The following is a 144179-nucleotide window of genomic DNA, read 5'->3' on the forward strand; positions in this document are numbered from 1 at the left end:
ACTGGGTTTCACCTACCTCCTTCACAGACATACTTCTCTTTTAATGTGTAGTTCGACAATGTTTAGCTGGCCAAATTTCCCTAGCAGGCTCAGCCCAAACTGAAGGTAATAATACTGACTGCCATGGAACTCAGGAAATGTAAATACTTCACAGAGTTAATGTTCCTTTCTAATAAGTCCACCTAAACATACTCCTGGCAGCAGCAATTCTTCTGTTGGCAGATGGGAAATTTATGTGTTCTATTTTTATAACTCATACAGATGCAGTAATAGTGCTAAAACACCTTAGAAATTTCCCTCTTCTCCAACAGCAGTGAATTAGCCAAGGTTTTGAAAACTGGATTGTTCTTCTCAAGAACATTTGTTCTTACACAATTTTATATTACTCTTCTACATCTGGTAAGATGTCTTCATCAGTTATTTATTCCTAAGGTTTCTCTCATCCTTAGATTTCAGTTTCGCAATGTTCTGTTCAACTTCAAAATACAAATTCACCAAAAGAAAAGGAGGCCTCGCCCAAGATTCTTAATTTGTCCTCAAAACCTGAATTAAGCTTATGAATAGTCCCGCGGTGTTCTAAAAGCTGGAATTCAGGAGAATTGTCTTTAATGGTAAACATATCCAAAACGAAGCCTTCGCTTTTACAAATATGAACATCTGAAATGCAGAAACACTTTTTCAAACTTGGCCAGTGTGACTTACTGGAAGTCACACAAGAAATAAATGGCAACTGGGTGTTCTTTAAAAGAACTGTAACATTGACTACTAACTAGACCAAGTAGCTAATGCCTACCATGCATTAGTACTTTTCATAAACATGTGACATTTCAACAATATAACCCACACTCAATACACAGGATCTATTTTCCTCTGCTGCTGGTGTAAATGGTATCAGAATCTGTCCCTTCATTCACATCAAATCACACAAAAAAATATAAACTACCAATTTTCAAAAGACTAAATATGCTGATGATTCTTTGCTCTAAACTGTGTTTTTTCCCTTTCTTGTCACATTCAAAAGTTGACATTTGAAGAATGCAGTACTCTCTTTACCAAGCTTTTTTAAAAGTGGGTCTAAATCTCAAATCATCTATGCTTTTCAAGACTATTCAAATTCATGAAGACAAAATTATTCTCACTGTCATACCAGTATTTTCAGCTTTATCCCATTCCAGCTTCATGTCAACAACCATCCTCTCTTCTCACTGAGTTTAGAATGCCATCTAGACAATAGGAAAACACTGCCTGCTCTGAATGCAGATTTTTGGATTGGTCAAATCCCCTGGTTAGTGCTCAGCTAGTATTGCCAGAAATTTACCTACGTGTTGGATTTAAACAGAGTTATATACACGTCTGCATATCTGTACACATGTATGCACACATACAAACACATCCACATTCTCTTCAAACCTGTGCCTGTATGGATCAGGGACATGGATGTCCTGCAGCAAAACCAAGCCTCATTTCCAAGGTCTCTTGCTTACCCTATTTTTCCATCCTGAATTGGTAAAACAGCACTCTCCAGCTTATGCCAACAGCTTGCTATCATCATCTCTAGAAGCAGCCATTCTGTTCCAGTAGTTCCCCAAACTTTCAGAAACCTCAAACTCAGAATTCCTAGAAACTGATGCTTCATCCCACACTGGTTCTACACCCTTCCTTCCAGGCCACCACTCTTTTCAGTTGCTCGGCATCACAGAGTCCATAAGAGCATGGGATTTTCCACAATTTTGGAATCAAATTAATTTTCCAACATCCAGTGCACAGCCATAAGGAAATGCCATCAGGAACCCACAGGTTTCATGAAGTTGAGATTCTTTTTTTATTGGTAGTTTACTCCTTTACTGCAAATATGGCTGTTTTATGGAGTCATTGGGAGTAACATGGGGCCAGCCCTCTCTCTGAGCTGAAAATAACTAAAAAGTTGGAGCAGAATTCAAACACATTTCCATCTCTAGAAAAACTTCAACTTGGGGAAGAAAACAAATTGTTTTACCAAAATAACTTAGACAAACTTACCATAGAAGTCAAAAGGATTTGATTGTTCAGGACAAGAATAGCCACAGTCACTAAAAAATGTGATCATTTCCATAGGGTTCCCACAGAAAACCATTTCTCCAAAGCTCATGATGGCTATTTTATCAAATAACTGTTGGGGGAAAATTAATATATTATCAGTATGTATTAAGAATCACAGAACATGCTGACTTGGAAGGAATCCATCAGGATCATGGAGCCCAACGCCTGGCCCTGCATAAGACACCCCAAGAATCACACCATGTGCCTGAGAGCATTGTCCAAAAGCTTCTTGAACTCTGTCAGACTTGGTGTTGTGGCCACCTCCCTGGGAGCCTGTTCCCAGCCACCCTCTGTGTGAACCATCTTTTTCTAATATCCAGCCTAAACCTCTCCTGTCACACTTCAGGCCATTCCCTCAGATCCTGTCACCGGTCACCACAGAGATCAGATCAGGAGTACATTAATTCTTGAGTACATCTACTGTCTTGGTAATAGAAATACTCTGATGGGAAAAATAGTTTTGACATACTCAAACTTCCTTACTATATTTCTCTCAAAGGAAGTTTGTCCTTTCTTTCACTCCTCTCTTTGGCGGTTATGCAAAATGACACATCTTTAAGCTCTAGTGGTTCTCAAAACTGTCAATGACAGCAGCATACAGAGGTAATTCATACAAAGAAATGTGGCCTTCTGACTTCACTTTAATGCACCTTCACTTACTGACTGACCTCCTTCGGTGCTTAATAGCCCCAGTCTGTAAAACCCCCAAATTGTTGGCAAGATTATCCTGAAGTGCTTAAGGACTTCAACAGCACCGCTCTTCAGGTGAACACCTGCCAGGGCAAAGTTCCCACCAGCTATGATCAGTCCATGTTCTCAAGACACCAGGGCTGCTTTCAGTCCAGAAAAGCACTGTTGCTCCCCTCTGGCTCCACAATCATTTGCATTCCATTCAGCCAGCCAGGGAAGAGGAGTTTTGCATTTGTGTGGCAGGTGATGGATGTGTCAGAAGAGCAAAGTGAGAAACAGTAATGTGAAGGGGAGAAATGCTCTTCCCAGCACAAACCCTGCAAGGCAGGACTGCCCCACCACATGACCAAGGTATATCCACATGCCTTGTCGTGGCTTCTCCCAGTGGTTTTGGTTTGGGTAGTTGCATAACACAAGGGCTAGGCACACAGTCAGAGTCCATACTATTTTCACAGGGCAATGTGTGTCCCAAAGTGCCCTGTGACTGGCACAAGGCCAGAGCTGCAAAGTTCAAGAGAAGCCTCTAATTATGCAAAGGGAAGGCAAAGAAGAAGCTATACTGGATCTTGTACTTCCATACTGAAAAGAACCTAGATACTAAAAGGTCTGGTAGTAAAGCCAATAGTGAGCAGGCATCACATACCCTGAAAAGTTCTGAGCGAGGCTGGTGAATTGTAAGAATCACAATCCTGTCTCTGTGTGCAAGCTCTGAGAGAAGCAAGACAAGCTGGTTTGCAGTCAGGCAGTCCAGCCCTGTCGTTGGCTCATCAAGTAGCATGACCTCTGTCAAATGACAAGGAATAGCTTTAAGATTCAGGTAAATGAGGAGCAAATGGCATAGCCTCTGCCTTTAAAGCTAATTTGGCAAATAATAAGAAATTATTTTACAGGTGAAGTTCCACACGTAAAGCAGAGTATGCACAGATATTGCCATGACGTGATCTTTCAGTTTTAGATAGCTTCAGTTGTTCAGTTTCAATGACTAGGAACAAGGACATTAAAAAATACTGCAGAGCAGAATACTTCTTTTTCTAAATTCAGGTGAAATCTGAAAATTACCAAAATAGATTTGATGCATACATCTGCTTCTAAGAATAATAATGATAAATTTCAGCATGTACATAACTGTAAATGTAAGTGACAAAATTAGCTAGAAGTTATATATTCTGAATTAAATTTATATATACACAGAGAATTTGTCATGAACAAACCAAGAATTGTTAAAATTGATTGAAGATTGAAGCAGAAGAAGTTACTGCATTTTCTTCATTATTGTATTGCACATGAAAAGGAAAAACTTATAATCAAATCCATTAATTTTTTATAGATGAGACATAGCACAGAAGAGGGCAGTCCAACCTTTACCAGGGTGCAAGGGGAAGAGACTTTTCACCATAATTTTATCTACGTAATTACTACTGTGTTTACTATAGAGTTTAGTGACATTCTGAGCAGTAACCACACCCCAGGAGTCCCCAGCAGCAGTGATGTACCTCACTGTGCTATTTAAGCTCCTTCCTGCCTAATAAGCAGTTGTAGCACAACCACATGGCTACAAGGACTCCAGCATCCAATAAATATGTGCTGTACATTCACTCCATGAGATTCTGCCACCTTTAAGAAACTCTCTCAAAAGTGACAGATTTTTTCCCATGGATAATCCTTCTATAGCTACTCAGCTTTGATTTCCTTTCATTGGAATTTTTTTGGCTCTGGAACATACAAGGCACTCACACATACATAGCTCAATGGCAGCTACTCCACTACAAGGCTCAGTGCTTGTACATGTATGGCTCTAACGTACTCAAAAATGATAAATTAATGGGCCACAACCAATATTTGGGAAGAGTGAACCCAGAAAGGGTTAAAATGGAAAAATCCAAGTTTAAACCTATGTTCAGTCCCTAAGATTTTTAAATTGTCTGCCTTCAAAGATCAACTAACAGATCAATGGCAGACCTCAATTACTGCTTATTTTTTTCTGTCATCACCAGACTGGCTTCTGCTGAATTAAAGAATGCAAATGCTTTTGTATTTTAAAGAGGTTTACGGAGGTCTGTGGTAGGAGCACGAAGTGACACAGCCTTGTTTTATTTTGGAAATCCATGCAATGGTACTTACTGGGATCTTGTAAAAGCTGGGCTGCAACTGATACGCGACGCCTCTCACCCCCAGAAATTCCTACGATGTTACGGCTTCCAATTATTTTGTCAGCAATGTGGCTGAGACTCAGCTCGGCCATAACTGCATCTACCTGAAAAATAATTACAATTACAAAAGACTAAACACAGTCCAACCCAGCCTGTGTGCAATGGTAAAAAACAGGGGAAAAACGCCCATAATTTTACGTTATAGCTTTACAAATACCCTGCCTGCATCTATTCTAGTGGGAAGGTATCTGGCCTAATTTCTATTTTATTATTTCTAATATATTCTTTTTAAAATTTCATTTTCATGTATTCTGACATGAGTAAATTTTAGCTTCACTTGACATTTAGAGATGAAGAGTTCAGAGGTGGGACTAGAAGTTGAGGTATGAAGCATAATGTGCTGCTCTGGCTTCCAAAATTGGGGAGCAGGAGGGCACATAAATTCTGGGAAACTACAAAGTACTGAGTGGAAGATTGGTGAAGATAGAAAGCAAGATCCTCTGGCCAGGAATATCCAATTTTACTTTCAACAGAATTCAAAAAGAGTCCTTTAAATAAATCTGAAACACACCTATTTTATGAAGAAAATAGCTTGTAGAGGGCTTATTAGACCAGTGCTTTCTTGAGCTGCTGTGGTTAGTGAGAGATGTCCTACAGGAGACAGAGTGGTGTCAAAATCAGTTCTGCTGTCCATGAGACTTGCCAGCACACACGGCTCTAAATACCCCAGAGAACTGTCTTTCCCCTCTGAGTTAGGGGAACTGACCTCAATACCAAGAGCAGCATCTCCTGCAGCAGTAACTGCTTCAGCTTCAGGTGGAAGGGTTTTGTCCCAGCGTAATGGTGATTCCCTGGGGCACCAGCACAAACCCCTTGAAGAGGTGGGACCACCAGAGAGCTTGTGTCCTACTCCTCACCAGGAGGATCTCTCCCCCCTTGCAAAACCTCATAAACATAAAAAACAGCCATGGATGGAAAGTGCTGCTGGTGAAAACATTACATGACATCTTGTCTGCCTTTCTGGTGGAAGACTGTAAAATACAGACCTTCTTTTTGATGGAGTTGTTGGAGCATTTCGTAAGAGTTAGTAAAGCCGTGTAGGTCAAAGTCTCCTGTATGGTGAGAAAGCTTAACAAAATGTCACTCTGAAAAACAAGTGAAGAGGAAGAAGCAGTTAGTCCTGTAGTAATTAAAACTTTGTTCCTGTTCATGCAAGCTTAATTCATTCATATTAACTGGTTTGTCCCAAACTTACTAGTAAACTCACATTCACATTGCACTACTCCATTACACTAGCAACTTTTTTTACACAAAAGGAAGCACAAAAAAATAAATATAGAAATCAACCTGTGGCACGTAAGAGAAGCAATCTCTGAACTGTTCCCTCTTCAGCTGACGGCCATTCACATACACTTCACCACAGAAGCTGTCTTTATGTCCCAGTCTTCCTGATATTGCATCCAGAAGTGTTGTTTTCCCAGATCCTTTCAAACAGAAGAAATTAATCATGCGACAAGATGAATTTTACGATTCCAAGAGAGGTAGCCTGACTTGGATGGACACATATAAAATGCAGAAAGCTGTTTTTTTTTCTCAATAACTTTAAAATAATAGGCCCTGAAAATGTAGCTAATTAAGGGAAAGTAAATGGGAAAATTAGAATGCAAATTAGCATTTAATTAATACAAATTCACACTTTGCAGTGAAACATTTGAGTTTTGAAGTAACCGTGTCTGTTACTGAAGTTATAATTGTTAGTTAGATGACAGAAGACTCAACTCTGAAAACCACGCACCACTTTTACAAAGCAGAAGCTAAAATCAGCCATAATTTCATCACTTAAAACACAGACCTCAGTCACATTCATGTCACGGTGGAAGTCACCAGTATTAACTCTGATCTTATTTCTGTTTAAGTACTGGAACAACTTACCAGAATTTCCTAAAATCCCCATGATCTGGCCACTCTCTATGTGAAATGAAACATCCTTAAGTATTTGCCGGGTCCATTTTTTACAATATAAAGAAAAGTTCCACCATGGGCCAACGTGCTCTCTTGGGAAACAAACATCAATAAAAAAAATAGAGAGAGAATACGTAAAAATTTTGCACAAAGCAAGTGAATGGTTTATAGCTACTTGTATGTGGGATGGGAGCTGCAAGGATTTTAAAATATGGAAAAATAAAAATAAAAGGTTTTTCCCCCTTAGCCTTTCCCCTCCTCAGGCTTTAACTTTGGCATTTTCTGTAAGATAAAACAAGGTCTGAGCACATTTTTCAGAATGATTGCTAAGAGGCTTTCGGGCTACACCAAAGGCCAAACGTGAACTGTGGATTTGATGATGATGTTTGCCAGCCATTAATCCACCTGTTCCTTTCCTTAAGAGCCTCGTGTTATCCCTCTAGCACCAGTAAGAAAGGCAGTGGGAAAAGGCACAATGTTCGGAAATCTCCTCTAAAGCACGTCCTTCAGAGACGTGGGAAGGAGATCCGGGGAGCCTCCGGAGGGCTCTGCCCTGAGGCGCAGGGCCCGGCGCCATGAAGGGCCTGGCACCATCGCTCCCGCCATGCTGGGCTGCAGCCGAACCCACAGCCCGCGGTGCCAGCCCGCTCCCGCAGCCCCTGCCGTCGGAGCAGGGATCCTCCACACCGCCCTCCCAGCCCTACCTGATGGTGTAGGAGACACCCTGGACGCTGATGCTGTCGGGGACCTGCCCCACAGCCTTCCCCTCGCCTGTATGCCCGATGCTGCTGCTCTTCTCCAGGGTGGGAGACACTCTGCCCGACATCCTCGGGCGCTGGGGCTCCGCAGCTCCCCTGCGTCCCTCACGCTGCTGGCCGGGTGCCTGGCACTGCCACTGCCACCACCACCATGCCTTCCCCGGCACCGCGCAAGGGCAGCTGCCGCTGTCCCGGATCAGAGCAGGTCGCTGCCCTCGGCGCTTGCCACCTCAAAGAAAACAGAGGGGCTCCCTGTTCTTTCTTTTTCCGGAGAACAGCTGATCGGTGATTAGCTGAAGCCGCTATCTGATGTACCTTTAGCCTGAGCTATCACTGTCCCAGAGGAGGGGAGTATTTCCCTGTCCACGAGGTCATGCCAGCTGCAGAGACGCAGCTCGCCAGGAGAAATGGTGCTGCGGTGAGGGTGCCTGGAAAGGACTGCGTTCCAAACCAAGAGGAGAAGGATTTCCACACCTTTCATAGAGAAGACAAAAGCAGGGAGCAAGACCTTCCACCACCATGAAGGAAACCACTGAAAATGTCTCTCTGGACGACGCCAGCTGGAGCCAGGTGATGTGCCAGGGCTTGGCTGGGGGTGAGAGCTGCGTGGGGTGGGGAGGGACCCGAGGGGTTCAGCTGTCCCGCAGCTACAGCGTTGGCCGGGAGCTGGGAGAGGCAGGCAGCCATCCTGCCCTCCGGGCTGTCACAGTGAGCCCCGAGCTCCTCCCGCTCTGAAACGGGGAGCAGAAAGCATCCACACCCCCCAGCAGACCACTCTGGGCATGAGGCTGGTGCCATGCAAGCCGTGCTCAGGTGGTACGATGGTGGATCCTGAGAGAGGATCTCCAAGGGTGTGGATGGAGGAGAAAGCCCCTGAGCATGGCCTGGACTGGCTTTCCCAGGATATGCCTTCAGACTGGATCCCCACATTTGCTGAGGAGCACCTGTTTTTAAAAATCAGGTTCAGCATAAGGAAGGGCACAGAGTGCTTTGGCAGCAGGGGTAGTTTGGAGGGCTTTCTTGTGGCTCTTCAGGCTGCTTGGTGTGATATTGCTTTCTGCTGTATATCTAGACTGAAAAAATTAATCAGCCTTGTTTGTTGAGAGGGCAGGAGGTGCACACAAAGATCATGGTCATCCCCTGCCAAAGATACCACAGGCATGGATAGGGTCTGGTACAAAGGGAACAGGTACGTTTGCTTTGGCTAGCATATGAGTCTAACAAGTAGGAAAAGCACAGGGTTGTGGGAGAGATATGGCTGGCTGGAAGAAAAGCTGCAGGCATGCACACAGAGCTAAACCCAAAGCCAGAAAGCTGCCTCAAGCAAGGACTTTGTAATTGCAGCTGTATGCAAGAGGTTAACCAAGCCAAGTAGACTCTTGTTATTTTAACTGAAGAGGAGAAAGAGACTGCACTAGTGGCTGCACACCTATTTGTTCATAAAGCCTCCAAGTTGAGGAGTCCGTGTGGAATTCAATAATGGACATAATTCCAGTGAACCTTAATTTGTAGCTGCCATAATTCATCAATTACAATATGCACCATTTTGATTCAGTAGACTAATACTGCTGAAGTAGTACATCTTTTTTCCTCAAAAAAAAAAGAGTCCAATATCTTTGTAGTGGCATGACATTTACCTCCATTCTGAAAGTTTTCCCTTTTAAACTGAAAGCAACTAGAAAAGCACAACACAGCATGTTTGACTATCACACATGTCACTAGAACAAAGTACGTTTCCCACTGATTAACAGATAACTGATAACTCATTTCAACCCTTCAGACTTTTACACTACAGTAACTCATCAATAATCCTGTTACATCCCATAAATGTATTTCCCTTTGTGCTTCATCTTTTCTAAACTTGGACTTTAGCAGCACTTTAGTTATTGTAATTAACTGTTGTAATCCACCTAAACAACTTTTTCAGACCAAGACCCAGGATACTATTTTTCACTCTGAAGAAGATAACAGTCTATATTTCACATACAGTGGAAAATCAAATGTTCTGGAGGTCAAGGAACTCAACTACCAGGTAAAAATTGTCATTTATACACCTCCCTTCAGCAGGAAGCATATCCAGCAATGCCTGTTTCTATACCCAAGCCATTCTAAAAGATAGATAAAGTTGAAAAAGTTAACACAACTGTTGCACAGTCGGTTTGTGAGCAGAATCACACTCTTGGCTGCAATATTGACAGCAGACTAATCCCTGTATTGTAAATACATCCAGTAAAGTTAAGGGATAAGACAGGAAGAGAGATCTGTTTCCAGGCTCTGGTTTGTTTCAGTCTTGAGCAAAATTATTCCTCTGAGGGCTGGAGCTGAGGGACTTTCTGTTCAGCTGGGGAGGAAAGCAGCCCTTGCTGGCAAGAATGAGTATGTGGAAGGGGATAAAGAGATGACGACTAACAAGGAGGATTGCAAGGAACCAGTGAAATTTTTCATCTCCTTCTCACCATGGCATCTGAGTAAGATTTCACAATTTTCAGTTACACGGAATTTCAAATTATATTTAAAGCTTGAAACATTTAAAATTTACAATAGCAATAAATTACCAAAGTAACAAAGGACAGAGGTAGCTTTAGTGATTAACAGAACAAGAAGCAAGTCATGAAAACCATAGGTGGCTGCAAAATAACTTCCTTCTATGCATTTCTGAAGATGAACAATAATATTTTAATATACACTTTGCTTGTAACTTTGTAACTTTTAATGTATTTGTTGCTAAATAATTTATTGCTTGAATCTGAAAGGACTTCTTTCTTTCTTTCTTTGTTAGGTTAACACAGCATCCCAGATTCCCTGGTATGAGAACCTCGCTCAGATGAAAATGCCATGGACATGGAAATCGGATCCCCGTTCCCACGTGTCAATAATCCAAAATCTGAATCTAAAAGTTCGAAGTGGTCAGATGCTAGCAATCATAGGAAGCACTGGTAAAAGCAACCACATTTCATTATATGACCAGCTCTCAGATAAAATGTACACAATCAAGAGCAGCACTCTGCAGTCACAATCTAGTTGGGACAAAAACTATTGGCTCTGTAACTAAAATACATTTTTAAAGTGACAGGATGAATGAGGAAACAAAGAAAGATACTAGGCGGGGAAAAAAGTAAATTATTTTCAAACCTGATTTTGTTATGGCCTGTACACATTTGCTCTTTGTTTCCTGAGGTGTAGTGGGGTATTGTTACGAGTGTGGCTTTGCAGCCCTAGATCTGCTGGACATGAATCAGTTTCATGGCTCAGATTCAAAACAGGCCAACTGCAGACCATACTTAGACAGCAAACAAATGAGGCCAGACCCCATAAGAAAGATCAGTGCCAACTTGCATAGCCATAAGCAGGAATTCCTTTTGGACTGAAACAATTCTAATAGGATAAAATATTGCATTTGCATTAATTAGTAGAAACTTACAGAGAAGAAGATAGTTCCTCTTCTGTCTGGGGTTACTGCTTTATTACACCAGGGTTTGTCTTCTTTCTTCCATTTTCTGGTGGGCCTGGTCAAGGGGGACAAGAAGTAGAAATAGGATTTGTTAAACTGAAGTAGAAAGTACCATACTTGGGAGGTAAAAACCTGCATGCTCTGTCTCCACTAGAATCTCACATCAGGTTGGCTCAGTGATTCAGTGAAGATGCTCTCTCTCTCTCAAAGGCAAGGCATATTTGCCAAAGAAGTTCTAACTTTATTTCGAAAAAAAGTGTTTTCTTCCCTATTGCCATGGGAATATTTCCTTAGCACATATCCGTAATGTAAGTGAAGCTGTACTTTAGAAATTCTCCTGATAATAAAAGGAAAACCTTTGTGATGAAATAACATACTGAGTTATAGATATAGCATCTTTGTAAGGTAACATACACTGAGCACAAACCCCTTTCAGCAAACTAGTCAAACTATTTTCAAAAGCTGTTTATCATCTATTTCATCAAATGCCTTAGTAAAATGGATTAAACTGTTGATGGGTTTCACATTGTCAATGGCAATCAATATGTCACTCTTAAACAGAGCAATACGAGGTTTACAGATGGATGGGTTTCTTTTTTAAGATGTATGTATTAAGAAGCAAGTCTGGAGTTAATCTTTCAACAGGGAGACTAGAAATAAATGACATCTAATCATAAGAGAGTTCTGTGTGTTTACATACAGAATCATACAACAAAACGGAGAAATTCATTTGCTGTTTAACTCCAAATCAGGTTTTGTTTTCATTGTTTTACTTTTCTTACCTCTGGGTATGAGCCAGCTTTTCTTAATTATTTAAATGACTTTTTGTCTTATTTAAGTCATAATAATTTTTATTTCAATCATGATTAGGGTTCTTATTGTCTGTATAATCATTCAATGCCTAAGTCATTCAGCTGATGCAGCTGCTGTTTCTGAATTCACAAATCCCTCCAACAAAGAAAGCTCTTGCTGAACATTTGAGTGTCAGCCCTTCAGCCAGGGCAGGACACCACCTTTCACCTCTGTTTCAAAATTGAAAGAGTTTACCAAAGAGATAAGAGACACTTCTTGTGTTCATGAAGCCATCCTCAATGCCCAACTACCCAATTCTGCTGAACAATGACAAGGGTTGAAATCACAGACTCCATTCCAGAGGAGAGAGATTTCCTGAACAGGAGCTTATAGTCACTATTTTCTTTGAAGATGATCCTGTCTCTTTGACTTTGGGAAAACTTCAGAATGGGTTGGTGAAGAATATTTTTTTCCTTAACTTCTCTGTCTGTGACAAGATCACTTTTCAAAACCATCCCTTGGAAATTAATTTTCAATTGTTATTTTTCTAGCTGGTGGAAAGACATCCTTGCTTGATGTGATAACCTGCCGGGATCATGGAGGCAAAATCAAGTCTGGCCAAATCATGATCAACAACAAACCCAGCACTCCCCAGCTCGTTAGGAAATGCATCGCACACGTGCGGCAGGATGACCGGCTGCTCCCCCACCTGACTGTCAGAGAAACACTATTGTTCGTTGCCAAACTGCGCCTTCCAAAGTTTTTTTCAGACTCACAAAGGAAAAAAAGGGTAATTAAGCTGTTGGAAAAAAAATAAAGTTGTCAAAAATGTGTCTGACAGGAATTATCCAAGAGATCCTCTGTGTTTGGAGTCAGAACAGCTAATCTGGCATTTTTTTATGTAGATTATGAATTATAAACCTTTTTCATCTTTCAAGATAGAAACCAGCAATTGTTCCAAAGCTCAAAAAAAATGACAATCTAGAGAAAGCATTACAGAGGCTGAAAGACTAACTAAATTTTTGATTGCTGAGTCTTTTTTAATGTTATCTCTAAAATCAAGATTTGTTTTCAAGTGTCTCTAGCACTGAAATATCCAGATGAATTTTAACCAAATTAATCCTATTTTCAGTTTTATGTCTGCACAGATGTGCAAATGAACTCTTGCTTGATGCCTGTCACCCTTGGATCCCCGCAGGTGGAAGATGTGATAGCAGAGCTCCGCCTTCGGCAGTGCGCCAACACCAGGGTGGGGAACGAGTACCTGCGGGGCGTCTCCGGGGGAGAGAGGCGCAGGGTGAGCATCGGCGTGCAGCTGCTCTGGAACCCGGGTGAGCAGAACCCACACCTTCCTGGGGCCCACCACACACCACTCGGGCATAACAGGGCACTGCATGAAGATGGAAGCTTTCAGGGAAGAGCCACACACTCAGTTGCCCCTGGGGCAGCTTCAGGAACTCATACTCGGGACACTTAACAGGCCTTGTAGCACGCTCTGCCAGAGGCTGCCTCTCCACAGCAGTCAGTGACTGGCTGCTGGTCCATTTGCTTCTATTGAAATCAGTGCTGATCACAGATAATACTGTAATTATTACAGGAATAATTCTGTAAACAGAGTGTTTCAGCAGTGGACACACTTTTGCTTCAGTCACCTTTGCCAATGGAAAAGTGGAGGCAGACAAAGGCAGAGCTCCACAGGAGCCTTCACCCATCACTCTCTAAAAACCACCACCACAAAGATAACTCAAGGTTGCCTGAAGTTGCTCTTATTTGTGCATATCAGTATAAGAGTTTGGATTTTATCTGACCACATGCCACAAGTTACTTTGGAAGGCTGCTGACCTATTTTAACCTGGAGATTGTTTTCCTTTTCTCTGACCCAGCCCCCATTTACATGTCCAGTATTAACAGTAAAGGTGTTTTTCTTGACTGTATAGTCAGTCATTGCAGTCTTGTGCAACTCACTGACATGGCTGGTTCATGTTGCAGGTAAACTAGAAACTTCCACTACCTTCAGTAGAAGCAAAACATGAGGCTACATCCACAGCTGATTTTGCAGGATGGAATCCCCTCTCTGATCTTATATATATCAAAAGCACTGCTAACCTTGACTGAGCCTCTTGTCGAACAAGATTTCGCATCAGTTTTTTCACTAGGAAATGGATTTGAAAACTTTTTGCTTGTATAAAGTTATATTTTTGTAGTTATGGGGAAAACAGAAGTTTTTTGCTTTTGTAAGAAGTGATGCTCCGGAATAGATGTGCTGAAGTAAAAAAAAAATTATGTTTTCTTTAAAAATAATGAGTGAAATTTCATGCACTAGCACCATTTCACATAGAATATACTTTCCAAACCAAACATGCTGCTTTCCACAGCTAATACTGTCTTTGGCAGGAATACTCATACTTGATGAGCCCACATCTGGACTGGACAGTTTTACTGCACATAACCTTGTGATAACATTGTCCAGACTGGCCAGAGGAAACAGATTGGTTCTTCTTTCACTTCATCAGCCCCGGTCAGATATCTTCCAGCTGTTTGATCTGGTTCTTCTGATGACTTCTGGACTCACTGCCTACTGTGGAACAGCTAAGGACATGGTCCAGTATTTCACAGAACTAGGCTATCCCTGCCCAAGGTACAGCAATCCTGCGGATTTCTATGGTCAGTATCAAGTACTGTCATAAAAAATGTCATAAAACCATTTGCTTTCATAAGTGTGTAGCTAACACTGATTTTTATTAACCATAACTGTCTTAGGGATTCCTTAGGACTAACTCAAATCAATATTGCAGCAAGTTCAGTTTTTAATAGGATCCTTATTTGTCAGTACAGGAAATGCAACAAAAACAAGATGTAGAGACAAAGTTAATTTTAAAAAACGCTCCTTCTAAGCCTGCCAGATCCAGTAACTGGTCCACATATTTAGCATAATTATCCCCATGTCTTATCTGGTTGAAACTTCTTCTGTGGGAAAGACACAGGTAAACTGAACAACTGCTTTCTGTAGACAGTTCTCTGATTTCTCAGTTAAGAAAATGTAGAGGCTAGTTTCCCTAGTCACAGACAAACCTGGAACAAGTAATAGGAAAGAGGAGTGCTGCCCTACAGAGCACACTGGAAGGGAGAAAAAGCTAATCCAAATCAGCAATCTTTTTACTCCTCCAAGAAAGTTTATGTGGTTTCAAATCCATTCATCTTCTGGTTTTTGCAACGTGGAAAGGGAATCTGCCCCTGTTAATCTGATGGCAGAAATCTCTTAACAGAGGCTGGCTCAATTCCAGCCCTTAGGTCTTTGCACTCAAGTTGGCCAGGCATCAGACAACCATAATGCTCTGGAGTAACCTCTTCAGCTGTGCCTGTGTGGCAGGCAGTGCCAGCTGTTGCAGGGATAAACAGAAGTTAACCTTGGTGTCAAGCCCCACAAAAAGACCTTTGTCACCATCAAAGTTCAGAGCAGTCCTCAGCCAAGCACAGCCTTGGGGAAGGCTTGCAGCACCCCTGTATGGGAATGGAGAATGAGAGGCAGTCCTGGGAAAACCTGTAGCTACAGCCCTTGGTTACAGAGACAAACCCCTGCGACATGGAGGTGGGGAGGGCAGAGAGGCAGGTGGAAGATCATTGAATGGTATGCACAGTCAGTACCTATAGGAAAAGTAAGGAAATAGGGGCAGCAGGAATGTGGAAATAGGACAGGATGGCAGAGGATCCACAGCAAGAGGGAGCACCTGATGGAAACACACAAGTGCTGGCTGTATGTCTGACAGAGAAACAGGAGACCAGGGCAGAAGGGAAGACATAGGGCAGATTGCAAGGAATTTCTGATGGACTCCTCCTAAGAGTGGCTGAACAGACATGATCAGCCAGTGATAGTTCTCTCAGAAAGCATCTGTAAAACATCAGATATTGTCAATCTACACTGAAGGTCAGCATGGGAAAATACTATTGTAAGTTTAGATTAAAAAACAAAAAAAGCTAAGCCAATTATTATTGGTATGACTATGTTGTCCTTAGATAATATCCCTTTTAGACTTTTTAGTATCAGGTAAAGTTTATGGCACCTCTGTAAGATACAAGTAAGACAATAACTATAATTTTACAGATGAAGAAAAACATGATTTAAGTCAAAGTCACATAAAACACTGTAAATGCCTACATGCCTACATGCCTATTTTTTCTCAGCACTGCTCTCAAGGCACTATGAAATTTAGAAAAATCTGAAATAGTAGTTTATAATATTATAATAAGCAATTTTGTAATCTCTCAGTGATTCATTGAGTGACTAGGTAAGAAGCATACACATTAACAATCTGTTCATCTCTAATTACCTAAAATAACTGATAAAGTTTGAACTGTTGTAAGTTAATGCATGTACACAGGTTGTACTGTCTGCTCCCAATGAAATCCCTGATTCTGAACACATCATAAAGTTATTTCTTCTATAGCACATGGACTCACATCAAGTAATGTCTTGCAGTTGACTTAACCAGTATCGATAAACAGACTGCAGAAAAGGAGATGGAAAGCCAAAAAAGAGCAAATGTTCTTGCCAACTTGTTCCTAGAAAAAGTCAAACATTTTGATGATTTCTTATGGAAAGCTACTAAAGGAGACAATGCTGAGACCACAGTCAGCAAGCAGAGGTAAAGAAAAAAGTGTCGTACAGAAGATCTGGAATAATAGCTACACCTTGTGCTAATTTATTTTTTTCTCTCTTTTTCTTCTGGGCAGGGCCCATTTAAATTCAGAAGAGGCTATCAATATGCCTCACCATTCAAGTGATCAGTTACCAGGAGCCTTAAAGCAGTTCACTATATTATTAAGGTAAACTTATCTTCAGCATAAACAGTTATATATCATGCCCATTTATATTTCAAATCATCAGAAAGAAGCACAGAATGTCCCACACCAGTTGTCCTCCTTCAGCCTATCAGCAATTTAGACCTGAAATACTCTGTGGCTATAGGTGCTTCATAGGTTTGATGAGGTAAAATCCTTTACAGAAACAGGGAGCCCAATCCCTCTCCTAGCCAAAGCCAGCAAGTTCCAAGGATTGATTTTTAACACTGTTTGGGGCTATGTATCTGAATATAACTGGCATTAGTAAGTATAATATCTCACGGTCAATATTGCTGTTTTCCTAGTCGTCAAGTCTCCAATGACTTCAGAGATCTTTCAACATTATTAATGCATGGATTTGGAGCCCTTTTTATGTCATTATTAATTGGATTTTTGTACTATGGCCATGAAAAAAACGGACTCTCTATTCGTGACACAACAGCACTGCTGTACATGATAGGTGCCCTAATCCCATTCACGGTAATTTTGGATGTTATTGCCAAATGTAAGTGTCAGTCTTCTTGTAAATGCTATAAGGAATCAAAAAATTCTTAAATCTATGAAAAAAATTAAACTTAATAATACAACCCATTGTGTTTGTTCCTACCCTGCAGGTCATTCAGAAAGGGCAATGCTTTATCATGACTTGGAAGGTGGAATGTACACTGTTAGCCCATACTTCTTTGCTAAGGTAATTTGGTTTTGTTGCCAGGAAATACAAACAGCTGTCTTGAACATTAAAAAACACAAGCAAACCAAAGCCTTGTTGTATAAATAATCACATTCATATCAGACTTTGTTCTTTTGTGTGTGCCAGCTAAGGCTATCAGTCTTGCTTCCTTAGTATTAATAGATTAAGCCTCACACTACTTTAGATCTTTGCCATAAGTCATGGCTGAGATCCCACACCAGAAAAGCCAAAGAAGAACTTTTCACTGGGTTCTTTGGCCAAAATGTGAGAAATCTCAGACTCAGATTTCTGGGTTTAGACGGTTTTACATACCTGCATATTTAATTCACTGAAGCATCTCTGAAAGTTTGCTTACGTATCTTGATCTGTAAAACAAAACATTCGTATCAAATGCTAAAGCAAAGGTAAAACAGAAATGACAAAACGCTGTGATATTTCCAGTAGTTGGTTGGGCCTTTATTGGTCTGAGCTAAAAAATGTGTTACATGCACAAAGAGCCACAGTTTCTAGAACTAAATTTAGAACTTTTTAAAAACTGCATTCGCTTTTTCACAAGGGTTTTGAATAATCCCTTCTCTGTGATGTTAGATGAGTTCTGCCTGCCATGGCATCTGTAATTTAGGTTTCCATTTCTGCACAAGGTTTTAAATGCTTATTAGTGGTTGCCAGAGAAAAATATTCTTTGCATTGTGTCACAAAGATTGCACATTATTCACAGAGAAATCGATGTAATTTGTTACAACCTTAGTATTAGAGGATAGTAGCAATCCTGTTTGGAGGAACTAATACTTTCCATATACTCCTTAGATATTTGAGAAAACCCCAGTCATGCTTTTGTTTTACAACTAATCAAGTTGCTAACTGGACTGCCTTTGGGACAAGGTGGGGAAGGGACCAACAGCCAAATTTGTCTCAAATTTGGTCTCACGCTACTTTCAACCAAATTGGGACAAAACATTCAATTGCCATGAGTCAGTAACAGTACTGCTGTTATCAAGCACACCAGTTCTCACCAAAAGCGTCTTACATTTTTAGAAGCTCCCAAACCTGTAACAAAACATCTAATCTGTAACAAGAATACTCTCCATTTAACAATTAGCTATAGACATTGTCACAACTGGAGAAGAAACTAGCAAGGATTTGTTTCTGTTGTGGGTTGCTTTTGCATGTCACTGACAACCCCTAACAGGGAGATGACTGCATTCTAAGGGAGTATTTCCTATAGCTTTTATAAATAGTCCATTTAAGTACATTAAGGCACATCTCATGTATTTTTGTAATTATCATTCACCTTTTCTCTCTTTTTGTATATTCTTTTTCATCTTCCCAAACAGATTTTGGGGGAGCTCCCAGAACACTGTGGTTTTGTTATCATTTATGGGGTTCCCATCTACTGGCTGGCAAACCTTGTTCCTGAGCTGGAACATTTCCTGCTGAACTTCCTGTCAGTGTGGCTGGCTGTGTACAGTGCCCGTGCCATGGCACTTTGGGTGGCAGCTCTGCTGCCGACGTTACAGCTCTCGGCCTTCTTTGGCAACGTCCTCTTCACATCATTCTACCTGAGTGGTGGTTTTGTGATAAGCCTGGACAGCCTCTGGACAGGTAAGACAAAGCTGCCACCTTTTCTCCAAAATGAAACATCAATGGCTTTCATCAGTGACAGTGTGTCACGTGCAGGAAAACTCAGCTTTATTCTTACCTTTGTAATTATCTTCTTGCATGGTGACAGTGCAGTCAGGTCATTCATTTTACATCAGTTTCTCCACCTGAAAATGAGGCAACAAGAAGTTTTGTCAAAAAAAGCACTTGAAAAAGGCTTGATTCTTATGTGGTTGCTAAATTCTTCAGTAAAAAGAATTGTATTCAAAAGATGAAGATGGAGCTCCAGGAAGACTTGGTTGACAGGGGGAGTTTGATGGATATGGATATTAGCTAACTCCTCAGTTCCCGTCTCCACGTAACTATGTAAAGTATATCTGCCATTTTGTCCAATAATAAATTGTTACATGTTTACAGCCTCTGGCTGTCAAGTAGTGAGACAAACCTGTTGTATTTGGCAGCAGCACAGCAAGTATTCGAGGTCTCAAGTTTTGTGTGTGCATCAATTTTCCTCATTTTCTTTTTCAGTTCCTTTCTGGGTTTCAAAGATCTCTTTCCTCAGATGGAATTTTCAAGGAATGATGCAAATTCAGTTCACTGACACCACATATGAAATGACTGTTGGAAACACTACTTTTCAAATACCAGGGAAGCTTGTAAGTCAGTAATAAAAATTGTTGCGCACATTTGATAAGCAATTGGAATGCTATTTATATGCCTGTCATACAATAGATGGTGTAGGCCACAAATTTGGCAATTGCAAAATCAACACATGAAATTGCATTACACTTGGTTGTAAATTTGTTCCTAAAGATGGCCTTACAGCAGTCACTCCTTCTATGCCTTTCTTTTAGTTGAAGAGAAAAAACCAAAATAATAAAGGGCAAGTCTTTTCTACACCAGCCCCAACTATGCACCTGCTGAAATTGTTTAGAAGCTGAAATGTGTTCTTCTGAAATAGGAATAGAGTAGCTGCAACCCTCTATCAAACCACCTTGGAAGCTACACCTAAGCTGGAAAACGGGAAAGGCAGCAAGGGCCAGGGAAGCTCACACATAAAACACAGTTCACAGATCCAGCACGAAAATTTTGTGTCTTTTCCTAATTCTGTGTTATTGGTCATTACAGATCACTCAGTCTCTGGACCTGGACTCTCACCCTCTCTACGTGAGCTACCTCGTTCTCACTGGCATCATTTGCAGCTTCCTGCTTTTATACTATTTATCCCTGCGCTTTATCAAGCAGAAATCAACTCAAGACTGGTAAGAGCAGCGGAGGCAACAGGTGATGGCCTCCCTTGCAGGAAGGCAGGGGAAGAAGGATCCCGGTGGGTGCCCCGCAAACGCCCAGGAGCAGCGCAGGAGGCAGGAGCGGGGGGCGCCGACAGCCCGGCTGCCACAGGATGGCAGCAGAACCCCAGGAGTCGGGATGCGGGCGGGAGCCTGCCACGGACCGGAGCTGCAGCCTGGGATTGGGGTCGGGGTGGGCTTTGGGGTTTTTGTTTGCTTCACCTACGGGTCTCATGAGTGACAAGCCGCTTACGAGTTCTGCACATCTGGAAACAGTCTGAGCTATAGGCCACCGGTATAAAAGGACCCATCGCACTCTAATAATAGCTGATGTTTTAGTCCATGATGTTTGAACATACAATGATCACGTACTTAATTCAGAGGGCTAAAAGAGAGCAGGATCAAACCACTACTTTCTGTGGCATGTGTGACATTTAACACGTTAAGAACAGAGGAAAGCAACACAGAAGATTTCACAAGTGCTTCAGGAGAATATGCAAGGATGGAAAACACAATTGTTAACCACTCTGTGTTCTAATTTCTTATGCGTTTTATAGCTTTACTTCTGTGTTTTAAAGCTTTGCCCTTGTGTTCCAGTAATATGCTGATGATGCCCAAAACAGGTATTTGCTCACTGTAGAGATGATATCTTGTAACAAATAAAATTGTCTCACCTTCTTGGATTTATTTTTACAATATACCAACTGATTGCTATTAATGACGTCTTTCTCCACTGCAATACAAATTATAGCAATTTGCCAAGTTTGCTTCCTAAAGTTCTCATGTAGAAGACACCAACCCGCCCCTGAGGAACTAAAAATCTAACAATGCAACCTATTAATGCTTGTCATAGTGCACCTAGTTATGCTCAGAAAATGACTATCAGTAAATAAATGGCCATGATTCACAGAGTCATGGTAAGTGCATGTACAAATTATGTGTGCAGTTGCTGTGAGCATTTTGTAAGATGAGCTTGCTTGCTTTTAAACGTTGAGATGCCTATCTATTCTTATATACAGAAACTCAAAGCAAATTGTCTACTTGACTTTCATTTGCATGTTGCACACAGTGGAAAACTCCTAGTGTAATCAGCTCCCAGATACTGTTACGTAAATCCTGAGGTTTGGTTGTTCTTGGTTTAAGAAATAGGAATGAAAGAACAACCATGTTTTGTTATTCTATTTGGCAATTATGACTGTCACATTATTTTCCACAGGTTCCATGTGGTAATAAATTCCCAGGAAGACCCTGGTCTAAAGATGTTAAGCAGGTCTGATAAAATAAGTTCTTCAGCCCCAGGCAGCAGTAGGAATCCAAAACACTCCAAGGTTCTTCTAAGGTGAATTCTACCATTTCTTTCTGGTTCTGCTGCATTTGATTTCAAAAAAACCCACTTGATCTGATCTTAGTGCCATTTTGAAATTATCAGATTTTCACTGCCTTTTAGTGGCAAAGCCAATTCTTTCAGTCCAATTCAGCATCATTAAATTGTCAGAATAGCAGCTTCCTGTTTGATTCTTAATTATTCCTTTTTATTATATTTAAGACACTTAATTTTTTTTAAAGTGGTTTACTCTTCTTTGTAATGATCTGTTGTGATTAGAATCTCTTTTATATTACACTGAAGTTTTAAGGGTATATATTGGTACTTCTAGTCTAAACCTCTATTTTCAAGGTATTTAGAGGATTAAATTCTAGGCTGACTCTCTGTTGTGAATTCACTTTGATGTTTAATAAAAAAAAAGGAGCGACACAATGGGAGAAATTAAAGACATAAGGGACAGCTCTGAATTTTAGGGGCATATTGTCATGCACAGAAATCTTCAGGCATCTAGATAAGAATACACCATAGCCTTAACTTTGAATTTCCTTCCTTTTGTGAAATTAGTCAGGCTGCTGACATTACTTAAACAGCCTTTTTCAATTTAATATTCCACCCTCTTACCATTATGCAGCAGGACCAAACGGTGTGAGTGTTTCAGAGGTGGTGTTATGACAAGGGTGGATGTATCCATAATGGGGACTTGAGTGGTGAGCTGAGGAACACCCGCGTGCGGAGTGCGGGAAGAGCTATCATAGGATGTGGCCAGGCCTCTGTTTACATAGAGAAAGCTCATATTCTATATACTACAATTACATTAGCACACTGCCTATGATCATATCTTGTTTCCTTGATGCCGAGAGATGGGGAATATAGGCTGTGATTATTGTTACAGGCTTTAGCAATAAGAAGGTAGGAGCCTTGAAATACCAGCAATTAGCGTTCATGCCTAACAATAGCATCCGTGGGGCTGTGTACAGAGAAGAGCTCAGGGAAGAGTGGGTGGATGACACACAACCTGCCCCACTTGCACTGCTGGCAGTTGCAAATAATGCAGGTTATTAAAGAAGCCCCCCTCAGCCAGTGAAGGTCATGCTGCATGCCTTGGCCTCTGCTCACACTTCCATAGTGGAGCTGCTGCTGCAAAAGCAAATGGCTGCTGGGGCAATAGAAGTCTTCCCACGAGCTCCAATGAAGGCTAGAAGTCATAACTGAACTTTGCTTTCCAAGTTTGAGAGTAGCCATTCCTTCTCCTTAGACTGTATCCCTGTTCCAGCAGCACTGTGCCCTCCTGCCTGCACTCCCTGTATCAGTATAACCAGAGTTGCTGTAGTCCACGACAATCTCAATACCAAGACTAAACAACACAAGGAAGACACTGCCCAAAACTCACTGTGCTGCCCACTCCACAGGGCCAGCACAATGTTATGGACTTCAGCAATGTGGTAAGGCTGATGTGCCACTCTGGCACAGCACTGCCTGCCAGTCCGACAGTGCCACCATCCCAAGGATTCACCAGCTGCTGTCCTTGCTCTCCCTACGTTCCCCCTGACCAGCTTTAGAAGGGATCTCCTCAGCTGTAAGTCCTGGTCCCTGCTCCTGCAGGCAACCAAGTCAGTGCAAAAACTGCTTTTGGACTGGCACCACATTTAATTGGTCACAGGGTTTCCAGGTTGTTTGGTCCAAGTATTTGAACTACCACAACCCAACACAACCCAACAATGGGGCAACAGGCTGTGGGGCTGCACTGTGCAGGCGTGTCCAGTTTGGGAATGGGATTATCCAATACAAGCAACAACAACATTTGTAAGGAAAATTCACCAAATTTAGAACCATGAAAGTTGTTGGTTACATGGATACTGATGTGTTAAGAAACAGATTTAAAAATTGTCTTTATTAGTTTAGTATTTAATACAGCAAGAGGTGGAAAGTTCTTCCCAATTTCCACTCCAAGTTTTTGCAGTCTCTCCACTACAGCAAAAGGACAAAGTCTTTTAGCACTGGAAAATGGATTATAAAAACACTGCCTTGCATATTGGCTCATGGGTAGTGTTAGTCCTCCATATTATTTTTAACTTCTCCTTGGGGAAGGACTAGCTTTCACTATGGCTAATCTAAATTAGTAAGTAGTTGCCAAAAGTTTCATTTCATATTCATTTCATATTCATTCATTCATTCATTCATTCCCTTCAGAAATGCTAGGTAAGTGACAAGTATCAACAGCCATCCTTTTAAGAAAAACAAAACAAGAACAAAAACCAAAACATTAAATTCCTTTAAAAAAAAAAATCACAGACAATACACTAGAGATTCTTTGGGTAAGAAATTGCAGGTGTTGGTGTGTCCACTTGCACCAGAAGTAACAAACCTTTCAGGTTATAGCTGCAGTGATTAATTTTAATGGCAGTAGACAAGAAACAGTGTACACAGAGCTCTGTGACATGCTGCTTTTTTTTTTTTATATACTCTGAGAGCCAAGACAAGCCCTTCATGTGTTAGCAGCTATTAATTAAGGCAACAATGTTTAAGCAGTGGGTTGAGGTAATTTTAAAACTGCTTAACCCTTTTCAGAACTGCTGAGCTTTAGAAAGCACCATATACATGTGTGTGTGTTCATATTAACAGGTAGAGGTATCTGCATGAATGGATTACATATATACGTATGTACACACATAACTAATGCCCATGATCACTCTGTTCTTTTTTTTGTAGAGAATATTTAAAAAGCAGTTCAGATCCATAATTTATAGAAGTGCTGTTGCCAATTCGTATAATTAATTATAAGACTGTCTGTTGACATTTATTTTGTCATTAAATCAAACTTAAAGGTTATTTTGAATTGCAAATTTTGTTGGCATTATTTTGCTTTCATGGCCACAATTAGATACTTAAAATGCTTCCAGTGCTAAAAATCCTGCAACTTCAAACCCTCAACATTCACACCATGGCTCCAGAACCAGCATCTCCCATTAACAACGCATTTGGATGTTTTGCTCCTCTTTAAGCATCTGATCAGATTTTGCTGTTTCCTACTGCATCTCAGCACTGTTTCTGCCCCACAATAGTTTTTCATGTTGAACAAGTGGGTTTAGAGGCCTAAATGGTAAAGTACAGGCCAGAACTACATGGTGAGTAAACAAACAATGCCATTTGCCTCAATAATAGTTTGTATTTTTTACACAAGCAAATTAGCCTGAGTTTTCAAGGAAATGCAGAGGAATTGAAAATCTATGAACATTCACAAGTAGTCAAAACCAAAATGCACAAAAAATGTGTTTTTCAATAAACTCCTAGTGCCTTGCAATAACATACAACCATACCAGGTCACAGGTAACATCATCAGTCTTCAAGACAGCACCTTTGCTCACTTTCACTTACTGGGGGATGGGGGAAGTGTTTAGAAAACAACAAAAAATGTTTTAAAATAGGAAACCTTCAGGTTTCACTGAGAAAATCAGAAGGAGGAAAACCAAATAATGTAGCAGCACTGCCTCCACCAGCAGCTCCTCCCTGACACAAGTAAACATCATCCTTCTCACGATTCAATGCTGTGAAGATTGCCCTAAAAGAACTGAGTATTATCTTAATAATCACTTTTCAACAAACACCCAAATCTTCTATGACTCAGTTAAAAATAGCCAATCGCCTTGTGGTAGTGCTTCATCTGACTGTGGAAAGGCATTAAGCCAAAAAAACAGGAGCTCCAAATGAGGCAGCAGAAAAATGTGCTACACAACATGAAAACTTTGAAGAACAAGACATGTAGTGCCCTTATTAACTGCCACCAGGTACAGGATGTTATGCTACACAAGGCAGCCACTGGATTTCCAGGTGGGAAAGTCGGAGGTCAAACCTGTGGTGGCCATCAGCCCAAGAGACTCTGATCTCAGCTGAGCAAGGCAGAACACCAACAATGTCTTTGCTCTTTTAGCATCCCCTTGATAGAATCATTTAATCAACTTTTTGGCTTGTAGTTCGTAGCAATAGGAGCATGAGCTGCCATCCCCCCCCAGAGCCACAGCAGGATTTCAGGCCGGTGGGCACAGTTGGAAAGCTGGCACCGTCCCACCAGTCCCGCAGCGATTCTGCACACAGCACTTCTGGCCACTCACACCACAAGCTGTACCTGCTTCCCCACTTCCCCCCAAAACTCCTACAAAAAATCATATAAAAAAGCATTTTGGCCAAGTGTTATTGTTACCAAGAAAGGTGCGCTTGTCTGGTTACAGCAGAGCTCAGCACTGCCGAACGCTTTCCACACATTTGCTCCAGGTTCGTTCCTTCTAAAAGCAAGACAAAAGAAAGGTGAATGAGTATTTTTAGCTTTTTGTACTTCACAGGGAATTGCTCAGTGCCTCTATATTAGAAAACCGCCTTGCAGCTCTGTAGTATGTTCAGTGACAGGCGCGTGATAAATTTCCACTGGAAAAAACTCTTGAACATGACTGACAATAGTAAAGCCACAAATTACCGTAATTTTATGCCCCCTGCAGCTAGTGGTATAAAACATAGTTTCCAACCTTGTTTTTACTTGCTGAATTTAGACAAATTTATAATGTTATTGATGACAGTGAGAAAGACACTCAAATGCAGAAATTGTATTCCTTGGCATAAACACAACTGGAGCACAATATTTTATATGTACTATAGGGGATGAAAAATATGGCTGTCACTAAATCCATATATATAAAAAAAGATGGAAAACTAAAGGATTCAAAATAATTAATTTCACATTATATACATATTTATTTTCAGCTATCACACACTTGATCAGGGTTTTTTTTCTCCTCCCTGTAATGCTGAACTGTTAACCAGGTGCAGCACATGATATAACCAGCACTCTCTCTTGCTGAACATTAATGTTTGAAATACAGGCTGTGTCAATAATATCATGAATAAAAGCAAAAACCTTGTTTAAGCAAAGATATATTGCTTCTAATGGATTTTCCAGTGAGAATACGCTATCATATTTCTAATTTTTACAGTGTAATTTTACTTACAAAGGGTTCTGAGGGCCCTAGAAATGGACAATTGCTTGATAATCAGGCTTTACAGTTAACTAACCCCACACACAGACCCTTCTAGCTACTAACTACAGTAATGGGAGGGAAATCCCAGGGAACTCTGCAAGTAACAAGGACATTTGCATTATTTATTTTTGGTTTAGAAAGAAAGTTTGTCAGATTATGGCTCAGTAGCAGGCTCAGCAACTGGATACAGTTGCTTCAGTTACAACCTCACCTCAGGCTGCAATTTCAGTATCAGAACACACAAAGAAACAGTGATGGCCGCATGCTACACGTGGTCCTGTATCCAGACTCCTCTTCAGAACCACCCCCAATTATACTAACACCACACTTGCTATTACAGCTGCTTTTGAATTTGAGGAGAGGTTGAAGAGGCTGCTGCTGGGACAAACTTCCTTTGGTATTTCTGGCCTGTGATGATGCTCCTCTTCCTTCAGTCACCCAGCTGTGATTACAGGACCAGTGACATCCCGACTCCCTGTGGGGGAAAGGCATGAGGGCCAGGCTTGACTCAGCAGTTCTGATCAGTCCTCCATGGCCTCTTCCTCTTGGGCTCAGCAGCCAACACACACCCTAGCAGCCCCTGCTGCTGCCACAGCGTTCTCCAGCAAACCTCAAGGAGAAGCAGTTGAAGAGGAGTCAGTGGGAGCCATGAGAAAGGCAAAGGTCCACGGTGGTGTCATCAACCATGGCAGCCAACAAGCTGCAGGCTGCTCCTTCCTCTCATGGTCATTCACTTCCAATCCCAATCCCTCCTAAATCCCAGGCCTAAGGCATCACACTGAAGCTGCTGGTTTTGTCTATTGAGACCCACAACTGCCATCCTTCCCAATTTCCCTGTACTTCCCATCCCTTCAGAGTTCCTCTGCAGTGATCCTGTGTTTTGACAACCACTCCTCCCAGCCCATCTCCCATGAACAGAAATCCAGCACCCAACAAAGCAGCCTTTCACAGCCTTCGACAGCCTTGAAGGAGGTTGGCTAGAACAACCCTGTCTTGTCCACACTCCCCTGCTTTCCCTCCAACGCTTTCCATCTAGGAACTCCACCCTCCACTCCTGCCCTCAAGACTCATCTCCAACTATCTACAACCCTTCCCAAAACTCACTTTTCAGATTTGCCCTGGTCTCATGGAGTACGTGAAGAACAGCAGATACCAACTACTTGCCAAGCCAAGAATTAAATTTGCTGCTGGTTGTCAAGACTCATCACTGCCAGACACTGGGGTTCACTGCTTTCTAAGCCCTGAGTTCATTGTCACTTAGAGCTGAGGGAAGCAACTGTGAGAAACAAAGAGGTTTGTAGCAATCACTGCAGACAATAGCAATTCCATAGATACCAGTGCTTTATCAGTGTTCAAGAGTAACCACATGACAAACTGGGAAGCATTAGCCAATTGCAATATAAAGGTTTAAGAGTATCAGAGAGGAACCTTGCATTAATAGTTTTATCTAAAAGTAGATCAACGTGGAACCCCCGTCTATAGCAGACACTGCACAAGACAGTTTCTATTATCTCATTTTCTTAATTACAGGAAACAGTAGAGAAAACTTGAACCTCAAACTTCCGTATCTACTCTTATTTCCATATCTAATGGGAAACCCAGCACTCTGCTCTTGTAGCTGAGGATCTGCACATTCAGGAAGATGCCCTCAGATTGAATTACAGTCTCAGTTAGAAGGATATTGGATTTCCTCTGATTATTGATTCACAGAAGCACTGGCAAACCACCAGAGGCTGCAGCCATTCTGGAAAGGAAATACTTTTTGGCAGTTACTTTACACAGAAATTGTGAGAATAGTTTTAAGAAATGAAGAGAAATATTTGCTAAAAAATAAAGGGCTAAATTCAATGACAGTCTCAGCTTTTTCTTACATGCTTACTTTTTTCACCTTTACAGTAAAAATAAACTGGTGCAGGAAACTGGACATTCCTTCTAGATGCTGACAGATTTCTCACATTGAACAGCAAAACCTCCTGGTCACATCCATCACTTCTGTCATTTTCTCCTCTGCTGTGTTCCTGGGAAGTCCAGAAACATCACATGTTCAAGAAAAGCACTAAATACATTAGCACCCTGGTGAACACACTACCAGTCTATTTCTCTGTCAATATGTGCACTCGTGATCCTCCCTGGTCATGTAAACGGCAGCTGGAATCCTGCTGACTCAGGCATTTGATCTATAAAAACCCTCTGACTCTCACTGCCAGAGTCACAATCCGTTCAGCTACTCCATTCTCAACAGTGGGTACATATTAAGAAAAGTCAGAAGACAGCTACTAACCTACCAAGCTGCAATTCTTGCCATAAAAAAGGGTCTCAGGAGACAATGAGTTGAACGAACTGTTTTAGTAGATAAGGATAAAACTATAGCATGTAATTATCATGCTGCAGAATGACTCCATTGGTAGTTAACGAGGAAACTTTTCCCGTGTTGATCTCGAAAGCCCAAAAGTCCCCTCCTCCTGCCCCTGCCTCAAGGAGAGTGGGGGAAGAGGCAAGCCCATAATGTGGTGCAGGGCACAGAAGTGAGATAAGTCATCTCAATTCAAGCAGCAAGCTTTTCCCAGTCCTCTCAACCCCAATCAAGACACACGATTATGCAAACACATACACACTCCCACAATTTGCTTTTTACAGTAACATGTCAGGTCATGGCATGTCAGCAGGCTCTCTGCTTCCCACGGAGGCCTCTGGAAAGGTCCATCTCACAGACACCACACCTGGTCTGGATCTTGCACAATCCCAGTTATCCACTAGCCAGTGGCAAATAATTCTATCCTGCTTTAAAGGGGTGCATGCGGTGGTCAGTGTGACAGAGTGTGTTTGCTCTCACGACCAGTAAATCACCATGACAAGTTCGCAAGGCTGCCATTCTGCATTTTGTCATCTTACAGGTTTCTCTCTTTGAAGATGAAGAAATAATGAAACTGCCTACTTCTTTGGTGAAGAAATGCCAACCTTCTAAACTGCACTTTTCTTCATGCTTGAAATGGCTGAGTCTCAGTACAACGACGCACAAGAAATATTATCATTTCAAGCGTGCTCTTGAAGCGTCGGCACAAATGCCGAATCTGCAAAACCTTCCCGGTATAACCTTGTTTCAGACCGAGATGATTGTGTCCCAGTGTGGCACAAATCCCTCACTAGCCCACATTTTAAAGACAGGAGAGACTGCACTTCTCTGTGTAATCATCCCCTAACTGCACATGAAACATTTACTGGAACAGGAAATCGAAAGTATTACGAACAGCAGCCCATCCTTTAAATAATCTGCTCCTTCCCATCTCTGCCACAGAGGTGGGTTGGGCTCCATGAGTCCAGGCTATTCCAACGGGATCCCAAATGGTCAGCGTGTCCTTTTGCCCATTTCCCTGTCACTGCGGCCATGAAACCCTGGTTCTGTTTGGTCTCATGTTCCTGCAGCGCCTCACTGACATTTAATCAGCTCTGCAGCTGGTTTGCTCAGCCCATAACTTTCCATGAGGTCACTCAAAAGGCAATTTTGGAGCTGAAAACAATTTAATTTATACTCTTCAGTCACAGGCTATCAAATGTACTTTTTATCTCCGTAACTGCAACAATTAAATTACAGAGCATGCTTCTGGCAGAGTTCAAGTCAAACCAGCTAGAAGAAAAATGCACAGATGTTAACTTGCACCAATACTGCATGGTCAGACCCCACCGTAGGCACCAGCAACACACAGCCCTGCATCTGGCTGTGGCCTTGTGTACTCCTCTCCTGCCTCAGAGGGCAGCAGCCAGCAAACATGACCCCTTGGTATAACAACTGATGGGTGCAGTACCTGATCCACAGCCTCATTCACCTCCTTGTCAAAAAGGGAGTTAAGATGAATAGATCTGCTGTTAACTTCCTCTGTGATGACCTGGTGTTTGCTTCAAGTAATATTCTCTTCCTTAATCCATGTGCTAGCTCAGCTCCAGCAGCATCCATGCCCATTTCCTCCAGTTAGGCTCAGCTGTGACTCTGCTTACAGGAACACGGCTACTGCTGTGAAATGGAGAGAGATTCACGAGATGACCTCTAAAAACAAGACCTGTGGCACCAGAGAAAGGGTTGCCAACTAGTTGACACAGTCTTCAATTGTGCTGCTATTACGCTGAAACACATGTAATGTAGCTGCAGCTTTAGAAAAAAGAACAATCTCCATTTGTGAAATGAAATAAACTGAGTCCTGCCTATGCATGCTTTCAGATAGGGCACACACAACCATTAGGCTATGAATGAGATTTCAAATGTTAATGTCTTATCTTGACAAGCCAGGAACAAAGGGTGCGAGACGGTTCGAGCCATGTAGCTGCCGTATGTTGTCGAGTCTACGCTTGTGGAGTGATGAAGGTCACTGCATACCACACCACTGAGGAAGCAGACACTGCTTGCATTCATCCAGCTTGCCTGGAAAACAGAATTGACCATTCTCCCCCCTCCTGATTAGTGAAGCCTCATGTTTAAAGTACAGCAGGATTTCTCTGTGTATTTTTTAATATAATAATTAATTAAATTGGAAGTTTCACTTAAAAAAAAATTAGGTCCCGATTTCTTTCTTTGACACATTCAGATTACCATACAAGTCTTGCAAAATTTTGCCAAAACCTTGTGTGCACACATGAATTTTAAATTACCACAGTTTTGCCTATGCGGGAAAACCTAAGAAAGATAACGTTAAGATATGGCTGAAAACATAGAGATTAATAAACAAAGCTATGAAATGTACAGAAACAATCTTTCATTTCGTTAAAACCTGTCTGAAGTACTCAGTAGGCAACATATTCCATTTGCAAAACCAATGTGCATATTTGTGAGTTTCCATCATTATGCATAGAGAGAATGGATGTCTTTTAATGTATTCTTTGTAACTTAGACGTGTCTTATTTTCATGATCACACAACTCTGGGCTATAAAATATCGTATCAGAGTAGCTGTACTCCCACATTCCTTCAAATAAAGCATGTCCACTAGTCTCCCAGTAAGTAAAAATTGCTACCCCTGCAAAGAATAGGCACTGCTTTGTTTAAAGGGCCTGTTTCCATGGATATGCAGTTCTTGTGTCTGTAAAATCAACTGGACTAACAGTTATGAGAATGAAGATGCTATCCAACTACAACACACAAGGCTAGTGTAAAAAGGTGAAAGTATTTTGTCTTTACGTGTAATATGCAACACCCTACCAAGCTGCTTAACACAAGAAAGTACAATTAACAGAAAACTTAAAAAATATGTTTATTTTCTGTGTAGATACAGCTGAATCCTGAAGATGACATTCTTCACCCTTATACTTCACCCCAAAGTACAGTGACCAGGCAAAGAACAAGGAATAAGACAGTCTCCTTCAGTTACAGTTCCAGCAAATTTCTTGATATACATACATCTGGCAAATCAACAGGGGCAAAGAAACAGTTGAGTTTATAGCAGATCATACATCAAAACAGAAATATCTCGGAAGGCTGCATCTTGATATTTCATTAGCAATTTTAACAGCATTTCTATTAATGAATGTTTCTATCAACTGCAGTTACGGAAAGTGATGTTAATCACAGATTTAAATTAAAAATTACACATAACATGCTTTTTAAAGTTTTAATTGAATGCAGTATTTAAACAATTTCATAAACAACTAAGTCATAAAACTGTCTGTTCATGATGCTTCCAATTTTCTGTTCTTCCATTTTTCCACATAGAACTTGAATGTCTCCTATAAACAGAGTGGAATAAACAAGTTCAACCGTGTTTCAACTGAAAAGTTACTAATTCTGAACAAAGTCTTACGTCCTGACAAAATCTATTATTCTCTGTCATGCAAAACTAGATCTGTATTGAAGTCTGTATAATTAGGAAAAATACCAGAGAGAGTGAATAAAAGGAAAAGGAAAACCTTGCCAAAAATGCATAATGAAGCTTCTATTACTAAATGCAATAATATAATCAATTTCATTTTTAAAATGAAAATACTTTTTAACTTCAATCTGCAATTGTGTCAAAAAAATTGAAACGCTTTTAAAGACCAAGCTGCATTAGAGAAAAATTGAACAGGGAAATCAGAAAATGAATCATCCCAGTGACTTGGAAAAAACACTTTTTTTCCCTAGCTACATATAAGAAACAGACATTCTAGGTTTAAAATTTACAGTCCAAATAAAAATTCGGATTATAAATTATGTCAAAGATGTAGAAAAAAACCACCATAGCCATTGAAAGGCTAGACCAAGTATTTTGCGCTAAGATTTTCTCTGATTCTTTACAAAATTAGGAAAGAAAATCACATTTATCATGAAGCAATATAGAGAAACAGTATACAGCCAGTCGTTACAGAATTATATGAGAACATTTTTTTCAGAATACAAAAAGTGGTGAGAAAATAGTAATAAAAAGTTTGCTTAGAGAATGGAAAATATAACGTCTTCAAATTTTACTTCGCAAAAATGGTACTAGTAGATTATTAGTCAAAGGAATGATGCAAAACTATTTGCAGTCTTGACAAATTTAATATCACGCTGCTTGTCACCCTCAAGTAACATGTATTTGCACAGTTGCATACCTATGTTGGCAAGGCAGCTGGAAAGAAACCTGCAGTAGAAAACGAATTCCTACAGTTCTAAAATTCCATCCTACTAGTGCAGCAACTTACACTAGACACAAAACACTAATTAATGAAAACTAGAAGCCATTAATTGTTACTGAAGCACACATTCTGTAAGCCTTTTCAAGTCCCATTGCTCTGATAAATGCCCCAAGGAGATTTGATAAAGGTACACCCGTAGATGAGTGCCTGATAAGAATGAGGTAGTTGAAATATTGTAAGCCCCAAGAGGTTTTACTTCCTCAAGTCAAATCCAATGCAAGATTACCATAGCTCCCACAACACCAAGACTTCATAAATTACCTCCTTTGAGGAGTCTCTGCAGAGACCTGGTCCCTATGTCATTATTCATGCAATTTGTTTTATTAACATTGAACATACACAACTCTGCAGATCTATTTCTTAATTAGGAAATACTCACAGGGGGTTCAGTGAAAGGGACAGGCTCTCCTACTTTCTTCAGAAAAGTTGCTAAAGATTTCAAAGAGATCTCGTGCAGCTCTATATTCTTCGCTTTTGTTTTCTCATACGTAGCCTTTACAGAAGCAACATCCCCATCCAATTCTGAGGGAAAAAATAAAACCCAAAAGATCTCAGTGGTTACTTGTTTCTCTTTCCACCTGTTTTCACTCATGCTTAACCATCGACTTCTCTGCTGCTCAGACTTTTGCTTGAGAAGCACTGGGATGAAACTGAAGCGACCCCTGACAGTTTCACTGCTGTCCCCGGGGTCCTAGAAGCAGCACAACAGTCCCTAGCATCTTGTGAACATCAAGGAAGCCATCACGTCAAGTTAAATTCATTCTGTTGCTCGGGAGAACACAAACACCTGCAGTATGGGAGCTGTCTCAGGTTTTACTTGTTGACATTTGGAAACATCTTCACAACCATAGGAGCTATAAAAACAATGGCTCATAAAGAACAAAAAAAGCATTGTGCAGAGATGGATAGCCTGTGTCCCTTTCTCGTGAGAAAAAGCTTCCCACTCACATCTGGCAAGTGGCTGAGCTCCTTTTTGAATGTGGGAGGCTACTGCAAAAACTGCATGAAATGACAGCTTAATGAAAGCATAGAAATCATTAACTTTCTACAACTTTAAAATAGGTTTATTGTATGGGAAACACCAACAAAAAGAGCTAATACTTAGATTGCATTTAATGGACCACACAATTGTGATTTTACATATTTCTTTTTTCTAAAAGGTATACAGCAAAGGATTATGCATCACATCTCAGGACAAGGTAAAGGAGCAAAGGTCCTTTTATTTGTTCCATCATGGATGCGTGACAGATGATCAAACGTCTTTCAGCTGGGACCTATGTTCTACTGTATTTTGCTAAACACAAACAATTATAATTTTATTTGCCCATTTATTTTAATAATTAGAAAGCATAACCAATTGTGGCCAATAACAATACTCTGCCGTGTTTCAGAGACTTTTCTAACTAATTAAAAACAACAATGGCCTGAAAGGAGAATCATTTGTTCTCTCAAAAATTATGCTACTACAAGGTTGGATTTGGTCCAAAATAAGAAATTATATTTGAAAGCTTACTTATTAAAAAAAAAAAAAAAAAATCTTTGATTTAAGAGATCTTATTTCTACCCCTCATGGCTAGAGCACAATCTATGCACAGCCTTCTCATTTTCAGTTGTGCTAAATATTTTGCTGATCACCCCTTTAACAGTCAAATGATCAATGTCTCATGCAGGTGAGATGATTGCACAGAAAAACCTGGGAACAGCTTTTAAAACTCTTCATGCTGCTACTGAATGTCTCCTCTAGAACCTGCTAGGAGCGAGGTACACCTCTGCCTGAAGAGAGAGTACAGCAAGCATCTGCTCATACACAGTGTGCCTTCATATGTTCAATACACTCTAACCACTGCTTTAGGTATAGTAGGGCAAGTGACTGATTCTCTGCAATCTCTTTATGAAACTGCTATACTATGATGTAGTTAGGAAGGACAGTGAAAAACTTACTAAGTTCACTTACACAATTTTTACTGGTAAAAATTTACTTGTAGTGGTCAAAGCAGCACAGGACTAACGACAGCATAAAGCAGCAAGTACAATGCTGCTGAGAGAAGGGCAACTTTTTGTTTTGTAAAAACATGTTAGAAAACTTACCCTGCTGTGAACCTGAAGCTATCTGTTACAGGGCTAAACGATTTTGGTAGTGATTGCTCTTTGGAATGTTACTAAGCAAGCAAATTTTCTAAGTTAGATAACACATCATGGGACTTCTACAACTTGATTTTAAAAAGTAAGTTTGTATTCATTTACCACCATACCTTGGATTTGTGTTTGAAGTGTTTTACCTAATTATTCCTATTTATCTCCTCTGTGATAGATTGGAGCACAAGGGCTTCTGTCCTTGTACTTTTTTGCTTGTAACACATGTGTGAAAAGTATTTACTCCCTGTAATAAAACTGGAGCACAGCATCAGAGTACACAAGGCAAAGGACTCTACAGCACAGCGGTGCAAGCTTCCAACTGAGTGTTGCCATAGGAGCTGTACATCCTGGTTTGTCAAGAGTAAATCTTGCAAATAAACATAATTAAACAAACAACTTGATTTTTTAGAGGTGCTCACCTCTGACCTCAACTATAAGGAGAACTGATGAGTACTTCAATGTAAATTCAAATGAAGGCATCTAGAATATTAACTTTGGCTGAATTACAAGACGCATAAAGAATTTACACTAATAAGACTAAGATCCTTTTGTATTACTGACAGAACTAATCACTTACGATTTTCAAACACACACACAAACACACACATGGAACCAATATTACTACATGTTTTGGGGGAAAAAAGCTGGATTCATTTTAAAAGCCATTCATTCCTACAGTATTTTTCCCCATGGGTTAAGATGGATTCTTTCTTATTCCATGAAACCCCTACTTTAGGTTCTAAGTAAAGGATTCAGGGCTCGTGTCAGCTGGTTGCTCTTCTATCCTAACAGCTAGGACAGCATACAGACCCAACAGACTGAAATGAGAAAAACCTCAGATAACCCCTACACCTCTTTATGACTCGAACTGTAAAGCAAGCAAGGGCTTGCATGACCTTTCTGAATGTCTCCAGAGTTCTTACTAAAACACCATCCCAAGGAGAGTCACTCACCGTAACATCTCAAGAGGTACCGGTACGCCACCACCAGATCGAGATGCTCAGGAATCAGTTCTAGAAGTGTCTCGATCCTCTTTGCCTGTGAAATTCAATGCACAGACAAAAAGAGCATTAACTTGAAATATTAAAGAATAAAATAAAGCTGCCAAAGTTAGAACAGTGATTGCACATTTTTTAATGAAATTAACTGTACTGGTAACAAGGAATGGACTATGTGACTAAAAGTAGATACAATAATTTCCTTCCGAAATTTTGTATGCAAATATGAAATTGTAAAAGAAATGAATCACAAAATGCAATTAATGTAATAAAGGTCTAAAATCCATACTCAAGAATCCTAAACACTAGTGTGTCTTTTTTTTTCAGGTAGGTAATTAACGTAGTAATGAGAATATGGCAGGATTTCAACCAATTTAGGAAAACTGCAAAACACTCAGCATCCTTCAATGACCTAGAGGTCAATGGTAGCTATGATCAATGCTTAAAAGGAGTCAGATTACTAACTAATGTGCTTAAGTTTGGAACCTCCTTCCCTCAGCCTCTGATTCCAGTTTCAAAAATTCTCAGGTTTTAAATTAAAAACCGTTCATAGAAATTAATAATAACACCTTTATCACACACTACCAACTTCGATGTGTTAGTAAAATTTCAGCTTGATGAGCTGGGAAACTTCAACGTTTTGAGTTCCTTCTTATACACACCAAACAATAGTGTTTATCACGTCGTATTTATCATCATCACTTCAACAAAAGAACTTTAAATCTATTAGCATTTAATGGCAATTTCCACAAAACATCATGTTCATTTGCCTCATTTGGAAAGTATTTACTATAGTTTGTGTGCTAGATGTCTCCTGATGCTGCTCCTCTATGAGAGAAGAATCCATGTGGTTTTGCTTGGGTGTGTATTTCAGGGTCTTTTTGGTTGTTGTTGTTCAGTGTTGGGTTTGAGGGTTGGGGGCAGCGGGTGTTTGACTTTTTTAGCGTGTGCTAAGGCTTTTTTGTTAGGGGTAGGGGTTTTTTTGTTGGTCTTTGGATTTATGTTTTATTTGTTGTGGGGGTTTTTTGTTTACTTTGAGGGGGCTATATGAGGAGGGAAGGATAAGAGTAGAGAGCAAGCACATAAATGAGAGCATTTCAAATTACAGGGAACGAGCACAAAGCCAGGAACATAAACAGATGCTCCAACTAGATACATGTCCAAACCACCACAACAAGTAATATGAAAAGTGTCTTTTAATGTAAACACAGAGGCATTTTATCATCAGAGAGAGGCTGAGATTTTAACTTGCATTTATATTTGTACAATGTAGCCAATAAAACAAGGACTGTGATACTGAACTGGATAATGCAGTAAAACCTTTTAAGCATAATGTTTGCAGGATATACAGTGTAACATCAAAAGCACAGGAAATAACTGAAACAATAGAAAAATATTAAGTACACCCTCCTTTCCATCATGCTCCATAATGTAAAATGTTCTTTAAATACAACCAGCTCTGGAAATTAACCTCCCCCCTCCCCAAGAAACCCAGTAAAGCTGTCAACTGTGAAGTTCAAAGCATGTTAACAGAGGCTGATGAAATAGTACTTTGCTACATACAGAATTGTATACATGAAAAAAAATATTATACCTGTCCAGGTTTAGATGCTGCTCTAGCCATAAAACGCCCCAAAGTTCTCTTCTCCTGAACTATTGCATCCCACCTCTGAAGACAAAGAAATCATTAATGTAGCAGACATGAGCAGGTTACTGACAAACAAAATGACTAAGGTGAACATTTCCAATTACAGATGCTTAAACAACATACTAATATATTACCTATTTACAAGGTAAATAATTGACTATTAGTTTGATAAGAAAACCAAAAAAACAACCACAAACCAAGTTTATTTCATTCACTTCTTTGATAAACATTTTTAAAATGGTAGGTGTAAAGTTTGTTTAAAACAATAGGGGAAAGAATTAAACTAATACTTCAATATACCACAAAAACGAGGTTTAGGACTGCAAAAGAATGAAAAAGAGAAACACTATTCCTCTCCAATTATACTGCCAAGCATTCACAAGTGAGCTAGGGATCATAAGGTTAATTATACATTTAATAAGGTGTCAGGGAGATAACTGCTCGTTTCTTTATAAAAATTAAAATGTACAAAGCAAGTTCTCTTTAAAGTATAATTACCTACACTTATGCATACAAAGGACTGATTTCAATCTCTCTATTTTATAAAAGGCTTTAACTGCAATAGACAGGGTTTGAGAGAGAGAAGTTGAACTTAGGAAAGTTTGAGACAGACCAGATAAAAATCAAAAATTTGTCTTACTTTAGAAAAGAGGAGAAAATAAAATATACAAGACAATATTTAGTGTATGTTCCTCAAAGATGTCAGTCTTAAAACTCTTAACAATGCAGTGTGGTTTTTTAATCAGCTGCAGGATATCACTACCAAAATGCACAGGAAAAAGAGAATATTGTGCATATGAAAACACATACCATGAATTTCCTACAATCAATTAGTATTGTAGACATATGCAAACAAGAAATTTTGGGTTATGCCATGATGAGTATTCTGTGTAAGTAACATGGTTTACAAGCTTCTTTAAGGTCCAGGTGAGAAGGTGTGAAGGTTCATTCCTTCAGGCAAACAGACAAAAAGTGGCTCTGTGGTGCTAAATAGGGGCAAAACACTGATGAGAGAAACTTGAAATATTTTATTACCAACTCTACCCATTCTCACCTGCTGTAAGTGCTCTGAGAGGAAAGAGTCTAGTTGGAGATATGCTATCCACAGCTCCCTTTCATGCTGAAGTTATCAAATAATTTCTGACTCTCATCAGCAAAAGCATTCTCCCTCCAGACAGTACAAAGGATACTGCAGCTGTTTCATAAACTTTTAAATAGACTCTTAGAGGCATTTCTGAAAGCAAGGAGTCTCCATGTATATACTAATATTTCAGATTACAGGCAAAATAGTTAATTTAGATTGTTGTTTACTTCCCAAAAAATAACAATGGAGAGTGATTATTCCTGTCCTCTAGTTAGTGATTAGAGGAATACTTAATCCACATAGCAGTCACAAATATTCAACACAGCTCAAAGTTTGTCCTGAGCCATAAAACCCCCAAATTTTCTCATATACATGGAAGTTCCAACTCCAGCTTACCTGTAAATATCCACTTATAATGAGGTATTTTTAAATTGTCCCTTAAGACACAGGGTATACAATGTTATTTCAAGTACGCTATAGAGCCATGAATTTAATTCTAATTGTTGGATGCTGTTGTAACAAGTTTCAGTAATACATGAACGGACATTATTCCATGTTTTGGAAAATTTTAAGAACACTATGATTCTACTTAAAAATGAAAAAACCCTTACTTTCACAAAAGCAAAAAACTGTACCCAATTTTCATTTACTCATCCCATTTTAATCAAAGAGCAATCACCAAATCAGGAAGAGTAAAATAACTCGAGAATTTTTTTGCATTTTGATATTCCAAGCTATACAGCAAGAGGGTTTTATGGCAAAATTGTAGTCTCCTTTTCATTTAATATTCAGATGACCAGTTAGGCAAAGCACTACACAAAGGGAATTACAGATAACACACCTCACGCTGTAGTGAAAGTAACTGAACACCTTCGTTGGTATTGTCTTGGAATATCATAAAATATCCAATGGCTGAAGCAGAGCTTTTTCTTTAACAGTTTAAAATACTTAGGAACTGGTAAATGAGTAGCATGCACTATCAGGAGATGATAAGAGGCCTTGATTTGAGGCAGCAGCCTATGCACACATCAGCCTGACTGCTGGACTGTCACCTGCTTGGATGAGCCTCCTGATAGATCCCGTTCCCAGCACCCACAGCTCATCCAACCTCTTGCTTGGCTTTCCTTTAGCTCTGCACAAATGGCACCAATGCAGCTGTCTCAATTCCTAACTCAGCTGAGACTGTGACCCAGAGACCAATGTTTGGGTTTTAATAAGTCTGTGACACTCATATGAATAGAAAGTAAATTCAGTTCTTAAGAAACCTTGAGGACAATATATACAACATTATTGCAACCAAGTGAAGTCCATGACAAGCAATCACTGCCTGTTTCTGCTTTACAAACTGTACAGCTCTAAGATACTATGTTTACAGCACTTAGGAAATTAGGTGAGAAGTTGCAAGGAAATGGTTTGCAAGAAACAACTGACATCCAGCAGAGAACTTAAGAGAAAAATATTTGCAATATACAAATACTTCCTTTATTTCCTTTGGGTTACTGGAATATAAAAAACCCCCCTGACTCTGGCACGCACTACTACTCTCAGTACTAGAGCACAAGCTCATGGGTTAATCTAAACTGTGCACTGCTACTCACACTGTAATTCAGATGCATCCCAGCACCACACCTCCTTTTGACAATTTCTCAGGTAACCTTTGAAGAGCTCTGAGCATTTCTGTACCTCTTGTTGTGTCATTACCTGTATCAATGATCTGGCATCATCCACTCTGTCTGCAGTGACATACTGAAGGAAAAGATCTGTGACGGGTCTGTAAATTCCAAACTGACTGGCCAGTTGTTCTGCCATTGCACCAACTGCAAAATGATGGGTACATAAGGAAAATCTGGGATTGAAAAGCCACTTTTGTAAACTTCACAGACATGATTTATGCTGACTGAGCAGATTTTATGTCTAATAGCTCTTTCATAACACCTCTGTCGAGTCAGAATATTTAAATATCATTGCAATTAACTTACATTTTTCCAAAGCTGGTTCTAATCCTTCCTCAGACACCTTTCTTAACAAATAGGAAATATTTCTGACAGTTTGATCAGGATTCTGTGCACCAGAGATAAGGAGAGGCTCAAGGTATTTCACAGCAGCATCAAGGTCATTGCTAGGAAAAGAGATTGAACTGGCTCAGTTTCTGAAATCAAGATTTCTAAACCTAAGAAGCAATACATTAAAGTTTTTGTTTTCTACATCAAGCTTGTATTTACCAGGAATAGTGGATGAAAAAATATTGACAAAAAAGATTTACTTTGTTCAGATATTGTAAAAGTGTAACAATTTATGACTGAATGAATAAATCAATTAAAAAATAATTTTTAATGGCCTTTGACCTGTACAAAGTTTAGGTATTTTAGACACACTTTTTTCCTGATTAAGAAAGGAGAGTTCAGCTTGCTGCTTTAGGAAAATGTGTCCTGCAAATCTAGAAGGCAAAATCTAAACATTAACAGAGGGTATCTGAATAATTAATGCACGCAATTTAAGTATTTTTATGCAGTGCAATTAATTATTTACCTGATTTTTACCAGGCCTGTCTTTTTGGATGCAAAAGACAATATTAAATGTCATTTGGTCATTACATCTAAATGCTTTTAATCTTAAGGCTCAAATATAGCAAATGCTAATATAATAATGTAGGAAGTATTCACCAAAGTGTAAACTCTACTTCCAGCATTCTAAAAGGTTCAATGACAACATATCTTACCAGTCCAGTCTAAAAACTACTTTAATTGAAAAAGAAAATTGAGCACAATGAATGCTTTTAGGTGAAGCAGAAATACAGCACATGTGAACGCTATGAAAAATGCTTTGAAAACTGTATCACTAACATGGATCTGCCAATAGATGAACCTGTACTGGAAATATCTGCAAGAATCTGTTTTTGAGAGTTATCAAGGTACAGATTGCAAGGTATTTGAGAATATATAGGCTGCATATTATTTCCACTGCTAAGTCTTTTCATACATCAAGTTTGTTTTGGTATGGGAAAAGAAAAGTTGACGCTCTACCTGCATACAACAATTTTTTTATTTATTCCTGTCATCAATCTCCATCTTAAGAACACAGCCTGCAACACTTTCATGACATGGAAATACAGGAAAATAAGCAGCTTATAGGACAAATAATGAAGTGTCCCTCCCATCTGAAGCGTTTCATTTACGTACAAGTCCATGCACTAGAACTGTGTGCCAAGGACTGGCATGCCTGAGGCAATCAGGAATCTGTTATGCACTACAAAGGTCTACAGCTTTCCTGCCAAGTCAGGCACAGGAGGTCCACCTGACAAAACTAGTTTGAAATAAAATAACAGAATATGTAGGATTCCTGAGGATTGGTTCCTGCAAAGTAGATTTGAGAAGCTGACAATGCCCTTTCTCCTCCAAGTGCTTCCCCATGCAGTTTTACACAAAGGATAAACTAGCACACTACCAACGTTATCAACTAAACCAGAAATGCAAGGCAAGAGCACAATACTGAATTAAACAGTTGAATCAAAGGCAACTTGAAAGTGTGGGGATAATTATGATAACTAAACTGTGGCCTAAAGCATCAGCCAAGCTTTTATAATTCTTACAAAAAAAACCCCACGGAAAGACCCCACTCCACAGACACACATCTGGCTTTCACATTTTGAAGGTAAAGACAGTAATATTTCAAGAATATTTTGTCATTTCAACTACTGGAACACGTAGTAGATTTTTGTTTCCAAACTATCACACACATAACCTCTGGGTGCTAAGTTCGATTAAGTAATTCCATTTTACCTTCAGATTTCATAGAGCTGTTGATATAACACCAAGGAAACACTTTATATGCACATTAGAACAAAGGTTTCAAAGCTAAATTACAGCACCAAAGAAGACCTTCTATTCCTCCAAATGCTTCACACTTATTATCCCTGTATTTCATTAAATTATTTTCAACCCCAAATGTGTTTGGGAGACAATACCAGAACAGAACCACACACCATACTCAACTACAATTTTAACATCTGGGACACTGTAAAAAATGGAAACAGAATGAAATGGATAATGCAAGAGATTTCCCACTACTCTGCAGAAAAGAATTAAATACACAGTCCTAGAAATACTTACCTTTTAGTATGAGCCAATGCAATAGCATTAGGCATTAGTGAGTCAGATAAACCAATTGATTTTGTGACACCTCCCAGGATGTTTTCAAGTACTTGGAGGTTCTTTATATCTCCTTTTTCTGCCAGGGCCTGAATGAGAGCAGTAACTGCTGGTCTAGTGGGCAACACGCCACTGTCAAGCATTCCTTTTAAAACAGCCAAGGCATCTAACAATGGTAAAGAAATAAGGGAAACAGAAATCAGACTTTAGTTCAGAAAGCAACCATGCTGCTGGCATCATTAATCTTACCCTTTTAAAAATATATACAGAAAAAAAATTCTTTAAGCCCTGCAATAACTACAGTGAATTCTAACTTGAATACATATACACAAATAAAAACTTTCAACAATAATTTAGGTTGAAAGGCTGCAATATCTCCTACTAAGAAGTATTACGCTACTTTCAACATTGAAATAATTTTTTTGTAACCCGCTCACGGAAAGCAGCTGTGTCATAAATAATCTCTCTAATGACTTTAAAGTCCTGACTCTTTTTTTCTCCAAACTGCAATCAATTTCCTTTACTAAAAACAAAAAAAGTTGTATATTTAAGAATAAATACAGTTCAAAAATGTAGTTTATTATTGAAACTGCTGAAGTATAATACTGAGATTTCTCTTTTTAAGTGTGCACCAAGACTTTGTTTCCCAAAATTTAATTTTTAAATAGAAGTATGGGACACAAGTCTCCTTACAAGAACAAAAACTGAGAACTCAACACTTACCTCAAAAACTCCTAAGATTATTGCAATTACGTATGTTGAAAACAGACAAGGTCAATCTCCTGTCCGTCCATCTGCCACAAATTTCCCAAACCCACAGCACATGAAGTCACCCTCGTTTCTCCAAGCAGAATTCTTGTCAATTTACGTTATCCATGAGCAAACACACACAGAAAGACGTGCCCCTCTGGTAAAAATCTCTTACTCTTTACCAGCATAGGCAGGATTAATCACAGATGATAATTATAATACCAAGGGATAACACTTCTAGAATAACATACACCCACATGAACTCCACAGCACTGCCATTCCAATTCAATATACAGGTACTGCAGAAACCAAGTATTACCCTTTACATGACAGGAAGAAAAAACATCCTGTATGCCTAGCCTTCCTTCACAGGAAATTTTCCTTCTGTCCCACATTCTTCTTTTTAGGGAAAAAAAGGAGCAATATATGGGGGGTAAGATTCACAACATTTAAAAAGCAATCTCAGAACAGATGCCAAGTTCAAATTCCCTCCTCACTATAGGTGTGGACCTCCCTCTAACATGCAGCACAACCAGCCTTCTCAAGAATGAGGACAGAGAAAGATTGGAAAGCTGCATATGTGCAGCACTACTGCAAGAAATTGGGTACTTGTAGCATAGTGGATAACTCTGCAGGTAACTATGTGCTCGTGAAAACCAACCATTTGTTTTTCACAATGCTTTCCTATAAATTCTGCAAATTTCCTACCATGAAACCCACTCTTGAAAGTAGCCTGGGTTTTATGAAGTTCTTGCTAGAAGATATCAGAGCTCTTAGGACTATACTTAAGGGCCTCCATAAAACCTTTTAACTATACCACATTACGCAATAAAGAACGTTGATGAACTAAATGAGGTATGTAAGTGGTAAAGCAAGCAGGTTTCACACAAGTGAAAGCCATCACAGGATGTAGGTCAAACGGAGCTCACCAGCAAAAGACTACAAAAGCACCATGCCCAAAAACGTTTTGGGTCATCTACGAGCCTTAGAAAATGACCACTATGGCTGAAATATTTAGTAGTTTGCATTTTCAAGGCTTCACTTAGACAAAGACAAGTAGTATCTTTCAAATTAAAACAGAAACAAGGATCAAGTGTGACTATTCAATAAGATTGTCAGAGTAAAGCTTCTTCAACGTGCAAGATAAAAGAAAATATCATTTTGCAAAGTAATGTAATTCCACAGACTTCTTGAGAAACTCTGCATCGTGCAAAAAGAAGATTTTTAGAGTACAGCAAGGAAGAGGGTTGATGCAGCAGAGAATTTAGTATGCTAGCTAAAACCCCATATAGTTTGTGCAACAGACTGGCAGAATATAGAAACATCACTTATGTTCAAAAGCAGGGAAGAATTTTGGTGTGCAGTGTTCAGGAAGAGCTGGTAAAACTTCATGACATATTGGAGAAGAAAACAGAGATTTATTAGAATAAAAGCAGACAGGAAAGTCAGGTGAAGGCCTTGAAAGCTGCTAAGAAAGATCTGCCAATAGCAAAAGGAGCAACGGCATTCACCACAAACACTTGAGTGGATGACACCTGGCAGGGATGTTAAACTAGAGACTGAATGAGGAAGGCATTGGAAAGAAGGCAAGTTTATCAGCCACAGGAAAGAAGGAGTACAAGTGAGAAAATGTGTCTAAATGCTCGAGTATTTTAATGTAGCTGATGTTACATGGGCATGGGTTATTAGTACAGCTATGCATAATGGAATGAAATAAAATGTAATGATGGCACGATCAAAAGTAGGTTTTCTGGTAGGCCTTGTAAACCCAACTTAAATAATCCATTTAATTTGTACATAGTTGCTTTAGAGCTTAAACATACTGACAAAAATATGTATCAACATTGTACTTAGACTTGCATGGGGATAAAAGATACTGCCCTGCATGTAAAACTACCTGCATGCAGAGTTTTCCTCTTGCACAAGAGTTCTTCAACACAACTAAGTAAGTTAGATGTAACACTGTGGAACTGATCTCTAGGCTGCAAAGCAACCAATGCTGAGAACTAAAATAAAACAACTGTAAACTTCATGCCCCGTCCTGTTGGGCATCTTATGTACTCTTCAGCCACCATTTTTTTCACTATCATCATTACATTAAAAAGAAAACCAACCAGAGTATTTTGTTACCATTGGTATTGAGAACTATTAAAAAGTATTTGATTAAGTTTTTAAATCAATATTATAATCATTTAGTTCACAATCATGCACATTTAACAGTCAATTTAACTCATCTGGTATCTCACACAACCAACACAATATGCAAGAAACAACTGCTGGGAATTGTTTCAGATGCTCTAAAGTATGTTAATTTCCAAAGCAAAATGACTTGTGCTGTGAATTTTAACGCACTTGAAAGCCTGTACTTTCTCTCGTTCTGGAGCACAAATTTTGCATGTCTGAAGAGCTGTGATTCATCTTAAGAAAACCCATCTTGTGTTAAATGGAATGGAAACTGGACTAAGTGGTCAAATGACAAGTACATTCATATTCAAGCTGTATTATAAATGCATGTACAGTAATTTACGTCTCTCAGCTACCACAAAAGGCTCTTGATAAGCAGGTAATTTGCTAAATGGACTCCTTTATCCAAGTATTCGAAGGGCGTTACAAGAAAAATCTGCAGAGGCATTAATGTGACGTAAAGGTCAAGCATTGTGACATACCTTTCAAATAATCCCGCCTAACTTGCGATATGATGAGGAGGCTGCTGGCAGCACTGTTCAGTGTGAAGCCCTTGATGTGGGTCTCAGCACTAAAAGAAGCAGACATTTAGAAAGGAATTACTGACATGCTTCTGATACGATAATAAATGGTTGAGCACCAAGGTGAAATTATAAAAACTACTGTTCGTATGTTAAAAATATTGCTGCAAAATATCGACCTGGAGACAGCTTTTGTGTTATCCTGTCAATGGTTATAGAAGGATAATTTTTTTTGCATTCTGACAGATGACAAAGTTGGAAGTGAGCAACAAAAGAAACAAAGTACAAGATTTTTTTTAAACAATCGGTTCAGATTCTTGAATGCTGACATATTAGATGACTAAAATAACTGCATGCCCTGCATTGTTCTGTTGTATCCTAAGCTGGATACTTTTTCTTCTTTTTTCAATAGTCACCATAATTATAAAATATAAAACTATTCTTTCAGCAATAAAAATGAAACATTTATTTTCAGCACTGTATATTTTAAACATAAACTAAAGCATATTATGAACTAACACCATATCATTTGGTTGATTAATTTTCAAATTTCTGTCATCTAGATGTATACAGGTTTTAAAGTGAACATCCTACATTTGCTGCCTTAGCCACATTAAAATTTTATTTCACTTATCAACTCCTTATCTTCTGTAATACAAAACTTCGTGTATGTACAGCAAAGACAGTCTTTACTTTAGTTAACCCTGCTAAAGCTTTTCTAACACTCTGGAAATTGTCAAGAGAGACTAACCAGCAATCACACTGGTCTTATACTACAAAATGTTCCTGCTCCTAAATGACATGTAGCCAAGCCCCGTTTTTAATATATAAGGATAACTTTACAAATGTTCATTTCTAGATTACAAAATCTCTACAGAGCAAAGGGGGGCAATGCCATTTACCATATCAGCAATCAAGATAAACCTCACTGATCATTTTGTGGCACACAACTGAGCAGCCTACCTACTTGAACTTAGGGGCTGAGCGGATTGGGAGGTAAGCAGGGTCATTGCTAAATTGTTCTCCTCAATCCCAAGAAAATCCTTCACATTGCACACAATATGACTATCCTCTCAGTCACTTTCAGCCTCCCAGGCTCACAAATGCAGTCACTGGACTCGGGATTTTCTTACTCTCCCAACCAATCCCCTTAATCCCTGCCTAAGCACCCACTGCTCAGTTCCGCCTTTTTTTTTTTCCCTTTGTCCCATCTGTCAAAGCCCTTAAGTCAACAATTCATGCATGAGACTGTAAATTACATTTAACAAAGGATTTACTTTCTCCAATCTTCCAATCTTTAGTGTGATTAAATAGACGTTAGCTACTATTACAGAACTAATCCATCATTCCAATACTCCTAAATTTCTATTTAAAACTTCTTGGACTAAATGCACTAAATATTCCTCAAAACAGTCCTAGAATGTGAAAGCAACTACACTTAGGTTGACCAACAGATCAGTGATCTTCTGGGTTGTCTGGTGTTAGTTTTTTTCAAACGCAGTGTAGGAGTGCTATTTACTCCTCCCACATCGCTTTCTCAAGGAAGTTTCTCAGTTCTGGTAACAGGGGACGTTTTGAAGTTATTGGGCATTTCTAAATTTTAAAAAAAGTAGGCTTTTTGTTGCCTATGCTAATGTGCACAGTAAGACTCTCTACATATCATTTACCTTTCAAATTTGGCTTTAAACAGTAAAAAGTAATACGTATCTAAATGAAAATACTAGGAGCTGCACAACTTTCAGGCCATCACACATGTTAAGGCTTTGTAGGAGTAATCTCTTTTTAGCATGAGGCTGGAAAAGTTGTGAAGCATCCAGAAATGTGTGTGAAACACAGATTTGCTACTCCTCAATCATAGGAACACACACTATCGCTTTCTCTATTTCAGTGAATTCCTTAGAACTTACAGGCTTTTAAAAATGCTTAATATAAGCATCATTTTGTTACTAGAAAAAAAGACACACAGATACGCCATGAACACAACAAATATGAAGTCTTTTCTGTCTTGATGCAACAGTGAGCTGTTAGAAGCTTCTCAGTGTAACTATCTGGCATTTCTATGCTACAAGATGGAGTAGGAGAGTTGTGAAAAGTACAGGAGTTATGGTCATGGTTGTAACCAAGAAGAAAACCTCTTATAAAATCCTATTAATTGACTTGTAAATATCTCAAACTTCAGAGGCTTAACGCACCTCCAACCTTTTCAGTTTTTCAAATCATTTTTCTTCCTGAATTTTGAATTTACATACTACAACACTTACCTAAAGTGACAATTCTGAATCCCTGAAATACTAGGAACAAGCCACCACTTTTTTTCTTCTCTTCTAATCTGCAAATTATTGCTGGTAATATGCACTACTTTGTGCATCTTCCTTACAACTGTGTTTGAGCTGTAGAGCCAGGAAGCAGTCATGTTTCAAGGTTCTTCCCTGAAGAACCTTTCAATACATCTTTAGATAACTGAGTATCTTCTGTGAAACAAACTACCTAAATTTTATCAGTGTTCTTTGCACTCCCTAAAACATCTTTTATTTGCAAAGATTTATCAGTTACTTGCATTACAGGGAGATCGATTTGATAAACTGATTTAGTTTTCCCTTGATACAAGCTATATATCCTGCAAGCACAAACATTACTTATTATAAAGCCCAGTTGCTGAGAGCTATTTGAAAAAGCACTATTTGTTCTTCTGAATGCAGAACTCAAACACTTTTTCAACGCAAGACATTTCTCCAGTCTAAACACTTTTAAAGAGAACATTAAAATAATCAGTATCATCTTACACCAGACCGTTCCTGGACATCAGAAACTAAGTTGGTACCAAAAATTATTAGCTTTTTTCAGAGTACTCTATGCATTAGGTAATTTACCTACAGCCACTTTAAAATTCATTGTATTCATTCAGTGAGCACACTTGATGACAACCACTGGTCTAGTTTCAGTTGAAGAAACTGAAAGATTTAAAATCCTTAAATTCTTGTTTTCCTTAACTCTCCATTGACTCTCCAAAGCTTTAAAACGCTTTAAAGCCTATAACCTGACCAGAACATGTGTTACAAGCAGTAAGTCAAGCAAGTGTCGTACCATACAACACACTAAAGGTTAATTTAATTCCTTTCCTTCTAATAATACATGACAGCAGGTTGGATTTATTTCAGAAGTGTAAGAGTTGGATCTAAGGTTTATGGTCATCTCCTAGCCACTGGCATCACAACCAAACATACCATTTTGCATTTGGCAGGCAGCCAGCTGCCAGGGAGTGTGGGCAGGGTAAGACAGCAGCAGGGACAAGCATTCAGGGGAAGGCTCACGGGCAGCTAAGTGAAGGAATCCTGTCTGTTTGGATATTGCTCTAAAGAGGAAAAGGCAGACTGCCAGAAGGGTAGACTTTCAGCTCTGATGCCAAGTACATTTGTTCAGATTGTTATTTGAAATGAGTTATTAGCAATACACACTGTCACTCTAGTACCTTTTTAAAAATGTGCCATATCGCCCTATGAAATGCTGGTGTGATTCTTACCACAGCTCCTAATCACTAGTCATGACCTGTTTTCCCATTAGAAGATAAGGACTCACCTGAAAATGATCCAGAAATTATTTAACCGCTCTCTCTGAGCCACTAAAAATCCCCCAAACAAAGAAAAGCCTTACATGCGTTTCACATCAAGGGCTTCATCAAGACAATTCTGTGCTAACAGTGCTTTTATAAGGACGTCACAGCAATGATAAGGAGACTCATCCTTCTCTTGCATTCTCCTGAAAATACTGTAGGCCTCTAAAAAAGAGTAAGAAAGCCAAAAGGAAATGTCATATTGCAAGAATGTTGATCACAGAAAGAAATCACCTGTTCTTTGAAAAAGGTCCATCTTAAATCTATTTATCCTTTGCTTACATCTTTTAAGCTCAAAGCCGTGGATCACAGCTTGTTCAAAACTTCCCGTGTACAGTGATCAACACACACTTCTACAGGAGAAAAAGTTTGCTACTGCTCCTCCTTTATACCTGGCTGTTGCTTCAATACCAACATAGCTGGTTAGAAGGGGAAGACTCAGGATTTTTAAAGCAACACCTAATTCTGGGGTATGCAGTTACAGTGTCTGGTGCATGATCACAACAGCATTTAACAAATAATATAGGAGGCGATTCCAATATGGGGAGATCAAATTATTTGGCTACGACAAGATTTATACAAAACATACAATTTACAAATATACAGATATTTAGCAAGTAAACTACACTGCATTTGTTTGACTGATTAACAGTTTTATTTCATGCATTCACAATAACTGTCAGTGTATGAAAAGATGTTACCAAAAAGGGGGAAAAAATGATAAGCACACTTTTCAGTCATTTATTTTTCTGAAACAAGATTATGCAGCTATAAACATGCAGCTAGAACTGCCATCCACACTGTAACATATGCTAGAAAGCTGTGTTAAAAACCACAAATGATCTTTTATATCTACACTGTGATTGCACGTTTCTTTTAATGACTCATGAAATAATCCCTTTGCTAGTTCAAATCACAGCCACAATAACCTTTAAAACTTATCAGAAATAGTTGGACTATCACCACAAATTTCACAGCTATGCATTAAAGCTTTTTTCTTATACTTCGAAAATAAAGATGAAGACAACTCATTTGAATCTTAATGTCATAAGAAGCATCACACTAATTGCACTTAGTACAGTGTGTTGTGGAATTTTAATGAAAACTGTTGGTATGCCTTTCAGTTTGCATCTTAAACTTCTTCAGCCAAAAAGCATACACAAAAACCTCCTGAAATGTAGGCACAGAAATGGCTAAGCATAAAATTAGTTATTTACATCACACAAACTCCTAAACCAAGTTAATAATTAGAATTACCATGGCCATTCATAATCTACTTATTGCTTGAATCTATGTTAAATATACATATATGAACAGAGATAAAGGATAACAGCATCTTAGTAAAAATTAAATTCACTTCTGTGCATTTGAGTTTCATGTGTACAAGAGTCTGACATGAGAGTCTGACATTACAAGAGTGATTGCATCGTCAACCGAAAGAGCAATGAAACAATAGGATCACGCAAGAAAGGTTCTGAAATCCTCCACCACTTTTACTTAGAGGTCTGAAGTTAGTTTGGCCTGCAGCAATGTGCTGAACTCTCTTGCCTGCTCAGATGCTGATCACCAGCATTCATAGTGTTCAAGTTTAAATTCAGGGGCAAGACATTTCTCCTTCCACTGTTCTGAAATCTGAGGTACCAGTAGACTAGCAACTACATTCAACAAGAACAATACACCTCTGACTGGTATCATCTGCTACAAATGCAGCTACTGATTTACAGAAATGCAGCTGACTGGTGATAGGTTTGGTCTTTCTGCTTGTAAATGCCTGCTTGAAATTTTTTTTAAGGGCAAAAACTTCTTATGTTTAGAGACTCCTACAAAAGCTCTGCTGTCTTCAGACTGAACTACAATTTCACCCTGTGTTTAAATATTGCTTTCATCAGTTGGATACAGAAATGGACCTTGCCACTAGTGGCCAGGATGCCAAGCATATGTTACCATCAATTATCACAGCCCATAAAATGTAAGATCTCCTTCTACAAGGAAATGTATTTAATTTTCTTTTTTTTTTTTTTTGTAATGACTAGTTCAATGAAGAATTAAAAATTTTTGTATCAGTTTTGTTGTGTATGTCACTCCTAACCTGGGAAAGCTTATCCTGTTCAGATTATTTTCTTAGCTTCATTTTGCATTTCTGCAAGTAGCATGTTTGAAGTATACCTAGATCAATCTTGAATTGAGACATATGCCTGATCAGGTATTATCAGCTTATTACTTCTTCAGATGGCATCTAAAATTATTAAAATATATTAGCATTCAAAAGAGAAATTTCTTGGTTTCAAGATCATACTGTGTTATACCACAGCTATTTCAAGTAGAAAGATTCGTTAGAAAAGTGACAACTTGCCAAGTAAGTCTCAGTTCTCAAGACAGTCAAATCTGTTTCAGCAATTGTGATTGTTTGGGATATGTGTTACATGATCCCCTAGAGTCAAGTTCTCACACGGAGGAATCAAGACAAAAATGAAAATATGACTTTGCATAAATCAAGCACTTCGGAGAATAGGTTATCAAAACGTGTCAGACTTGGTAAGTTCATTGAACAGTTACATAACTAGATTGAGTTAATCTTTTTCCCATCAAAATGCTGCCCTGTTACATTCACACCAAAATTACATTATACTGGTTATATAAAAAAAAGCAACAACTTAGTGGTTTTAGAGTTTTTCTTCAGTCCAAGAGAACAGATTCCCAGGAAGACAGGAACTGTTTTCCAACATAATCTTTTTTTCCCCTTCATTCCCAGTAACTCTAGAACACCTTCTCTCAAATACTACCCTTTAAATAAAAGAATATGCAGAAGTGATTTACTGCTAAGTTCAATACCCAAAGTCATCACAGAAGTTACATTTTATATTTTTGCTTTAAACTAGTTTCCCTTCCAAGTCTAAGGCATATTTGGTTTCCTCCTGCTCTCCACTTTATCATTTATGATACCAAAGGCACAGGACACTTGTGTGGAAATGTCGTAAACTGCATTCCCTTGATTTCATCCAATTTTCAATGAAAATATTTCTGCATTTCTCATTTTCTTACAAGACCCAAAAGTTACCAGCATGAAGAATTTCCTGAAAACATGCCTGCCGTAATACACAATTCTTAACTTCATATACATAACATGATATTGCACTGCCAGTATGCAGAATGTCCAGACCCAACTTTAGACTCCTGATCTAAATAGACTGAATATTTAGACTGAATAACTCTAGATGGTAATTTCACTAACAATGTAAGTAAAATGTGTGAATGACTGATACATTCTTCTTTTAAAAAATCAGAGCTTAAAAATCTGTGTCCAACCTGTAAAATACACTGATTACACTTAGAGAAGAAAATTACTAGGTGTCTTGCATTTATAAATCTTCCTCATTCAGCAAAATTAATTTTTAAACCTATTGAATTCAATTTTCTATACTGCTTTCAAGTGATGTACCTAGTTATTTATTATAGTATAAATGAAGAAAATAAGGATTTCCAGAATATTCAAATGCTCTGCACCTTGGCAAATACTAGAAATGAACTAATTTGGACCAAGGCTCTTCTCGGTGGTGCAGAGCAATAGGACAAGAGGCAGTGGGCAGAAAGTGATGCACAGGAAATTCCACCTAAGCATGAGGAAGAACTTCTTTACTGTGCAGGTGACTGAACACTGGAACAGATTGTCCAGAGAGACTGTGGAGTCTCATCACTGGAGATATGCAAGGGTCCTGTTCCATGTGCTCAAGGATGAAACTGCCTGAGCAAAAAGGCTGGACCAGATGACCCACTGTGGTCCCTTCCAACCTGAGACGTTCTGGTATTCTGTTATTTCTTCCCCATTTTGCAAGGTCCAGTAAAGCTATTTCTTCTTAAGTCACCCTGCTTTGGGATGAGATGGATAGGAATGGATTTCCAATGACTAAACATGGACTAAATCAAAGGAACTGCACATATTTCAACACTCTGCTCTTCTGTATACAAAGGCAAACATCCATGCATAAATTCATTCTGTTTTCAGCAGAGACTGGGAAGTTTGCACAGAAGAGCTCCGCAGTTAATTGAAACCTTAAAATTAATGTGGAAGGGGGAAAAACCCACACTGGATTTCAGTTTACCTTGTGCTTTATTTTTCTTGCAAAGCATCCGTATTTTCATTTCTTCCACAATAGCAGCATTTCTGCTACCTTCAGTCCTAACCTTTGAAAGAAACAAACATTTAAATTACTGTAATGCTATGTGTTAATGTTTTTTAGTAAGAAGAAATATATTTGTAAGTGTTGTTAGCTAGGAAAGTTAAACTCCACTTACCTTAGGTACCTCAAATGGAACAGTCTGACCATTTTTCTCAAATATATCAGCAAGTAAAATTAGTGTTTTCTCACGAGGAACAATATTTTCTTCTTGAATTTTAGTCCAGATAGCTTCAGCCTTTCCCCAGTCCTTTTTGCTGTCTGAAACAAGATTAAAATCTTCAGATAAAAGCACATTTAGAATATACATCCATATCTAAAGTTATTCAAAATCGTGTGTTTGGAAAATAATTCATCAATTAATCATGTACTTCTGCTTCATATGATCATCAGTTTGAAAAGTTTTAATACATAGAGGATGCCAGAAAAAAACCCCAAGGATTATAAGAATTTTCAGATAAATGAGAAATCAGCTCAAAAGTATTGCAGAAGCGATCATCTCAGCTGATCTATTATTCTTGATTGTTAATTGAAATGTATATCTGCATCACTGTACAGAACTGCAAATAAATAGAAAGCTGGACTTCATGAGAAAAAAACCAGTTAACTACCATTTAACTACCTACAGCAGGGGTTTCCTGCTGCCATTACATTTTCTACCTTTGCAGTCACAAGTTGTGAAGCATTTATGACTCTAAGACACTACTGATTTACACTGGTAAAAATGAGCTCTCTAAAGCAGAAACATCCTTCTCAACAAATTACCTTGGCATTTTATTCCAATCAGGTTTAGTTCTCCTACTATATACGCAAATCTTGTAAATTCTCCGCTGACTCTTCAAGGGTCAGTCTCTCCTCACAAGTGCACAGCAAAGGGCAAAAGGTGACATTTGAAAGTTGCAGCAATGGAGTATCTGATAATGATCAAATCCTGGGACAGGTTGTTCAGGAAGGCTCTTTGATCTCCACTGCTGGAGGCACCCAAACCTCTACTAAACAAGGCCACAATGTGATCTGACTTTGGAGCTATCCTAGCATCAGGAAACAACCTGGGCTTAAACTCCTGAGGTTTTCTCCAGTATAAATTAGTCTGTGATTCCAGAAACCCAAATGCCTTGTTTTCAACATTTTTATTACTGCTTGGACTAGATGGTAGGTTCTTTTTTTTATATGCCTAAAACAGCTCTGAAGTTATGGCTTTGGTACACAGTGACAGTCCTACTGTACTTGTGCATGGGGCAGCTTTGATAGGTAATCTAAAATGGTTGAAAGCAGGATTATGCATAGCTTTTGTCTTTCATGGTGACAGAAACCCACAAATATTTTCCACTTCTTTGAATAGATGGAATTGGTTCTGTCTTCTGAAAGAAGACTGAAGATTTTGCATGACAGAATTTGATGAATTGTATCTTCTTAGATTCTCTTCCTAGCAGGCACACTGTCAGACTTTGTCACTGCCAGAGGTGAACAGGGTGAGTGGAGAAACAGGAAGGTTCTCTCCCTGTTGAGACAAGATTGATTTTCAGGCCTACTTGATTTTTGATGGTGAACCAGTCTGTGTAAAGCCAGAATTAGGTAACGCTATGGTTTTGTTTGAAGCTTTCCAAGGCTTCAGGAAATGAAAAGCAGCAAAGTTCTCCTGGGGTCTCTGGTCATTTTTTTGTGCAAGTCCTCATGTCCTCTCCTGCTGCACCTAAGTGCAGTGGGGAAGAGGCCTGCATCAGTAGTCCTACCCAACCGAAGATGTACTTGGAGAACAGCCTAAAATTACTTTAAGCTCAAAAGCAAGTTTTCCAGATATATCAAACTGCTGTAATGGCTCAATAATATATAGCTGTATGTACATCCATTACCGAAGTACACAGGAATTCCTGTAATGCTTTATGGCCCAATTTACTGTTTAGTGCTCCACATCCAATAGTGCTCCATATCCAATCTTAACACAATATATTTTTTTTAGTACTTTAAAATAGATCTCCAAAATTTTAATCCTTTATAATACAGTATAATACACCAAATAAGAAAACCAACATAGACTGAAAAACACAGAAAAGAGGAAGAAAAACCACATAGATACATCCTACACGAAGTCTGTGGCATAAAAATGAACTTTCAGTTTTAAATGGTTCATGCCTATAAATGATGCAAGAGTTAGGTTGTGGCTGGTGAAAAATAGGTGAATTTAAGGAATATATGCACCTTTCAGAACCAGATCCAATTACAGGAAATTCCAGATTTTTATCAGTTATGAAGATAAAAGATGAGCAGGTTTTCTTCTCTAAGCATATTGAAAGCCAAAACAGAGTTTTTCAAATCATAACACCAGACAATATCAAGGATTGGAAAACTTGTACTATGTAAGTCTATACTATATTACATACACACACACACTATACTGTGTTCAGTTCTGCAGATGAAAAAAACCCCAAACCTGACTTCTCCTCCCCCACAAGACGCCTCAGAAATGGTACCCAGACTGTGTATCAAGATATGCCTTATCTTCAGCGTTATGTCCCATCTCCAACCACAAAGGGAAACGGATTACAAACATGAGAAAGATCTTAAGCTCACTTACCATACAGTTGAAGCAGGTGGTAGTACATCTCATCTCTATCACATTCAAATAGATTTTGAGTTAATTCTACCAACTGCTCCAAAGCTTCCAGCTTCAAAAAGAAGGAAGAACACAGTTACACTTCAGCCAAACAATTATGTTTCTATATATGTGCACATACATGCTGTGTGCATTCAGCTAAAATAATATTTCTGTTTAAGTATACACCAGCATTAAGTTCACCTCATCAGCCTGTCACCTGTCCTTTCACAAACATAAAAATCAAGCGAGAAAATACTTCAAAACAATTTTTCTTGGAACAAAATGACAGTTCCATAGAACACAGCATACGAGTCACATACCTGTTTATTTAATATACACCTTTTTGCAAACCACTGCAATCTTCCAGAGTGTGCTCTCAAGCCAGGAGTCTGTAAAATATTTCCACAAGAAGAAATACATTACTGCACACAGAACATTCTACAGGAAAATAAACATAATACAGGTATTCATAATGAAAATTCATAGCTTTTGTTTGTTTTTTGAAATCTAAATAAAACTACAAGCTCACAAATAATCATGTTAGGTTGCCTTTACGAGACATAAAAATTGCAATCATCTTATTCACCACATTCTCCTTTTTGGTTGAACACTGCTGAGAGTTGATTTAAAATACACTTCAGATGAACTGAAATGTTAAATAACTTCTATCACCACATTATTAGGGTATTATTGCTGTTACCTATACTAATCCCTTGTATTACTCATGGTAAAGAATTATTTCCAAACTGTCTTCACAATGAAGTATTTGTATTAGACACCACTGCAACTCAGCAGCTAGAAAACCATGCTTCTGAACTGCACCATGACCATGTGGTGATGCCAATATACTGTACTGATACCAGGTATAGTAACTGTAAGGCAATTCCTATCCCAGAACAGAAGGCTCAAGATTTATTCTTAAAGCTAAGACACTTAAGGCTTACCCTTATGTGTGTGTACACAGAGGAACTGATGTGTAATTTGTTAGCATGCCACAGTTCTTTCTGTTACTTTCCCAGGTTGGGAACCTTAGCTTATTCACTCCTTTGCTGTTTCAAGCAGACTGCAGATATATTATACACATGCTCAAAGAAAATGTTTCAAATCCTTGAAACTCTATCTGGTGTAGAAAACCACATTGTGCCTTCCCAGCACCATATGCCATAATCAGAACAGCAGTTCCTCAACTTAAATTCTTACATTTTCTCAAAAATTTTAAAGAGACATGTCACATGTTCTACTACCCGTGTCCAACATATCTAAAAAAGTTTACAGCAAAATGTGAGCAAAGCATCCATCATTTCTACCTCTTGGCCTTCCCTCCCACAGATACTTGGATTTACTCCCTTTATTCTACCTTGTTTTAGCACAAACACAATTTACAGAGTGGACTCTGCTTTTTCTTTCACGTGTCCAGATTCACATTAATATAGCTCAAAGTAACTCCAAAGAAATGCCTGTTCACCCCTACAGAGAAACATGTGTTTTGACTCTTGAAGGCCTTTAGCTTTTAATATTGTAAGAAAACTCTACTGTTTAAATGTGAAGTGCAACTTTAAAAATTTGAATGCCAGTATGCACAAAAGAGGCAGTTTGAACAAAATGCTGTGAGAAATATTAAGTTTCAGTTGCAAAACAGTGAAAGCAATTACTATTGGAAATGTGAATTTTCCTTCTCTCTTTTAAAAACACAGATAATTTCCTTTTTCCATATTCTCCAAGTGCAAAATTATTACCCTTGCATCTTTCTGAAATAATTCAGCATACACCAGAAAAACAGCATGCAAAATTTCAGTGAAAACTCTTAAATTTTGCTAAATAGATAGGAAACAGTGTTCTGCAGAGTAAATGCTAGGCCATATAATCCTACCAATCACCTAAACCATTCTATGAAGTCAATGTAAGGTTTTGCAAAAACCAGGATGCTAACACCACAGTTTCTCAACATGGAGCATCTCTGTTATGCTTAGGTGTACTGTTAAAACAGCCTCAGCCCAGGAGGTTACAGAAAAATAGTGACTTCTCAAGTATTCAAAAGCAGTATATATAAACACAGCTTTCCAGGTGCGTGCTTTTTTTTTCCAATTAGTTGCTTGCCATTTTCTTCCCCTCCCCACACTTACTTATATTTATAGGTACCTGTTCAGTGCGTTTTTAAGAGCTACCAAGCAGTTTCACATAAAATATGCTGAAAGCTAAGTCAAGAATTAACATCTTACACAACAGGCTCTTGATACACAACAGGCTCTTGAAAATGAAAGAGAAAAAAGTATGTTGCCTGCATTTGTAGCTAATCCTCTTTAGGACATGGTAAAATTCAAATGCTGAATTCACTTACAACTTCCAATATCACTGCTGATCCGAATGCCAATGAACTCGGCAGCTCGAAAGCTACAAACTTTTTATAGTAAATCCTTTCCTGTTCAGAAATGATTGATGTGTCTGTCACTACAAGGACAGCTGAGTTATACAACAGATATCCTTGTGTTTCATTTTGAAATTGAGAAGTGTTTTCACATACTGCAGGTCTCAATCATCAAAAGAACATCTAGGTCAGATTAACTAAATCTCCAGGGCTTGCCTGATAGTCCATATTTGTAGCTTATCCCTTACAATCTTAGGGAATTTTAAACATTGCATTTAGCAGTAAACAGTGTTTCTACAATACAGCAGACTAAAATAAAGAACAAAAAAATACAAGGAATAAAGGGAAATTACGTAAAAAACTGTTACTCTAATTACTCTTCCAAATTCCCATTTACAATTTTGATCTTGCTTGCTTCAATGGACTAAAAAAAAATAAAAATCTACACTGATTCTTACTGGTTTCTTTGTGTTGTTGGGTTTTTTTTATTTGAGAGTCTCAAGCAATTCATCTAGCATATAAACCAAACATGGAGGATTTCTGGCTTTTACATCCTTCTGAAATATAAACCAGTTGCACTGTACCAAATCAAACCTTGTTATCCTCTCCCTAACAGTACCTATAGAATATAAAATGTCACAAAACACAGCAATAATTTCTTCTTAATCGTCTTTCACTCTCCAGCTACCTGAGGCTCAGTGGATCGCACTGGTTCTAGTAAGTGATTTCTCTTCCATGAGCTTTTCTCGTTGCCCCTGAAACCCTGTAAGATTTGTCATTCAGAAGTTCTTTTGGCAATGGGTTGCCTCCACCATGTTCTGCAGAAAACAACCATAATACTACCAACTTTTTGATTGTTTTCAGCCTAACTTCTGCTAGCTTCATTTGAAACCTCTGGATTTTGTATTAAAAGACAATGTACAATTGATTTGTCTTTATTTTCTCAATTTAATACTAATTTAATGAGTAGTATATAAAATAATTCCCTGTTTCTTCCCTAGGCTAAGCAGAATTCAGCTACTTCATTGTATCTCCTATAGAAATCGAAGTTTTAATCAAAACTTACACGTGGTGTGATTCTTGGGGTGTCCTGCACAGGGCTGGGAGTTGGACTCTATGATCTTGATGGGCCCCTTCCAACTCAGCACATTCTGTGATGCTATGACAAGTACACTTATTCTACACTTACACCCACACCAATTTACTCATTGATTCTACACCTTCCCACACAGAAAGGAACACTAACCAGAAAGGAAAATATATGCTGCATCTTTGGAAGAACTCTTGTCAAGCAGCACTCAAAAATCATGTAAATGCAACAGTCCTAACACACTGAAAGCATTTGATTTGTTCTCCTCCTTCTGAGAACCAGTCACTTCAGACAGGTGATTGAAGGGGTCCAATCAGCAGATTTTCTGTACTAACATTTTTATTTGAGCTAATTTCTACCTATTACAGCTGAAAGAAAACAGACTGGAAAAATACTGACCTGTCAGAGAGGAATCTATTAGATGTTTTTCCAGGTTTTTAAATAATGATAGAAATATTCTAATTCTGTTTATATTAGTATTCTGTAACTGCTACAGCCAATAGGGCCATACTGGTTTTTCACTTTCAAAAAACTTTTCTAACAAAAAAGTTAAATAATTTACAGAAGACATATGAAAATATTTATTTACTTCGCTTGCCTAAACCAAACTTTTTCTCTTTAAACACAAAACTTACAGAGAAAACCACAAAAGAGAACATACAGACCAGAAGCCCTATGTCCTGTTCAAAAAGATGACTTTCAGCAAACTAAGAGTTGAGAACTGTCCCAAAACAGTGCCACTTTTGCTGGCTTAGGTTGCATAACTGTTTAAAAGCCAGCAGCAGCATTTTTCATTGGGCATGTATGTGATGTGAGATGGAGAGCTTCTGTTTTAACCTTCCAAAACTGCACTTTCACAAATGACTACTGTGCACTGTTTGGCAAAATAATGCTTTCATATACCAGTCAACTTACTCTAGCCTTTCATGATATAACCTCACTGTGAATAACACATCAATTCTAACTATTCAAGTTAACCTCAACCACCTTATGTGCTTTGTTTTCTTCAAAATATCTGTATTTTCTTTGCAAAGTTCAATCTTTTCTTAGGGAAACAGTTCTACTCTAATCACCAATTCAAATGTCTTGGAAAGAAATAGCCAAATTTTATAAAAGCCATCCACGTTGCACTTCCCAGTGGTATTCTTTGGAAGGGTAGATCCCTTCATTCCTCTCCTTGCAGCTGAAAAAGTCAGTAATAGTAAGAGACAGCTAACGCTGCTAAAGGAAAAAGAACATTTCACGAAGAGTTACATCAGCAGCAATAACAGACTTATGCTACCAGTACCAGAACCAGTTACTGAGATTTAGATGCCAAAGCAATGTCTTGCAGGAAAATGCGTTACTTCTCCAAGCAGACAGCCTTGAGCAGACAGCTATAAGAACTGATGTATGTCATTCCTAACAGCTCTCTCCAACGTAAGTGTCAGGGAAAACAGAACACTTGATGGGAAGTTCTTAATTTAAAGACGGATTTTTCCCTGATTCCACAAAAATGTCTATGAAAATCTCACAAATTCAATACAGCTTTAATGAAGCCTGGGATATTTTTGCATGGCAGGTTATTTGAACAAAGTTGTTTACAACAACTGGATGTTTTGCTTGAATCTCCCCCTAGGTTAAAACTTGTGGCAGAAGTCCTCACTTCTACTAAGCAGTAGGTGCACTTCCTAATCAAAAAGTTAGAAGAACATACAGATATAAAATTTCTGTACTTTATGTAGCCATATTAGTCTAGTTGTTAGATGAGATGGTTAAAATTATTTTACACTTCTACTACGGTTTTTTTCCTCTTGCTAAACATGCCTTTACTTCCAAATAATGATGCATTAGTTTTTTAAAAATAAAAAATTAACACATTTACATTGTTTTCAAAAATAATCTTACATTTTGAGTTCATATGTATGTAAGTACACCACTTTGCTGTATTTGCTGCATTTCTCCCACTATAGTCTTTACAGCGAAGTCTAAGTGAAGTATCATTGTCAAATACACAGAAAAAAGAAAACTATTTTGATTATTGGCTCTGAACTTTTATGCAATAGTCCAGAAGCTCACAAAAGATCCAGTTTTAGAGACTGAGTGATCTAAAAATAATCTGTGCATCAAAAAGCATCTTTCCTGTTGCAATCATATCAACTGTCTAATAAAATATATTAGTGCTCTCCTAACTCAACTTTTCTTTAAGTCATTGTACTACCAGGATGACATTACAGCTACGGCTGTTTATGGCTAGCAGGGGAAGCAATACTTTTTCTACAAGTTCATTTTCCACTTTGAAAGAAACTTAGTTCTCATTTATTTCAAAAATGTTTTCTTTGGTGATAGCACAGAAAGATACCCTTTACTCTTGCTAAACAAAAAAAAAAACCTTGCAAACTCTCAAAAAAATGAGTAATTCCTTTCCTTTTTTATAAGCAATTTTGCCCAGAAATAAATACAACTAAACAAAATACAACTGATTTCTTTAAAAAGAAATTCATCTAAAATATGTGAACTCTTGATCACCTTTCTGGGCAAGGGGTAACTGTATGTAAGCTTGAACACAATTATATCTGTACTTTCAATATGTTTACTTTTCATGTTTGATAATGAAGGCAAGTATTCGAATGCAGTACTGGAATACTGAAACTTAGGAGTTGCTCCACTGCAAGCCTTCAAAACCTACCCAGATATAGTGTATCTAATATTTTAGTTGCAGTACCAGATATTTAATGAAAGGGATACATGCCTACACATCTGTCCTCACGAACTCTTCTCCTGGGATCGATTAGAATTCAAGCTCATGCTCTCCTTCCTGCCTATCCTACAGTAACACAAGGAAGCAACCACTTGACTTCTACTAGGTCCATTTTTATGTAAAAAGCAGCAGTAGTTCACAATAAGAAAATACAAAGCTTACAGTCTCCACTGGGAAAGTCTGTACTGTTGGTTTTTGGCTTTTTTCTTCCTAAGTATGCATTTGCTTCAAAGCTTCTGTCAGTTTCACAGTTCACTGACTTTACCAACACAAGTATCTGTTGAGTAAATACTCATGATTTTATTTACTTCACTTGGAAGAGGAATATATGCTGTTTTATGTGAGGTAAACATTGAGAAAAATGTAAGGCAACTTGATTATTTTCCAAAAATACCAAAATAAAAATAGGATAGAGTTTTACAACTTTATCATTACTCAAGACAACTGTAACTGATGTACATTAAATCACTATTGGAATAATCTACATTTTCAGATAAATTTCAGACTTCCAAGATAAATTATGCAGAGAAATATTATTTAAAAAAAAAATCAGTAGACATTCACAACAATAATCACATTGGAAGAAAAGGTGACATAAAAAATACACAAAACCCCTGCTTAAAATAAAGTTCTCAAGGATATCCTAGGCTTAAAAACAGAGCAAAACTTTGCTTCTGGCCTTGTAATGTGGTATTACAGTGTATGATGAATGAAAAAAAAAAAGCATTATAAACCTCTTCCTTCTAACACAAAGTCCCTGGAGCTAAGAAAAGATGCACAGCTCTTGCCATAATCCCACATTCTGAACACATTACCCTCTTCCTTTCGGGAAGGAATTTTTTCAGTAGTCATCTCCTTTACCAAACTTACTTACTTGAAACATATCCCTTCCCTTTAAGAAAGGAATACTAAAGAACTTCTAAATAACGTGCACTGAACTAGTAAGCAACCCTTTTTAAATTAACTCACAAACATTCATGCATGGAAAGAAAATCCAAGTTCACTAATAACTAACTGTATCAGTCCAGTTTCAGAAGGAGAAGTCATGATTTTATTGGACTAATAGGATTCAATAGTAATAATTTTAAAAATTAATCTTTTCTTGTAATTATAGGGCTTGCATGCTTAAAAGCTCTTCAGTCTTTCCCCTCCCTCTCAGCTGTATACAGTTACTCTAATAAAAGCTATTACACCCCCTACAAACTATTCCTAAATCTCAGACCACCATTATCTAATACAATTTTGTTCACAAACATTTTAATTTTGCTTTAATCACCTCCACTCTTTTCTCGACAGGACCAAAAATAAGTCTTTGCAAAAAAATTCAGACACTAGATATAACCATCACTAAATTACACATAACCTCTGTACCCCCCCACCCCCGCTCCCCCAATCCTGCTGTCACAAATCAAGAAAGCATCTTCTCCTGGTAGTTCATCTCCAGCATAAAATCAGCAGGACTCAATTTTATGATGCAGACTCATAAAAAAAGCAATCTGGATGAAAGAAGGTTGTAATCTCTCAATATCACGTAGAAATATTCTCATTGTTTTTATGGTAGATTAAATCCAATGGCAACTGGTATCTTCAGCTCTGCTGACAGTGGATGTCACAATTCTTTGCTTAAACCTATCTACCTCCTAAATTAACTTGACATCTGTTGATAGATATATTCCTGTACACTAAACTCGCCCAAACCAGTTCTTTTGTCAGGTCCCAGATTTCAGCAGCAAATGCCTTTTCTTGCACTTATTCACATTAAACTGTTTCACAACCATTTGTCCCTGAATTCTTCACACTAATGTCTTGAGATATGTGGGGTATGGTAAATTTAATTATTAAATATAAACAACATATTTAGTATGAGAGTAGGTAAAGACAGCATCACACTTGATTAAAATCTGCTTAAAGAATTCTGAAGGCATGCACTATCCATGGCTATTTTCAAAGAAGGCTCTTCTAGTGGAAACAAACCATACAGGTTGAACTTCTACCAAAAGATTCTGTCATCCAGTTCTGAGATCTTTCTTTGTATTCCAATCCTCTTTGCCTTCATTTCCAGCAAAAAGAAAACCTGAGCAGCAATAAAAGCTTTTACTCTTCCACTGAAAGAGCAAATTAACAGCTGTTATTTTAAAAGCTGGTGTGATTTGATCTAGAAGGATTTTGAGAAGTATCTGTCAAACAACACGAAGACAGTGGAACACTGCTACCAACTCCAGCTTCCTATCAGAGGAGTCCATAAGCTCCCAATTAGAAGTGCCAGTGACCTGATACCTTTCTGAACATGGTGCTTGTTTTGGTTTATTTAGATAAGGGTTTTGCTGTACAATAAAACTTCATTTAAGGTGCAATGATTTTATTGATACAGTGCAGAAATGGATTTAACATCCATTTAATACCTTGCCTATTCAGTCACAGGAATGAAGTGTTCATTTCTGCTTCATGAAAACATGGTTCAGACTTAGACTAAGCAGACTTACAGATGGGCTTTGCTTGACCCTCTGCTGCAGGACTGTTACAGTACTGAACGAGATACAAATCTTTTCAGAAAAAGCCAAGAGTGGACATGGGCTTCATTACACACTGATTCAGTGCATATTTTAATAGCTGCATTCAGCATGTATAAATGAAGGACAAACGGTGAGGCTAGAAATATTCAACCATCATGAATGTAAAACAGCTTCAAGTTATATGAGATCTTGGTGAAAGATTCAGGGATGACCAAAAAATTAAATCCAACAAAAATGGCAGACATCAACTATATTTTAACTACTGTAAGCAGTGAAATCTGTAAATCTCCATGCAGCATGAGAACATAGTAACAGGTGAAAGGGGGAATAAATAAATTCCTCCAAGGTGGTGTAACATTCCCTTTTTCACTCTTCCTCTTCTGGATGACCTTCACATTAGTACAGATCTTAAGCACGTGCTTAATAAAGCAGCAATCAACAACTGAGTAAACAAAAGGGACTTTTAACTGTCCAGTACAGGCAACAGGTAAGAAGCTGCGAGATCTGGGGGACTAGGCTCTAAAAAATTCTTTTACCATTAAAATACCAGACTTAGAAGAATGTAAGGCCAAACAATTCTTTCGATTCTCTGATCTACTACTTAAAGCAACACATAATTATGTAAGACCTCTCCCCAGGAGGAGATCTGATTAACTATTTTTGAAATAAGGAAACGTTTCATAAGACAGGTAAAGAAAGTATTTTTCCAAAAGGTACATTTTCCCTAATCCTATTTCTTGAAAATTCACATCCCTTTCTTTTAGCCTACATTAGTTTTAATGTAGTTTAGTTTAGTTAAAGGCAAAACATACTGACCTAATTTTCTTCCTTTTTTCTTTATGAAAAACAAAATTCAAGGACAAAAGGCAATTAAGCTGCCTTTCTAAGTAAGGGAAAAAATCCTAAGTAGCCAGAGCTAGATTTGATGACATAGAAGTCATGCTGTGCCAATCCAAGGGAAAGCATGCTAGTATGTGACCTTGTGGTAAGGGGCAAGAAGAAAGATGTGCCAACTTTGTTCTGACATGATCATCTTTGAAGGACTCAAGACAAAAGCTAGCTTATCAGTTGAGGTGCAATTAAGAAGACTAAATCATGTCTTGATGTACTACAGCAGCCATTGGTAGAACTTATTTTCAGTGTAAAGCAAAACAGCATCTACCAGCACAGCTTTGGGGGCTCGGGAATTTCCAGGCACAGCTAGAATAAAACAGACTTTACAGAGCAGCCAAGGCTACCTTATTTGTAGCTATTATCTATGAGGACAAAACTTTCAAATGCTTAACAAGGCAGTCCAGCAACACTGCGAACTGTTAACTTATCACAGAAAAACCCCACGATGCCTCAGAAACTGCATTTCCCCTGCCAGTCTTCTCAATATCACAGCTTCTCTTCCAGTCAGCATCGCCTCAGAAGAGACTCACACTACCAAACTACCACATGCTTCAGTCTAGCTGTTCTAGCATTGGTCAGACAAATTCTTTGCCTCATCTCCTTTCTATTTCCCTTTCCTTGTCTCTCACAGCCTCATTCTCAGATTAGTCTTGCTCTTCTTCTACCAAGCAGATGAGGCCCAGAGCTTTCAGCTTTCTTGTTACAGCACGATCTTGCATATATACGCATTCACAATACACTTAAGGCCAGATAATGTAACATACACAAGTCTGACCTGATTTTTATAATCTCTCTCAAATCTTATCGTTTGACCTTTCCCAGTATTGTCACCTGCCCTCATTTTATCAAAGATTTGAGATTGAAGAGCTATTTTTTCATTCCTGGGGCTTTAAGTTCCAAGTTTTTCAAAGCAGCACTTGTCACTAAGTTTCATATAAGCATCTAGTGTACCTCTCATTTCTAAAAACAGCAAGAGCAAGCAGAGGGGCAGTGGTCTCCAATGAGTAAAAATCCCATTTAAGCAACCATATCCTGCACAGTCTTCATTTCCTTAGCTCCCAAGGATTTTTTTTTCCAGCTTCATTACTATTCTTTTAGATACTCTTTATTAATTCCATAGATGCTTTCGAAACAAACAATATCACTAAAATTAATTTACCATCATAACCAGCAATACTTGATTAATGTACACACTTAAAGGTACATGCAACAGCATCTAAAAGAGAAAGTGGCACCAAGTGATCTCCTTCACCAAATATTATTTCACAAGCAAAGAAAATAGAAAAGTAATCTGAGATGACCATCAAGAGGAGTAATTTAGTCACAAAACCCACTGGACTAGAGAAAGAATACACATACACCTCATACTCCATCTTCCACATTATACTGATTAAGGCTTTGACTTCCCAACAAACAAAAAAAGCAAACAGGAACTTGCTTATGTTTTAAAACAACACAAACAATTTTCTTCTTCAGCAGAATATCAATTTGAGATTTCTGTCCTCCCCTTTTGGAAACAATTTCTTTGAAAATACTTAACATTTTGTGACATAACAAAAGCATACTTAAAACACTACGCACCATATAGTAACTGATTTTGTGACACCTTTTCCACTAGTAAAATACACGCAATATTATTCATAGCTAAATTCCTATACTACTAAAAATCCTGGAATTCAAACCAGCTCTTCCTCAACAGCATAAACAAAGCTTTAATTCATACTTCAAAGAAGTTAGGTAAAAATACTTTAACTAGCATAAAAGGCAGGAAGACTTCCATTTAATCTCCAGATATTTGGTGGTCAGATTTATGCCTAAACATCTGCAGTTAGTAGTAACTTAGATCAATCACCAAATACTGAATACCTGCAGAGATAATGTGGCATGTTTTAAGAAAATGTTTTAAGCTTTAGCAAAAGCTTAAAGCCACAACAATTTGATAACTTGCTTGCTTACTATCCTATTCACCATTACTGATCTCCAGACACCAATAGAAATTTGAGAAATTAAACGCCAATATCAAAGAAAGAGCTGTTAAATCACATGAAGTAACAGTTTTGCTCATTTAGCTTTAATTTTACTTCCAAACCTCAGATTTCATCCTTTTACCTCCTATACGCTTTAACCACTGTAAAAAGAACTCAACTCCTCAGTGTCATCTGCTGTCAGATACTGATATTTCTATTCTTCTGTATTATAAAATTTGAGCTCCAAAACACCCTCTCAGAACAAAAATATCAATGCTTCAACACTGTGCTTAGCAATATCCACACACCCCACAGCAGGACAGTATTGTTCCACCACAGACAAACAAGCAGATCTTCAGTTAAGGTTTTTTAAATGAAAGAATTCCATTAGACAATTCAAGCAGGATAGCTGGTATTTCAAATACTCTGAGGGGAACTAGGAGAAAAAGCATTCTTTGTCCTAGGAATGAAAAAAAACCCCAAAATTAGGTTAGAGTTGTGTATGTGCCTAACACAAAAACACTGAGGACAGACTACTACTTTTTTCTGCAAGATGCCTCCTCCCATATATTAACTGGAAAACTTATGCAGCATTTTAAAAATATACAACACTGTTAAGAAGAAAAAATAATCACAATCTGGGCAGACTCTGCAGCTGCCCCTTTGACTTATCAATTTCAGTAAGCACAATTTCAATCAAGTCTAGATAAAATATACTAATCCTAAATAGACCAAGTTTGTCACCTACCACTTCCTATAAGCTGCTTACTATCCTGAAAGAGGAAGAGAGAGAAGAAATGCTAAATTAAATGCCAAACAGTAGCAGACAGCGCTTGTTTGGCTGATTAACTTGTAGACAAGCATTACAAATAAATCTGAGCATGGTCTGCAGCAAATTAAATTCCAGTGCTTTTAAGAACAAAGAATTCCTTTGGAAAGAGGATTAGCAACTTTACACCCAGGAATGCCAGTTTAATTTAATTGTTCCACAATCCAATATTTAATATGCAAATATCATTTTGATATATAAGAGCAAATTTGAAAAAGTGAGGAAACAATTTCAATGTTCAAGACGACTGCCTCTCTTCTGAACGGTAATTATACAAAATAAAGCTGGCCGAGGGTTTTTTATTACTGGGATTGCATTCTATTAACATGAATCAGAACAAGTCTAATTAAAGGTTAAAAACTTTAAATGTTTCTAATTAAGAGTCTAAATAACTGCAAAATTAGAGTACTATAGTTAAAATCCCACCTCGATGACCTTCCTGGCCTCTTTGTATTTTCCGGTTTGCAAGAAGGCGAAGAAGAGATCATAAAGAGCCATCATGTCACCATATTCTCTGCTTATAAAATCTGAAACTAAAGACAGAATAAACCTCATTAATTTACTCAATATATTGAAGTATTTCAGTATTTATGTCAGACATTCCTAATACTAATATTTTCCAAGCCTCACGAAAGATAAGCTACAGGGGGATAAATTTTGAAACAAACAGAATGATTACAACATGACACAATTTGTTGTAGCTTTGTGGTTGAGCATATTTAAAATGTTTTTCTGTTTATCTGCACTACATTTTGAACTACATTCAACAAAACAGACTATATTTGCATGCTCTGCTCATAGATAGTGAGGGTATATGATTTCTGAACTGCACAGCTATTTGAAAAACAGATGTTTTATTACTGTGATGTGTTACTATTAATTTGTTTCTGAGTAGTAACATACATAGCTAGAGCAAGTATTAGCACTCATCTTGGAGAGCTCAATAATCTATTATACAAACAGAGCTGTTCTATGTTTAAAATTACAATCAAGTTTTCTATCTGAAGAATGCAGGCACTGTATTAGTGCTTTAAAGTTACACATTTAAAGACAAACAATTTTTTCCTTTCAGTTGAAGAAACTATATACAAATCCTGGAAGAAAAACCCCCAGAAAACACTTCATATTAGCAGACAGCATTTGACTACATGCAACTAACCCTTTTGCAGAAGATCAGCATCTCCTTTTTCTACCAGTTTACAGTAGATGTTATGAAGTTGAAGAATTTTACCATACTTCTTGTAACAGCTGATTAAAGCTTCCAGAGCTGCAGGCATGTCATCCCTTGTGGAATGAAACAAAACAAGAATAAAAACATTCTGAGCAGGAGAAATGCATGCTGAAACCACTTTTATCTTGAAAATTTCACAGAAAATTCATTTAGCACTCTATAATCCAAGTGTTTATTCCCCCCTCAACTGTATTATTTTTGATTGCATGACCACCGTTCACTACAAATTAGCCAAAGGTGTGAGTGCTCCACAGAATTAGATGCACTTAATTTTTGAACAATATTCTTAAGTTATGCTGTGTCCTGTCTTGACAGAACTCAAATTCCATGGAAAACTCACTTAAGTGTTTAACGGCTTTATTTTTCTCATTTGTAAGTAACACCATGTACACTCTATTACCTCTATGTCTATGTTTACACATTTCCAATTTTTAAGTTCTGCACAATTATTCCACAATATTTTTGTTTCAGTATAGATTGCCAGAGTTAACTTTGATAACCACAGCTCTCTAGATTGCTTTATATTGGTTTTACACCTTAACAGACTGCCTATAAATCATCTGTTGATGTCCATGGCCAGCATTATTCCATTCTATATAAAAACCAGAATCCAACAGATATCTTCTCCTATAAAAAGTACAATTTTTGCAGTTAATTCAACCATATAGTAAGGTACCAAAATGTGTTTTATGCTGGCCTATCCATGTCACAGAGACATGGCACTAGCTTATATCCATGTAGTAGTAAGCAAGTGTGCAAGACTGCATTAAATGCATTTAGTCAGGAGCCTTTGAGCAGCAAGTCCAAATGCCATGCAGAATATTTCCATTTTTGGTACCTCAATCCTGTGCTGGATTTTCCCCTATGTATACATTACTAACACCTTTAGAAGTATACATGATTAAAATGCAAAACTGGAAAGTCATAAAAACAATCACAGTAACAACAAATATAAAACAACATTTCATACTGTGCAACTAAGAGTACCTCATCATCTGCTGCAGACCTTTTTTTCTGAAGGATTACAACCCAATCTTGAAACAAAACCAAACAAAACCAAACAAAACAAAGCAAAACCACTGAAAACAACCAAGGACAACCACAGAAACACTGGTAAAACAATACGTTATTCTTTGACAGGTAAGATTTAAGCTGAAACAAACCAAGACCACACACACAAAATGTAGTAAGTACCCAAGCAGTCAACAAGACTGCATTTTAGATTTCAAGAACCTTATTTGATAAGGGTGATGTAAGTTACCAAAGGAAAAAAAATTTTTTAAAAAAAATCACTTAACAACAGTAGCTGGAAGGCTGACTTGAAATAACGTTTTAACATTCCTGAAGCAACCTTATTATTGATGAACAAAACCTTAACAAATCAAGATATTACTGTTAAAACAAGCCCAATTCAGATGTCCTCTCCTCACATTGTATTTCTTGTGCAGCACAAATTTTGCTTTTTCAAAGAGCGAACTATCTAAACTACTATGTACTACTATCATTATCTAGGCTAATATTTTTAAAAATTTTAAGAGCAAAACGCAGAAGAAGAAATAATTTTATTCAGTAACACTGGCATTCTTAAAAAGAACCTAAGATGATGGATTTCTACCTTATCCCCCTTACTGAGCCCTGTTTACAGTGCATCTTCTGGCACCCCATGGAGTCATTTGAATTTTTGTCATTTGGGGTGAAGACTAAATTACAGGTTAATTTCAAAACTGCAAGTAGATGTTGCAGGCTAGATTACTGTCATAAAAGCGAAATACTATGGTAGTTACCATAGTCAGATATAAAGATTTATATAATCAGTATTTTTCTCCTGCTTTAGATGCAAGTTCAGTTAACATCTAAAAAAAAAACCCCAGTTTTACAGAAAACTACTCAATTTCTAAGGAGGCACAACAACATTTATACATTCAAATTAAAGTTTTCAGTGATAAATCTAGCTTTTCAGACTGATGCTCAAACAGCTATGGTATTGTCTCGGCTGTATTCCTGAAGGATTAAAGTGACTGTTTTTAGGTCAAAGCTATCAATAAATGAATGAATAACTGGAATGTCATTCAAGCAGTAACATTAACAGTTTTCTAGTGCCTACATGTATACTTCTGAAGGCATTAATACTGCACACGCAGAGAAAAAATATCAGCAAAGACCTGGGACAAAAATAAATGGAAATACTGTACTTGTTACTGGCACTTACTGCTCAAAGGGGCTGCATAAGTCTGCATATAAGGAGTTCTGTATCTTACACACTGACTTACTGTTAAAACTGTTTTGAATCTATTGAAATCGGATATATTTGTTCAGTTGCATTCAGTCAACCAACCAGTCATCCACAGTTTACTAGAGAATGGGGTTTATAAAACGTTTAAATGCTAAATCTGGCAAAGACAAATATAACACAATAAAACACAGAGAAGTTCAGATTTCATATAGAAATTGTTGGTACCATTACTGCAAAGAAAAAATGATCAGGGTTATGCTTGTACTTGAGCTTGTATGATTTAACAACCTGCAGTATTTTTTAATTGTCACAAACTGCAGTTAATTGCAAGTAAGTACCAGCAGCTACTTTTGTAAGCAGTTTTTACAGTCCTTTTAGAAAATGAAAATAAGGAACTCGCTGTAGGCTTCAAATTTCAGGTAGAGGTAACATTTTAATGTGTTTCTTGTAATGCTTAACTATCATAAAAAGAGCTGCAAAAAAAAGAATTTCTACATTTTAAGAAAATGCTCTTTAGACATAATGATTTTAAACTAACAAACAGCTGTACATTTCAATGTACTTGAGAGTCTTTCCGTGAGAAGTTATGCATGTCAAACACCCTTTTATCCTCCCAAAGGATACTTACTACAACGTTAAAAGCCTTGTCTAAAATTACTATTTAATTAATACGGTTCAAGTCAGAAAGGAAAAAAAAGCCCATATACTCATAGCCATGTTGGAAAAATCAGATTTCCAGCATCAGTTTGGAATACACAGTACTTAAAATGTGAACATAGATGATCCATGCTTCATTTTGAGTTGGCCAGATACTACTCACAAATAAGTCTGTCACAAATATTTAAGTGACTCACAAATATTATCTGTTCAGCACTAATACCTGTTCCACTTAAAGATTAGGGGTATTTTTCCGAAATATTGAAACTTGCTCTTTTAGAAAAGAAGATATACTATTATTTTTGAATGACAGAAGGAGCCTCAGCCATGAGTACATTCTGCTTGGCCCTTATGCAGTCCCAGAAGAGTCCTCCTTTGGCATCATTTTCCAGCTAGTTATGTTCAGGTTAAGACACCAAGTTTTTTGATTCTTTTGGTTCCTGTTTAGAATGGCTACGAAGTCCAAGGTATTATGGGTACAATCTTCCAAAATATTTGTGTGGGCAATTTTAATCACGCAAAGCTATCTGAAGAGCCAAAATTACTCAGCTGTGTGAAGGTTTGCAGGACACACTCTGCAGCAGGACTGGCTCTACCACGCAGGGATACTTCAGCTCTCCTCACTTTCAACAAGCCACTCCCCTCTTGCTTTAAGAATGTAGCACTACATCTAACGCTTTTACTTGTAATAAACAACTTTCACAACCAGAGAGTCTGCCTGATAAAAATAAGACTCCAAATATTGATTTTAATTGGACTGAAGTGCTGCAACATTATGCATAAAGCTTTAGTGAAGTGGCAATTTACCTAAGGGGTTTACTGATTGAAAAGCTCTCAAACCTGAAATCACTAGAGAGGTAGAAAGAAAAAAGGGACTCTCTGGGGTGGGGGTGGAAGGTAGCCTGGTAAAACAAATCCCTCTCTACAAATCTGAACCAGATGTTAGTGTAGAGGGAAGTCAATTCAGCAAGGTACAATCAGCTTTACAAAAATTATTCTGTTAAAAGAGAACGGGCTCTTGAAAGAGCTAAATGTGTTTCTGTTCATTTGCTGTACTAAGGAATCTTCAAGGAGACTGGTGTTGCAATTACAACTAATCCTCCCCAAAAAATTAACTGTGTTGAAGGCTTTGTAATTTCCCTAGGTACAATTTAGCTGTCACTTACTTTAAAATTTACTCAAACATGCGTTCGGAACAGCACTAACTTCACATGTCAAGTGCTTTCCAGCCAATTGAGTCTAAACTGGAAGTCGGTGTTAAACAACTGAATGATTAGACAAGATAGCTCATTTCCCTGCTCTTTTGTTCAGAATAAAATGCCACATTTACATTATCAGACTCAACAGGATTTTCTGACAGAGGGAGAAAAAACCCTAGTGAACACTGTCCATAGCAAGCACATGAAGCCTGTCATTTACCAATCATCCTTCAAAAAGCAATAGCCATGAATGTAACTTAATTACGACCCAATGATCCTTGACGAAAAATCATCTTATCACTGTCCTGTCCCCATAGGGCAAATGAGACACTTTTGTCCTTTGGCACTGATGATGCTAAATTCCTAATTGCAATAATGGAGTAAGAGAGCCAAACATCCCTAATTTCATTGCAACATGTGAAGAGTTTTAATACAATATTTGAAATAAAGCCACTAAAAAATAGAAAAAAAACCTCTCCCCACTAAAGATATGTGTCCCCCACTAAAAACACCACTTAATTTACAAAGATGCCTATTTTCAGAAGTGCATATACAAGTCAAATAACTTGTAAGTGCTACAGAATTATCTCCAAAAAATCACAGGTGATTTTAACTCCATGAAAACAACAGAAGGAAAATTGTCAAGGCACTGCATTCATACTCTATCTACTACATACGAAACTGATCCAAATGGGTTTATACGAGATTAATGACAAATGAGCACATAATGCTTTGCTGGACAATGCTGTATTAAAATACACAAACCATTTTTAAAGAAAAACAATCCAACTATAACCTTTTTATCATTTAAGATACAGATAGTAATTGCTTGTGTTCCCTGACTTAAAACTACAAAATATTTTACTCATGTGGTCTGTAACACAATGCTCTCAGTTTACCTGCAAATTTTCTTCCCTCCGCTTAGGAGCACTTCTTATAACAGGAATTAGTAAATTTCAAACCTGAAGATGTTTTTTTTCTTTCTGTTCTCAAAGATGAGGTTAACTTAAGCCAAAACTACAGTCCTTAAAATTTTAAGAACTTTTACACAGTGTAGGTAACACAAGTTTTTCTAATTATTAGCAGCTGGAAAAAACAGTTCAGAAGTAAGACGTACTTTAAGAAAACAAGTTCTTTATATCCTTGCAGATTTTTGTCACACAATCCAAGGAAGGTTTATCACACTAAATGACAGACCAAGATCATGTGGACTGTCTCAATTTTTAATGTGATTTTTCCCATCTTGAGAAACTATTCAAGGTCATAAATAAAAATCAGACAATTCAATGCAGGGGGGTAGTTCCCCTTACCCAGTGTCAGAAAATCCCCAAGGGAAGTATGAGTTCTCTCTCTAGTTACTTTAATTATTTCCCAAAATATTAAAGGCAAAATGTCCATTCTACTAGAATGTCAGCTTTTGTAAAGTTATGTTGTCCATCATCAATGTTTTTTTCTTTTCCATGCTCTGCTGAAAGTTGTCACTTTTAACTTGCACTAGAACTACTACTAGTTCTTTAACAAGAACTTAAGAATACTCAGGACTGGAAGAAAGGGGTAGATGAAAACATTTTATACCTACAATTGTTGAAATCTTCAAAAGCAAACCACAGATTCCTTTACAGGCAATTAAAAAGTTTGAAATAAATTAAGAACACAAAACACTAGCACAAGCACTGCTGTGGAACATTTAAAAATACCCCAGAACTAATTTCAGAGGCATGCTGATGACCTGCAGCTAAATGACAACATTTCAGCATGATACCTGAGCTGTAGGATGGCAAATAAGCAGCACTACTACTGAAAGAAATGACTAACACTTATTTCAGTCACTCATAACTTTCAAAAAACTCTTTGCGTATCTAAGAAAAACAAACAATCCCCAAACCACACCACCTTCCCCTTGCCAAAACAACAAACAAACAAAAAAACACCCCAGTGAAAATGCAGTTATTCCTCCCAAGCAAATTATGCAGAAAACACCTTCCAAATTTTGTCTACTATCAGAGAAAATGCAGTCTCTCCACCCATAAGGTGGTAAAAAAATCCCTTGGAAATTAGCTTACTTTGCATTTTATTTATAGATATGAAATATATTAGCAGCTATACAGGTGTGTACCAATGACTTCTAGCCATACAATTCCAGTCTGGAACTATTTTCTCCTTCATGAATCTAGTCTCATCAAAAGTCCCTTTATTAATGAAACTTTTTCAGAAAGTTCTACTAAAAACATTAACGCAGAAGAATGTGGAATCAAATTGAAGTAACACTCATTACTATCCCCCTTTTCATCTACACATGATCACACCTTTATCTACATCATCATACACTACACTTCAAGTGAAAAGAGCCCAAGCAGCACCAGGTACAACTTGCACGTTGATGTGCATAAAGCAATTATGTAAAATGCAGCTGCTCTTATGCACACTGCAAAGCAGATCAGATATTTTTTCCGACACATTAGTTACATATGATTGCAGTTAAATTACTTTTTTAAACATCTGCCTGGCTTGTGATGCAACCAAGGCAGAGTTACTGACTGAGAAGATGTACACTATATTCTTAACCATTGACCACTTCACTAAAACAGTTTTTAAAAGAGAATGTACATACATCTACAAAGAGTTACCTCTTTTTCAAGAATTTTCAATACAGAAAATGTTATACTGACCTTGCATACCCAGAATAACTACAAGAACTAAAAACCCCTACATTGCTGACTTACACGATACTATGAAAAATTCACTTTTTTCGTAGGTATTATATTTCTGCCAATAACATTTTGTTGACATGAACCAAATCTCAAGAAATTGATTCATAAACTCTAGCTGCAAGAGCTGAAAAACCAGGAACTACAGAAGTGACACACAAAAGACTAATAAAAGGATTGCACATATGGTAAAGGAAAAGGGATTCTTGCCTCAATTTTATTAAGAAATTGTTATATAGCTCATACGTATATTAATTCAAATATACTACACCTCATAATAAAAACTTATGGAAAGGAATATGACACATGGAATTGAAGATACTTCCCACCAGAATGCCTGTATGAAATTCCTGTTCTTTAATACATGGCATAAAAAGTATATATAGGCAAAACCCCTCAAACATAACAGATCAGATAGTATTTTCTTTGAATTTTAAATTCAGCAACACAGCAGCCTACTGCCAATGATATCTAATTATTTGAATTACGTGAATTAAGAATACTTCAGTGTTCAACAACCGCCCTGCAACTCACCTGAGATATTTTGGAAACAGCAAAATAATGCTGTTTTGATGTGAAAACACGTTCCACTTCACCACAAAAGCTGAGATTGCACCTATCACACTCTGAATAGCTATTTTGTCAAACAGACTTTAGAACAAACTAATTCATAAGCATATTCCAACATATAGCCACTTCATCTCTGATGTGCCCATAAAACACAGCTGTTGTTCCCAGAGATCAATGACACGATGTCTAGCTGATGAAAAGAGACTTAGCTAAATTAAGAAAACATATTTGTTCATTACTGCTCCAAGATCACTTCAGTATTGCACGTGCATGAGCACTTCCAGACACGTATGTACGTGCAGCTGTGAATTGCGTACACAGGTCACAGAACACAAATAAATATCATAACTTGTTTCATCTGAAGCCCAAGCATAGCTTACTTTTCAAGGTGAACTGTAATCAGAGGGGAATGAAGGGCAGCAGTTTGCACCAAGCCCAGGTTTGCAATGGTCTCATGTAATCGACTCACTGTTTCAACATCACCTCGCATGGCAGCGGCATTAAGAATGCGGAGAAAAGATGCAACTGTTCTGCCTGAGATAGGAACATCCTTCTCTTTCATCTCCGTTAGAATGTTAATAGCATCTACAATGGAACAACACAAAAGACCCTTAGGTAATTTCATGTAGGGAAAACAAACTGCTATTAAAACAGCATTTCAAACCCAGCAGGAATGTAAATTCTGGTGTATAATGCCGATTTCAAGTTAATTACTACTTGCATTTCTAAACGAGACTACAATTATAAATCCACAATAGCATGGTTTTATCATTTTGCTGCAACTTTGACTACAAATTATAGATAGAAACTGTGTGCCCACTCTGCACCACATAACCCTGCACAGTCTGCCCTATAGCTGCAAGATTCTACTAAATGGATGCTTTTATCGTTCAATGCTAACATCTGCTAAATCACTCCATTGTTTCTTCAGCAGATGGCTTGTCACGAGGCCAGATAATAAAGATATGTTTACACTGTATATACAGCCAGACTAATGGTCTGATACCGATAGGGCCTGTTTGCTGTGTCGATACTAATTAGCCAAGGAGAGCCAATGAAAGCTTTCTAACAGACTGCATGTTAAAACATTAGGTTCATTAAGCTTCATTAGTAAGGCAGAAACAAACATTTTTGTATACGGAATAAGTGCATTTTTAGAATGTTCTTAATTATTGCATAGCCAGAATGTTTTGACCACTTTACATTTGGCTATATTTATGAATTATTTTGTTTTCTGAGGGACATTTATGCTCTTAAAAGCAAACTCATATTTTCAAACTGCTTAATGTAGAGGTAGACATGATCTGATTGTTTATGATTTGGACAAATCAGCTTTGTTTACTATTTTTCTAACAGTACGCTTAATAAGAGGCCAAGACAAATTTCAAAGGCAGATCTTACATGAAAAAAAACTCTATTAGCTTTTTTGTTTTATTTTACAGTGTTTTAAATAAAACCATTACATGGTTTGAGCCATGTTTTATTGTGTTAGTGTAGTTGTTACTCTGCAAAATCAGAGAACTCAATATTCAGAATCACCTTCTAAAGCTAATGACATAATGACTTTTTAAAGATCAACCAAATCATGTAAATCACAGAATTACATTAGACTAAATTACAAAAATGAAAGAGCTAACAGCTTAATGCAAACATCTAGAAATACGAAATAGGCAGTTGGCAGAACACTCATTAAAAAAGCCAAAATTTCCAGGCAGTTTACAGACTGAATATAAAATTCAATAGGAAACACAAAAAAGAATAGTAACAGAAAAATATATACTTTATGGAAAGTTAAATTATTTTTTTGCAGTACTTGGCTCTTATGAGGAGGTTATGTTTATAGGTTTTATGTTCAGCCTTCAGACCTTCTTAAGCAAAAACAAAGCCATTAGTCTAGGCACATACGCAATTTGTGCCATAAGTCATGATCTTCAAACTCAATCCAAACAGCAATGCTAATAAAAACTAGCTGCAGAAATGCAAAAAGCACTGAGCTGTGCAAATGTAAATGACAAGCTTGCCAATCCATTAAAACTAATGGCCTGCACTGTCCAAGCATCTCTGGTTGAATTCACATGCAAATTTGTATGCAAAATGTTCAAGCACTTTTCAGGACATGATATACCATTAATATCAACTCGCATTTTTATTCTTGAGGCAAGATACCTTTATTATATAGCAGAAACACACAACGAAAGCAAATGGATTACCTTCTAGTCTACCATGCTTTTCTAAGACTTCTACCAGCGCTATGTACTTTCCGCTGTCGAGAGCAACAGGTGAATTCTTAGGGAAGCTAGAAATTAAAGCATTAAGAATTTTATCAACAGAGGCTCACATTTTATAGCTTCAGCTTAAAGATATTTATTTTTAAAAGTATATAACAGCAACAGCCCTAAGAGCTAAAAATGATAGTAAGTCTTAAAGGAAAAATCTGATAGAATTTAAAAGACGCACCATTAGAACATGATTTAAAAATATTATCCACGCACCTTCCCACCCTCCAAAGCCAAAGGTTATGTTTTTGAGAAAGAGTCAGATGGTTTAATTAATAATTTGGTAGTTATTGCATGAAATAGGGTGTTTTTCAGAAGCCTGGGAAGAAAAAAGTGCAGATGACTGGAACAGGGCTATATTTTTTTTGATAGAGAGACTGAAACTATTCACCTAAGTTAAAATCTACTATTTTGAAGTTCTGCTATGTATTGCTTCTTTTCTCTGGAAGTACTAAAAGTTAATTCCTCCACTGCTGCCTTTTTTTATAACAATCCAAATACACACTTCTTTGCAATATGAGGCTACCTTGAGGCAGCTCAGTAAAAATGTGTTACTGCCGTGAAACTCCGGCAGAAGACTGAATTTCACTTCCTGCAAGCTCCCTCTGGGGACTGTGTGAGAACGGAAGTGCAGCCAAAGCCAAGACACAACCATTATTTGTAGGGTGGCAAAGTTCTTGACATTCACAGCTCAGTCACTTCACCTAATTTCAAACACTAGCAGGGTGTAACGAGCACCTGCCCACCAACCTACTGTAAAACCTGAGCAAGGATTTTGTGAGAGAGAGAACCTGAAAGTCACATATAGCTTGCTCTTGATTCACTACAGCATCAGACCAAAAGGAGCCTTTCAAGAGAAAAATGAAAGGGGTAAATATAAGGATCATCTGTAGGAATTTGCTCCAGGCTAAGTCATGCATAGCATGTTTTAGCTGGGAGCTAACTTTTACAGCCAAGGTACAAAGAACTGAATATAAAAATTTAAAGTAAAATGCTTGTTGACAGTCTTAAAATAACACTACTCAAACACTGCTATTCTAAAAACAATATAGGTGTCCTGCATACTGAACCCATTCTAGGTGCTTTCTAACACACAATACAGGTACCTATTTTTAACTGCAAATTAAGGCAAGCTTCAATTTAGACAGTATGTATGTTTAAAATAAAAATAAAACACATCTTATGTAGCAATCTGCCTTTTTCGAAATAAAAAAAAAAAAATTACTGACCACACGAAGTAACTGCTTCTAATGTTCAATTACACAAAGCAAATTTTTTGTTTCCAAAAACCACACCCATGACTGTTTTAAATGCACATACATTGTTGGGGAAAACTAATTAAAAATGGATGAGGGGGTTAATACTCAACCTACTTAATTCAACAAGGTCTGTGTATCAGCATAAATCTCTGTGACATGTTTCAGTGCCGGTGTACTTACACTTTTTCTTTCAGGTTCATTGCCTCGTCTACATTATCATGTCGACAGCACAAATTTATTAAGGCTGCATAGCCACCGACAACCATGTCCGGTTCGTATTTGGCTTTCACTTCAAGGGCTTTTTGCATATTCTAAAAAAGGAACAAAGCAAAGATGTGAACTAGAGGTAAAGTCAATCTGACATTTTGAATCTTATACATTCAGTGTACAGTTACATGACTGCTTTAGTGCTTTTAGTAGTGTAGGATCACATACGAAAACACAGTGCTGTAATGCTTCAGCAAATTTTAAGAGTGAAAGCTGTTCTGCAAACATTATTTTTGTAGAACACCTTTTACATTAATTTGAGAATAGACTTTGAAGTAAGTGTTCTTGCTTTGCATTTAATTTTCTTGCATTTTTTAATGTAAGAGACTTGTTGGTTTTTTTTTTTTTTTTAATCCAGAGACCATGAACGTTATTAACCCATATTCTAAACCAGTTCTTACTTATTTGGAATTCATAACCATTTTCACCTGGTACACTGCCAAGCACATAACAAAACTACTTTCTAAAGAATAAGAAACTACTTAATAATTCCATAGAAAGCTTATTTTTCTATAAATTCTTATTCATACATTTGACCACTTTGAACTTGCAATGGTGTTTGCATCTAGGCTTATTTCATATGCAAAATTGTAGAGATACACGGCTGAGATACACAACTCTTTCAAAATTGTGTTCGTAGCAACAGAGAATATTGTGCTATCATCTGCACAACTGTTACTGTTCCTATATATACAGCTTTATAGGCAGGATCATACTGAACAAGAAACTGAACAAAAGTGTGGTGATACCCCACAAATTACAGACACACACTAAATGAATGTAAACTACAGCTGGACGCCTGCCGAATGAAGGCAAGAGACCCTTTATCTCAGAAGAGCTTTCCTCCTGCAGGAAAATGGAATTTCAATCCCTGCATTAACAACCTAGTAATATTTGAATTGCAAATGACTAGTGCATGTATCAGTTGCTTGACAATCTAGATATAAGAGACCGGAGCCATGGCTTGAAAGGACATTTGGCATGTATGATAAACCTATCACAGCTGTTACTATCATTCACTTTGCAGATTATTGTAAACAAACTTCAGCAACCCCAAAACATGCCATTCAAGGTGTTGCTGAAATTAGTTAACCTTTTGATTTAATTGCTTTTTGCACTTATGTTTGATTTATAAGCATCAAACCATGAAACCTGAAGCACTGCACTTGTCTTTGCTTAACTATGTCTTTCCATAACACAGTCATTTATGTCCCTTTAAAAATATAGCTATGTGTTTCCAATTATCTCTGCATTGCTTAAGATACCTCTTCTTCACAAAGAGCATGTATGAGTTGTTTCAAGACATCTGTAATAGGCTGGTTTTCAGCTTTTCGCATTTCTAGTTTCTTCTCCAAAGCAGACACGTCAGATTTAGCACTCTAAATGGAGGTAACAGAAAGAATGTCAATTGCAAAAACACCCTTCCCTGAACAACTTGTCGGATCACTTTAATAAAAGACAGACAAAATAATCCTCTTCTTTCATACTCGAAAAAATTTTTTAATCATTTAAGGTGCTTTTATCTGTTTAAATAGTACATAATAATTGAAGACTTGAGCCAGAATACAGTAAAAAAAAAAAACTCCAACATTAAGTCGCATACCTATAAAGGTCAACATTCCTATTGCTCTCACACTCAGTTCTTTGTATTTAGGGAAGTAGGGAATAGAAGCCTGTTTCTTTTTCCATCTCCACTTTGCTCAGATCAAAAATGTAAAGACTTGACACTCAACCATTAGAAGCAGTATGGATTTATATGGTTCCTGCCACTCAAGTGGATCACTGTAATTTACAAGCATGAATTAAGCCTCAAACCACTACTGTTAACTAACTAGAACTTTCAAAAAATTATTTACCAGACAGGGAAACTGAGGCATGAAACCTCAGCCAACTCCAAGGTCAAGTATCAGGTCTATGTGAAAATCTGGATAGCCTTTACTCCTACTCTGGAAAGTAACCTCTGAACTTAAAATGGTAGATTTAAATAACGTTAATATACTTCCCTGATCTGAAAGCTAGTGATTACACTTCATCTAAACCCCATATCCAAACAGTATTATTACAGTAAGAACAAGCATAGCTATCTGTGAATTTACTTACTTCTGGAATGTTGTCTGTAGGCAGGGATTTTTTATGACACAGTAACCTTGCATCCTGAAATTCAGTAAGACAAAAATATCACTAATCCCCCCCAAAGTTCAATCTCTAAGTAAGCATATCATACTAAAAAGGTTTAAGGTAATTATATAATAGCAATGGTAAAAAAAGCTGTGTTCTGCAGCATTATTACGTTGACTTGAAACGGCACTTATTAAATGTATCCCTTTCACATTAGAAATGAAACCAGCTTCAACAGCGAAAAATCACAGAAAGGTTAAAAGGCTTACATATAATCACTGCATGAAGATATTGATGCGAAAATTTATTTTGCAGAGGAGAATATATTCAGAGATTTTTTAGATTCAAAGTAATTGCTATAGAACCACAGACCTTAATTAATTCAGGAACTTGAGAGGAGTCCAGCAGTCTGCAAATGCCGCTGTAGTGGGTTGCAGGGATAACTATATTCTGTACCAAGAGGTGGGGAAAAAAATTATATGAGTTTTGAAACACAACCAAACTGAAATTTGTCTAACAGAAATTATCTCAGACGTAATTCAAGTCTCCAGCTCTTGCATGTCATTGAGAAGTGGTCTGGTTGTACTTAAAAGCAGCAATTTCAAACCTAATAGATACATGTCAGGCAGGACAGGCATTATGTAGCAAAAAATGAAATGGTACCATCTTCTTCAGCTGATGGAAGTATTGTCTCAAACGCTCCTCCTTGGCCTGTACCTCTGAGTCACTCATGCTGTCAATCAAGTGATAAAGAAAATAGCCAACAGCTTCTGTGGAAAAAAACAAGAGAAAGCATTCCACTAAAATTACCGAGACTGTCATGTTATCAAGATTAATTTATAAGAAATCATTTTGGTGTGAGATGTCACCCTGATGAGAGGCTCTGAAATGGCAACAATGATCACTGAGGCATAGAGATTATGTGGTTTGGGAGCACATATCTAACTGGTGAGTGAAAGGAATATTAATTATTTTCAGACCTAGTGACAGCTTTTCAGTACAGAATCTTACTTCAATCTATTTTTTTCCACTACTGTGTGACAGAAGTGGTACTGCCCAAGGCCTTCCCCCCCTTTCCTGCCTGCTACCCCAAATAGTTGCCACAAATATTTTGTCATTGCTCCAAAGAAAAAACAGATTTCTAACACTTTGCATATTTATTCTGTACATTTTACCCCTTATATTCCATTACCAAGCTACATTAAGTATTGTAATATTAATATAACAGGATACAAAAATATTTTAACCATTAGAGCAACTAACACTGAAGAAACTGCCTATTAGCCAATCAAAGTCAAGATGAACAGATTTTAGCAAATAGTGCTAAGTTTCTTATCTATGCGGTGCAAAAATATATGGGGTCCTGTAGCCCTTCCAAGAACAGGAAGAGCATCAAGTATTGTCTTCCCAAAGATTAACTGTCCCCATACCTCCTTGTCCCTCTGGCTCCAAAAGGAGGGGGGAAAAAACAAACCTTTATTTAAAAAAACCACACTGAACATAAAAGTATACTTATTTCAAGGTAGAAAATCTGGGATATGTTACCTTACAAAATCAGAAGAGCTACTAAAGGTAAAAGTAGGTTGAAAGACTGCCTCTTTTTTTTTTTTTTAAAGTATTTAAGCACTGATACTGTATTCCTTCTAAATCTCCATTTTGATCTATAAATTTAGAAAAGTAAATCATTATCAGCAAGATTTTCTTATAACTAAAAAAAAATCTTGTGGATCTCACAGAATATGCTCTGATTATTTGAATCAGGATTTTACCCAACATGTTTTCAAATTTCACTTTCAAAAAGAAGCAATCAGTGTTTACTGTTGTAATCCCTCAAACCCATCATTACACAGAAGAACGGATTTGTGGATAAGTTACAATCATAGAAATTGAAACTCTACCAGTTGGTCCTGGAGGCGTCAGGCAATAACGTTCATCCTTGTACAACAGTTCTGTTATCTGGTAAGACAGAATAATCGTACATTGCAGCCAAAAGAAGCAAGCAAGGACAAATAGTATCTGAAATTGAATTCTCAAAATAATAAAGCATCTCTCTGTTAAAGTATTATTCTTTACCACATCATAGTCATTCCCTAAGAAACACAAAGGAGTTTTTTGGTAAATAATAGGGTTTTCTTGAAAAAAATATTGCAAACAGAAATGCTTTCTGAGGTATAGCATTAAGACACAGAACACTCTAGTATTCTGTTTATATATCATTCTACAGGAAGTTAGCTATCCTAAGACACTGCTTAAAGCAAGTATTAACCAGTGGCACTCCTGAAGGTGCTACAATTACGTTCCAATTTACCAAAAGGCTGAAACTGGCCTATAAAGCTTCTTTTTATTTATATTTTAAAGAAGCAGCTACCAAAACAAAGTAAAGGAACATCATTTATTATGCTCTGCTAGAATTAAGGTAACTAGTACAGCTAGTTGTAAATAAGCTGTTGTAAATAAGTGCAATTTTGAATGACAAAATATGCTTTCATAAAAATTAATTGCATTCAACTACATTTAGCACTCATTTTATCCATCATGCAAACCAAAGAAATATATATTTTTTACTTCCTTTGAAAGAAAAGAAGCATTTACCCAAAAGCCCCCACACCTTACCTACAAATACTTTAAGCTAAACGACATCACTTTAAAAATCATTTCACTGTTCTTAAGGAAATTAAATAATTTTTAAGATTTAAATCTTCAGTTAAAAACTGAAATTGTGTTTCAAGAATTTTTGTTTTATCTCCCATGATTCTAGAATGCAATCTCAAAGAAGTCAGAAGGAGATGCAGTCTCACTGCCAAAGTGCTGTGTTTTAAGTAATGACAAAAGAAAAGGAATCCTCACCTTCAATTGTTGATGAAAATGGGTAAGTAAAGCCAGAAAATACCAAATGTGCAACTGAATATCTTATCTATTATTTTTCATTCTACCAACACCATGAACACTGTTCACAGTAAAACTACAGCATTTTTCTGCCCTTTTCCCCTCATCTTCCTATGACAAATCAATACACACTGCAATAAAATCCAAGGAAGTCATTAACAGTTCTTTTGAATCAAATATCAGAATACTAAAAGGGATGAATTGTCCAAAAACATGTGTAAAGTTATTCATGTCTATTTATTTCCCAAGTTAGCATTTCTTATTTTAGAAGTTCAATGCATGTATTTACTCTTAAATTTAGTGAAGACAACAGAATTTATTTTTCTTCCATTGTGATGAAGAGCAGAATTAACTCTACATATTAACTTCACAGACTACAATCACTTCAGCTCTCTAACTGTCCTTCAAAATTATTTTCATAATGGGACCAATAAGAGATCCCCTTTTTTCTTTCCCTGCTCTCCTTTTTTTTTTTATGCAAAAAAGGAAGGATAGAGGCAGCAGACAAAAACATCCTCTCACGAGAATCATCACATAACAGTAAAAGGTAGTAAAATGCAAAAAATCCTGTACTGATTTTATGCAAATCAGTGATCAGTAACTTTCCAAATCCCAATTTCCATTTCATTCCAAGATTTCTTTGCAAAACCTAAAATGTACTTTTATTAGTCAGCAGTTACAGTACTGAAGAATAACAACAAAAAGCACAATGCATCCCTTCCCAAATCCTGAAACCACATCCAATGCAGCATCTGCCAACATCTCCTCTATTCTAATGCTGTGCAAAATCTACTGACCAAGTTATATTGCCGTGTCTTTCTAATGTAGCCCTAACACAGGGTCGGCAACATGATCACTAATTTCCCTTTGATTTCATCCACTTAATTTCTTTTATCTGGCTTTGACTTCGATGCTTTAAGTCCTATAACAGGAACTTTGAAAAACTAAGTCTGCCTTACTATTTTATTAGCACTCACGTGAGGATAGGAAGAAAGTTTAGGGAGGGCAGGAAAGTGAATTGATGTCAGATGGCACAACCCTGGCAGACTTTGTTCCAGAAGCTACAGCCATCTTCAGCTGTAATTGCATTGATCTAGAAACTGCAGTAGCATAAGCTACATGACATGGTAACACACTTGATTTTTCACAATTTCACTTAACTGTCCAATTTGAAAACTCAATACACTTGGTACAGTCTGCCACTGACAGAAGTCTTGCTCAAATTAATCAGGTCTACAATTTTCAGTCTCAGAATTCAGATTTACAATAGTACACCATAAACATGCAATGCCTAGAGAATCTTGATTTTATTTACAGTTTTATCTCCACTTACCTTGCTCCATAGATGTACATCATCTGAGCTGAAGAGGGCAGCAAAGGATAACAAATTGAAAGCAATAGAATTATTTTACTCTTGTAGCTTTCTTTAAAACAACACAGAACATTAACACTGAGGATCTTATTTAGATAAAATTAAAATACAATAATTGCTACATACTGTTTAAACTAATTTTGTACAGAGTAAGTTTAGGAATTTTTAGGACACTCGATATGGTCATAATTTCAGCTAAAAAACTTGAAATAATGCAACATTCCAAATAGATCACTTACGACTAGAAAGTGTTTTAGTTTTGGTCTTAGTTCAATTTTTTAACATATCCTAATTGTATTTTTTTGGTTTATATTTCTCTATTTAGCATTTCAAGAAAATAAGCTTCACTCAAATAAGCTGCACTTTACATAGAAAATACTTGAGACATGGAATTTGCTAGAAAAAAAATCTAAGTCTCCTGTGCATTAGACTTTTAATTCACCAAGATAACTATGGGCAGCTATTGATGTATTTATACTAATTATAAAAAAAGAAATGAATCAAATCTCTTAAGGTATAATGTTCACTATAGTGAGAAAAACACATAATATTTTAAAAAGTAGAAAACAAAACATAGAATTTCTTCCCTCATAGATTGGAACAGAACTTGGGGAAGAACACTTCTCTGTACATCATGAGGTTACATCCAAAAATCACATCAACCAGTTCACTAAAGTATAAAACCCCTGACATCTTAATGTAAACCAGCTGTCTCAAGTATTAAAAACCTGATGTCTTCCTGTAATTCATAGAACTTCAAAATTCTCGTTAGAAGCTATAACTTTTCAAGAACTGTAACTTTCCAACAACTATAAAACAGCATTAACATAGGCAAGGGTAAGAGAACAAAAACTTATGATATTATTTTATCTTCCTGTAATTCTCATTAGAGGAAAATAAGATGTCAGTGTGAACAGATGCACAAAAACTTGAAAGCATTCACAGAAGTTTTGGATTTTATTTAGGAGGTTCAAGCCTATGAAACATTTTTTCTTTCTGTGCAACTGCCACTTGTATTTGAAAATGAGTCAAATGCAGGTCCACACAGAGGAAAAAGAAAATGCCATCTGTGAGGTTAGTTAAGCTTTGTTGGGTGAACTCACTCCACCACTGACAGGATGACAATGAACTGCAGATATCAAATGCATCAATTTCCTAAAGTACTTGACTCTGAAATAGTAATGGCACATCAGGCAAATAGAATGGGAATACTTTGAAGCAGTTACTAGAGAAGAGCAGTTTCAACAGAAATCCATAAACTAGTCTGCCACAGACATTGTTCATGCATCCCTGGCATCCCTACCTTGTACTTTTGTACTCCAATCCTGAACTTTGTTCATTTGAACACTCAAGACCTGCATTTAGCCATAAAATTTTGCTGTGGTCTTTACAAAACCTACAAATAGTCTTTCTTCTCTCCTATCATATCCTCATGTTTCATGCTCAGGCTGTTCTAGCCATTAAGTTTAAAACAGAAAAGGAAACATGAGTGGGCATGCTTTCAGAAATAATGTAAGGGTAAAATCTGGGCGCAGGCAACCTTGTACACAGTGTCTGAAACCAGGTAGCAAGAAAAGCAAACAAAAGAGTAATATAAACAGATAAACAAAACTTACACCACACTTAAATGTGGCGAGGACAGCTGAAATAAAAAGAGAAAAAAAACACCACTTCACCCCCCAAAAAAATCACACCAAAAGACCTCTAACCTTAATTTCCATCAGAATTCTGAGTTTTTAGCCCAGATGTCCAATAACAGTAGGAACTGTTCTCACTAAGAGGGGAGTAACTGTTTCACTTGAGGAGACTATGATTTTTAGCAACTAGTTTGCTAGCAAGATGATGACATTTTAAAGATACTTTAAATCACATTCTGCACACCTGCACAGTTTGCCAGTAGCAGGGATATTTCAGGCTAGCATTTGTTGTGTGTGGTAAATATCGGCAAGGTTTGCTTTCCAGTGAAAGTCCTAGTTCAGCTGGACATTTATCGATACTTAAAGAGAGAAAACATGTTTAGAAAATCTCTTACTTTAATTAATACATATGAAACAGATAATTCTGGGACTGCCTATTCAAAGGAATAGCAATATACTCTTACTGGATCTAAAACAGTATTTCACTTATCCCTTGGATGCCAAGGCCAGCCAGGGCCTAGCTAACCAATTTCAACCCTGGCTTTCTTTTTCTCCTCCTTTTCCCATGATACAACGGGACCAGCTAGATAGACAGAACATGCAATTTACTAGGCAATTATTTTGGTCATATTTACCTGTTAGGTTTTACTAATATCCAACCCAAACACAGTTCGAACTCACACTCATTAGAAAACTCCAGGAAATTACAAAATCAGCCTTCAAACCCTGGTCCTGAGTGTATATTAATATTAAGTGGCAATATTAAGTGACTTCTCTTGTTCCCTGTGGTGGAGGCATGCTGAAAACAAAACCTATCATTCCCAGTGCTAAATGTTTGACTGGGGCAAGCAGTGCATGATAGAACTGCTAGCTAATTCACATATACTTGCATAAGCTTGAGACAACCTTGCAAGTTCACAAGGAACCTGCCTTGCAGAACGGAACCATATGGCTGTGAATACAAAGCCCTGGCAATGTAGCTCAGAACTAGGTGTTACATGTGAGTGTTCAGGAGCCTTATTAACCCAGAGGGCACAGAAAGATAGCAGATGTAGCAAAATATGCCAGGCTCCTACTCGTATTTAGTCTTCATCAAGCACCCTATTACTTTACAGGTTAATAGTAATAATCTTCAGTGAAATTTTACATTAGCATAGCTGTTGATAAAAAAAAGTGAATAAAGATAAATTCCCCAAATGCTTACTACCCTAAGTTTATATACTGGCAAATACCACAGAACAAAGAATACTGAATTTTTTTTTAATCTACTATATATAATGCTTCAAGCGAATAGCAGAGGCAAGGAAAATGAGAAAAGCAGGGAGGAACTACAGTATCCCCTAACTGACTTGGAATGCTACTTCTAAAACACAGAGCAGGGGGCAAAAAACTGTACAAACTCCTGCTCAACAAGACAAGAAAGAGAGGAAAATTTGGTACAGAGGAAAAAAAAGGTATTCATATAACAACCTTACCTTTTAAAACCCAAAATGAGGCTGTTTCTAAACAGACGACAATCAATAGCAGGTGTGTTTGCTGAAGACACTGTAAATGAAAGCAATGTTTCTCAATAGTCATTGTCAAAAAAACCCCTGAACTACAACAACTAAGTAGATCATGTAAACAGACCAGCATTAGAAAAGCTATTTTGATAGTTTTCTAAATGCTGACAAACACTTATAAATCAAAATTTAAAATATCAAAGTATTTGAAATGGTCCTGGTTTTATCTAAATCTGATCCATTTCAAAAGCAATCAAATATTCAGAGAGAGAGAAGTTTTCCTTCTACATTGCCTTTCATGGCAAGAGTTAATACATTAGCTTTTTATACAAATTATTAATTGCATAAAGCATCTTTGTCTGTAAGAAAGTACAAGACTAATTCCAAAAAGCAAAACAAACCTCAAACAATCCTAATCACGAAAAGCTGAGATGTTAGTACTGGAACCAAAATAGATCCACTGAAGGCAAATGGTTTGCTAATTGTTTTAGACTGAATGCCTGCCTTAAAATAGGTTTTAAAATTTTGCCCCTTTTTTTTTTGAAATAATAATAAAAATAAAATTTTAAAAATCCAAGCAAAAAATCAGTGGCACAACACTTTCTTAGGTGTTTGCTTCTGCTAGTGTAAATTCCTGACAAGAAAGAAAAAGTAGTTCCATCTAAAGTGCTACCCACTGAATTAAATTAAATCTAAAGGGGGGGGGGGGGGGGGCGAAGAGACAAATATGCAGTTCTACATGTTTTTTAATATTATTATTTACAATAATATTTCAACACAAAGGAAAACTGCAAAATCACTTAAAATCAGATGTCCCTGAGAGATCATTTACAGTTATGCTTCATGTCCTAATCTTTACATAATTTCTTGGCTAAATATTCCGTATCATTCTACCTTCTTCCTGGAGAATTGCTGTCTCTCATTCCAGCACAGTAGACCAGCAAAGAAAAAAATACAGTAGTGGGTGCATTTATGTCCTGTATGAAGTTATCATCATCTCACTTCAGCATCACAATGGAATTAACTGCTATAAAAACCTGACTGCACAGGGCCCTTTCAGCAAGGGCTGCAATATGGTAGAAGATAACCAAAATAAAAACACCAGCTCTAAAGGAACCCAGGAAGTCAAAGGCAAGAACATGCTAAAAGCACTTCCTTAGTCTAACTCCAGTTTTAAATGCTGAAACATTTCTTTTTGTTTGAAAATCTCAGGTAAAGTTGGCTTCAAGACACCCTCAATACAAATTCCCCTCCAGCAGTATATTAAACTTTTTGCTCATAAAAAGACAAGCAGAAAAGCATCTTAGTATGCTCAGCTGCTGCTGACAATCGGCAACCTGGTTTCCTTAGCAACAAACAAGTCTGAGAAAATCAAGGGGCTGACAATGAAGTGGAATGGAACGGCATGATAAAGGGAAAAAGCGGCTCTCATGTACGCTGCCTTATGTGCCCAGATTCCTCAGCTGATGCTTCGGAGTTTTCATCTTGTCAGTAGCAGAAATCTATACATTTATAAGGCATGAGAAGCTGAATCAATACACCTAGATAGCAGCCAGCATTAATAACCAACCTTTGCCTCCTCTGACTACACTGATGAGACAATCTCAAACTATTTTCCATACTGCGTCTATTTTTCCCTCTTTGTAATACTGCAAAAGGAGACAAGTCAAAAAAAAAAAAAAAATCAGCTGTTTAATATCCGTGCCTTATCATCACACAGGTGCTAATTAGATTTACTAGCATTCATTTCAGCTTGGTAAACTATTTACGGAGTAGCTTCCTTTAAAGCTCAAGTTCAAAGAAATTTGATATGTCTCCATGAATTATTAACCCTAGTCTTTGTAAACAGGAATACCACTACAAGATTTAAATTCAACTCACCAACAATGGCTAAATAATATGTGATACGAATTTCATGGCAGTAAGACAGAACTCAACCTACTATCTGTGCCTGTGTCATACTTTTGATATCATATACATTTACCATATACCAGGCATACATGTATTTGGGTCTTACAACAGATTAAAACCAGCCTATTTCAGTTAACCAGAATGAGTGGAGGGGCCTACATTTTCATGGAGGGGGAAAAAAACCAAAAAAACCAACTATTTCACATTCCAGCAGAAATGTCATTGCTCTTAATAAACAGTTCTCCTTTGAAAAAAATTTCAAAGTTATTTTAGGTACTTCATTTTTTTAGGGTCAATGGTTGGGTTTATGCTCTTTTTTTTTTTTTTTTTTGGGTAATAAAACTAAACAAAATAGTGGGAAAATATAAGGTGAATCTTGAAGATTCACTAATGGGTAACTCTCCAATACCAAAATCAAATCACTGATTAGTAACTACCCAATTTCCTCATATGCAACACAACAGCTTCCCAGAGTTATGGTATATACCCTACTTATTTCTGTATTTGTTAAATAAAACAGTTAATGACAACTGCAGCAAACAACTGCTTAAGCTTCTCCATAAGCTTTGGACACATAAAACTGTTGTTTACAAAGAGATCTTTCTGTATCAAGTTTAGGTGTTTTATTAACAGCTCAGTATACTAGGAAAATAAAAACTATTTATTTTTTTAAATAAAAAATTTTGAAGAGACTCACATATTCCTACTTAACCAAGCAAATTATCCCATCCCATACATTTAGTCAATGATGTAAATTAATTTTTGCAAGCACTGATCATCAGAACAGTCTTTGGAGAAAACTCTTAAACATGCTACAATTCAATGCCTAATTAACCAATCACATTTATACACGATTTCCATGACCAAGAGATCAGCAGAACACCCTCAGGTTAATGTCAGTGCCCACCAGTTCTTTAAAGTTGGTTCTTTCATTAGTAACTCTGTAGTACTTCAGAGCTGTGTCGTTCCTCACATTCTGTAGTCACTGATGCTGCAAACAACCACCTCACAGGCCTTGTGAAAAACAAACTCTTTGCTTAAGCTCTCTAAGTACAAAGAGTGTCACATTCCTGTCACAATCACAGTAAAGCTGTTATTTGCAAATATGTAAATCTTATGGCCAGGTTCAATACCAAAGAAGAATTAAACTGTGATTTATGGTTCAGATTTATGGTAGTTTCAATCTGCCAAGTCATCATAGAAGATCTCCCATGATAAGCACTTTGCTCAAGTTCCCCACATATCTTGAAACCTCACATTTGAATACAAATAAATCTCTTAAGCTACAGCCAATCAACACTACCACCAAGTATGTAGTAACATGCAACATGAAAAATACTCACTTATAGAAAGAACGTTGTCCAGTCTCCCCTGCAGTGCTTCACTTCTCAGTTCTGCTATGTAGAGCCCAGCACTTTCAAACAGGCAGCCATTTTCCTAGAGAAAAAGCAATCAGCAATCAATCATGGCACTACACACAGAGAAGACCTTCTGAAACTTCATATTTTTAAACACTTCCTTCCCAAAGGTAGCTTGTAGCTGCTGAGAACATAGAAAGTGCTCTACAGAAGTCTATATGGCAGCCAAATGAGTTGCTACTGATCAAAATTTTTTTGTATTGAAATCAACTGCAAGAGACAAAGTTACAAAAGGCAGAAAGACTGGGACAGTTAAATTTGGTCTCCAATTCTCAATTCTTTAGCAAGCAAAAAAAAAAATATTCACCAGAAACAATTGTAGTACTTCCAATCCCTAGTAAAAAAAAGGGCATTATTCATTAATTTACTTTTCTACTTCAGGAAACAGAAAGCTACTAGGTCTGGAGTAAAATATTTTGGTTAGCTCTGAAGAAGAAAAAGAAAAGCAGCAGGAAAAAGACATGATAAACCATCAGTGCAACAACTGTTTGAAAAGTATTCTAAATATTCTGAAAAGGCTTCATCATACCAGGTTCATGTTTGGAGCACTACTGGGATCTAAAGCCTTCACAGAGAACATAATAAAAGAAGCCATGTAATAGTAATTTTAAAAAATTTTATGTGTAAACTCACCTTCAGCTGGGCATGGGCAGTTTTAGTATCAGCAAAGTTTTTAAAAACATAGTCTGTATATGTTTCTGCATCAAGGTCCACCCCCAACTTGTGCATCACTTTGAGAACCTCAAAGATACCTATCAAGGCAAAATTAATAAGGCTAAGCATACAGAAAAATGAAAAACTTGAGAATCAACATTTTAAAATAAACATTGCTTTACAAAAACAGGAATTGTGTTCTCAATTTCCCTCCTTGAAACTGCCATGAAAAATCCTGCATTTCTATTTTAGGTGTTAATAGAATTCTTAACTGTGAAACTTAAAATAGATTTACAAAACTTCCTGGTTTGTGCTGTACTATAAAAACCATGAAAGTTCAGTTTGGAAATTGCTATTATACGAAGTAATTTTCTAACACAGCAAATATATGAGTTAGTCATGTTTGCAGAATGCCTTACAGAGCTATGTATCAAAATGCCCATTATATTGTGCATAAAAAAAAAATCTGAAATTTGATGTAATGTATATAATCATACTCAAGATACAAACACATTATTCAATACATGATACATTCTTAGTTTTGTTCCCAGTATCCAACCCTGATTAGCATTAGCGTTCAGGATTTGTCTTCTGGATTTGTTTAAAACTAGTAACATGCTTGTAATTTAAGTGGTTCATTACTCTAGAGCACATCAGCTTCAAATAGGAAATTCAGAAAAAGGCTGGAGTCTCCCAAGCCCAGTGAAGTTACCTTGTAACTTTTACTGGGTTCACACCATTTCACACAATTGGACTGTGTATCAGTTCTGTAGATTCCCATTGAAGACACCAGATACCAAACATTAATAGTCCAGCAACTAGAGTGTAGTTTAAGAGGATATGTCATTCTTTTTAACTGCTCACACTCTTCTGATTTGCAGAACTTCTTGCAGTAACCTTAGCTACCAAACTCTGAACCCCTGTCAAAACCAATACAGGTATAATCATTTTTTGCTGGTCTAAAAATGATTTGTCAGTTGCTGCAGGACACCAGTACCAAACAGCATATGTTTTTTTCAACTTGCATTTCATACTTATTACTTTAAAAATGTCCAAAGTCCCTGTCTTTGCCCTGGAGTGCCACCTATGGAAAAGTGACACTTCCATGAATATTTTATGCAGTGCACTATGGTGCAAATAATCAAATGTGAATTCCCTTTGAGCACTTGAAAATACATGCAGGCAAGTCACACTAGATTAAAGTCGCATCATCTGTTCGAGTTTGCCTTAAACAAAACTCTGATTTTGGACCAGAATCTGCAAAAATATGAATAAAGAATTAATTACACTAAATCTTTCTTCATACCTTTCAAATGTTGACAGCTAGTTTCTATTTCCTCTTTTCAACATCCTAGAAATTACATTAAGTCCTCCTGTGCTGAAATAATTTCAAAAGTAACTCTAACAAGTAGTTTGAAGACCAAGAACTAGATCCCACAGTGAATAAGGTGTGGTGCACTCAGGAGGTCTGAGCTCAAAGTTGTACCCAGAAGAGTGCAGAAAACAGGCTTGTTAAGCATCCCCACTCCCTAGCAGACAGATCAGGGCACACTTCCTGAGCAGGAAAAGGCAGGTGTGAGAAACAGAACACCAGCACAACAGCAAGATGCAGATACCACAACCACACTGCACCAAAGAAATTGCATAGCCAAAGAACTTAAAATGAAGAGATGTGTGGCAGCTTTTTTTTTTTTAAGATGGCTGATGTACAGTTTTTGGGGGGACAGAAGATTAATGAAACCAACACAGAATCCTACAGTTTTGCATACATTTTCTACCTCACCAAGAGTAGAACTACTTTATAGTCAAATAAACAACTTCTGCAATACTAAGCAATGAAACATTTCCATTTCAATTAAAAGGATTTGAGCATTATGTAGGTGGACTTTTATAAATTCTTTGCTTTTCATACTGGAAAATGCACTAACCTCTTCTCTCTCTCCCAACCAAAAAACAGGCTAAAAGAGACATGAAAGTGCAGTCATGTTCATGTAGAACCTGGTCTCACAAACCTTTTTGAGAACATCCCCCCACCAAACATACATGTATATTGATTCAGAAATTTTACACATGTATAGAACTCTACTGAGTTGTGGGCATTATCAAACACACACAAAAATAGAAAGCCAAAAAGGATAAACTATTTATTTGCTAAACAGCCCACTCACAACCCAAAGGATTGCCTTGCACACCTCACTTTGGAGACCACTGATCCAGAAGACTGGGCATGACTAAAACCCCCAGTAAAGTCTTTTGGCCATCTCCCTGCTTGATCAAGAACAGGCTTTTTGAGATCTTGGGCTGACATATGTAAGTACACAGGAGTTGAGTATACAAAATCCAATAATTCAGTGGAAAGAAGACAGAAATAGGAAACAAAGTCAAACAGCTTCTTTTTGTCAATACTGGAAACAGCACTCAAACACTCCAACAGAACAGATTCCAGCCTCAAATTAATATACTGAAGAACAAATACAGAAGAGATGAACTATGAGGCGGTCATAATATTTATGTGGTAGAGCAGCTTTTCAAAAACTGAAAAATGAAGCTTGCATTTCAGTCTACCATTCATTTCCTGAGGTTCTCACAGTTAGGTCATGCCTTCTCCCTTCAGCAGTCCCATGAGAACAGGAGGAATTTCTAAGGCAGTTATGTACAGTTCTACATGTGCAAGGGAAGTAAAATTTGGCTTTAAGCAGTTTTCTGAGGAAACAAAAAAACAAAACTTCAGCTCAAAAAGTAAGGTCACATTCAGGAAAGCATAGTATTTAACATATTTTTGCCGTGCTGGTAATTTCAGATCCACTCAGAATGTTCTTTGCCAGAAAAGTCTGTTTGTAAAACAGGATTTCAAGCAGTAACTTTGTGAAATCACCACTCTTACTCTCCTCTGGACCCAGACTCCTATTTTCCAAAATAAAAACTGAATTACCATTCACTAACCATGGGTTTTGTATATAACAATAGTTATACAACAGTTTAACAACTGTAGATCCCAAAAACAAAATACACACTTGTAAGAAGTGTTTTTAAAAATAATTTGATCATTCAAAGGCAAAGGGGAGCTATAAAATATTCAGGAGCAAGCATAAGTCGGACATTTCTGCTTATTTACACTAGGCCCTCCTGATTTTAGTGCATAACCTGATACAAAATGACTCAGTGCCAGTAACAGGTTCAGATCCACTGCATATTGATCTTTTAAACCCTGCAAGTACTTTTCATTCCTAAAAGCCTAATAATTACTAAGGAAGTAAGTATTTATCAACTTATATAATGGATGCACATAAAGGCAATGCCCCACCTGAAATTACTTGCCTGTGTAAAACGACTGAAAAGAACTGTTTGCCATTTCAGAGTGGTTAAGGTGTATTTAAAAATAGCCTTGTTTAGTTTCATGTCTCCTAGCCACCACTTCACTGCTACCTTCCTTTCAAACACATTTCCATAAAACAGAAATTACAGAATTTTCTTTGATATCCAGTGTCAGATTTTGCTGTAATAAACATTAGAAAAATATTAATTAAACACTGCTATAATTGTTTGGGTCAGACCGTATGTACTGATTCAGACATTTGCACACTGCAGTTCGAGATAGGTTGTTGCTTTTATTCTGTTTGTTCTGATTATTTAGTCCAATCTACATGCTATCATATTTTTAATAGTTTTTTCCTCAAAGTTCTTTTCCTTTTCCAGCCTTGCCTATACCAAGACACAAAATCACACACATTAGGCTGGGCATTACTACTTTGTTGAGAAATTAATTACCTTATTTTTGGTATGATATGTGGTACTGTGTCTATACTTCTGTTCACATTATTTTTTTACTCCTAGAAAGCACCACTCTGTTCATTTACTACCTGCTGTCACCCTTAGGTTCTCACTGCAGCCTTACTGTTTGCTCTACTATTTCTATGAAACAATTCCAGGGTGGATGAGGTTTTTTCCCCCTATTTACCTTTCTCCAAGTGTATTGGTTGTATTTTTAGATAGCAGAACTAATTTATTCTTTTTTTTGTTATTAACTTGGAAAAAACTGAATGCAAGCTTACACGAAGACAACTTGTTCTATTCAGCAAGAATAGTTACACTGATCCTTCACTGTAGAAGCAACTGATCAGGTACCTTCTTACCTAATGTATTTTAGGAATTGCAAAATCACTGAGTTGTGTAGGGATGTACAGAGTCGTAGTGGAAGCACACAGTGCTTCCACTTGACAATACAAACTTGGACAGGCTACAAAAATGAGTTTGCAAACTCACAGCATTATCTTACAGCCATACAGAAGTACGTGTATGCAATGCCTCTGCAGACAGAAAAACAAAGGCTCTATGGAAAATGGCTACAAATGCTAGAATTGAAGGATCCTTCATCAGTTTTCTTCTCACTTCACTTACATGACTTCCAGCAGCAAGTACTAGCCAAAGCACAGCTGAATTCTACAGTAGGGAGTCCAAATTAGGGCCACCTCTGATCTTGACAAAGACCAAAAGAAGTATGAACACCTCACTTTCTCTTGACACTCAAATACAGGTTCAGTTTTGGGAGCCAAGTCTAAATATAAAAATAATTCCAACGTCTCTTAGAATTGTGTTAGTGAGGTGAAATTTTCCATGGAGTAAAAGAAAGCAGCTTTTTTCAGTAGGCAGGCAGCATCCACACCGAGAAGCATGACACTGATTTCAATTTACTTATTTTTGGCAACACTGTGCTTCAAGTAAGTCACAAAGGACCCAGCTAAAACAACACTGCCAGACTTTTAAAATATCATAGAACTTTCAAGGATTTGAAGACCTAGGAGAAGATAAACTTGGGCAGTAGTCTAGCAGGAACAGAGCCTAAGGAGTTAATAAAAACTGAATATTGTTTTCACAAAGGCTTTTTGAAAAAGACTTGAGACATTTTTATAGCCAGAAACAATTAGGGAATACTTGTTTCAGCATTTCTTCCGAACTGGAATGTGACTGTATATTTAAGATAAAATTGCGATATGAAGAGTCTGCTAAAAGCACTTTTTTTTTGTTTGTGCATTTTGTTTGTCACCCAGTGTCACACTAACAACTCTGCATCTCATTCTAAAGCACATTATACTGTGAGATAAGATGAAAAAGACAGTTTTTTGTTTCCCCAAGGGGGAAGTACTTCTGTTAAAAGCATCTTTTTACAATACCATTCTTTCTGAATTACCAATAACGCAAACCAAAGAATTAGATACTGTACTCTAAAATTTAATATTTGTTCACTTCTTATTCATATCCTGTAGACATCCCCATGTGTAACAGGGGAAAGTATGCTAAATGCTTAAACCTACTTAAGAATCCCAAAGATTGAGCATTTTTGTCCTTCAATCAGTATGCTGTCAGGTCAGACTCACACATTCAGCAATGTAAGTTCTCCTGCAGTTTTTATGATTGTAACAAAACTCATGTTTGGTTCATCAGGCAAATAATAAGAAGCTGGCTTGAAAAAAGGACTGGGTTTGCAGTCCAAGAGAGCTATAATGACATAACCTTACTTTTAAATTCTTCACTTGGATTTCAGTTTCTTCAAGAGTAAAATGTAATCAGCAGCATAAAGAACATGGAAGGCAGAAAGAATGTGAAGAGTTCAAAAGATAACTAAACACTCACATCTTTCTATGTCAAGGGAGACTTGAAATTTGTAAAACTGTATCACAATCAAGTAAGAAAGGATGTTTTGAAAAAGTCTTTCTGAAGGAAAAATTGCTTGAAATGAGGACAGACATAGCTAGGGCTTTGTTTCATCTCTGATGAATCTCATAGCAGTAAGATTTGTGTACTAGGTTTGCAATAATGCTACAGGAGCATTTATCAGACAACTCACCTTTAAGATTATTCTCCTTCTGGTATGCAACTAGCAGCGGCCAGCAATAGTGAGGTCTGAGTGGCAAGCCTTCCTCCCTCATCATCCTCATCACATCAATGGCCAAGGCTGAAAACATTCACAAAACAATTAAACAGTGACCAAGTACTCTAAATGAGCACAGGCAAAATAACTAAATAAGCAGAGTACCTGATCTGTTGGCCTCCAAAGCGCAACGCAAGATAAATTGTAATGGTGCCGAGTGCATCTTTGCTTCTTTTAACTCGTTACAGTACTGCTTCAGCTTGTTCAGAGGCTGCAAACAATTCCAAAAATTAATTTAATGTATTTATCAATCTCTCAAATTGTTAAAAACGTCAGATTCTTCTAATGTTTAGAAAATGGATATTACACAAGCCAAACAGGATTCCTTCGTGAATTTCAATTTACTATGCAAGTTGATACAAAAAAATAAAATTCATCTTTTGCTCTTGAAGGACTGTGCAACAACTCACCATTTTCAATCTTCACAGTTGCATTAAACTAAATAAATATACTGTTACTATTAGATTAAGAAAAAAAGTATTGCTGTTCTGCTTACCAGATCTCTATTTACACAGTGTTGCAAGAAGAAACTACCTTGGTCCAAATCATCACGTGATAAATGACTTAAAGACTTCAAAATGCTGAAGCTGATATCTTCAAAGCCATGAGTTATCAGAGTCAAACACAAGTTCATTACATCTAGCAATTGAAAAACAGAGAACAACAGTATTAATAAAGTGCACCCAACTTTTTCACCTTAAGCTACTAAAATTAGTGAAAGCTAGGAAAGTAAGTGTTTTACAAGTACCATTAAGATACTTTATAACAAGATTAACAGCACAAATTTGAGACTACCTTTTCCAGGATTATTTCTATTTAGCAATGAAATTCACTTTTCCTGTACGAAGATTAGGCCAAAAATTACAGAAGTATCACCACTGCAGCATGACAGAAGGATAAGAAAAAGAGAAACTCATTTCTAGACACATCATAAAAGAAAAAATGGATGAAGGATAATTAACAGTTATCAGTCAGATTAAACATCCAGAAGTGACTTTACAGGTACGTAATAAAAAACCATGTTCAGTTTTTAGTATCCCTTTTTTATGGCAGTCACGAAGAGCTCTCACAACAGGAATCTTAGCAGTGGTGTTTGAAGAAAGGACTCCACACATGCTGCTTTCTTATAAAAGCTTAATGAATTTTAGAATTTTTTTTTAAATGATAGATCAATTTTTGTATGCAAATTATTAAAGCTGTTTCACATTTAGATTTTATAAAACACAATCTAAAACACACAAACACACATATGAATCCACAAATTATTGGCAAAACTATTAAACTATTCCTTTCCCTCAGTATTCAAGGGAAAACTACAAAATTACCTATTTTTGGAAAAAGAAGGAAAAACAAAACAAAACAAAACAAAAAAAAAACCAACAAAAAAACCCCCAAAACAAAACAAACAAAAAATGTTCTCTCTCCACCCTGCTGCAGGAACCAAGGACATACCTGGAATTAATTCCCTTTCAAATCTTATGCGTCCCTTAATATCCTCAATGTGCTGTGGATACCCAGCCTTGGCAAGGCTAAAAATCACCTGCATCAAAATCCTATCCATAAGGTACCCTTCAGTCTTCTCAACCTGTTCTAGCACCTGTAAAACCAAAACAAATTTAACTTCAATCAACTCCAAAGTGACTCGAAACAGAATACTTTTTTAATTCAAAACAAACACAAAAGGCTGGGCTTTTTTCTTTTTTAAAACCCACAGGTTTAGACAATGGAACATGGTAGAGAGAAAGAATATGCAAGAAGTAGTGAGAGGGACTCAAACACCTTCAGACTGTAAAAAGAAAAAGGGACAGCTAAAACAGATATAACATATAGTTTCTTTCTCATATCTAAACACCATATATGAAAACACCAGAGGTTTTCTCATTGTGAGATGACTTTCAAAAGAAATTACTTTCTAAAGAGAAGAATGACTGATCAAACATTTTGTAATTGTTTGGAAGAATACTGGTTGATGACTATTTGTTTAAGTCACAGAAGAAAATTATGTTTCCAATACCCTCTTCCTTGATTTGGTCTTCTACATCTGATTAAACTCCTGATACAACTTAAGAAAATTTGTTTGATCTTTTCTCATTGCTTTATGAGTATTTCTTTAATTTAAAAAAATAGTAAGAGAGAATACTTGAAAAAAATCAGCTACAGAAAGGGCTCCAAGGAAGCCTCTCTTACGAGTATCTAATTTGTTGGTATGAACTCTCAAAAAAGGAAATTCATCTTCACTGGAAAGATCCTGTGGCTTCAATGGCCAAAGGATGGCTCAATGGCAACAGAATAATCGAGGTTTACTTTTTATTTTCATAAATAAATACATAGATATCTCACATGCACTGTTTAAAAAAAACCCTGAATTATTAAATCACTCAATGACAAATCTATCTTCCCAGAGTGAAATGCCACTATCAAAAGACAAGTATTTTTCAGAAGTTATGACATTGCTTCCAGTTAACCAGCTATTCAATTGCAAAAAAAAAAAAAAAAAATTGTTAATTACTTCAAAGTGGGAGGAAACCAATTATAAAATTCTTCTTATTCCTCCTGCATGGACAGAAAGCATTCCAAAGTTATACTGAACAAAAGATCTAACAAGTTGTATTTAAATTCAAATTTGCAATACCTTTTTGATGCTATCAGCATCACCCTTTTCAGCATACACATTCAGCAGTGATAAATAGGTGTCTGCACCTGGTTCAACACCAGCCCTCCTCATCACTGAAAGGATGTTTTCTGCACTCTTCATATCTCTAAAAGAATTCAAAGGAAGACCCTCAGTAGATTTTATCATAATGATGTTTATTGCGACTTCCATATTTCCTCATTAAATTAATTAGAATTGGAAACAAAGACTGCACAAGCTTAGAGAAACTTATTTTAACTAAGCAAATCCTGAAAGGTGAAAGTGCAAATCTTTTTAATAATTGTATTACTTAAAATACTCTTTCAACTTTAACAGATTATAAAGTTCAGAACTAAGTACAGCAAATTTCTTCTCAAATACTACAGAAGTACAGTAATTTATCTTGAAATACAAGATTTTCAGACACAAGAAAAAAATCTACTTCCTTTGTTAAATAGCTTTTTTGCTTCATAAATGTAGAGACAGTCTTCTACATATTATTATTCAAAACCATCACACTCTTTTGCAGCATGTAATTTTTTCTGTACAGTATCACTTTATATTTTAGTAAAGCTAAGAGTAAACAAAAGGAATAAAAGGTATGAAACATTACCCTGATCTTGCATGTCCTTTCACAAGGCTACTGAATACTGCCTCAGTGATGGGGAGATCTTTGCTCTTCATAAATCCAAGAATCTTACTGCAAAATATAAGACAATTTGTATTTGCCACTTTGGAATATGCAGACACTAGGGTGGGGCTGGTTTTTTTAAATTTTTATCTTCCTTTTACTTATTTCTCATGCCCCTCAATCACATTGTTACAACTTAACCTTGCTAAAATAGTTGAAGAGATACCCGGCAAGCCCTGTGTAATGACAACAAACAGAATTATTACTATTTGCTCCTTAGCCCACTTTATTCTCAAATGCCTTTCCCAGTAGCCATTTTCTTACAAAAACAGTAAGCCTTCCTAACCTCACAGTTTTTCATGATGGCTCTAGAAATGACAAAACAAGTTATTTTCTGAGCAGTGTGAATACAACTTGATTTCAACACACTGTTCTATCACTTATTTTTATTTTGTTTGTGTAGGTTTCAGCAGTATCCACGAAATTGCTCTGCATTGCTTGGTTAAAATATATAAAACCCTTCTTTGCTCTGCTCAATTTCTACGAATTACACAGAAATCAGTTTTAACACTAGTGGTAGGGAATATGAGAAGCAGATTTTGTGGAAATCCCTTTAAACATAAATGCAAAAGAATACCTTGCTCCTTCAATGTCACCCTCATTGCAATAAGCAGCAATCAATCTTTGGTATGTAACCTACAGAAAACAAAAAGGGGAAGTTAGCTATTTCCATTCAATAAATGGAGACTATTATTAAGAATGAAGATCCTGTAAAAGGGTACCTACTCGATTGGGCTGCACATTTGCTTCCTCCATCCTGGCCAAGAATTCTGTCGGAGAAAATTTGTGCTCATTCTGAATGTAGACTTTAAGTAAAGCATTGTAATGGCTTGTATCATACACAGCACCTAAGGAAATATTTCAGCCATAGTCAGTGAATGTAGATTCTCTAAATTCAACATTGCTTCATAGCTTTCTCAGGTAATTAATTTCATGTCAATTTTACTCTGTATGAACTTAGGAGGCTGCTTCATTTTATTCACCTTTGAAGTATCAGACATCTACTTAACAGCTCACGTGTTTATAAAAGGCTAAAACGTAACGAGCACAGTAACAGCAATGCTCATGTGCAAGCAATCTCTACAGCTGTATTTATTTTACAGATTCAGCAATTCACCTATGCATTATCTATAGATAAATGACTCACTCACAGTAAAAATATCATCTGATAAAATAGTTGGTACCACTAGGAATACTCGACCCACCAGATATAAAGGTAACATCTAACAGAAAAGTAAATTCAATAATGAAAAACAAGCAAAAGTCCAATTTAAGCATCTTTTAAAAAAAAATCTTTAGATTTTAGAATTTTAGATTAACACCCCTAGATGTCACTATAACCCCCAGAATTAGAAACAGGTCTTTCACCTGAATAATAAAATCTACTCTTCATTCGGTAATAAGTACAACCTGTTATAACCTAACATTTAAACACTATTAAAATACAATCTCTTTCATTACAAAGAGAGTAACTAAAGCACAGAGCTGTTCTTGCAAGAAGGGCTAACAGACCCAACGTACCAAGTTCTTTCATCTTGTCCCATATCATATGGGCCAGTTCTGTTCTTTCAGGTGACAATACCTCTGGTAAGACAGCACCGCAACTTTGTAACAAAAGCAAGGTCTGGTTACTCCCTGGACACCCTGCAAGTGGAACAAAAACACAAATTTCTTCATAAGTAATTATGCATTTGATATTAGAAAGAAGATTTGAGACTGACCTACTGAAATATTTAAACATTTTCTATAGAATATAGAATTTTCTCCAAGACTGAAGATTTCTCATGAACAGGATACCCAAATGATTAAACAAGGACATTACTGTGCGCTATCCTAAGAAGATTCATGACAAAACATGCCATTTAGCACAATAATGAGCTTAGCCGAGCAGAAATTTTTAAAAGTACAACACACAATTCCTAAACTTAGACTATCTAATGCTTTCAACTTTCCAGCTCAAGATCCTGAGATCATTTCATCCTAACACGGACATAACTTTCCGGTAAGTTTCTAAAATGTCAAAATACTTCATACCAATTCAATACAATTCCAGAACTGCTAGTCAGAAACACTTCCACATCAAAACTTCCATTTCCAGTTTATGCCTATGTTTAATACATAACATATGAGAAAATTTACATCTAGAGAATAGTGAAGGAAACGGTAATATTATCTGCCTTTTCTTACTTCTGTACTAGTCACAGATTGTCAAAAAAGTTAACTATAAACTCATCTCTTTCTTGCATTTCACTACTATTCCTGAGGGAAAGGCAGAACTGCAGAATCTACCACAGATGACCCAATCAGCTGAAGACAATTTTTATTCTATCCCATGTTTAGATGCAAACCCAGCAATTTCAAATAAAAATGAGTTTTTTTAGAAATAACATACTGTCAAGTATGACCATCAGTTCATAAATGATCAACTTTTAAATCCCTGCACACAATTACTTCATGCAATGAAAATGCCAACACATCTTCAGTTTCAGAATGCCAGTGCTGCAACTACTAGTAACTTAATACCTTGAAAGTGAAAAGAAAATCAAAAACTTTTGGCAGTCTGAGCATGGAGAGATGCACAACAAGATCTACTGCAAACAACTTTATCAGGGTTTTTTTGTGTTGTAATTAGAAATGGAAAAACAATACAAACAGGCAGAAATCAACACTAAGCTCCCACACTTTTGCTAAATTTGTTTCTTTATTAATTAATAAACAAGGACTAAAGTTTCATATGGTAATATTTGCCATTTACTCTAACAGCACCTTAGTTAAATCATTTGTGAGGTTCTATGCTTTTATTTCTAAATACAATTACAAAGCCAAAGGAAAACCCTATAAGTAATTAACATTTTTGTTAATATGACTTAAAAACTGTGGAACTAGTCAAGGTTCATGAAGAACTACTTGCAGAGAGGTTCAGAGACACAAAATTCTTGCCAACCCACATTTGCGAACTAGAGGTTTACATCTAAAAAAAGACAAAGCAGTCAGAATCAGAAAGGATATCCCAAGCAAAAAAGAAAAAACTAAGTTCAACAGAAAGAGCATGAATTGAAGGCTTAGCCTTCAAGCAATAAAATGCAAAACTTTTAAAAGCACAATGCCAGCTAGACAAGCCATTAGAGTCCAGAGCAATACACAGCAAAGTTTAAAACTTAAGCAAAACAATACATGCTGCTATTGATAAATATTGGCAGTAGTACTTAGCAAGTATATTCTTTAAATATCTCCACTGACTCATTCTAACTTGTACCAAACCTCATCAATTGTGGCAGCTGGTTTGCAAAAATGTAGTCTACATATTTCAGCCAAAGAGGTATTGAATCTGTCAGAATGGACAATGCTTCAACTATTTGGTTTTATTTTATTCAAAAAAATAAAGCTTTCTAGTCATGAATAACCACAGCTACCTGGGAACGTGGAAACTTGTGGATCACCTCCACATTTCCCTGTTGTAGTTCCACTTTAAAACAAATAACATCCTAAGGGCAGCATGGTTCATTACAGACACTTTAAAAATATACTGTGCAAAGGAGACAGGTATGATCCCTGCTCAGAGAGCACGACACAGTTCTATGAGGAAAGTGCATTACCAGATTAAAAATCCGCAGTAAGCAAGGCACTAAAACATACCTTAAAAGTACACTTTTATGAGACTTATAAATTCTTAAAGACAAAAATAAACCTTGAAAAAGCTAACATGAGCATTCAAAGCAAAATAATATCTCTAAAGCATTTAAAGCCTAGCCATCAACATATACAGCAGATCAAACAACACTCAAAGACAAAATACAGATCAGAATACTCAATTCACTTCTTTGGCTTGATAAATTCCTTTCCTTGGTTATATACCAGCCTGAAATTTAGCTTTATTTTGTTTTAATTGGAAGCAACTTACCTGCTTTGCTTATTTCCTGGAAGATTTTTAGTAGAAGAGCTTTAGGGATGCGGCCAGTTTTTCTGACAGAGTTATCCACTTTATTTAATGCCCAGTCAAACTGCCAGGTCGTTCTGGTTCGAACTTCTGAAACTGGTTCTTCTTTAACACTTCCTTCCTCTTGAGGTGCAAGTGTAAGGAACCTTATTTGGTTCAAAATGCTTCTGCTTGAACAGAAACAAACAGAAAAATAAAGATTACAATTCTGTGAGTCATTTTGGATCTAGACTAGCCACCTAATGTCAAAAAGATAATACACTTCTTGCTGATGAATAGTCTCAAAAACATTCCATTTTAAAATAAACAAATATAAGTGATTCGTTTCAGTGTCTTTCTACTTGAGAAGTCAGTCGTACATTTTCTCACAGTGATACGTTTCTCTGAGATTTAGTTACTTTCACCTGATGAATTAAATGGTTCAAATACTATTCCCACAAAAATAAAAATTAAGTCATCCAAGTGCTATAAAAGTCTGTTGTCCCATTACAGCTACTCACTAAAGCTCTCATAAGGTTTTGAAAAATCTCAAGAACAGTCACAGACAGATCTTCCAGAACACAGCAAATCAGGAGAGCAAATCATACCTTCCTTGTCAATTAAAATGCACAAGAACTAATGCAGAGGCCAGTGTGATAAACAACAGCTTAAACAGCAACAGGATAGGACCACTCCACATTTTGCAGGATTTACAATAACCAACACGAAGCATCCGTCCATTCTGCCATGTAAACCAAACATCAACAGCAAATTTGTTTAAATATTTATTTTCTCAAAAAAAAAAACAAACAAACAAGAAGCATAATGAGAAAGTGTTCTTATTTCCAACAACGCAATAAAAAAAAAAGGCTTGCCTTTTTTTTTTTTTTTAAGAAGAATAAGTTGATCTACCGAAGAATAAGAAAACTGTATGTGTGCCACAGCAAGGTTATGAACAGCCTGTGCAGGTGAAATTATCATTACACACAAGCATTTTAGGAAGTCTGTTCTCAGCTGTGATTACAACCGCATAAAATAAACCAGACTATCCTCCTCCAGAATCCTATACAAAAAAAAGTAATACTTGCTGGGTGGCAAAAACAAGATGTAGCAACTTCCGAAATTGCCCTCCCTCATCTCTGACTCTTCAGACAGCTCTTCAGCTAAATTTTTGTAAGCTTTCTAGACTAGTTTAAAAAAAACCCAAAACCCCTAGTTTGTACTCCCTGCTGTTAGAGGTGCTCCAGGAGTCCTATACAGTAATGGCTCCACATTTTGTGAAATAGCAGCCTAAAAGCCAAGAGTGCTGACATTCTCGACAAAACAATTTCCTGGCCCTGAAGCTTTTTCACAGGTCTATCTGCTGGCTGGTTTCTCACCAAACAGTGGTAGTTTAAGGCTCGAGGAGAGGAAGTCCAGTGGAGGAGAAAAGCTTGCTCCTGGCAATTGCGTGTTTCAGAAGCACTGGCAGCAAGCTGCTAAATTGCAGAAAATCATCACTGGGGTACAAAAAACAGACCAGTGGTTTACCATGTAGTTGCCTCTTGTGAGCATAAAGTAGCCCAAAGACCAACTTTTTCCTTGCTGTTTGAAATCTTGATTTAGTAACTCAGCAGGCCATAAATTCTAGAAGTAGCCTGAAGCAGAATCTCTTTCCTAATGGAGCCATGACAACAGTTTAATAGATTATATTTGATTTTTTTTAAGTATTTTTTAAAAATCCTTTAATAATGAAGAACATCACTACGATTTGGCATTACCTTTTTCAAGAACACAGTTTTTACACTGCCCTATCTCTTGAAGTTTACTCCTGAAGAATATTCCAGAGCCCAGCAAATAATCTGCATGGTATTTCACTAGGGAAAGGATAAGGAAGAAAGAATTGAAGGGAAGAAAGACTGACAAAAATGGACAGATCCCCTCTTTCAGCCTCCGTTCTACTTCTTGCTAGATACAAGTTCCCACTGATCCCTTTGGGCTAGCTCTCATTCTACTCAGATCTGTGAGTTTATTTCACTCACTAACCTAGCACAATGCCAATTCACCTACTTCTACAAAAAAGTAAAGTTACTGTTCCATCAGGTTAGAGTGGAAACAGCTCACAATGTCCACAACCCACCAAAATTAACCAGAAAAAAAAAGAAATTGAGAAAGAAAAGGTACCCAAAATCAGAGAAACTAGAAATAACACAAGAAAAAAAAAGAAAAAAAGCTCTGAAACACTACTTTTCACGGTAAGAAGCTTGTCAGATTAACATCAAACTTTTTTGTTGCTACTAGTAATGCCACCTCTTACTAAAAGTATTCCCAAGGGTGTCATTTTCCCTGATCTTTCCCTCCTTTTCCTCTTCTCCTTCTACTGCCTCCTATAACCAGAAACAGGGTACTTTTGGAAAACAGAAGTCATTAGACTAATTAACATAAAATCCAGTAGCACAAGGTAAGAATAACAGTCAGATAATAAATTTTAACTCTTCCAGGGTTTAATAAACAAGTGAGATGCCTAGAACTTAAATAACTCCTTAATAACACAAACAGCAATACTCAGCTTCGAGCTAGCCAGTTGATAGCTACAAGAATGAAACTGTAGTGATTGCAAGTTATTTTTTTATTAAAGATAGAAATAAAAAAAGAAAATTGTATCATCCACTCCTATATACACATTAAAAGAGCTACTTGAAAGCTTTTCAGAATACTTCCAGAAAGGTTACAAAAATGCACTGGAAGCTGCGGCAACACAGGGCTGTCTTTGTAACACAGAAATTTATATTTTGATTTCCATTAACAATCAAAGCACAAGTAGACAAAACTCTTGTGCTTCAGATTAAAATTGAAATTCATTTCCCTATAAAAACATGCTAATGTTTTATAGTATTTTTCAAATAATTCAAATTATTATTTTATGACATACAGAACACTTCTAACTATAAACAAATTTGTATCTAATGGTTCTTAGGTCCTGCACTGTTTTAAGAAAGCCATCCTTGTAAGAGTCTCCACACGTCAGAAGTCACAAATATTTTAAAGTACTTGCCCAGCTCCATCAGATGAAGTATAAAGATAAAAACAGTATGTGCATGCTCAAGCTGGTTAACAGCATGAGAAGACTCTAAAGTTTCATTTGCTACTTAACTCTCCTGCTTAGCATTTAGCGTGATGCTATTTATAACATTAAGTTTAGAATATTACAGCGTATCAATTGCCACAGCTGCACACTGTAAAACACTATAGACTTATATACAGTAACTTCACCTTCTGAAAGCTGAGCAGAATTGGGCATTTCTATTTACACCCCCCCACAATATTGCCAAATATTGTTGGTACTGGTGCTTCTGTTAATTTATACTGATTAAAGACATTTTAAGGAATGGCAATATGGGAGTCTGAGTTTCAGTTTGAGACAGACAGGTGAAAACTGTATGAGATTATAAAACAACCTGAGGAACTCAAACTTTCACTGGCATCCACCTGAAGGATCATCATCAATCTGAAATATGTTTAGTGTAAGATTCAGGTGTACCTCATTATATGTAGGCCTTCAGCATTTGGATCAATTACACTCTCAGCACTGTTTACAGTGCTGTGTAATGTTAAGCCAATCCCATAAATAAGAATTTTTAAAGAGTAACTGTGGCTTCAAAGGCTGAGTGAAGCTGCAGCATCTACTGTCTTGAATCTGGTATGTATCACAACAAATCAACTAAGAACTCAAAACTTTAAAAAACCCAGAAAGACCAAAAAAACCCCAGGAGTTCACTATTCTGTAAGATGAAAGATTGAGTAGACCAGAAAGTCAGCTTTCAAAAAAGATACAAACTTAAAAAATTAAGGGACACAGCATTAGGTTTGATTTCAGGCAACCAGGCAAAGGACAGGAGAACACAGTAGACATGGTGAAAGTTTATACTAATGGCACAACCTCTCTGTGAAACACAAAAAGAAGCTGACAAAATGAGGCAGTTATCCATGCATCAGGAAATCTTTAAATTTCCGAAGTTGAAAAACAACACACAATTAAGGAGAATAGAAAAAAAGCAAGGATAAAAATCAAGAAGGCCACATTAACCATTTCAGTCAGGAAGTCCCCTAAAAAGGCAACAAGAAAGGTTTCTAAATTTAATAAATATGATTTTAGAAATTACCTTTTCATAGGGAAAAAATTACAGCTTATACACTGTTTGGCTTTCAAGAAATGTTAATTGCAACCATCCTCTGTAAATTTTAACTATCACTACTAATTTTAACAAGGAGATGGAGGTGTAGGTGAGAATACAGAAGAATGACTCAAATCATTTCTGAAAACATTAAGATATATTAAATACAAATTAATGGATCTTACTCAAACTCCAGTCCTTTGGAATTACTTTGAAAAACTCATAGAAGTTATGGGAAAAACAGAAGCATAGTAAAAAAAATACGGACTGATGTACAAGCTTTTGGCACCACTTTACCTGACAACCTCATAAGCAAAACAAGGAGATACAATGTACTTCTACCTAGAAAATATGGGTGCGGCAGATGTGTAAACAAAAATTTTTAATATATATACAAAATTAAAATGTGGTTTATTGAGGAACTGGGAATATTGTGGGAGAGTCTAAGTGAAGCTATCTCCTGATCCAACTAGGAAACAATCCATGTGCAATAATAGCTTCAATACAGACCACAAGTTGTATGTTTTGGACAAAACACAAATACAGAAACTTAAGATGGGGTACAGCTGGCTAGACAACAAAGTGCAGCCGACAAAGTACTGAAAATGAGGCACTGCTTGCTAAGCATGAAATGTCACACAGCAAAAAACCTTCAAATTCTCAAGTCCTAAAAAAAGGAACATAGCTAAAATACAGATAATGATCTCTTTGTCATGGTGTGTTTATTCAGGAAAAAAACAAGTATAAAACACTCAAAGGACTCATCTATCCCATCCCACTCTCCAACCAGAGAAGCAACTGAACCAAATCCATCAGGCATCACACAACCAATACTAATGGTTCTAATATTAATTGTAATGAAATACTTGAACAGGATACTTCAGTCAAGCTTTCTCATTTGGAAGCTTATAAAGTAAGATTAGGAGCAAGGGAAAAAAAAAAAATCTATCATGCATGACCTTGATACTTCTGATCCTGCCTCAGTTCAAGATGTTAGATTACATAGTTTTATGATGTAATCATATTTTCTCAATTATTTTAATTAACTTTTTTCAGACTTAAATGCTATGCTACACAACAAAACATATACTTCCCCAAGAGCTGAAATTCGCCAAGTACTTACTTTCATCAATTACCTTCAGATAGCATTTTAAGATTTTCTCTATGTGAAACACTTCATCTGTAAGCACGTAAAGCTGCACAATAAATTTCATATCTGTTTGAATGAGCAATCTGGTTCTTCCCCAAAATGTGTAATTTCTCTCTACTATGCTTCAGAACTGGGAAAAACTCAAAAGGATATATTGAGCCCTGTGAAGTGATCTCTCTCCAACTCCCACAATCACAAGATTAGAAGTAGCCTTCAGATACTGGAGCCTTCACACGATTTTCAGCTTTGTCTCCACAACGGCAGACCTCGCCCACACAGGAAAGGTTAACTGTGCATTTGTAATGCCAAAACAAGTGGTAACTGCACCTCCAGTTTAACTTACAGCATTGGGAAAGTAGCTGAAGATAAACTCACAGAAAATCTTATGCAGAGATGAAGTGTGCGTGGAGGAATTTATACGAACTGAATTAGTAAAATTCTTCTGTTTACAAGGGTTTCAGTGAGAATCCTAGTGCTGTACCCACATACTTATGTCTTCCACATTGCTAGAGCAGACTAAAGGCAGTACCTTTAATTTCCTATAGGAACATATCTTACACACCAGCTTGAGTAAATAAAGTTCCATCTTTCCCAAAACTCAAAAAGTAGGTGATGCTCATGTTTTCCCTTGCAGCAGCAGAAAGTTTATTTTCTGTAACACTTGACCAATTCCAAATATTCAAAAAAATAATTCTATTTATATATTCATCTATATATTTATTCATGTATTGTTTATTTATTTGCATAAGTATATGAAGATAACCACGTTTAATTATAAATATGGATATTTGCCTCCCTTTATCAGAGCCGCAATAAGGTAGCTGCTGTGCTTTTTCTACAAAAAGTACTGAATATTTTGTTCTTTCTAACTAAATATGCAAAAACTGCATTAAATAGTTCTCAAAATAAAGCCACGTTCGAAGTAGAATAATGGCAAACTTAAGTGAGTTAGAATTCATTAGTGTACATAAAAGCACTCCAGATCTAACACTAAATTTAGTAAACATAAGACTAAATATAGCACCTGAGATCCCAGCACAATTCACACAACTGTTAGAACAGTATTTTTACTGTTAGCCATGATCAGCTAGCTATACAAAAAGGCCACAATGTTCAGGCCATTGTACACTTGTTTAAGGAGATATAGCAGGATCTTACAACAGAGAAAAATTAATGTTTTTTCATGTAGACTGAGAAAGCTCATGTTTCTTGGAGAATATCTAGAAAACTTGCCTAAGTGATTCACAAGAAGCAAAACAGAAAACCTTTCCTTTGTACTACACTTAGGAAAAAACTCTTCACTGAAGAAGGTGTCAAACATTGGAACAGGCTGCCCAGGGAAGTGGTGGTCACCCTCCCTGGAAGCGTTCAAAGGACAGGTAGATGTGGCACTTGGGGACATGGTTTAGTAGTGAAGATGGGAGTGTCAGTTAACAGCTGGACTCAATAATCTTAGAGATTTTTTCCAACCTTAACACCTCTATGATTATGTTTCCTTGGGAAGTGTCTTGGCATTTTATATCCAACAGTAAAACACATAAAACAACTATAACAGCAGTGAAGCTTGTGCAACTTTATTACAACAGAGTATTATGAAAAGCAAGTCTACTGTATGTCTCCTCTCCATTTGAAGACCCTTCCTTCTATCATTTTGCTAATGTAATTAAGCATTCAGTACTATGCTTTTATTAAGCATTCAGTCTTACATTTTTGTCCACTGGTAATGGATTGCTGAGTATGATCGTGAACAGCCAAAAAGAATTTGTTTGCAGCTAATCTAAAAAAAAAACCAAAACCAAAAAAAAACCCCAAAATTAAAATACACCATTCACCATGCCATGAATCATTTGGGTTTTTAACTTATGACTTAAGCAAACCCATCCCTCCAGCAATCTGAAACCTTTTTTAAAAGGATATTCCCTCTCCCATCTTACCAACATACTTGAAACACATCACAAAGGATCAAAAGGCAAGAGTCCTTACAAGCACAAGTTGTAATAAGGGCATAGCATCTTCCATGCTTGGGTTAATTTTCTTCAAAGTAGCAAGTATGGGGCTGTCTTTTGGATTTATGCTGAATACAGTTTTGACAACATAGAGACAAGCTCGTGAAGGAGCAGGATCCTGGCAGGACCTGTGGGCTGTACAGAGAGGAGCCAACACTGGAGTGGGTTTGCTGGCTTGGTTTCTTTTTGTTGTTGTATTGATTCTCCTTGATTTTCCTCCTCAGCTAAACTCCCATGATCTATGCTTTAGGAGCCTAACTGTTCTCCTTCCCTGATTTAGAGCAAGACAAGGTGGCCAGCAACAGGGCGGACAGTGCGGGAAGAATGGAGCCAATATGCTTTTTCTAAGCACTAACTTTCCCACAGCAGAAAGCTGTAACATCAAACCATAACATCATCACCTACAGTATGTAGAATAAAGGCCCCCCCAAAGTAACCTGATGTTAACTCAAAAATCTACTTTAAACACTTGTCAATGGAGAGGTTTTTTACAGCATTCTTGACAGTCAGATACTAACAGCAAATTCAGGCATTTTTTCCCTTAGTGAAGCTTCTGTGAGCAAAGTCCCAGTAAATAATTTGTACCACGTAAGTTAGCACACTGCTGAAGTTTGCTGCTGTAGATCTGAAGTTTGTCGTATTGCTCTACCATAGTTTAATAAAATTGCATGGCAGGAGAGCAACAACATGTAGCTCAACATTTTCACATTTCAGAGGTGGCCAAGTGAAAGAGTAAATTTGTCTTAAATCTGACTTGTCATGAAATGCTTCTCAACCATTAGTATATGCATCTACTATCCTAACTCATTTTTCGAAGAAGTTTAGATTAAAAATCAAAGCAATAATGATGCTTTGATAAAACCTCAGCATGAATGTGAAGCTTGCTCTTTCACATCTCTCACATTTGCAACTTTTCTGTAACCATTTTTGTAATGATAGTCACAGACTTGCCTCTGAACTGACTTCATCATGTTCAGTGCTAAAGTGACTATACCAAGCACATGTAAACATACAGTTATTTACAGTTTTCTTGCAAAATGCTAGATTATTCCTATTTATTTATTTAATCTTGAAACGGGGTGTGTCTTCCCCTACTATTCCAAGTAGACTGCATTTCATTCTCAAAATAATCTTGAGACCTGAACAGCAAGTATAGCAAGCCCAAATGTTGTCCATATGCCAGTCTAGTTCTTCAAAGGAGGTCCAGTTCCAGAAATTAAGGCTTAAGTAAAAAAAAAAAAAAAAAATCAGTGAATAGTTACTTAAGGTAAAAAAATTAAATTAGATCATATGCTTAATACATGAAATTTCAGTTTGTAAGTATTACGTTTGCTTTACACTTCAGCTCTAGATCATCACTTGTGCACTAGGATGCCTAAATACATACGGTAGTGTGACATGGAGATTTTAAGTGAAAACTTATCTTAGGAACGAAATTACTGGACAGGAAGAACGTACAAAAAGCTTCAAAAGAGTTTACAGCATTATCACTGAACTATCCCACGTATGACCCGATTTATACCTGAAATTAAGTATAATTTGGTGTAAGAAAAAAGTATTGGGAGGGAAACAACCAAAAAACCAAACCCCAGCTGTAAGAATCAAAATATCATCACATAAAGCACTTCTAAAGTTCTTTCTAGAAATGGAGTTCTAAGGGCAAAAAACCAGTTAGTGCTTCACCAAGTCACACATGAATTTTGGTGAATATTATTTTTCGCAACAAATTAATTTAGGGAATTAGGCTTCCAGCTGAGTAAAACAAAAATTAGTTGCTAGAAATAAGAAAGGTTTATTCTTAATTTGCAGCTAAATAAACGTGTCGTTCTGTTACCAACCATAAATCAGATATTCCTGGTTCCTGGCTCTTCCTGAGCGGGTTTACTCCATCCTTCACACTGACTTTAGCATTTGATGGCATGTTCAATTATTAAAGCCCACAGAAAACTACATACCTTTTTTAGGTAAGATTTTGGCCAGGCTACCAATAAAACAGCCCCAAAGTAAGACTAATATACAATTAAGGTAGGGAAATAAGCAACAATGTCCTTATTTTGACAATGAGACTTCCCTCTAGGAGTTCTCCATTCTTGATTCTTGTCTTTTCCCATCCCTTCTTCTGAACAAACTCTGGAACTCACCAAGTCCTCTGCTGACCATAGTTACCTATTTAGAATGGCAGAAAACTGTTCCCGTTTTCTACCAGAAATTAAGCTACAATGACTTAGAGGGAGCATCAGAGATATAACACGAGACAAGAGACAGAACAACCTTCTCCCTTGGGTAGCACTAAGCCCTTAGATCGGCTCATGAATCTGTATGCGTCTAGAGTTGTGTTAATGAAGGTTTGTGTCTCTAAGCTTCCTGCAGGGCACCAACCACACGTAACTGTGGTCAAAACCACAACCGGGATGCACACAGGTGGGTAGGACAGGGTAAGTGTTCCACCCTACCTGCATGATGGAAGGAAGAGAGTACTCTAGCAAAGAAATCAAGACGTCCCTCTTGACAAGACACACAGCAGAGTATGAGGGCACGAAGAGAAAGCCCAGATTCCAACTGTGCAGGTACTCAGAGTCAGTCACAGAATCACGGATTCATTTAGGTTGCAAAAGACCTCCAAGATCATCGAGTCCGATCTGTGACCGATCACCACCTTGTCAACTATAGCCAGAACTCCAAGTCCCCCGTCCAGTCGTTTCTTGAATGCCTCCGAGAAAAGTAACTCCATTCCATCACTACTTATCTCCCCTGGTCTCCCCCTCCTCCTCGACGCCCCCTCCACACGGCGTGTCCCCCCACAGCCATGTCCCCCAGAGATCAGGGCTCTGGTCTGGTCTGAGCCCAGCGTGGAGGAAGGCGCGGGCAGCCCAGGCCGCCCAGCCTGAGGGCAGCGGGGTTCCCGCGCGGCCTTTGCCCTACGCTCACCCCGAAGCCGCGCACACGCGGCGAGGCCGCCAGGCCGGCCTAGGGTGAGCTCCACCTCGGAGCCCCTGGGCCAGCCCCGGCGGGCAGCACCGCAGGGCCCGGCGGCACGCTCGGCAGTGCCCTTGGGCGTGCGGAGCGCCGCCTCAGCCGGCCCCGCCAACCCTACCAGGCAGCGCGGCAGCGCGGGATCTCACCTGGCGGGGCCGGGCGGTGGGGAGGGAGCGGCGGGGGGGCGGAGGAGCGGCGGGAGCAGCGGCGGAAGGCGCGGGCGCAGCGCCCGGAGGCGCCCGGCGGAGCTCAGCAGCGCGGCCATGACCGCCCTCAGCACGTGAGCCGCGCGCCGGCGCTGCGCCGCCGCCGGCCCCATGTGACGGGGGCGAACCATTCCCCGCAGGGGGGAGGCGCTGAACCCGGCTTCGAAACGCGCCCGCTCAGGCGCCAGCGCGCTGCTAATTCCCACCCCGCGCCGCCGATGGGCCGTTCCACGCAGGCCCGGGTTGGGCTGCCCGGCAGCCAACCGGGAGCGGCCCCGGCGGAAGGCGGGCGGGCGGGAGGGAGGAAGCGGCGGGAAGTGGTGGCTTCCCCTGCGGGTACTCCCCGGAGCTCTTCCGTGCTGTTCCGTGGGACGTGCTGGCCCTGCCCGCCTGGCTCTCCCGGTATGCCCATCCAAGTACTGCTTCCCTGCAGCCCGGCGGCGGCCGCCGCTTCCTCGTTGCCCCTGAGGTGTTCCAGACCCCACCGAAAGCGTGGCGGGTGGCGCGCACGCGCGCCAAAAGTTAAAAAAAAAAAAAAAAAAAAGTCCCTTAGCCGGCTGTATCCGATTAATGGGAATAAACCGCGTCTTGCCCTCGCCTCTGGCTGGCGTGTACGCCGGGGAAGCCGTAGGGAGCTGGGCTGGGAAAGCTGCTGGTCGCTATCAGCCTTTCTGCCGAAGTCTTGCCATCGCCTGGGAGTGACGGGCAGAGGGAAGAACTTTATTAAACCGAGTATCAGTAGTAAATCTCTGCCTGAGCTTGCTTGCATATAATTACTAAGATGCCACCTGAATTGATGCTTCGTTTTAGCATCCAAGTTAACCTGGTTGCTATGACATAAACCATTAACTAAGGCATTTAGAAATTAAATTTATATTTTAATGCAAAAACCATATCATTTTTTTTGCTCTAACTTGCAAATAATTACTCTAAGGGGCAGATTGTTTTCCATCAAATCGACTACGACCAGCCATTTCCAATTACACTTCACTTGGAAAGGCTTGTCTGACCATCAAGATGCGAAAGACTCAGTTTTTAAAGTCATGTACACTCATTTTTGTTATTTATCGGAGTCCTGGATGTTCAACACTGCTCACTGAGGAATGAGATACAGCTTGTAAGACAATATTTGCAATGCTACTCTTATCATGTCTTCTGCTGTATCACTGTTAAGAGCGTTTCACGGAATACAGAGTTCAGTCTTGGGAGGAAAGCTAATGTCTTTACAAACAATTTGATGGGTGAAGGTATGGGTGTTAAAATCTTTGAAATGGGTGTTAATGTTTCTATTAACTTTGTGCAGCAGGTTTGTTGCAGAGCCCAGACAGCTTGGCTCCTGAAACAGACAGGGGTCTGCACAAGCCGTTGAAGCCAACAAGCCCTGAATTTTGGGGTAATATAGCAGGTTCAAGGGGGAAATTTGTGGTAGGCGGTTCGGGAAGGCTGTACCTTCCTAGTACCTCCGCCAGTGGGAAAAAGAAGAGGGCAACCTGTGGCCGGGAGCTTAGGATAAAAGGAGGCTGCGCCCTCTGAAACCTCGAGAGAGAAAATCCTGTGGGCGTGTGCCCTGGTGGACTCTCTCCCTTTATTCGAATAAAGTTGCAGGACTCCTCTGTCTCCTCTTTGGACATAAACCTCTGGCGTTTGTGGATTTTCCTGAGTCTTAACGAGGAAGAGCAATGTTTCTTTACCCAAGTACAAATGTAATGCTCACTATTAGGCTGGGTTAGGCATGTGCCCACCAACCTTGATGATGGAGTAGAGCCCCTGAGAGCTCACTTTAGTGCCACAATATAAAAATATCGACATTGTTTACAATAAAGACCAGAAATGATACAGCGAAGGACTGTGTCTAGGTTTGAAAGACAGGTGTCTGCTAAGGAAGGCGAGAACCTCTCTTGGAATGTAGAATATGACCCCCTTTCCTCTGAATTATTATAATTTTGATATTAAGGGGCTTTCAGGCAAGGATATGGGAAAAGGAGTAACAGTTCTTTACTAGTATGGGTAAGTACAACAAGGCAAATGAACAACAACAACGGAAACAACAACAAACAAAACAAAACCAGAGAACCCAATGAAGTCTCGCACCGCCCTTGGAGCCCTTTCCCCTCGGGTGCAGCTCCGCTCACGGCCGGCGGGGGCGCTGGCGGCTCCCGCCCGCGCAGGGCAGGGGCGATGGCTCCCCGCGCCTGCAGGGGGCGCTGTGGCGCGAGTTCTGGCGTGTCTCCCTCACGCGCTAATGGCAGGCGGGCTGGGTGGCGAAACAGGGCTGCAGCCGGAACCTCGGAGCAGTGGCCGGAACAGCAGGGCAGGCTCACCCCGGGTAGCAAGCAAGAGGTAGCAGAAACCCGGCAGCTGTGGCAAGAGCTGCAGGGTGTCCCGGCAGGCAGGGGGTGCGTGCCTACAGTGTAGCAAAAAATCCAGAGCCATGGCAGAGAAACAGCGGGGCTAGGCAGCGGCAGCCCAGCTCCCAAACACAGCCAGGAGAGGCTCCCTCGGAGGGGGAAGGGGCTCGGGGATCCCGGGGCTTCCCCTGAGGCACCCAAGCAGATGGTGAAAGGGTCCTTTTTTAGTGAGGTAGGGCGTTAATAAGGTTCCAGTGCAACAGCCGCTACCACAAGCAGAGCTTCACTCACGGTAGAAGAAGGCAGCAAGAGACAGAACCCAGCAGTGGTGGCAAAATCTCCCCACAGCAATCACAACCTGTTTCCCCTCCAAATGCCAAGAGAGCAAGAGCGCTAGAAGCTGCATCCAGCCCCTTTCCTCCCAGCCCAAATCCGTGGTATCTCTGCCCCTCCAAGGGAAACCCCCTCAGCTAAGAGAGTAGCCAGCCACAACCTTCCCGTGGCAACTTCTTTTGTCTTTCTGAAGTATCAGTCGTTATTGTCTCTTAACAATCTATGGGAGTAAATTCCCTAAAAGGAAGAAACAAAAGGAAAAACCCTAAACCCCAACAGACTGGAAGATAAAAAGAAAAAAATGAGGTGACATTGGGTAGCATAATAAATAGTAAGTTCTCATTACTGAGACTTCACTGCTGCTGAATCAGTAAAGAACAGTTTAAGAAGTGTTTTAGAAGATCGCTGGGACAGATGCTGACCAGGAATTCCTCCAAAGGACAAAGAAAAAGCAAATTCTTTGATGATCCAGTTGGTGGATAACTGGATCTGAAACTAAGGGCTGCTCAGAGAAGTCCTGTCTTTTCAGTGCTGACTGGGAAGTCGTAGACATGATTCTGTTTCACAGGTAAAGATAACTATTTGCTTGATGAGAAAAGGAAAAGAGCTCCTGGGAAATTAATTCAAAATGTGATACAGCTGAAACAGTAGACTTAGGAAATTATATTTCCTGAAGTTCTCTGGATGAGAGGGTCTAGATCACATTTATCAAGATCTGAAAAAGAGAAAAACTTTAATGAGTAAATTGAGACATAATGTTTATGGAGTCTAGGTGAGAGTTTTAGTTCTTTGGATGAAGAAGATGACTTGTGTATTAGAGATGTTATTTGTGGAGAAAAAATATTAGCCTTTTTATGCAAGAATCTAGAGAAAGGACTGTGTCACTAGCAGTAGCTGAGAAGCAGATTTTCCCCACAGACACGTACCATAGACCACATACGCTAAAAGTCTTTGCCTGATTCACTTTGCTCAGGGAGTTTATTCCCATCATTAAGATAATTACACCTGGGGATAATAATTAATCAATGCCAGGTTATATTCTTGAGCTCTGGAACTATGTCTCTGGTATTGAATTCCTATTCTCTACAATTGTTTCAGCCTATGCCAGGCAATTGCCTGGCATAGTTTGAGGAATTAACATTAATCAGCTTGGGACTTGCCAGTAGGTTTGGAGATAGCGATGCTATGCTGGAGAGTGGGAGGATTTAAAAGCAAGGATTCTGGCCAAATTCTTTCAGTCATCTGCATACTACCTCTGCTGGAACTTGTAAGTTCTCTTAAGGTTTCTGCTAATTCCATTGAGAATTTCCCATAAACACTGATTAACTTTTAAAATTTAGTTGAAATGTGTCATAGAAATTTCCAAAACAAGAGTTATAATAACATGTGGTAATTAGAGTTTTCCTCATTGACTGTCCTGTCATTCAAATAAAACCCTGTATGTACAAAACATCCAAAAAAACGTGGAAAAGACTCCACTACTGGAATAAGGAGTAAAGTCGGTATGTTTATTCCAGCGCTGGGACGCATGGGGGATAGCGCCTCCAAAGTCATGCGTGCCCACAGCTGCATTCAGCTTGGTATTTATTGGGTTACAAGTTCCATATCCATTGGGTTTCCCAATACACCTACGCATATTCATTACCCAGCCCCGCTTAGCCTCGCCTCGAATTACAATGAGCCCAAAAGTCATTTACATCCGCGCTGTGCTTGCGCAGTGTTGTTTGGTGGTCACGGGGTCACCACCGGGGGTCTCCGGGGTGAAATAAGTCTTCCTCAGATGAAGTAAAGGGTCTTCCTCATGCTGAACTTATCACCTTGCTTCCCTGCACGTGCCCTTTATGTCCCTGGCCCAAGTCCAAACTTCCAAGACTGGTTTGAGTTAGTTTTAGGTTGAAAACAGGATCTTTGGTCAAGATTCCTTCCCTTTATCAATAGTCTCATATCTTCTCATCGTGCTTTGGTAGGCACAATAAGTGTCGGGCAAGCGGTATGCATTGCTTCTAACAAACAACTTCTTAGCAAATCATTTAACCTCTGCTTCCCCATCCCCCCTGATTCAATACCACAGTTGGCTTTGGAAACTTGGAAAATCCAAAGTTAAAATTACGCTATAAATGCATCGCCAGAATCTCAGTGTAAAACTTTTGGAGTGAATGATCCAAGTTGTGTCAAAGTGAAGGAAACATAAGAGGACATGTAGAAGAGAATCAGTGTTGGCCTAGAACTATTGCCTTTAGGCAGTTTGGATGTGGCTGCTGTGCATCAGAGGGTAGATGGTAGCAGATATTGTGTCTGTTTAACTTCTCTCATATAGAAGGTTTGTGAGAGGTTGACCATTAAAAAAGTCAGACAGGCTGTGCAGTGGGATGTGAGTGAATTTCTGGGGTCCTTCAGGGGTCTCAGATGTGTCCTCTACTGGTACATGAGCTATCCAGTGGGGCCATCAAGTCCATACGGGAAAGGTGGGGCTCCTCTCTAGATGTTTCAAGGCAGGAAGTTTTAATGTGAGGACAAAACATCTTGTGGTATGTAGGGAAGACGTTGTGCTCCTAACCTCTTGATACTTTTTCTTGTTGTATCCCATTCCCTAGATTAAAATGGCCTCATCTAGAGGCAGCTCTGTGCAGATGTTACCAGTGCAGTAAGACATCCATTCCCCACCAAGGTCCTAATTCAAGGTGGGGCACGATCCATGTTACACAACGGGGAGAGGGAGCATAGTGGAACACACTTCCCAGCACTCATTTTGTGGCTGCATTCCTCTCGAGAATCAGGAAGGTTTGCACGGAGAGGATAATTTGCAGCCTTTACCTGAGACTCTGAGGGAAGGTAGGCCATGGAATTGAGAAGGTGGTGAGATACGTACATATATGTAACGTTAGTATCAATATTGGCTTTATTTTTGATGGCTGAGTAACGATAATCTTAGATTTCAGACAATGTGTTATTTAAGAGGTTCTGGTATGAGGAATATGCGTCCTTAATGTACCTTGAGGGAACATGACCTTTCCCTATGGCTTGTTCACTAAACCTGACTGAAAGTGTTGGCTTAAGCCTCTTGCCTAATCTCAGGCATGCACCTCTGGAAGACGTGACTCTCAAGCCAGCTCAAGATCAAAGGATGAATGTGGTTCTCTGTGATAGTTGATATGTTTATATATAGATGTAGATAGCTCTATATTTAGATAGTACACAGATACTCTTGTGACAGCAAAGAAAATCTAAGCCGAAATTCATGCTTGCTGAGGTTTTTGTATGCTTTTAATATCTCATTTCCATTTTGCTCTAGGACAAAGTGGGAGCAGCTTAAAGTACTCACACAGTTATTTCAAACTCTCACTTTTTCCAGTTGAATTCCTAATAATTCTCAGATCTTGTGAAAATGCGTATTTCAGCTTCATTTGCAGAAAAAGGAAAAGTAAATTCAAAGCATAAACTGTGAATGTCTGATAAATTTAGAGAAAAAAATGTAAAAAGAGTGGTGTTTTTAAAACAAATGTGTAGTTTTTAGAGCTTGAGTTGATTAATGTTAGCAATAATGTGATTTCCTTGTTTGGGACATTTTTCAGGTTCCCAAATTGCCTCCAGCTTTTATTACTTCAGCGTCTTTCAGGTCTTGTAATGTATATATAGCAAAGCAGGTGCTCCATGAAAAATCTCTAGTTGCAAATAAGATTGAAGTCACCAAGCTTTTTGCACTAGTCGGGTTTTATTTTGAGAGGATGAAAATGAAGTGAGATACTAAAGAGCTACAGAAGTGAGCTAGAGATGGTACAAGCATACATGTTTAGAAGAAAAGTGGAGCAATGTGACACAGAATAGTTTGACAGAAAGGAGGAAGAAATCTGAGATGGGAGTAACTGAGTAATTGGTAAGGTTGCTGAATGGAAAAGTGTGTTGGTTTTGGCTGGGACAGTTAATTTTCACTAGTATGGGACTGTGTTTTGGATTTGTTCAGGAAACAATGCTAATAATACAGGGATGCATTCAGCATTGATGAGCAGCTCTTACAGTCAAGGCCTTCTCTGCTCCTCACAGTGCCCCAGCAGCAAGGAGGTTGGGGTTGCACAAGGAGCTGGGGAAGGGACAGAGCCAGGACAGCTGAACCCTATTGACCAAAGGGACATCCCACACCATATGGCATCATGCTCAGCACTAAAACTATGGGGAAGGTTGGCTGCAGGACCACTGACTGGTTGGGTGGTGATAAGCAATTGCTTTAATTTGCATCGCTTGCCTTTCTTGGGTTTTATTTCTCTGTGTTACTTTTCATTACAATGAAACCCCATTAGTTCCCATGATTGTTCTCAGCCCATGAGTTTGCTCACATTTACCCTTCCAATTCTCTTCCCCCATCCTGCTGGGGGTAAAGCAAGCTGCCAAAAATATGGTGCTTAGTTGGCAGCTGGGATTAGACCACTACAAAAAGGGATTGCTGTTCACATGCAGAAACAAGATGAAAGTAAGCACAGCTCACTTTCAGGAAGATAGTGAGAAGATCCTTTGTTTTTCTCCTGGACTTTTCAGCTTACACTTTGCTGCTCAGATGCTTTTGGGGCCTGTTTATCTTTCAAGTGTCCATTGTTTCCACTCTTCCCCCAAACAAAGTAAGTTCCTCTATCCCTGCTGTAAGTTTGCTTAAGTTTCCGCCAATCTCAGATTTTATGGAGATCTGACTGCACAGCTTTGGTGGTATGGCATACTGGTTTGGCATATTGGTTTGCTGTGCTTGGAGTCTGGCAGTCTGAGAAAATCAAACCAAGGAACTGGAACAGGAACAAGCAGTAACAAGTAGAAATCAAAGCCATGTTCTAGGATTTGTAGAATAATATCCAAGTGTCTTATTGAAATAACAAGCAAGGAGGCAAACCTGAGAAGTGGAGAAAGATGAATAATAGACAATTTGAAAGGAAAATTGCTTCTTCAGAGTTCTCCTGATTTCTATATAAAGAATGCTTGGTTTTCATGTAAAACAATTCCTTTCCAATGGGCAATGGTGACCTAATCCCTAACAAAATGCTAAATTTATGTCTTATTGTATATATCTGTTAGAATGTTTCTGCAGGCAAAAGTATGCCTTTCCTCGTTTGATCCAACTCAAAATCTTTGATGAGCTCTTTTAGAGCTGTACTGCACTGTAAAATAATTATTTCCACTGAAAATGCAAAAGAATTTATCTCCCTTGGCTCCTCAGCTATGTTAGTTTTGCAAGGTTAGTAGAAATTTTAATAAGTAGTAGTGCCTTTATTTTTGTAACCAAGTCAGCAGATCTTATCCTGACTATCTACAGGGAGTAGATCTGATGAGTAAGAAGGTGCTTTTTTTATATAGTTACTTTTCAGAGGATCACAGTTTGAAAATGGTTGTGACATAACTGGGTCACATCTGAAATTTGTCTATAAGCTGCATAAAGTGAGAAGTTGAGGTAGCTGCTTTTGTCAGAAGGTATATTCTTCGAGCTGTAGTGAATCACACAGCTCAGAGATTTGCATATCCTTCTGTTACTGAAAACTGCAAACCAGTCATGAATCTGTAACCAATTACTAGCCCTTCAGTATCTTAAATCTTCTGCATTTAAATAATAACAAAGTAAGAATATATATATACACACACACATATATATAGATACACATAAGTGTCACACACTGTATTTCTTCTGCCGTTGCCTTTGTTTTACATGTTTAACTGGGGGTATGCTGTACTACAAAGAATATCATGTCCCAGGGTTTGGCTGCTATGAGTATTGCAGAGGAAATAGTTGGAGGAAACAGTAAAACAAGTTTCAGGAATGGTAAAACTGAATTTTAGCTGCCTGTAGCTCCAGTATGTAATAAAATATTTTCAGATTTTGATGCATAGTTTAACTTCTGGTTGGAAGCAGAAGTGGAATGATTTGGAGATTATACAGATTACTAGCTGGACTGGGAAATTATAATAAAACATTATTAAGCTTTCAGGTTTTACTTTATATAAGAATTCCGATGCTGTTTTTATATTGCTGGGCACACTGGCTGAGTCTCTATCAAATCTCCTCCTATCCCAAAAAAAGAAAAAAATTAATAATTAATAAAAGACAGATGAAGCAAAGAGCATCTAAACTCGAGACATCTGCTTTAGTTTTAAGTATTTGAGGTTTTCTCACAATTGTTCTGATTTATCTTTACGGTTACTGAATATAGTTTAGGAATTGGGCAGTTAATCATCCAGGATGTAGAAGGGTTAATTCAAAGGCCACTTACACTCTGAAAAACCTGATCCACTAACATTAAAAGAAATGTTAAGTCACATAAAGTATGTGTGTCCCTCACACATGTTGCCTCACTGGCACACACACCAGGGACAGATACAGCATGCTGCATATTTGTGTGGCTCATTTACCTGAGTAACAATTTAGTTTCATTCAGGTCCTTCAGATATGAGGTGGCTGTCTAAAATGGTACTTGGATTGTTCTCTTTATGAACAATAATCAGATTAGCTTTCACTGTGTTGAAAACTTCCATTTATCTGTTTATTTCTCTTCCCTTGTAGGTCCACAACCCTGAGTGACCAAGAAATATCCAGAGAGGTGTAAACAAGCATTTTGGAGGGCAGAGACCAAGAGTCTCTTAAAACAGATCAGTCACTGCTGGAAAAAGTTTTAATTTTTTTGGCAGCTGATCTGCTTTGAGAGATCTTTTATTTTCTTGCTAATTTTTCCATCATCCCTGCTGGTTAAGTCAAATGCCAAATCAAATTTTGTATGGCTGTGCTCTAACTGAGGAGCAATATTTCCAATTGAGAATGCAGGGTAGAAAAAATTATTTTTTACCTTTTTTTTTCAGTGCAAATACTGACCATCTTACAAAACAAAACTTTGAACTCAAGTATCAGTTAGTTGTGTAGAAAATTTATTTTGTTTCCCTGGCTTTCATTTTTTTTTTCTGAAAGTGTTTCCTTCTGAACTCCAGAGTTTAAAAAATTTAAAATCCAAACAGATATACTTACCATAAACACTATCAGTGGTGGTCTTTTCCATGTTGCTTTAGGCCCTTGAATGGGTTTTATACTTTTTTCATGTTGTATCATAAAAACAAAATATGGTGGGATTTTCCCTCAAGAAGTGCACATTTGTAGGGGAGCATCTTTCTAGCTAGACATTTGTATGCACCCAGTGAGCTGGGGACAAAATGTCAGCTCAACTGAAATAAAATTTCAATTAATGAAAGTCAAATTCAAGAGTGAATTCCAAATTTGCTAAACAAACAGCTTCAATTCCGTTGTGGTTTGTGAGTACTTTATCTTTTTCCAACTAATTAGCTTTCATATGGCTCAAAATAAACATGTATCATTAAATACTGCAAACTATCAAACTTTTTAAATTTTTATATAAACTTCAGTGAGGATGACTGGAATGGGTATCCTTTAACTGAAGAGAGTGAAGGGAGTAACCTGTTTCAGCAGCATGCGTTGTGTGTCTGATGTTTTCCCATTGCTGCAACGTGTGAAAGCTGGAAAGTTCAAATATTTCCCTTGGGGCAGATACTGTCAGGATAAATTAAGATAAAATAGCACTTGAATATATTGGGCTATCCAAGGTGCAGTACAAATGATCTCTGTGAAGGAAGAAGAAATTATTTACATTTTAAACAGATCTCCGATAAAAAAACAGTTTTAGTTTTACCTAATTTGTATAATTACTTATTTTAAATATATGCCTTTGCGGCATAAAGGTATTTGTGTATTTCTGTAAACTCATGTTTTAAAGGCATTAATCAAAGACATGCAAAAGAGATGGTATTTTTAGCAGTGCAGAAAGAAATATTTCAAATGTGGATTCACTCCACAAAATCCTCTGCTTATTATTGGAAAATATATGTTCTGATGAAGCCATAAAACACTTCCTGATTATTTTCCTAAATCAGTGACTCGGACAAGAATTTCGTGCTCCACTAAGTCTGATTTTATACACTGAATATTGGCTTAAAATGAAATTTAAAGAACAGCTTTGTCCCCATTCATTTTGTTTCTTGATTGTTGCTGTTCTTTGGAAAGTACCAGTAAGAGCTGCTTATTTTCAGAAGGAAGAGCATATTGCATCTTTCACAGTTAGAGTTTCTTCCTATGTATTTTTCATATTTGAGCTGAATAAATGTTAGCAAGGGAGAAAACCCAACACACCGAAACATCCCAGTTCTTAAATGGCATGGTTAGGTTTAGAAACTTGCAGGACTAACTGAGATTGAAGGATTCTTCCTTCTCTTCTGCTTTATGCAAAGGAGCTTCTGGCTACATCTGATGCCTGGAAAACTTCTCTTCCATCCAGGAGACCAGATGTCTCTCCAACATGCGCTGTGCTAGCTTGCAGCATCAGTGAAAATCACACTATGTTGTCTTGAGTCCTGTTAAAGCTTAGGCACTCTATAATCTTCAGATATTCAGAATTTCTTGGTGCCCCCATACCTGATATGATTCCCTGTTGTTATGCAGGTACTCTGTAGTCAATATTTGCAAACAAAAAGCAAGGAAGAAATAGATATTAGGGAGAAATTCTTTACTGTGAGGGTAGTAAGGCACTAAAACAGGTTGCCCAGAGATGAGGTGGATGCCCCATCCTTGAATGTGTTCAAGGCTGGGTTGGATGAGGCCCTAAGAAACCTGGTCTAGTGGAAGATGTCTCTATCCACAGCGGGAGGATTGGAAGCAGGTGGTCTTTAAGGTCCCTTCCAACCCAAACCATTGTCTATGATTTTTATGTAAGTAGGTTGGAACAGGTCATCCCAAGAGATTCTTAACAAATCTGTCTGTACCAAGGTGTTGATTTTAAATGAAAATCTGAGAAATTCCAGAGAATCAGGAGTATGATCTGCTACTGCTGTACCAGGCAAGACATAGGATTTGGGAAATGTAGTATAAGACAGCTATTTCGGCACAGAGCCTCAAGAAAGTAACAGGTCAACTGATAATGGACTTCAACAGAGATTTAAATGCTGAGAATGCAACTCAGCATTTAAATTAGGTTAACCAACATGATTTCATAAAAATTAGGTCTTGTCAAATGAGATTGTTACTGTTCTGAAGGACTACAAGTCTGGTTGATACAGGTGACAGCTGTGCTGGCACACTTTTAGAAAGCATTTGACTTAGTGACATCAATTAAAAAATTACTGCTCTTCAACAATGGTAGATTCAGAATGGGTTAACTACTAACACACAAATGGTATTTGCTAGGAATAGTTAGCAAAATAAGTTATAATCTAGTGAAGTTGTATGGAGATAGTCCTTAGCTTAGCATTTTACTTAAAACCTAAACGAAAAGTCACTATTTGAATTAGTGAGAAAAGTCATGGAGCAGTAAGTGATGGAAATGGTTCACTTACACAAAATTATTTGGATCAAGTTGTCAGCTGGTACAGATGAACAATAACCAAGTTATTTCAGCACATGTCAGTTCAGATGTGCTAGAACGAGTGGTCAGTGCTCAAGAGGACTTTATTGGAAAGGGAAACTCCCTGGAGATGCATCATTCATTGCCTGTGAATGTCTTCTGTGTGGGTCAGGGCAGCACTAGGGAAATATACAAAAGTTTGAAAGAATTTTGATTTTTCAAGTAAATAAGCTTAACCTGATCTTTATACAGTGCCAAGTAGTTGCTCTCTTTGAAGCAGTGGATTATGTGTCGAAGTGTGAGGCTGTTGTGTGAACACAGTCTGATGTCTGTGGGGAAATCAGTCTGTCACCAGGAGCTGAGAAGCACTCTGAGATAAGCAGCAAGAAGGATATACTAAAAATATTTCCTTCAACCTGTATTTTGCCTCTCAGTCCTCACCCACACCATCCTTTTGTGCTGGCAGCAAGCGTTCATAGAGTCTCTCAATGAACCACATGGATGTATCAGTCTGAATTAGTTTTAACCCAGATCATCTCCCTGGCCCTTTCCAATGCACAACCACACAAATCATAGAATAGTTTGTGTTAGAAGGGACCTCAAAAACCATCAAGATCCAACTCTCCATCCACTAGACCAGGTTGTTCAAAGCCCTGTCCAACCTGGCCTTGAACACTTCCAAGGATGGGGCATCCACAACTTCTCTGGGCAACTTTTTCCAGTGCCCCACAGTCAAGAATTTCTTCCTAATGTCTAATCTAAACCTACTCTCTGTTGGTTTAAAGCCTCTTATCTTGTCACTACATGCACTTCTCAAAATTCCCTCTTCAGCTCTCTTGTAGGCCCCCTGTAGGAACTGGTAGGCTTTTATAGGGTCTCCCTAGAGCGTTCTCTTCCACAGATCAACAAGTTTAAACTTTTATTGTAGTGGAAGAATTTTTGAAGTATATAAAAATTAAACTGGAGTGAAAACATGCCTAATACAGAATAAGTTAGGGTTCACAAAGGTTTAGTCAGTGATATATACAATGCTTTAAATTTACATTCTGCCTTCCCCAAAAAAAAAGAGAAATCTGTATAGTCCCAAAGTTGTGTTTCTAGTTCTTGTGGAACTTCAATGTAAAGACTTCATCAAGAGCATTTTAGGATGTGCAAGGACTAATGGATAAGCTTAATAACAATTATATTAGTTTAAATTTCTTCACTTGCTCCAGTTCAGTACTACTGCATATTTTTTCTGACCAGGTTGTTTGAATCTTCTATAATTTGCTTATTTTTAGCTTAAACACACTCACTTTCATGTAGGTTCATTTACATTTAACTCTCATTATCTGATCTATCTTCCCAGAGTTTTTAGTAAAGGTTATTTGTACATGACAAAATTCAAGCTCAAACTTTAGAAAAGATTTTTACAAGAACAAATGGAATCTTAACCACTATAAAGCCACTTTCAACACTTTTACATCAAAATCTGAATTTAGAAGATGCACAGTAAATTAATCGGAATGCATTAGGACTCCAATAGGAAGAGTTTGGCCTATTCACGAGATAGATCAAAAGAAGAAAGGTGGGTATCTCTTACACAGAGGGTGTTGGCAAGTTCATTTCTTACATTTTTTCCCAATCTTAGCCTTCAGAATTTGACTATTTTCTTCTGGTTTTCAGTTGTGTGTATGTGTTGCTTTTATTTCCTCATTTTTGGGAGGAATTTAATTGCTTTTGTCTGGGTTTTGTTTTAATTTTTGCCTGTAAACTTCACAATTTCACATTTATCTTTTTAAGAATTCACTTGACAAGCCAGCCATTGGCCTAAATGTACTTAAGACATATCTTTACTGAGGGGTATGTGAGGAGAGAGATGTGCCTAAACAGTTGTGGGGTGCAGAAGTTCATTGAGCAAACGTATTTTCTTTACCAACACCAAAGTCTGCCACAAATATTTGATACATGGATGACCATACAAAGTTTTTCTTCTGTATCTTTTTTCATTTTCACCTCTTATACAATTCTTCTTCCCTCAACTTTAACAAAGCATTCTCTTTTCAGGTTCATTCTAGTATAACAGTTATTTTAAATGTAATTTGAAAATAAAATAAAGCCTTTTACTTTAATTCTTCTGGTTTTAATAAAAATTTTAAAAGGAGATGTTTTGTTTAATTTTTGGAGGTAGCAGTAGGTCACCAAGGAAGCAATGTAACATTACTTTGAATTTTTTACCCTTAAGCAGAAGATGTATTTTCAGTTAGACAAAGTATAAATTACTTTCTCAGTTATTCAGGTTTAAATGCAATCCATATAGCACAAAAATCTTACCCTGCTTGTTGTTTAGTCATCCATGGAATCTGTGAAGAAGAAAGTGCATGTGGCTCACATTTTTAATGTAAGCAAATAAAACTTGGAATTCTTTTCTTTTACATATTAAAGAGTATCAAAAATAACTAAATAAACCTTTTCCCAGTCCATTTAAAGTTTCTTGGGCTTGGGTCATCATTAGATTTCTACAGACATGAGTTTGGCTTCTGTATTTTTCGTATCCTACAGATATTTTCCCACTCAAGCTGGTTTGGTTTTTTACTTTTTATTCCAAATGTTTGCTTCTAAGCCTTTTCCTAGTCTTCTTCTTATTGTCAGCATCTGTTTTTCTTCCTTTCCTGTTACCTTTCCATTTCTTTGAGTAGAGCTCTTTAAACATTTACAGTTTCAGAAAGTTTCCAATGTGCCATTACTAGTAAGCTCTTCAAGGAACTCCTCATGTAGAAGTGTCTAAGTAGGACATTGCTGTTTCATCAAAAGATTTAATTTTTTTTTTTTATTATGTGTCAATTTAAATTGTAAAGCTCTTGTAGAAATCCTTGTGTTTGGTGGTCGTCTCCTTAAATACATTTCAGTGAGAAAGGCAAGGGCTGTGAGTGTCAGCAAGACATGCCTTCAGACTGTTTAGGTTTGATTGCATTGCATTATAGAATGCTTCATTACTGGTTTAACCTCTCAGAGGTTTTCAGCTGCTGTTTTATTTAGCTATACCGACTACACTGCCTACAGCAACTCCAGGCAATGATTCCCCCAGTGGCATGCATGAGCTGCCCTGCTCTACTGCAAAAATACATTATGGCTGAATTTGCCCTCAGAGTTTGGAAAGATCTAAAGTCTTTGGAGACTAAAAATGTGGTTTTTTCTTTGTTTTAGCTGGCAGTATGAGCCTCTGGCATTTTAAAGTGCAAGTCATTAGCGTCCACAAGGGTGATGTTAATATGTCTGTGTTTCAATCTCAGGACATTTTCCAGTCGCTTCTGCCACAACAATCTCTGCCATCTCAGTGCTTTTTAAGCCCCTTGTGAATTCAACTAAGCTTTGCAATGCCAGTAAGAATCACTGTAGACTTTGGCTGAAACCAGTTGCTACCTGATTTATTCCTTTTGCAGTAGTTGGCAGTGAGGTTGAAAGTCTTTCAGAGCTGTTTAACTTGGGGGTAATGAAGAGAAAGAGGGATGTTAATGTTTAGAAACATTAAACACAATCAAAAGAAAAGCTAGAGGAATTTGGACATCCTCTTTTTTTAAAATTACTTATATTTTTTAAATTGAGGTGCTATGATTCAGAATAACAATAATACTCAGTTGCACATATAAAATCCCAGCCACAGTGATTACAATGGCATCCAGAAATAAAGGCAAACTAAAGGATCAATTGAAGTAGTCAAGAGCATAGCCTGAGGGACTAGATGACAGTCCTCGTGGATGAGAAGGGTCCAGTCTGTCAACAAAGGTAATGTCTTGCGGGAAATGCAATAAGGCAACACAGAGATCAAGGGCTGACCCTTTCACCCAGTGTGTAAGTGCTGCGTGTGGATGTACAGCGTGTTTGGTCAATTGCTGCTTGCTTTCACTGGGAGGAATGTCAGAAATATTCCCCCTTCCCTTTTAGACTGCTTCACTGTATTCCCTCCAGTTCCCAGCTCAGGCGTAATCCCAGCTCCCACAACTAAGAGGAATGTAATCTAATCAGAGGGATAGGGCAGAAGAAGAAAAGAGGTCTGAATGTGAAGACAACTGAGCGAACCTAAAAACATAAATGTTTTGGGAAGCCTTGACATTTTTAGGCATTTCATTTGTCTTGGGGAAAATGTAGTGTGCTGCCAAGCCAATACTGCCTGGGGTCAGATCTCAAGGTTGCACATCCCACATGGCCTGTCCTCACCATGTAAACATAAAAAAGGACTGGGGACAAAGAGAGAGTTTCTCTCTTAGTTTTCTTCTGATTCATTATTCATTTCTCCCTTGTTTAAATGAAGAACTCTGCTGGGGATTATTCTCTCATCTGCAAGCAGAGAGGGTCTCTCTGGCATGGCTGGGCTCCTGCCCATTCCTGCCACCTGCACAGAGCACAGGTTGGTTAGAAAAGAGCGGGAAGAGACATCTGTGCATGTGTGCTCACCCACACGTGTTTACCATCTTGTACCCAGCCGGGTGAAGGCTTAGTGTGAGAGCTTGAACGGAAGGGATAATCCTGGATCACATTATAATTGCTACATCCCAGCGGATTTGGTGCTCTATAGAGTGGAATTTCTGGCTCATGAAATATATGAAGAGTCCCAAAAGAGTTGTGGTTTGGACAAAGCTGATCCAGGTCTTCAGAGATGCAGGTAGTGAGATGATGGTGTATCAGTAAAAAAAAATCTCTTCCGTTCACCAGTTTATTTTTACATTATTTATTACATTTATTGATAAATATAAGGCCATTCAGATTTTTCTAAACTCAGATTTCTTGAAAATGTCACAATTCCTTATTCTGGTCCTGAGTAACACACTTTCCTTTGATTAATAACTTTTATTCATAATATTGGGAGTGCGTATATTCATTCTGGCCATTTCCTTGGGCTCGTGTGTTACAGTAGCAATTAGCTCTGGTCCAGATAAGACCTTACAGAAACTCATATATTACTCTGAATGTTGGTAATATTTTATGTTGTCTGTTGGTCTGACCCACTTACACACTGGCCTACAAGGAACTGAAAACTTCAATATAAAATTTCAAGTTTGATCAAATTGTAGCCATTCTGTGCAGAAGTGAAGTGGTAAGGATGGATGGTTCAAAAGCAGAACTCAGATGTTGGCTAATTCACAGTAATTTCAATGTCAACATCTGAGGAGAGGGACAGACTCTTTTTTGCGTGGAAGGAGGTTAAATTGTCGTATGGGAATTGCAGCAGTAAATTGTCATGGGAATGAAAATTCAGAGTTTTGCCACTAAAGTTGAAAAGTTAATGGATAGCAGTGCTAAGCACAGATTTGGTTTGACTTCCAGTCCTGTATACCAGAGCACATCTTACCTGTGTTTATTTGGTTTGGATATGATGGGAATGAGCAAGTTATGCTCATTCTCTGAAAACTATGTTGAAATGCTCCTTTAAAAGTGTGAATTTGACAGGATTCACAGATAGGTACCAGAATTAAAAAACAGCAAGCAGTGTCTTGTATTTCTCCTTACTTGAAAGTAGCACATCAGAAGCAAACACACACTTAGGAAGCTTTGTACATGTTTTACTGACAAGAAGAGGCAAGGATGACTGGGGGCCTGTTTTGGGGTGACTTTATGATGTGTATCCCCTATGCCCAGAAATTATTTCTGTGCCTCTCTGTGCCTTTAAACTGAGCCCAAGAGCAGGGAGAGAAAAAAACTGAGGGAACTTTTCAAAGTAGTTTTGTGTTCAAGGACACAGAGATAGCTGCTGCGGCTGCTGGAGAGCGGAGGAAGCACCCTCTTGCTGCTTTTCAGCCAGCTTTTGGCTCAGTTTTCTCCAGAGAGAGATGGAGAGGTAAATAACTTTTTTTTCCTGGGACTTTGGTTTCTTCTTTTTCTCTTCTGGACTGTTCAACAATACCAGGAGACCCTACACCATTGGCCCAGACAGGGGCCTATGCCAAACTCCAGCTCCAAAGAGGAGTGAGAGAGAGATACCACAGATGGGACTCTTAAGATCTTCCCAGCAAGAGGTTTTATTATTTAGTATTATTATTCTTTTCCCGTGTGTTTGTTAAATAAATAGGGTTTTTTTCCTTCACTTTCTTCAGAAGAAATTCTTTTTTTCCTGAACCTGGTGGGGGACAGGTGGTTGTAACCTGCCTTCTATAGGAAGATATTTTCCTCCAAATTTGTCTCAAACTGGCACAGGGCCTGTGTTCATGAAATACATGTCTGTATGACATAGATGCTCAGTGCGTCTTAGCAGAAGCTGAGTAGTCTGATGTATTTTCAATGTAATTTAGTATTGGTTATTTGCAAAAAAAAAAAAGTGATGATTAATGGACAAGTTTTATTTATATTGTTCAAAAAATAGTATTCCATTTTATACAAATTCAACATACATTGAGAATAATTGTCTGAGAATAATCAGTATTCCTTTTATATAAATTCAACAGAAATTGTCTGAGAATATGTGGTGATCTGTTTACCCACTGCTTTTCTGATCCCCTATTCCCCCCGCCCACCCGTCGCTTTCACTTGCTCCTAGCCCTGGCCACTCCCTCGGGTCCTCCCTATTGGTTCCCCAACTCCGCCCAGGTACTGCCCCTGCGATCTAATAAAAGCCCCCTGTGCCCACATCACGAGGTCTCTCTGCCTCTGAGGGTCACCGGGAAAAGATGTAACTCATAAAGGTCCTCTGAAGCCCTCATGGGGAGACCCTTCTCGCCTCCTTTGCCATCACTGTGTTGTAAGGCTGATAGCTGCTGGAGCAAAACCGCGGAGCTGTCCCAAATGGACTGCGGGAGGGCGACAATGGTCGCACTGCCCTAAGCAGCTCCGCTGAGCTCTCTGGGAAGGCTGCAGCTTGCTAAACTAAACCTAGCATTACAACAAGAATAATAGCTACAACAGGTCCTGTTTTGCATATCTATCATTCTTCCAGTTGGATGATCTAAAAGCATCTAACAAACAATAATAAATTTATCTTTACAACACCCTGCTCGTGTGAATGAATATTATGAACATTTCTTAAAATAGGAAAACTGAGGCATAGAGATATTAAAGCAAATGCCTCAAGGGTAGCCACTGAAATTACTTTTGGGATGCTTCCATTCTCTCTCAGTGAAAGAAAATGACACTACATTGTCAAACAATACATTATCAAATTGGTGAAAGTGTGAGCAAAAAGTTTTGTGATGCTCTCATCCCTTCTGCACTATTTGTCCTTGGAAAATGTGCGGTAGTCTAGAAGAATGTTCATGATTGTAAAGAAAATCAGATTTTCTGGAAAGAAAGGCTGTTGTGAACACCGTCAGATCTTTTGCATAATGTAGTGCATTAAATACTGTGACCCTTACAACTTGTAATAATGTACAATTGTAGGTGAACATGACTTTTAGATGGCTTACTAAAATAAATTACGAACACTTTATGTTTTGATAATAAATCCATCCCAGATTTTCTAGACATGCATTTAAAAATATTTATCTTAAATGGGCAGAGAAATATTTCAAAATGTCAATATTCTTATACCTCCAATGTGATATTACAAACAGAAAGGTGTAGAAAAATTCTCTCCATTGCTGCTGATATTGATATTCAGTTTTGCTCGTGCAATAGGTAAAGTCATTAAAAGCCAAGGAAGAGACATTGCATGAGATGTTAAAAGATCTCGCAGTCTTAATGAATAACACGCAATTAGCACCACACACTGGACTCCATTATGACAGTAGCCCATAGGTGCATCTAGTATTTGATCTATACTCCACAAATATGAGCTAATCAAAACTGCTGGGTCTTTACAATAATGTAAAGTTCCTTTCACTTTAAACAGGATTGGTATATTTATAACTTAATGTTACTAACTGTCTTGATTTTTTTGGCTTCTGCTTTGATCAGCTATGGAAGAAAGTCTTGATGGAGTTTACTGACAGTACCACAAAGCTGCTGCAATTCTATGTACCAAAAGATCTGACATGAAGGTATAAGAATGGGTATCAAAACCAGTCAGGACTGAAAGCAACTCTTAGTGAAAGTATCTGTGGCATAGTTACATACCAGTGGAAAACTTATACCTTGTTTGTAAAAGGAACCCTGCCTTATGTCCTTATTTTAGAAAAATTCAAGTTTCATCACTTTGTGTTTATAGACTTGCATCTTTAGAATTCTGCTTGTGCTTCATGGGACACCCTCCTTTGCAAAAAATAACAAAGGAAAATTACATGTATAAGTTATTTATGAATTACTTCAAACTTGAGAAACTGTTCTTTACAAATGTCATTCTTGTGCATAGTATGCTTATTTAATCATCTAAGTGTTTTTTCATAGTTTGTAATATGGTTATATGGTTAATCCTTTTTTCAGATACTTCGTTATTTTTTTCTGCGTAAGTTAAATAAATTACTTGGCAGTAGAATGATCACATATCAAACTCCAAAATGGGACCCTAGCTAATATCAAATGCCACTTAGGTACTTCCAAATGTAATTATCTTGGAAATCCTGACACAGGAAACAGGGTGAGCTTACTGTTCATTTTGCAGGACTTACTGCAGATGTAAGTCAGAATGCTCGACCTGAAGTTGAGCATTTACTTTTGAGTTGAGCATTAGCTTGATATACTGTGTCTCAAGGAATTAACAGAATTAAGTAAGCAAATGAGTTAAAGAAAATATAAAGCAGAGGTCTGTGTACCAGTTCTGATTTATTTGAATCTTATCTCTATCAGTGTTCCTAACTGTAGCTCTGTGTCAATGTAATTAGTTGCTCTGTCAGCTTTTTAGGGTAGGAAATCTTAAATGCTAGCTTAAATATTAGATCTCTAAGGACTGTTTTATTGTTTTCTTACTGAGACCATGCCATAATGCTATTGGGGCTTGCAGAACAGACATTACCCACATGAAACAGTGATATCAGTTCTAGTGAATCCTGCTTCAGAACTTCAAGATGTAGAATAACAGCTGATTCATATTTGCTTCACAGAGAGACCACCTCAGTTCCTGAAAAATCAGAAAGTCTTTTTTCACCTGTATTCCTCTGATTGAAGAGTATCAAAATTTTCTTACTTTTCCCCACTTAACCAGAAAACTCCTTGTGGGTTTTTTTGTTGCAACAGCAGTGCTGGGTGGCAGGTGTTGCGACCTTCCGAAAGCATCCCCCAGGGGAAGCCACTCAGAAAGACCACTCCACACACACGCACGCAGTCCATACACACTGGATAGCTGTCAGGAACAAGCCAATGACAAAGAGAGCAGGAAAGGTCCTCATATGGGGTTCCACAGGAGGTATTTATTCCAGCCATGCTAAGGGGTCCAGGGACAAAGACAAGAAATCAGGGAAGGGTCCAGGGTTATATATGGAGCGGGGAGAACATCAGAAACCAATGATCTGAGGGTGCAGGAGTGGAACACAGGCAGGGTTAGGGCAGGGGAGCCAATAGGGAAGGTCTGAAGGAGTGGCAAATGGACAGGGGCCAAGGGGAGAGTGGGAAAGGGAGAACTTTCCAGATCGGGGACATATAAGGTGGAAAAGGGGCAGGGAGGCCAGTGGGCCAATCAAGGAAACAAAACTGGGGTACATCAACACAATTAAACAAGGCATCCCAGGAGAGGCTTCTTTGGTCTCCGTGGGTAAGAGGTAATAGGCTCAGAGCCTTTCCTCCAGGGCATCATCGAGGTCTGTGAATCAGTAGGCCTGTCGGCCTCCACATTTTTTCCCCTTATCTTTCTAAGTAAGATATTGGTGAGTATCCTCCATTCTGGCTGGACAGGACTCATTTCCACTGGGTTGTTGGTCTAAGAAGAAGAAGGCATTAAAGTAAAAGGTGAGCAGCAGAGTTGGAGCCCTGTAATAAGATCTATTCATACTAACTACCTGGTGATGTGATTCTATGGAAGTCATTAAGGTCCTGTGAAAATCAGACATTTTTGTGTGCCAGAGATGTAGAATTACGTGATTTAAAGCTTGAATATGAGTTTGTTGCTTATTGTGTCAGTCTCAATGCTTGGATCTTTACTTAATCTCTGAAGAACAAGGTGACTGAGGATCCCTCTTTCAATTTTTTTTAAATTTAATGCCATTAACATCACTGGTTGTAAAGTTCTACAGGCCTTTGAAAATTCTCCCCATGGTCCACTAATACAAGGTTATTAATGTATTTACTTGTATAGCACTTTGGGCTGAGGACACTTCTCAGACACTGGCCTAAATTGTACTTTTGAGCATACCAGTGATAGAAACAGCAACCTCCGTGCAGCCCAAGATAACGTAAGCAGAGCCCGCTCTAGGTCTTCACACCAAACATGACCACATGTACCACATCACATAACTCTTTTTCTGACCTTGTCAAGAGTCATTGTCTGAGGAGCAGCCTTTATGCTTTCACTGATTGGATGAGAAGCTGCTTTCCAGAAGCTCCACAGGAGCTTCCTGCAGCATCTCCTTGGCCCTCATGTCGACAGTCTGTCTGTTCTTATTTCTTGTATTTCTTAAGAGAAAATTTTATCTCTAATCAGCCACAACACTTCACTCTCTTCTCATCGCATCAGAGAGCGTCTTCTTGCAAAATCATTCCAGTTTGAGGAATTCTTTCCTGGACTAAGTGACGTTAAAGCTTCTTAGTAACATGTCACCTAAAGGGTCTTTCCAGCTGTGTTGTACATTGACATTAGTAGGTCTTCAACAGAAAAGTCTCATCTGGTACCGGTTTGGTATCATTTGCCTTTCTCGTGCTATCAGCAGATTGCCATCTGCAACTCCTTCTGTCATCACTCATTACACTAGAATCTTGCTCCTTACCCAGCTGATGGATTCCCACCTTGCAACATAGATTTTGTTATTAGTCTCCAAATGCACCATCTTGTGTCATATGATAAACCATTTCTTCACAGGTTTATTATTCCAGTCATTAGGTCTTTCTCTGAGAAACACTGCCTCTCTGTGTACTGCTCTACCTCTTAGCTGAGGAGTGTCAGCTCATCCCATCAGCACACTGACATTTTTCTGTAAAGGTCACAGAGCTTTTGAAATAGTTTGGTTTTAAAATTATCCTGGAATATACCCACTAATAAATCTCTCAAACCTGTAGTGCTTATTTTCAGCATTATTAGCTGTTATATCCTCTTAGATCAGTCTGTTACGCACCATATTTTCCTTTATTAATTTCATCTTCAATTTTCACAGATAGCAATTTATCAGATTTTTCACTGGAAATCTGGCGGACATTTTACTCATTTCTTATAACTAGGAACCATTATTTACTTGAAGAAAAGAACAAGCTTAGACAACCATGAATTACTACTGAAAAAAAATCTTTTTGTCTGCTATTTTCCATTCTATTTATTAAGGAATTTCCATTAGTTTCCAGTCTTTCTTGCTGATTTGCTCAAAGTTATTCTTTGTTTGCCAGCATATTATTTATGTCTGATTAACAGGTTTTATCTCCTTCTCAACCTGTACAGTTTTCTTCCTGACTTTAAAGACTCCAGTCTTTAAAGACTCTGTTGTTCTCCAGTTCCCATTTAGAAAAGATGTTCAAGGACTTCAGTATGGGAAGTTTGAGTTGAATGACTACATAATCTCAAAGTGAGAAAAAAACAGCTGAACAATTGATTTTCTTGCCTCAGTTGTCAATTGGAAATTTTTAGCTCAGGAAGAATAGAAATTTAGCTGATAGAACCTAATACAAATTTTGTACTTATCGCGTTTCCCTATTTTTATGCCTTTTACATAAGTTCTAATGAAGGATTCACAAGGAAACCCAACTGGCAGTCACTTCCCTATACATTTTATCACATATCCCAATAGAGTGACATTTTTAGCATGCTTTTCCAAGTTGTTACATTAACAAATTTGCACTGATTTCTTTATCCTGTCATCTAAAGACCACCTTGTAGTAAGACAGTGAACTTTTACAGCATTCCATAGTTGATGCACTGTCTAATGTCACAAATGTCTGCTCAAATTACTTCACTAAGACTTGAGAAGAGTCTACATTGTGCCTTCCATTTGAGCTTGATTTGACAGAATCAGTCCCTGTGCTAGCTCATGGCACTTATCAGTTAGTCAGCCTTCCTCAGGGAAGAGAATTTAGAGTGCACCATATTCAGTTTTCAGATCAAGCCCTGTCCCCTTAGGAAGCTCTGTACTGCATTATTAAACAAGGTGCCATCAGCCGTAGCACCATGCTTAAACATTCAGTCAAATAAAAGACGACATCATTAGGTTAACTCTTTTTTCACCAGCTCCATTTATTGTTCAGTCATCTAAAATAAAACACCAAGACAAAGGAAAATTTGTTACATCTTTCTTTTCATTTCTCCTGAAGACTTGTAAATGTGGGCAGGAAAACCTCTCTGATGTTACAAATAATGATTTAACTTAGTGCTATATGAGGTGAGGTTTTGCAAATTAGATTTTTTTTTAGTTATTTAAGAGCAATTTATTGTTTATTTTGCCATTTTATATGTGGTTCTCATAGAGACTACTCTGTGTGCTTTGATTTGACTGTCATAGCTATGCATGACCAAATTCTGATGATTGCTGTGACTTAATTATGTCAAAGACAGAATAGTTATATCAAGCTAATATACCTAAACGAGGGAAGAAATATAGCATAAATGTAGAAGTCCCTTTATAAAATGTACTACCTGATATACTATCAACACTGTACACTGTAAAATAAGTTTTAAATAGATTGTGATCAAATTATGCATATATCATCAAGAATTATGGATCCTCGAAAGTATTTTTTATAATTTCAATCAAACCGAAAGTCACGTAGAAGGGAGGTGTGCTCCCCCTTGAAAGTGAGTAGACCTAGGATATATATTTTAAGATTTGCATTTTAAATCTCCTTGGGTCTTCTCCTTATACTCAAAGTGAGTTTTTTTCATCTTTATTTATCTTGTCAGACCAGAAATTGTTAAGATTCTCTGAGAAAAGGAAAGATATCCTTTTTAAAGCTGCATGTTGATATAAATATGAAAATGGATTAAACTCTGCTTCCAATTTTCAAACATATGTACTTCAATGAATATTAAATGGTAGACCCGTATCATCATCATGACTTATT

The 144179-nt window shown here is 37.9% G+C and overlaps 3 protein-coding genes and 1 long non-coding RNA gene across 5 annotated transcripts in view; 1 reads left to right on the plus strand and 3 right to left on the minus strand.

Annotated features, from left to right (window-relative positions):
- ABCG5 (ATP binding cassette subfamily G member 5) overlaps positions 1-7894 on the minus strand; it is a 16395-nt gene extending 8501 nt beyond the window's left edge. Inside the window, exons 1-7 of the mRNA XM_042051842.1 lie at positions 7586-7894; positions 6852-6973; positions 6267-6403; positions 5966-6064; positions 4891-5023; positions 3413-3552; positions 2020-2149 (exon numbers count right to left, since the gene is read on the minus strand). Of these exons, the coding sequence (XP_041907776.1) occupies positions 2020-2149; positions 3413-3552; positions 4891-5023; positions 5966-6064; positions 6267-6403; positions 6852-6973; positions 7586-7707 (883 nt within the window). The 5' untranslated portion in view covers positions 7708-7894. The remainder of the gene's footprint in view (positions 1-2019; positions 2150-3412; positions 3553-4890; positions 5024-5965; positions 6065-6266; positions 6404-6851; positions 6974-7585) is intronic.
- Positions 7895-7902: 8 nt separating this feature from the next.
- On the plus strand, positions 7903-20983 carry ABCG8 (ATP binding cassette subfamily G member 8). Its single transcript, XM_042051841.1, has 13 exons — positions 7903-8209; positions 9567-9671; positions 10419-10575; positions 12434-12672; positions 13081-13213; positions 14277-14546; positions 16360-16525; positions 16614-16706; positions 17027-17226; positions 17336-17412; positions 18747-19014; positions 19540-19667; positions 20140-20983. Exons 1-13 carry the CDS (start codon positions 8159-8161, stop codon positions 20275-20277), a joined length of 2025 nt encoding a protein of 674 aa, XP_041907775.1. The 5' UTR covers positions 7903-8158; the 3' UTR covers positions 20278-20983.
- LOC121675963 lies at positions 10948-19252 on the minus strand. Its single transcript, XR_006020294.1, has 3 exons — positions 19112-19252; positions 17725-17777; positions 10948-11145 (listed from the first exon to the last, which is right to left on the minus strand). It is a non-coding gene; the product is annotated as an uncharacterized LOC121675963 (long non-coding RNA).
- A 10888-nt stretch (positions 20984-31871) lies between the features above and the next one.
- Positions 31872-119565, minus strand: LRPPRC (leucine rich pentatricopeptide repeat containing). Of its 2 annotated transcripts, none has more exons than XM_042051840.1 (38): positions 119036-119565; positions 108589-108791; positions 106209-106331; positions 105414-105535; positions 105265-105323; positions 104610-104696; positions 103997-104123; positions 102817-102961; positions 101861-102003; positions 101470-101575; positions 101281-101388; positions 95415-95533; positions 94707-94800; positions 91426-91495; positions 88275-88302; positions 85954-86011; positions 84719-84825; positions 84428-84505; positions 84038-84091; positions 83203-83316; positions 81851-81981; positions 80346-80431; positions 78516-78720; positions 70697-70821; positions 69964-70070; positions 57460-57528; positions 57119-57209; positions 54662-54804; positions 54469-54550; positions 50410-50533; positions 46720-46808; positions 43265-43469; positions 41135-41274; positions 40857-40972; positions 38018-38092; positions 36379-36463; positions 33669-33811; positions 31872-32362 (listed from the first exon to the last, which is right to left on the minus strand). In XM_042051840.1, exons 1-38 carry the CDS (start codon positions 119224-119226, stop codon positions 32306-32308), a joined length of 4209 nt encoding a protein of 1402 aa, XP_041907774.1. In that variant the 5' UTR covers positions 119227-119565; the 3' UTR covers positions 31872-32305. The 2 variants fall into 2 exon arrangements, with proteins under 2 accessions (XP_041907774.1, XP_041907773.1); XM_042051839.1 differs by having other exon boundaries at positions 108589-108794.
- Between the last annotated feature and the right edge of the window lie 24614 nt (positions 119566-144179).

Source organism: Corvus kubaryi, unplaced genomic scaffold (genome assembly GCF_017639235.1).
Source record: "Corvus kubaryi isolate FWS band 111438036 unplaced genomic scaffold, C.kubaryi_AGA036_p1.0 76, whole genome shotgun sequence".
Classification (NCBI taxonomy): Eukaryota; Metazoa; Chordata; class Aves; order Passeriformes; family Corvidae; genus Corvus; species Corvus kubaryi.

Coding starts and splice junctions, on each gene's coding strand:
- ABCG8 (XM_042051841.1), top strand. CDS start 8,159: ATGAAGGAAACCACTGAAAATGTCTCTCTGGACGACGCCAGCTGGAGC. Junction 14,547..16,359: donor CAATCCTGCGGATTTCTATG/GTCAGTATCAAG, acceptor AATGTCTTGCAG/TTGACTTAACCAGTATCGAT. Junction 19,668..20,139: donor TTCAAATACCAGGGAAGCTT/GTAAGTCAGTAA, acceptor TGGTCATTACAG/ATCACTCAGTCTCTGGACCT.
- LRPPRC (XM_042051839.1), bottom strand. CDS start 119,226: ATGGTTCGCCCCCGTCACATGGGGCCGGCGGCGGCGCAGCGCCGGCGC. Junction 83,317..84,037: donor CTACAGACAACATTCCAGAA/GTAAGTAAATTC, acceptor ACCTCCATTTAG/AGTGCTAAATCTGACGTGTC. Junction 78,721..80,345: donor AAAGCATGGTAGACTAGAAG/GTAATCCATTTG, acceptor GTTCCATTGTAG/ATGCTATTAACATTCTAACG.